This window comes from Euprymna scolopes, chromosome 39 (assembly GCF_053919585.1).
Source record: "Euprymna scolopes isolate OS-2025 chromosome 39, ASM5391958v1, whole genome shotgun sequence".
NCBI classification, from domain to species: Eukaryota; Metazoa; Mollusca; class Cephalopoda; order Sepiida; family Sepiolidae; genus Euprymna; species Euprymna scolopes.
Window position 1 is genome coordinate 18,239,763 of NC_136520.1, and position 136,252 is coordinate 18,376,014.

At 33.2% G+C, this 136,252-nt stretch overlaps 2 protein-coding genes across 3 annotated transcripts; one reads left to right on the forward strand and one right to left on the reverse strand.

The window, feature by feature from the left end:
- Nucleotides 1-4,809: 4,809 nt before the first annotated feature.
- LOC145263660 (aminoacyl tRNA synthase complex-interacting multifunctional protein 1-like) lies at nucleotides 4,810-6,158 on the forward strand. The gene has a single exon (XM_080120532.1). The coding sequence runs from the start codon at nucleotides 5,059-5,061 to the stop codon at nucleotides 5,974-5,976; it is 918 nt and encodes a 305-aa protein (XP_079976658.1). The 5' UTR covers nucleotides 4,810-5,058; the 3' UTR covers nucleotides 5,977-6,158.
- Nucleotides 6,159-28,911: 22,753 nt separating this feature from the next.
- On the reverse strand, nucleotides 28,912-109,830 carry LOC145263661 (hypoxanthine-guanine phosphoribosyltransferase-like). Of its 2 annotated transcripts, none has more exons than XM_080120533.1 (8): nucleotides 109,636-109,830; nucleotides 63,517-63,623; nucleotides 54,677-54,869; nucleotides 49,952-50,017; nucleotides 45,946-46,046; nucleotides 38,845-38,891; nucleotides 35,359-35,435; nucleotides 28,912-30,266 (listed from the first exon to the last, which is right to left on the reverse strand). In XM_080120533.1, exons 1-8 carry the CDS (start codon nucleotides 109,687-109,689, stop codon nucleotides 30,213-30,215), a joined length of 699 nt encoding a protein of 232 aa, XP_079976659.1. In that variant the 5' UTR covers nucleotides 109,690-109,830; the 3' UTR covers nucleotides 28,912-30,212. The 2 variants fall into 2 exon arrangements, with proteins under 2 accessions (XP_079976659.1, XP_079976660.1); XM_080120534.1 differs by lacking the exon at nucleotides 109,636-109,830 and adding an exon at nucleotides 77,908-78,179.
- Between the last annotated feature and the right edge of the window lie 26,422 nt (nucleotides 109,831-136,252).

The window sequence follows — 136,252 nt, forward strand, 5'->3', positions numbered from 1 at the left end:
TACAATGGAGAATATTATCGACTGCATTTAAATATTCATTTAAAATCATTGACTCCTTTATAATAAAAAGTAAAATAAAATGCAACACTAAAGAACAACACCAACAAATAGCAATCAACTTGAACACAGCATTTACATATATTAAAAAATAGTTTTATTTAACACAGTAGTTGTTTTTTATTAGTGATGTGGAGTATTAACTCTTTTTTGCCTGATGATTTATTACAGAATCAGAAAGGTTGATGTTCATCATTATGGAATTAAAATTCATTATATTTTTTATTAGAGATTAAGAACATGTTTAGAATTAGACAGCTACATATAAATCCATATGTTTGGATAAAAGAGAAAGATTTAGAGGAAGCCATTCATTGCTGCTTGCATAAATAGAAATCCTTTGGTTAGTATTCATCCATTAGCGTGAATCACCTCAGCATGTAGTAAAATTGTCTGAGTAATTTGGTAAAGACCGAAGCGGTCAAATTTTTTAAAAATTACAAATTTTTAAAAAATTTGACCGCTTCGGTCTCTACCAAATTACTCAGACAATTTCTGGTCTAAACATTTGAAATTTTACATAAAGGGTATTCAGAGATAGGGCAAGCTTTTTAATCGGTTTGGGTCGAAAATTTGGGTTACCAATATATAAATGTATGTATGTATGTATGTATGTCTAAAACTTTCGACAGAGGCGACGGATTTTTACTAGATCAGTATTGTTTTAGAGTTCGACCTTTCAGACGACAAATATCGAAAAATTGGCTAAAAACATTAATATCTTTACCTTCAACTGGGCACTTTTTACAGGGGGGATGCTTTTTTCGCCAATATCTCTGAAAGTCATCCTCTCCTTTCGATTGTCTAGCCTTAATTTAAACCTACGTCATTTCCGGTTTGGTGGTGGCCATAACAGCAAAGACAACACGTTCATTTTCCCATTTTTTTCCTCCTTTGTCGTACGGGTTCAAGCCTGCTTTCCTACTACAACTTTTTTTTTTTTTGCTCAACATACACCTTCAAACACCCGGGCAACACCGGGCTGAATTGCTAGTCTTATATATAAAATATCTTGTGTATAAAATAATCTTGTATATAAAATAATCTTGTATATAAAAAAATCTTGTATATAGGTCAAATATATTCTAAGTTGGAGTACTACTGCCACATAAAAGGAGGTGCCACTTTTTTCTACCTTCGCAGTTAAGTCAATGATCTTTTTCATACAGTTTCTTTCTCTGCTCTATTGTTATTTTCATGGTAGGTGCTCGACTGAGCATTAATCTGTGGTTTCCAATTTATGAAACATTCACAACAAAAACTACTTTAACTAAAGTCAATGTAAATAATTTTCCTTTCTTCCTATGTACCTAAAACTAAACAGAACGGCTTTGTCATTTTAGTTTTGGAATCAAAAGAAAGTAACACAATGTCCAACGAGCAAAATCGAAGATGCGCCACTGTGCAACTTATGCTCCCTACCAATCCAAATTATAACAACAGGACCATTGCCAGCACCCTCAAAATGCAAATCGGGATAGTTCCACGCTTGAGGACATCCCACGGTTATGGCTTTTGGTGTGGTTTCAAGGGAGGGGCACATCATACCACCTCACATCTTCGAAGTCGGCTTGAAAGCCAACACTAAAGTGTACCTGGATTTACTGAAGAGTGTGGCGATCTTCTGATGTAATCAGGTGGCCACTGGCAGACTCTGGGTGTGATGGGTAAGATTACAAGTCCAAAGAGACCCAGGTTTGGTTTCAGAAGAAATGCTATAACTTTTTACCCGTCTCTCATTAGCCCCCTCCTCCTCTGACTTGAACCTGCTGGACTTCTTTATTTTGTCATATGTCGGGAACATCACCAACATAACTTCCCACAACACCAAAGCCAGCCTGATCGCCGCCATTCACCGAGTATTTGCCGAGCTCCTGCCAGCACTTGTGGAAAAGGTATACTCCCAGTTCCAGACCAATATCAAGGTGGTGATTGAGGCTGAAGGTGGCTGCATTGAATGGATGGCAGCTCTACTACATATTCAAGTTGATTTTTTTAAGTTTTAAAATAAAGCAATAGTGTTATTTTCTTTAGGACAACAATTTTATCATTCTACCCTGTATGTCCTCAACTAAACCTTCCCCGATTTTGCATGCAACAACTGGGCACTTGCTGTTTTCTGTATCTGACATAAGCATTTGTAATCTTGCAAGTTAATAAATAACTGCGATTAATGAGAACTTCATGCAGACCATACAATCTTGAGACACGATCTTCATGAGCTCTATGTAGAAATCTGATTTCTCCAGCAAACAAAATCATCATCATCATCATCAATTTAACATTCAGTTGGCATGTGTTGAACAGCTTTTATAAATTGACTTTCAAACTAACCCATCTCTGACCAGGTCTTTATTTATCCATCTTTCTCTCCATACTTGTCATCCAGCCTCTCCTATGTTTTCTTTGACTATCTCCTATGAAATGACCTTGCTACCAGAGTTGTTCTACATCGACTAACCCAAGAAATCTCATCCATTCTTTCAATGCGACCATACCAACAAAGTCACCTGTTTTACATCTTCCTATAACATTCAGATTTAATCATCCTCTGACGTCATCAGATCTAAGCCTGTCTTTAAGATTCACATTACACATCCATCATAAAATTCTCATATCATTAAAGTATCAGTATATCAGTAAAGTATTAATATCATTAACATTATAACAAAATTAAAATGGAGAGCGGATGGAAAGAAAACGGAAATTGCTCAAATTCTTCAGAATGATCAATTATGAACTAATAAAATCGGTTGCGAAATGATGGGAAAAAATTATTTTGCAGTTGAAGAAATCAGTTGAAACACATGCACAAGTGAAGGATGATATGGTTCAATGTATTTTTTAGTAGAAAGAAAACATAAAATTCATCTCCAAGAAATGACTAATATTAAAAAAAAAGAATTGGTTACATATCTTTAAAAAATTATATGTTTTCCAGAAGTGAGTGATAATTTTATGTTGAAAATGCAAAACTGATCTAAAGTCTAAAATATTTTTCAGGTTTATAACATGACATATAAAGCCCTGTAACCGCTCATTTTGATTTGTAGGAGAATTAGCAGATGATTTTTTTCCTTTTTTATTTTTTTCTTTATACAATTGTATCTGACAGTCATTTTTTGGAAACTTCAAACAGAATTAAAGATTAACAATCAGTTTTCTCCAGAATGTCTGAAAATAAATAAAATCAGTGAAATATTTGAACATCAATAAGTATGATTAAGTAATTTTTATTTGTGTCAAAATTTAATTAATTTTTATTTGTGTCAAAATTTAATTTTTATTTGTGTCAAAATTTAATCAATTTTTATTTGTGTCAAAATTTAAGGAAAATATTCTTTAACTCAAACACCCCATTCATATAAAAGCAAAACAAAAAGAAAACCAAGAAAGCCTCCAGGGCACTGCTGAAATCACTACTTCCAGGTGAAAGGGTGTGGGCTAGAAGTTGGTGGCACTGGTTTTGAAGTTGAGACCATTCTGTTTTCTTTCAAGAACAGACATTACCTCCTCCTCTGATAGGTGAATTGGTTTATTGTAGATCGCCTGAGGCGCCTTTATTAGGGAATGCAGATGTGATTGATGATAACAAATTTTGACAATACCCCAACACCCACTCATGAAGAAAGAGATAATCCTTGGGAGAATATTATATATACTTAGATCGAGCTGGACCTTATCTCAATCTCATTCTTCTTTAAAGAAAGTTTTGGTGGCTCAAGTCAGCCAGAATGCTGCCAAGGATGATCTTTGCCTGGTATGACATTGACAACTGACTTGAACCAGTTAAAAATATAGTTTGTTGTGGATGAACACTCACCTGCACTCTTCACCTGCACCCTTAACAATAAGATTCAACTTTTTTTAGGCGATTATGTGTAAGCACCATGAAAAAGTTGTCAAAAAGAAGAAAAAACAAAACAATTATTTGAATTACGAATTGGGATAAATATTGTATATAAATTTTAGCGTAAAATGATACTTCATTTCCAGACAATTTTAGCTTTTCAGAGCAGTTAACTGAATTGTGTGTGTGTGTGTGTGTGTGTGTGTGTGTGTGTGTGTGTGTGTGTGTTTAAAAAATATTTATACATAGGAGACTAGCTTTGCCCGGGGATAAAATATGCTTAAATATGATATTTTAATTTTCCAGATTTCGTATATATTATCATAATATTAATATTAAAGTATTTGGGTGCCATCATCTAGAATCGAAACCAAAAGCAAAACTGTAGTATTTAAAGCTGGTGACGTTACCACTGTACTAATGCGACATGCATATGAACTAATTACAAATTAATAATAAACTAAGATGAATTTACAAAAAGTATAACGATTTTTTCAATTTTGACCGATTTTTGACCCTTTAAAAACTATTTTAATCAGTTAAAGACCAATAAAAGAACGGAAACAGACACACATTTTTATATATTAGATAAATCTTGGGTATTTTGGGGAAGGAAAAGTTCTATTTATAAGTGATTACATGTGGTTCTCTAACGTTTACATTCGGACTTAGGGTTAGAGGTAAAAAAATCATTAACTGCCTTAAAAAGTTAGAATTGATTTAAAATTGAGGGATCTTTAATGCTAAAATTATATACGAAACTGATCTGTCATTCTAAATTCTAAATTAATTGTTGTGTTTCTGCTTTTCAACCAGATTTTCAGGGTGCCCAGACGCAATCGCTTAAAGAAGGTAGAATCTCGTTTACAGGGTGAACGAGGTAAGTGGAGGGTGTTAATCCACAAATTTACATACAAAAGTAAGCAAATGAAGAGGGGGGGGGTAAAAACGAAAAGATATTCAAGGGAAGTAATTCTTAATTCTTCAAATTGGAACTCTTGTGCATGGAAAGTCTACAAAATAAAACCGGAAACTAATATTTTCTGATGTAATTTCTCGGAAATCTTTCTTTCGGTTTTCTTTATTGGCACCCTAGATTTTCCTAACGTTAAAGCCACCTTCATTATTTTTTCAAGCCTACAAAAAACAAAATGTCATCCCAGGTCCTAATTAAGCTTGCCGAGAAGGCCACAGTGGCTGAAAATATTCTCGTAAAAGTTAAAGCTCAACTCGAAGCCGTAAAGCAAACTGCGATGTTAAACTTTATGAATGAGGAAAAATCCCGACTCGAGGGAGAGAATCAGCGCTTGAGAAATGAAATCGATGGTTTTAAAAAGGAGTTAATCCTTGCCGAGATCGGAAACGGAGTTAAACAGGTTTACATCCCGACGGAACGTGCCATTAAGCAAGCCGTGTCCTCATCAGGTGAAAAAAAATGCCCTGACATCAAAAAAGAAGTTGAGAAGAAATCAAACAATAAAATTGATTCGAAAGAGAAGGTTGATAAAGCTGGTCCGAAAAAAGGGTCCACCCCAACAAAAGGAGCCCCCCTCGATGGTGACCTGAAAGCCGTGGACGTGTCGAGTCTCGATCTTCGGGTCGGTCTGATTGTTTCGGCCAAGAAGCACCCGGACGCCGACAAGCAATACGTTGAAGAGGTGGACGTTGGCGATGAGGGAGGCCGGACCCGCAGCGTCGTGTCGGGCCTCGTCGACCACATGCCCGTTGAGGCAATCCACAACCGGCTCGGCATCTTTCTCTGCAACTTAAAACCAGCCAAGATCCGTGGGGTCCTCTCTGAGGCGATGCTCATCTGCGCCTGCACCCCGGACAAAGTCGAGCTGCTCGATCCGCCGTCCGGTTGCGCCCCTGGAGACCGAGTAACCTGCACCCAGTTCCCAGGGAAACCCGAAACCCTGCTGAACCCTAAGAAAAAGATCTGGGAGACCGTGAAGCCCGACTTGAAAACCAATAACAAATGCATTGCCACGTTTAAAGATCAAGTCCTCCTTATTGAAGGAAAGGGTAATGTGACTGCCAAAACTTTAGCCGACGCACAATTATCGTAATTTGTTTTTAAATAATTCGTTTTTTTTTTTGTTGTTTTTTTTAATTTCAAGAACGAGTTCATGTTTAAAAATATATTTTTAACACTTTAAAAACACTTGACAAAACTTTATTCTCCTCCGTAAAAATAAATTTAATTTTTTATTTGTAACATTGCGAATAGAAAAATAAAAATGTCATGGTCGTGAGATCCTTTACCTTTATCAATCCTTATTTTCAGGTTTTTGTTTTTTGTGTGTGAAACGTGAGTTTTCCTGGACAAATTTTAGCGGAAAAAAGCGATACGCAACATATAAGAAAATTTGGCGAATGTTTACAAACTTTCAGATTAAAAAAAAAATAAATTTGACAAAAAAAAAAAAAAAAAATAGGACTTATCGTCGGGGATCAGTTTTCATTTATAACGGTTTACTAAATTGAAACCGAGAAAAATATTACGACTCTCACGTGACCGGTGAATATTCCCATCTAAAAAGGGTGTTCTTGCTTTTGGTAACAATTACTTGTTGTGAATTTTAAAAATGGTACTTATACAGTTTAATCAAGACATTAAACAATGAAAATATCGAAAAAAGTTTCAATTGTATGTATCCGTTATGGAATGAAGTTCTCTGAAAAAAAGAATTTCACTTAATTTCATCAAGTAGTTTTTGTTTTACGGCGAAAAAACAATTATGATACCGAGCAAAAGGTTCGATTTATAGAAAGAAAAGTTAGTATTAAAGATGGGCCGGGAGTGTTGGGACTTTAACGGGAGTTATCTCCCCTGGCGTTTTTAAACTTTAAACAAAAATTAAGAAAAATTTCAAGAAGTTTGCCTTCAACGTCCTTTTTCCGCTGTAAAAAAACAAAAAACAAAAACAAAACTACTCGATCAAATTAAGTGAAATTTTTTTCGGAGATCTTCAGTTCAAAACGGATACGTACAATCCTTTTTTCGATATTTTCATTTTTTAATGTCTTGATTAAACTGTACAAGTGCTTTAAAAACTACTTGTCTATCCCGAATATAAATGTCATATTGGTAATTGGTAAAAATGTATGACTTTAATTATTTGAAATAACGTAAAGCAAATTAATTTAAACTAAACAAATATTATTTGTATAAATGCTAAAAGTTAGACCCGCTGAATTGTCAGATGTTTTGACTCATAATCCAAAAAAAAAAAAACGTGTTTGTTTATTTATTTATTTATTTATATATATATATATATATATATATATATAGAATTACTAGACTACTCGTGACCCGTTGAGTCAGTATGTTATATTAGCTATGGAATTCATGTATGAGCGTGACACTTGTGACGTAAAGAAATTTTTTTTTTTTTTTGACATAACAAACATTTCTATGAAAGTATATTAAAATGAAAAAAAATATAGGGGTTTGTATTACTGTACAGTGTACACATAGATTCGAAAAAGTTGTCAAAAAACAAATATATAACAAATGTTATCGAAGGCAAGATAAGTTACTTTTATACCAAACTGGGTATATTTTTCGTGTTTTTATTCAATGTAACATGTTTATTCAACTCGAAAAGCATACAGTGTTTACCGATGTATTGGAAAATTCAAGATGGCGTCTGACTCCCTCTTTAACACAGTAAGTTTGGGAAAAGGTGTTCTAAATAAATAACTGGATAAAATAGTTAAAAACTCGCTCAATATATGTTACCGTGACATAGCTTGACATATATTCGGCGGGTTTTTAATAGTATTTTTTCTAGTTTTTTATTTATAACACCTTTTATTTTAACCCCCACTCTTCCCATGTTAAAAATAATTTCAAAATAATAACGTTCAGTGCTCAGGTCATGCGCAACCGGATGTCGTAAACCGGAAAGTGGGTTACATACATCGTTACAAGATCATTTGAGTTCTAATTTGTAGTATACTGAATTATACTGGGCTTATATAATTCAGTAATTGTTCATATACCAAATAAATTTAAGCCAAAAAGAAGAGATGACTTAAAACGTAAGCTACAAAATTATCATATTTCATAATTGAGCATTCATATATTGTTTTAACAAAAACAATGACTTCAAAGAATGGATTGATAGCAGCAAAAAGTGTATTTAATTTCAGTGTGTATATATATATATATATATATATATATATATATAAAATATACACACACGCACACACAATTAAACTTTGTATTCAATTTTTCAAAACTTTTTCCACAGCTAAAATAGGACATTACTGTGATATTCATTTTCAGCATACTATAAAACCTGTAAAAGTCGTCATAGAGTTGGAAAGAGTAAAAATTTACTCTAACCTCTTTTTTAAGAGAATATTTATCGGTCACATTAGAGAGATGGCAACAAAGTGGGTGTTCAATTTAGTAGAAAATTTAATTGAAAACTGATCACCGACGATAAGTCATAATTTTTTTTTTTTTTTCATCTGAAAGTTAAGTTTGTAATCGATGAGATTAACATGTAATTGGAAAAAAAAGATACGGATGAAGTAAAGAATAGATACCCCGTAGCAGACGACGCCGCCTGGCGGTGCCCGGCGCACAATTCAACTAACACCGGTGATTCGACCTTGACATTGGCACAAGCACATGGCGTCGGTTGTTTGTAAACACGTCAAATAGCAAACATGCTTGAATATTCGCCAGCAATTTTTTTAAAAATATATTCATAAACTTTTGAAGATAAACCTTAGAATAATAATTATGTTTCGCGGATTTTTGTGCTAAAGATTGATTTTTATGTAAAGTGTTTTATAATTCTTTTTTTTTTTCTGTGTGTGTTTTTAATACAATTCAGTATTTATTTAATTATTCTTTCTTTAAAACATTAACTTTACCGACAATTAATATATTTTTTAAATAATATTTTTAAATATTGAATTTTGATTTAATCTCATGATACCATCACGTGATCAATTTATTAAATGACAAAAAAATCCAAAAGTCGAAGAAGCCAAAATTTTACGAGGTATTAAAAGAAATTAATATTTGGACCATTTTGTTTTAAATACTGTAACAAATGGATAAAGCCATTTTCAAAGATGTTGTGTGTCCGTTGATTTCTAGAGACCATCTATCCATAATTGAATGGATGAAACAGCATTTCCTACTTGCAAATGAAATGAATTGTGAATTCTGTAATGTCCGTATGAATTGGACGAAACATTCAATGACATTGGATAAATATGTTTGGAAATGCCAAAATAAAATGTGTCAAAAATATAAAAACAGAACATCTATACGATACAAGTCATTTTTTTTAATTCTAAGTTATCCTTACAGACATGGATATTAGCAATATATCTATGGAGTCAAAGAATAAGCCTAAAAAATGCCATGATGCAACTGAATATTTCGAAACCGACGGCCAATGACATATATGCTGCATTTCGAGAAATATGTGTGAAATATTTTATCGATAATCCCATAAGACTTGGTGGGCCTGGAACAATCGTTCAGATAGATGAATCGTGTTTTTCCCACAAACCAAAGCATCATCGTGGAAGAGCTACTCACAAGCCATTATGGGTGTTTGGCTTGGTTGATACAAGCAGTAAGCCTGCAGTAGGATACATGGAGATAGTCGAAAAAAGGAATAAAGAAACCTTATTACCCATAATAAAACACATTGTTTTACCAGGAACGACCATTCATAGCGATGAATGGAAAGCATATAATACGATAGAGACTGATTTGGGATTTCCCCATTACAATGTAAACCATTCACAACATTTTGTGAACCCAAACAACCAAGTCCATACACAGACAATAGAAAGCTATTGAAATCGCCATAAACGATTTATTAAATCAATACTCGGCTGTAGAAGATCTCACTTAGATTCCTATCTGAAGGAATTTATGTGGCATGAAAGAAATTCAGAAAATACATTTTTCAAATTGTGTGATATCATTTCTGTACAACATCCATTTATTTAAATGTATTTTGTTTAAATGTTGTGTTTCATTACATTAAAAACTTGTATTTAATTTGCTTTTGTGGATAAGTAAACAAATAGGAAGTTTTTTTAATAAAAATAAAAATTATAAAAAGATTTCTATCTTGTGATACTACATTTCATCTTTATAAAATAAAAGTTATAAAAAGATATGTGAATAAAATATTTTTTATCTCGATTTTTATACTTGTGATTTTATTATGCATAAAAAATTGCCTCGGCCTAAAAGGATTTCTCCTTCCCTGACCACCGACATACATCGCACTGTAAATAAATATTGAATTGTATTAAAAACGCACAAAAAAGAAATGGCCAAAACCGTATATAATGAACCTTTTTTTATAAGTTTTATTCAAACAGTCTTTATTTGAACTTAATGGACTGTTGTTTTTTTTATTATTATTTATTAACTGTTTTATTCTTTTTATCAAACAAAAATAGAACTTTTATAATGAAATATATATTATGGACTGTTTTTTCAAACATCGAAATTTTAAAATTAAAGTTTTATTTAAAACAAAAAAAAAGACGGGGTGTTTTTTCTTTTCGAGATATTTTTTTCACCATTTATTACTTTGAAATTTTATTCAACAATGAAATGATAAAAAAAAAACTTTTCGTTAAATATATTTTTTTTAAATTATTATAAAATATCTTTAAAGTCTATTTTTATGTCTGTAAAAGTTTGTTGAAAGTTCAAATAAAGTTTATAATTTAATTGAAAAAAAAAAAACAAAAAAAACACCTCGTCTTTTTTTTTTTTAAATAAAACTAACTTTAATTTAAAAATTTCGAAACAGTCCATAATATATATGTCATTATAAAAGTTCTATTTTTGTTTGATAAAAAGAATAAAATAGTTATTAAAAAGTTCTGTAAATATATTAAACACGCACTCAGAAAGACACCCATTTATTGAAATATCTTTTATTTAAAAAAAAAAAAATCTTGCTCGCGAATATTCGTAAAAATGTAATATTTAAAAATATTATTTTGAAAATATATTAATTATCGCTGAAGTTAATGTTTTAAAGAATAAATATTGAATTGTCTTAAAATGTTTTGTAAATATATACTTTTTCTTTTAAATCTTCAAAGGTTTTGTAAATATATTTTAAAAAAAATGCTGGTACATATTCGAGCATGTTTACTATTTGACGTGTTTAAAAACAACCGACGCCATGTGCTTGTGCCAATGTCAAGGTCGAATCACCGGTGTTCGTTGAATTGTGCGCCTGGCACCGCCAGGCGGCGTCGTCTGCTACGGGGTATCTATTCTTTACTTCATCCAAAGATACTTGTACAGTTTAATCAAGACATTCAAAAATGAAAATATCAAAAAAAAAAAAAAAAAAAAAAAGTTGTACATATCCGTTTTGAACTCAAGATCTCAAAAAAAAAATCCCATTTATTTGATCGAGTAGTTTTTTTGGGTTTTTTTTTCTTTACAGTGGAAAAACACGTTTTTATGAGAGCATGTTGAAGGTAGACATCTTTGAATTTTTTAGAACACGCCACAGGGAGATAACTCAGTTTAAAGTGCCAACATCTTTAATACTAGCTTTTCTTACTAAAAATCGATATCATAACAATTTTTCTTTTTTTTTTTTTCGCTGTAAAAAGCTACTTGATGAAATTAAGTGAAACGTTTTTTTCGGAGAACTTCATTCCATAACCGATATGTACGATATAAACTTTTTTCGAATTTTTCATTTTTTAATGTCTTGAGTAAACTGTACAAGTACCCTTTAAAATGATTTGTTTAAAAAAAATGTGAAATATTTTAGCAATATTAAATTTTAAGCGCTTATGCATCTGTAACTGCGCTATTTTTTAAAATAGTATTTTCAGGTTATTTTTTAATTTTTACAATATATTTATTAAATTAAGTGAAAGTCCAGAATAGTTACAAAACATCCTTCCCTTTCCATATTAAGAATGGGTTTCTAAATAATAGGTACGTGCAAAATGAATAGTCGATGCTCAAAATGTATAAACATTTTGACCCCTCCCTTTACTTAAAAATTTACCCAGATCAGGAAATTAACAAATTTTAATGAAATTTTTAGTATTTAATGACCCCGGAATATAAGCAACCCATTACTTTTATTTGAATCTTAGTGGAAATATATTGTTTTAAACCAAAACAAAAACACCTTTACTAAAGTTATGGTTTTCGGTAGTGTATATATATATATATATATATATATAAAATGAATTTTTGCTTTAATTTGTGAAATAAAGCATCGTAAATTGTAACAATAAAAGAAAAATTATTTTTTTAGAAACATTACGAAAAAAAGTCCATATTAATGAATTTGATATGACTCAAAAAAAAATCAATTTCTCAAACTACCGATATTATCATTGAATTAAGCATTGTTTTTTAATATTTTCACATAAAAATTATAATTGCTTTTGTTTTTAGATTACAGATTTCGCATGATTTTTATACGTAAGATTTTAATATTTTCCTTACTTGCATGAATGTGAAACTTTCAACATAACAATTTTTATATAATCTTGAAAAATAAAAACAATTTAAAAGCAGGAACATAGGAAAATGATTAAATTAAAAAATGGTAAAAATTATACAAACGTTCACAATAGGAATATACAGGTGCACAGCTGAGAGGGTGGAGAAAAAAAAAAAAAAGAACGAGCACTCCCTACCTCCCTTTTAACTATCTAATATCATTTTCAGACAGCTTTTTGACTCTCTGACAGTTTGAACGATTTTTCATGTGTTGTAATTCTTCGAAGAAAGAATCTCTCGCTTTTGGGGGCTAATTAAGCTATTTTTTTTTACAAACAAGTTTTTTTATTTAATTCAATATTTTAGGGCTTTACTTTACTAATTATTTTTGAAATAGACCCAGAAAAATATTTATCTTCCAAGGGATTTTTACTATGAATTTATTTAGTTGAATTTGTTAGCTTCTGAATGTCACATTTTTTGTTCTTTTTTTTCACGTGTACAAATATTTTTTTCATTTTGGAAATTAAATTTAGGTTTTAATCTTTCAAATTCGATCAAGAAGTAGTTGGTAACCTGCAAAAAAATGATAACCCGGCTTTCGAATCTATGTCCTCCTATTTTTTTCTGCCATTTTTGTCCGTACCTACTAAATGATAACATTACTTCAGCCCGATACAATAAATGCATAAGTACCAAATGTTGTATTTTCACACTTTAAGGACAGTGTTTTTAAAACGAAATTAAACATTAAATAAAAATGGAATTTTGATGCAATTAGCGCAGAGGGGTCTGAAATTTGAGCCTCGTTTACAGTTTGGAAAAGTTAGGTCATGTGGTACTTAATAGACGGTGTTACAGCAAAAAATTAATCCTTTGAATGAACATGGATAATAACAGCATGGCCCAATATTTTTAGGCATTTATTAGTATAGCGACCATAAGTTACTCTTCTACTTAACTTATTTCTAAGTGTTTATTTAATTCTAAACTCAGTCCACCCGAAACCTCGAAGAATTTTTGCCATCTTGTTCTAATTTAACTTGAAAATATTATTTAAAAAATAGTGCGGTAACATAGACGCATAAGCACTCTAAAAACTAAAAATAAAAAAAGGTAGAATAACTTATCTTGCACCATGGCAGCATTTATTTGTTATATTTTTAAGCGGGGGGATACAAAGATATCGCCATGCTGTTCTGTAACCCCTACAGTGCAGCTCAGGTGCATACGATTGTGGGTGAGATGCACCTGTAGCCGATACCTGTGGCGTCACCCGTGTTTTCGTCTAGTGGTCGAATTCGTTTTTCTCGTCGTCGTTGTCGTCATCCGATTCCGCTTTCAAATCAGCTTCCAAACGTCACCTCGGCTATCGGAGAAATATTTTGCATTCACAACAGAGTTTCCAATCAAAGAAAAGAAAGTCAAAACTTAATTGGTTTTTCTTAACATAGAATTGATTATTGTCTTCGACTTTACAAATAATAGTTACACACTGCCTAGTCATGCAACTGTAAAGTGCTGGCAGTTTTCTTTCCTTTACCAAGTTCTCCGTTCTTCATCTACCGTCAGTCCACGGGAAGGGATCAGCTGCCAGAGCAAAAAGAAGACGCCGATTAGCAAAGTGTCTCGTTTTTATCAAATCAGCAACTCCTCCCTCCACCTTTTTGGAGTTATTCTTTCTTTTTTCTTTTCCTCTCCCTCTCTTCTTTTATTAATTTGTACTCCCTTTTTTTCCTTTCTTTTGAATTTCCTCCCTTTCTCTGTTCCCCTAATTTCTACTCCTCCTCTCGGCTTTATCTATACCAATTTTTAACCCTCATTGCACTGAGGTGTTAACTTATCATCAGATTAGGAGTTAGTCACCCCAGGTCGAACAATGCCTGGCGGCAACCCCTCACCCCAAGCTGTTTTTCATATCGCTCAACAAAGGTTTTAAAAACAACCTTTTCGTTGTTTACAGATACATAACGACAATGAGATAAAAACAATTATTGTTTTTTCTCTTTCTGACAAAATCCCATAGACATTTGTTTAAAACAACATCAAACCATCATCATTAGAATTCAGCTGTGCGAATTCCTCTGAATTCATGTCGACTAGCAAGGTCGCTTGGCATCGCTCGGTCCCCATTGGGTCATAGTTCTTTCTTTTGGAGTCCCAAGAATTGCTACAAAAAGTTGTAAATAAAAAAAAAATTGAGGGAGTTTTTATTTCTTTTTATTTATTTATTTTTTTTTTTATAATTTTTATTAGGGGGGAGGGAAAGGGCTGAAAACCCGCATAGATCAAAACAGACATGGCTATGTTATTTGCTTAAATACTGTCGCCCGTGTACCACATGACCTAACTTTTCCCAAATTGAAACCGAGGCTCAAATTTCAAACTCCTCTGCACTGAATAGTGCACTGGAATTTTTACGTGATTACTGAAAGGCATCAAATAATTGGAATAAAAATTTTTTTTTTTTTCAATTAATTATTTTTAGTGTTGAATCATTTTTGTTTAAAAATTGATTGAGTAGAAAATTATTTATAGTTAAAAATAATTTTTACAGAAAATGAAGGGAAATTGCATTTCCTTAGATGTAAACACCTTGAAGCTTGTGAATACAAGGGAATCCTTATCTCCCTTTTTTGCTTCTCTAATGACGGACATTTTGTTTTGGCTGATAGTGATACTTGTTTTACTAAAAACACAATAGCAGTTATTCTACTTGATGGTTTACCATAATTTTTGGATATCTTACTATTTTCGACATGACAAGTAAGTACTGTTGTTTTTGCTTCAAACCACATATTTAAAAAATCGATCTGTCGACTCTATCTTAACAAGCAACAAAATGGGTAAACATTGAATGAGTAAAAAATCAGGATGGCTACCATCAGCAAATTCGTAGAACAAATTGCAGCCTTGATCTTGCGATCAAAAAAAAACCCAGATCGAGTTAAATGGAACGAATCAACGGGACTTTTGATGAATATCTGTTTAGTTTGTATCTTTATGAATTTATCTTAGGAGAGTAAGTGGCACACATTAATTTGGCAAAATTCTTTGCTGCATCGTGTGCAATAAAAAATTTTAATTAAAAATAAAAGTTGTTTAATTTATTTGTCATTCTAAAGTATTAAAAAAAAAATTTTAATTTAAAGTAAAAATTATTTTTTATTGTTTTTTTTTCTTGCATTTATTCTACATGAGTAAAAATAAAAGTTGTTTAAATTATTTTCCTTTTAATTTCTTTTATGTCAATTTTGCCACAGTTTGTTCTGTTTTATTTAATCTTAGTTTTTGATCGCAAGGTCAAGGTTGCTATTTGCTCTACAAAATTGTGGGTGGCAGCCATTTTGATTTTTACTCATTCAACGTTTGCACATTTTAATCGTGCATTTCTCAAGTTTCGATGGCTAAAACAAATTAAATTTTTACCCAAAATGATTCCTCATGTAAAAATGTTTAAGATAAAATTTTTCATTCCTACACACTTATTTTCTCATATCATCCACAAACCCTATTTAGTGACATTACCATCTTCTATATATATAAAAGCCAAAATGTGTGTGTGTGTGTGTGTGTGTGCGTTTTTTGCTGTATGTCTAGCAAAGGCTTTTTTGGAGCGAGTTCTCCGGGTGGTTACTATGTCTTAGAACTTTTTATATACTCTTTAGATTATAATATCTACAATTTACGAAATGACGTAAATATCTTTTATTTCAGCAACTTTTATCTTAAAAAATTCACGCTGTGAATTCGTTTTCTCTACTTCTACTATGGCGTGATGTTTTTGACCTAGAAAACCATTCGTTGACATTCAACCACCTGCGTTTTTAAACGTTTATTTTTGGCTGTTTTCAAGTCCCTGCATCATGCTAAGTTACCAGACTTTTAACCTCAAGGCTTCGGGTTTGAGCCTACCTTCCTCCCAAAACTTTTTTCGCTGTTTTTTTGTTTTTGTTTTCCGATTGTTTTTAACAAGTTAACTTCATTTTTTTAATATTTAAACAGAGTTATGACTTTGCTTATTATTTAGTTTCCATTTTGTCTTGATGTATCCCCCCACCCCTAACACACACACACCTCCAAGCACCCGGGCACCCCCGTTAGTCTATATATATAAAAGGCAAAATGTGTGTTTGTGTGTGCGTGTTTATATGTCTCGCAAAATTTTCCACACAGGCAACGGATTTTTGTCAGATCAATATCACTTTGAAGCTCAAAAACAAATATCGAAAAATTGGCTAAAAGCATTAATTGCTTCACCATCAACGGGTTGCTTTTCTATACGGAGGGGTAGCAAAAAAATCATTCCTTCATTTTCCTTTTCTACTACAGTTAGGACTATGACGTGATGTTTGACCTAGAAAATGTTGGCGTTAGTTTAACCACCTGTTTTTTTAAATGTTTAATTTTGTCAGTTCTCTGTCTCTTTAGCGTCGGGGTAACGTGTCAGACTGTTTTTTCCACCTTTTTATCCTCAAGGCTTCGGGTTCAAGCCTATTTCCCTACCAAAACTTTTTTTTTTCTTTTACACCTCCAAACACCCAGGCAACATTTTTTTTTATTTTATAATATTTAAACAGGGTCATTACTTTGCACATTTTGTTTTGATCTACCCCCCCAACACACCTCCAAACACCCGAGCAACACCGAGCACTCCCGCTAGTCTAATATATAAAAGGCAAAATGGGTGTGTGCATTTCTGCATGTCCACGAAAGGCTTTTTGCATCGGGGTTCTCGCGTCAGTTAGATTCCGGAAGAATTTTTCGCATACTTCCTAGATCATAGTATCTCAGATTCGCAAACGGACACAGTTTCTTTAATTTTTTTTTGATTGAGTTTAAAAAAATTCCCGCTGTCTCATTGTGTCGACTGTTTGTTTGTCTTTTGCATATAAATAAAGTGAAACTATTCGAACGCAACTGCCAGCTCCTGGAACTTGAGCCGAGTAGTATCTGTTCTGTAATTAGTCCTTGGTTAATGTAGGGGAAACCCTTCATACTAAGACAATTACCATTTATTTGGATACTGCCAGAGTGCCCCCCCCCTTTTTGGAGGGGAGCTGGTTTCCCCCCACATTTAAAACGACCTTTGTGGGACGCTTAAAAGCAACGCCATTTCTGCAAGCGATCTTTTTGATTGACTTCGTTTAATTTGAACGCTTTACACTTCCGGTCACGTTATGGCATAGCGGTAAGACGTCAGGTTTTCTTTCACTTTCTTTTCCGCCTTTACGTCACGGGTTCAAGCCTGCCCGTGTACTACCACATTTTTTTTTTTTTTTTACACCTCCAAACACCTGGGCAACGCTGGGAACCCAGGCTAGTTATACTTAAAACATTGTTTATAACCGTTTGACTCAAGAAAAATAGTCCACTGATGGTAACCCATGGCCATAAATTTAGAATCACGCACCGTGAGAGCAAAAAATGATCTTGGTAAGAAAAAGATTTTATTGCTTTTGGTAGCAGTTATTTAACTATTTGTGTATTTTGTCTGTTTTTCGCCCGTTGGAAGCAATTGTGTTTATATAACTCTCTAAAAGACTTTATTACTTTTCACTGACCTGAATTTCAATTCCCATTTTCACTGAATATACTATCTATACCAATAAAACATGTGACCATATTGGAAATAAGCCCATGATACAAGTATATTTTTCCTTATTTCATATATAAATTAATGACTCCTAAATATATTTAGTTTTGACAGTAAATCCTAAATGTCCAGTCATTGTCTCAGTCATACCCAGCTGATCAGTGGAAATGAACCACTCTCTCAACTGACTACCTGGAAACCATCGAACAATATGTCAGGCACTACTTGTCTCGAGTAGTTCAATAGATTTTGTTGGCTTTTCCATTGTTTTTTCTCTTATCTCCAATGGCTTTTCCTTTGTGTGAATCACGTTCTCTGGTGTCATGGAGCATGGTTTGGTTGGGAACCGTCTATCATTTCTCTGTAAACATGTACTAGGCTGCATGTTTGCAATGTATGCCAATAACAGACGTTGCCAGAGAAATATTTAGCAAAGAAAAAAGATCACACAAGAAATTGGAAATAACTCTGAAAAAATGTATCTACAGATATGAGGTTTCTTTCTGTGGCTGTGACTCGATTTTTGGAAAAAACAATCAAATAATCAACAGAGGCAACCTTTCTAGAGCAATTGCTCTTGACATATCAAAGGCCTTTGATAGGATATGGCATAAAGGTTTACTTCACAAGATCTCCAACTATGGTATAGCTGGAAATGTCTTCTCAATTATTAAATCATTTCTTTCTGATAAGTTCATAAGAGTAGTAGTTGATGGGCAAAAATCAGAAGCTCACAGTATTAATGCTGGAGTCCCTCAGGGGTCCATCCTGGGCCCAACTCTTTTCCTGATCTACATTAATGATCTTCCAAATCACATCCTTACATCATTCGTAGACATTTTTGCTGACGACACTACCATCTATGGTAGCACATCTAAGACAGTAAACGACCAAATTCTCTCCAATTCTCTCTCCTCTGGTCTTGATCACGTTGTACAATGCGGAAAGGAGTGGCTGGTTACTTTTAATGCATCTAAATCCAAGCTTCTACCTTTACATCATCAACGTTCTGATCCCCATCTGGCATCAATTAAAATGAATGGCTCTCGTCTTGGGGAGGCCTCAAGTTTTGACAGGCTTCTGGGCTTGACCTTTACTCCTGATCTTAAATGGAATACGTACATCAAATCTGTTGCCAAGGCCGCTGGAAAAATGGTCGGATCCTTCTATCGATCCAGTAGATATCTCACTGCTGATGCAATTCTCTATCTATATAAGAGCCAGATACATCCAAGGATGGAATACTGTTGCCACATATGGGCAGGAGCTGCTAGAAAAGACTTGTCCTGTCTTGATAGGATACAAAATAGACTTCGTGGCCTGGTGGGAGATGTCCTTTTCTCTTTGCTGCAACCTCTATCTCCCAGAAGAAATGTTGCGAGTTTGTCTCTGCTTTATCGTTATTTTCATGGGAAGTGTTTGACTGAGCTTCAATCTATGGTCCCCCCTTGCCAAACTTTCACAAGAAACACTCGTCTAGCTGAAAACACTATCAATAATTCCCCCCACTCTTAACCTAAACATAGATTCCATGATCAAAGCTTCTTTCTTAGAACTGCACGCCTGTGGAATTGTCTTCTGTTTTTCTGCTTTCCAACCGTCTATAATATGGTTGTCTTCAAGTCCAACGTGAACAAGTTTCTGATGAGCCGTTCCACTTAAGTTAACAAATTTACCGAACTTCCATTACTATATTGTCTTTTTGACTACTGTACACTCTTTAACCCTTATCCTTGAGTGGCCTATCGGCCTTGATAAGTGGTGACGCCTATGTAAAAAAAAATTAAAAAATAAAAAAAATACAGGACTCCTGTTAGATTTTAGATGTTCATAGATAAGACTGACTTATTATCAAGTGGATATCTGAGTGATCTTTCCGGTGTACTTCAGGACTATCTGTATATATTTCAGCAGATGAGCATAGGGTCAGTTGGTTCTTTGAGCATCTCAGTTAGTCAAGGTTTGTGTGCTACTCAGAGATAGGTCCTTTAACTTTTATGTAAATGATTGTGTTCATTTGGTCGGCTTAAGAATTCTACAATTTCCCAAGTTTCTTGTTCAATAGAGAAAAAAACCTTTGTTACTTTATTAAACTGTGATTTTATTTAAGAGAATTCTTCTGTTGCAGCATTGACCATGAACACGCAATGGATATTGCGACCAGTGTCAAAATCGGTCTACGACTTTAGACGAGCACAACAAGATGACAACCAAAACCTGTGTAGTGAATGCATACAAAATGCACATTCACTGACCAGGAACAAAACAGATGCAGTAGAGAGTAAGAACAGATACTACACTGTGATAATAGAAAAAAGTTAAGTGTCACAACCCCATCGTAGCAAGCATAACTAAACCATCAAGAGCTTCTCTTCCAGCTATCTTTACTGATACTACACTTCATCTCTGCTGTCTTCGGTGAGTGGACAAAGAGTTCTTCTAAACTGGGGCATTCCAATCCAGAACGCCTCTTTTGGGAAAGTTGGATTTCCTCACGTCACAAACTGATCGTGCCTCCAACTCTACCCCTCATAAGGGGGCAAGTAAATAGTAAAAAGTGACAATGCAGATAAGATTAAGGGAGATAATTATGGTAGCATTGAGTGAATTATTTCCCTTGGATTCATTTAGGCTGACATGTAAAACGGATTTTATATTAGGTTTGCTTCATATTTACTTTTTTATATTTTTTTACAAAGTAATCATCACTTATCAAGGGCCAGAGGCCACTCGAGGAAAAGGGTTAATGAGTGTACAGTAGTCAAAGGGATAATAATCGTTGGAAGTGTAAATTTGGTAAATTGGATTACTTAAGCGGAACGGCTCATCAAAAACTTGTTTACATTGGACTTGAAGATGACCATATTGTCGTCAGCTGGAAAGCAGGCAAACAGAAGAGAGTTCTAGAAGTGTGCAGTTCTAAGAAAGAAGCTTTGTTCATGGAATCTAGGCACAGATAAAGATTGGAGGAAATTATGGATAGTGTTTTCAGCTAGACAAGTGTTTCTCATGAATGTTTTATGAGAGGGACCTATAGATTGGAGGTCAGACGAGCACTTGCCATGAAAACGATAAAGCAGATACAAGCTTGCAACGTCTCTTGTGCAAGAAAGAGGTTGCAGGGAAGAGAAAAGGGCATCCCCCACTAGGCTACAAAGTTTATTTTAAACTGTCAAGGCATGATAAGGTCTTTCAAGCAACTCCTTCCCAGATGTGGCAACAATATTCCATCCTTGGACATACCTGGCTCTTATATAGGTAGAGAATTGCATCAGCAGTAAGATATCTACTGGATTGATTGAAGGATCCCACCATTTTTCTAGCGACCTTGGCAATGGATTTGATGGATATGTTCCATTTCAGATCAGGTCAAGCGCAGAAGCTTTTGAAAAAAATAATTTAAAAGAAAAAAAATCTTATACTAATTCTACACGGCAGTGCAAATGATTTTTAAAAGGAGCTAGGATTTTAAAGCTCTGAAGACAACAAATTTTTTTATGTTTAAACTTCTGATTTTTTTCATTATTTCTTTCATAAGCAATCGTTTTCTTTTTTTCTCATCCACACATCCACACCTTCAGGGCGTTATCTCTTGTAAAAGTAGTTTTGACTGTGAGTACAATAATATTTTGTCTTTGAAATGAAGTTGTTAAGTTTTTTTGTTTTTTTTTTTGCTTTTAATAAAATAAAAGTTTATACAAAAACTCGTTTATTGATTCATAAATATTGCATATTTAATTAAGATCGGATAATTTGATTTTTTGAAAGATTTTTTCAATGCAGGAATATTCACTTTTTTAGTCACCTTCACTTTCATTGGTTATTATCTCTGTGTACTTTACAAAAATGTTACAATGTCTGACCATACATATGATATACAAAAAAAAAGAAAAGAACTTAATGTACCAGACGATTGTTGTCTATCTCTGAGAAGAGTTTGATTCCTTTTTAATAGTGCAGTTAAATTGGCTGGTAAACAGCAAAACAAAATAAATACAATAAGCAAAAGTTCAGCTAGAATTCATCAGTCAACTTTCCCTCTTAACTTCCAGCACATCTTCTCCCCACTGCCTCTGCCAACAGGCATTTTATTAGAAAACTGACCCCATTCCATTTGCATACATGTGCAGTGGAAGATGAGATCTCATGAGATTCTACGAGACTACACCTTATAAATCCATGGCTGCCATCTTTAATTTCCCTCTCTCTCAGATCCCATCCGAAGGTAAGTTGTATAACTGCACAAGACACGCGCGGGCGCTTTCTTCTGTGATTATTACGTTCAACTCTACAAATAGCAGTTGTGTAAAAGTACAAGTAGAAGGTCCAGCTGAAGTTGACCAGATTCATGGAGGCCTCCATTGCTGATGCGGAGGTGCAGGTATTGCAGCGGTAGTCATTACTACGAGAACAATGGCAACAAGCAGCAGTAGCACAGCTGCTATTAACAATGTTTGAAATGTCTGCTTGACTTATAAACTGGACGTTGATTGGAGCAAACATTCGATTTTGACTTGCCCAACCAGAAACAATCTCATGCAAATCCAAATAATATGAATAGGGAAATTTTCAATTTTATGGAGATTTCCCCCACATTACCCAACCATGTGCCTCACTCTGTCCTCATGGAGAGGCAAATAAATAGGAACAAAAAACTCGTCATTAAAAATATATCAGTAATGTTAAAAATATATCAGTAATGTTAAAAATATATCCGTAATGTTAAAAATATATCCGTAATGTTAAAAATATATCAGTAAGCAGAAATTGGCATTTGGGCACAGGCAGGATGGAAGGTTGAGTGAGTGACATTGTTGGTGAGGATTGTTTTCAAAAAGAAAATGATATTTGACTTGGGAATTCGATGCAATCAGACACAAAATCAATAGTAAAGAAAAGATTACACACAACTTCTCAAATTTATAAACCTCAATTTTTTCTCCCCATTGCTAATAAAAATGGAAGCAACGTCAACTGCCAAATAAAATGATCTTCAAATTTACGAATAAGTTCTTATTTTTTTGTGCGATTCGATTCTGGAATGGAAACAAATGTGGACAACAGAAGATCAAATTTCAAATAGTTTGAAGAATTGCTGTGGTTGAAATTGAAGAAACAAGGTGTGATTTAAGCTTTATGACAGATTTGAATATGTTTGATAAGAAATGGCTTTTTTGATAAAAGTGTGGCCTTCTCTTGAAAGACGGGGGGGGGGTAGGGGGTCAACAATGCAATAAGCAATAATTTCCCTTTGAGTGTTGAGCACTAGATAAGTATATTAATCAATTGTTGAAATATTTTTATTTTATGCATTTTTTATGCATTCATGGACTTATCCTCCATTCTTAAGACTTTTTCTATTAGTACAATTACAGGACACATTTGCAATCGTCATAACGTGCCGCATTTTACATTTATTGTTAATGTTATAAAATGTATAGAATGTTTTGCTTAATGAAAATTACAATATCAAAAAAATGCCATCAAAAAGAAAAAAAAAAAAAAAAAAAAAAAAAAAAAAACAATTCCTTAAAGTTGCGTTGGTTTTAGCATCCTAAATTCCTATATGAAAAAATCTTTGTAAAAATCGATGGTTGCAACAACACCAATTACTGCTTTACAAGTTCATAAAAACGGATCTTTTTTTCTTTTGCATTTACAGATTCTCATTCACAGAACATTCAGCCAAAATGCTTTTGTGCAAAATGGCAGTTCCATCAAACAAATTTGTGCCTTTTACAAACATTTCACACTGAGCATAATGCTCACAAAACAACATATTTCCTTTCTCACGGGTCTTCTCAAGAGTCCCGTTCGTGATGTTATCTTTCTTTATGTCTAGCAATGGCTTTGTTATGCTAGAAGAAATTTACAGACTATTTTATATCTAGAGTTCATATCTGCCACAAAAACTAGAAAAATGAGTTAAATCTAATTTTTCTTTTTTTTTTGGGGGGGGGGGTGATGAACTTGTTTGGTTATAATGGATTTAAATTATATGGTCCTTTTAACCCAAACTTTGTGACCCTTATCTTCATATCAAACAAAACCAGCAAGACTGATACAGCAACCCTACTACAAAAATGGCAACAAACATCGTTATGATATATTACTAGTGGAGTCTGCTGTGGAATTTCCACAGCAGACTCATTCATATGAAATATACTAATGTTGGCATTCTGTCGATGTTCAGCATAAATGGAGATGCTCTGATATTGTTGTAGCTCTTTGTTAAAACTGCAAAAAGTATTCATCTAAGCTAGCAGGGATGCCTGGTGTAGCCTGATCATAGAATATGCTTAAATATATTTTAATTCTTGCAGATTTCATATATATTATTACAGGATCCATTTTTTATCGATTTTTATATATTATAAAGTTGTGATTTCAAAAATAAAAAATATATCCATGGCTTGGGTGCATCAGACTGAATCGAAACTGAAACCAAAACTTAGGAAGAAAAAAAAAATTGTGTGTATATATATAACTTGAGTTCCTTCAGCTCTAGTGAAACCAAAACTTATGAAGAATTCTTGGTAAAATTATTTATTACAAGAAATGGAAGGTCATAAACGACAATCACTCGGCAGAAAACAGATGTAAACATGACACACAAAACAACGCCCTACATTATTGCATTAATTCATAAATTTTTATATATTACTAGCAGGCTGCTCGGCATTGCTCAGTTGTAAAATACACTTATTTTAGTTTATAAAGATCTTGTGTTTATTATTATTATAGAGCCAATACGCTATTATTATATTGTACCGAATAATAGTAATTTCAAAAGTTAAGATACGACTGTAGTGCCATCAGCTAGAATTAAAACCAGAACATGTAGCTCTTCAGCGTTATCATCTTAGCTAAATACATAAAAATTAAAGTCATTAAGCATATTCGTCAAATGTATATTTGTGCATGCGTAAAAATAATGCATGTAGTCAACTTACACCTGCCAAGTTCGTTTTTTTTTTTCTCAATTTTGACCACTTTGCAGCTAGTTTTACCAGCTAAAAACCAAGTCGAATTTGTTTCACAGGTCCAAATCCCCTATATATCAAGTTTCAAGCCTGTAGACCAAAAATTGACAGTAGTTTGGTAGACTGTTTCTCAGACAGACAAGGTAATATATATATTATGATGATAATATAAGTATTATTAACTTAGTAAATGTTGTTATTGGAAATTCTTGAATTGTCACCTGATGTAATATTTGAAGCAAAAACATTTTTATTTATTCTGTAACTAGTACTAAATCTATTTTAAATGATACCAGTTGAATAGACATTTAGTCTCGGTAGCCACAGCTGTCCAAGTGCATATAGGTATTTTTATTTATTTATTTATTTATTTACTTCTCTGGTTGCTTTTCAAGCGACAGTACAATAGAATACAGTAGAACCCTGCGATATGGCATTAAAAATTAGTAACAAAATACAGTACAGTATATAAGACATGTATATAATCAAATAACATTACAAATAGCACAATAAGATGGAGCAAATAACATAAACAGGGGCCGTAAAAACATTGTATTCCACATCGTAACCTGAAAATACTGTATCCTAGGGCTAGGTATCTCGGGATTCTACTTTAGTTGAATAGGATCAAGGGAACCTAAATATCAAAACATGGAGAACTGTAAAATCTGGAGAATATAAAAATATTTATTCTGCCAGAAATAGAAATATGGAGAGGATAGAAAAGAAGAGGGTCGATTACAGCTAACAAAATATAAAAAAAAAAAAAAAATTAAAAGATGTAGAGATGATTTAGGTGATTGGATATAAAAAAGAAAAAGTGAAACCTGGGAGAGTGGACTTCTGATGACCATCAAGAGCAAGATCAGAAAAAAATGATACGGACTCATCCGGTGTTCAATTGATCAAGGATGTATCTGACTCTTGTCAATTCAATGAAAAGAACAGAATTCTATATAGACTCCACTCATATTTGGATTAAATAGTTTAGTTCCAAATTCTGTATAGTTGTTGAGTTCAACATAATTATTCACATTCAAGCCGTGCACCTTAAGTTGTGAGGTTACATCGGCCAAAATGTTACGGAAATATCAAGATGAGAATAGTAGTCTGAATAATAAAGACTATATAAATTATCAAGCCTTATCTAAAAAAAAAAAAAACTTTGAAACTAACTTTTGTTTAATCACAACTTAGTGTCCATTGATATCAGTTGCCAACGCATAAGGATTCCATTTTTTTAAGAAAATATATTTGAGAATATGACAGAATAAAACATGATAAGAAGTGATAAAAATCAACTCTAGAGAAAGAGGGATAAATAAAGACCTAGCCAGAGATAAGTTACTTTAGAAGTCAAGGTATAGACAAACACTTTTCAAACTGATGTGCAGATAGGTATCTCTCACACACACGCGCACATAAACATCACTCAATATGCACGGGTTATTTGCACTTGTCTGAGTTATAGATGTATCCGGCAGGTGGCATCTCTACTTCCTGTTGCGCATCGTCTATCCACTTCCGTCTCTGCCAATTCCCTCCCTTTTTTTGTCTAAGCCGTCCATATAGACAGACGCACTTCTCCGTACACCTCGACAGGTGCACTTTTGTTTTAAAGTAAGATGACACAATGTATACACTAACAAACTTTTGTGAACACTAAACGCACAACGAACATACCACAAGCATTACAAGTTAGAAGGTATGCTTACGCGTGTACACCCACACACACACACGCATGTACACAAAACACCCTCTTATTGTTCTTACATAATTCAAGTTAAATAAAACATCTTATTCGTATATAAGCCTTATCCCTGAGTGGCTTCCGGGCCTTGATAAGTGGTGATCACTGTGTAAAAAAAAAAAAAAAAAATAATAATAATAATGTAACTCGACTTTAACATTCTCTTTTTGATGTCTCCCATTTAAACGCGTTTCTCTTAATGTTGTTGTTCTCTTTTATTTGGAGTCGCATGAACACGTGTATCTGGCGTATACAAGATCGGTGACGAATATCTCTCTTCTCAACATGCTTACCGACCTTCCACAAACTAACAGACTACAAAGTTGTAAAAGCCATCCAATAAAGTGAATGTTACTTGTTGAAGATAACCAACTGTGTCTGCAGCAGATCTGCAGTTCCTTTGTAGGTATCGGGCGAGAGGAAGACTGCTACTATGTAATTGAATTGTTAAAAAGATTTCAAAGAAAGAGGATGTTTCATATTTTTTCAGTGTTTAGTTTGAAACATCTTTTGGTTTTGAGCAAATTAGGCACAAGGCCGATTTTTAATGTGAGGAGTGAAGGGGAAATGGGGACCAACTCCTCGGGGAGTAGAGGAACTGAATAGTGACAGTTGGTATGAAGGGTTGCCCAAACATTGACCAAGGTCTTATATGTGGAGTTGGTATTTATTTGCTCCCCCACCGAGCAAATTAGGCACAAGGCCGATTTTTAATGCGAAGGGGAAATGGGGACCAACTCCCCGGGGAGTAGGGGAACCTAGATAGTGAGAATTGGTATGAAGGGTTGCCCCTACATTGACCAAGGTATTATATGGGGGGTTGCCCCCACATATGGTCTTTGCTTGCAGTATCTGCCGGAACAGATACTACACTTTGAGATATTAAATCCTTTATTCATGTTAAAAATACATTGAAAATCAACAATGAACAAAAAACTTAGGCACATGGCCAACTCAAAAGGGGGGGGGGAGATTGTGGGTGTCGTTGGTCATCCTTGTCACTCCAGAACTAAACAAAATCAAAAGTATCTCCCAGCTAGTATCTTCCACCATAATACCGCATTCACCCTTTCATACTGGGGGGACATCCTACTTAACTCCCAATTTTTAAAACATTTTTTATTGACGTGTAAAACAAAAAAAGATAATAAAAATGGTACAATACACTTTGATCTTGGCCAAAAGGCCAAGAAAAGCTTAAAAAGCTAAGAACAGCATCTATTAACAACATACCTTTGATTTTAACCAAAAAGGCCAAGCACAAAAGTGTTATCAACAGACCGACGGAGTGACTTATAGAGTCGCTTGCACCCGACTAAAAACAAGTTCAACTGAACACAATACATTATCCAAGAATATACAATGTATCTATGTATAAATATTCTAATCTTTTGGTGCAAATCTTACTATCCACCCACAAATATAATCTGCTGTCAATCCGAAGACATAAAAACAAAACCCTACTACCTAGGAGATTTGGACATGATTTTTTTCAAGTACATTTTCAAGGAAAAATCAATTTCTGAGTAGCGGTGGTGATCTGTAATGTCAATTTGTACGTACAAACTTGAAGGACAGGACCAGACATTATCACTTTGTGTTGTTTTATCTTAGTCAAATATTTTTCACTTGCAGCAAGCCTATCATACGCATTACAAACATGCAACTGACTAATGCATGTTTACACGAGTCCAACATCATACATGTACGTGTGGTATACATTTGACTAGAGTTTATGATAGTGGTTCATTGTGATTACAGATTTGTATCTTGGGTGTCATAACATGAAATATGATTCTATATGCAATGGAGTCACTCAGCGTAATATGCTGAGTCTTGCTACACTGCAGTCCGGCGCTAAGAGTGTGTACATGTGTTCGGGTTATTCTTTCAATCGTTCTACATCCACACTGATGTGTCTAAAAGATCTATAGAACTTTTTTTTAGGTAGACAAAACCTGGGTGTCAGCAACCAAAACATAAGAAAAACTTGTTGCAAACGATTACAAATATTTATTGAAACACGAGTGTGTAACAATAATTAAGAAATACTAGGTTATTTCTGTTAAGAAAAGACAAATTGAAGCATTTGACTGATGCCAGGTCTTTGTTTGACGTCAAAGTGCCCTTGTCCAACAGAACGAGATCGAATTTGTTTGAGACAACTCCAGGAATGAAAAACAGACGTTTCATTGGTCAAACTAGATTTATTCGACATAAAAATTACCTTTTCTTTTTATTAATAAAACATAAAATGAATGGATATATCCGTAGAATATATATATGTATGTATATATATATATATATATATATATATATATATACACACACAAGATGTACACATGCACTCACATTTGCGTTTTAGCAGAAAGAGAGGTTAACATTAACTTTAGAAGTTAATTAAAATAAAGCCATGCGGTACCATTTCCAGATAACTTATTTTGCATAAAAGTACATTTAACATTATGTTAAAAAAAAAAAAAAAATTTCATAGCAAGTTGAAATGCAAACACTAACTGCTAAAAACATCATGCTACAGTTAATTATTTATACTCTGGCCAATATAAATAAATTAAACCAGAAGTGAAAGAGTAATATATCTGTATTATGCAGGTATGTGATAAGCAAATGATAAAAATGCTGAAGTAGAGATGAATTTCTCAAACTGAGGAGATATTAGAAAAGAAAGAGAACAAACAACCCTAACCCTTCCACAACAAGCTGCTGAGTATGCATATGTGTACGTTGGGAGGGGGAAGGAGTTAGAAAGTCATCTCTCCTCTCCATAAAATGCTTAAATTCTTAGCCTTTACAGTAAATTGACATTTTCAGAAAGAACAGCCACAAAAAAAAAAAAAAAAAATCACATTCAGTAGAGGCTCTAGCAATTTGATTAGTAATCTGCTTTTTCTGGATTTAAAAATGTGGGATTATGACAATGCAAGGGAGATAACTATGATCATTTGCTATTTATTTTTTATGAAGTGGTAAAAAGAAAAGTTTCACATTTTTTTTTTTTTTAATTCATTATAGGTTCTCTACAATTAACATAATAAAAACAAAATTATTTCTCTTTGTGTCTTGTTCATATCGGCCACATTAAAAATTCAACATTTCTTTTCTAGTGTTTAACATTTATTAATTCAACTTGCTATAATTTTTTTTTTTTTTTTTTTAAACTAAAAACATTAGTTTCATGCAATACCATGGTCCTGAAATAGTGCCGGATGACATTTTTTTTATTTAGGATTCCCCTAAAATTTGTGTTAACAGTAAGGAAAACCAACAAACTGATTTTTATTTTCTATAATAAAGTTGGTCTTTCCCAAAAAAAAAAAAAAAAAAAAAAGAAAACAGCTGGTGCCGACAGAATTTGATGTAGGAAAAGCAAGAGATCCTCCAAGAAACCGAGTCTTTATTTTTTGGTTGATCGGTTGATTGGTATTTTTCTTAAGACAAATTCTGTCTACCGTTTGTTCTTCCCGTCTCTACGAAGACACTGCATACTTCTTTTTGCCGCTTTCACTAATCACGCATATGTGCTGCAATAAAGAGAAGACATTTTCTTTTTGTGATGAGTAGGAATAAAATGGTCACATGATTTACATGTTCAAAAACAATCACTGATAAGCAAAAAAAATTTTTGTCCTCATAAAGGTCCCCCCAACAACTTTCTGACCCCCACCCCCATGAAAATATTAGATAACAAAGTTTTTCAACATAAAATGTAATAAAAAAAATCAGCCTGGAGAATAAATTATTTCAAGTCGAATATGATAAGAGTTGCCTACATTTTTTTTTTTTTTTTTGTAAAATTTTTAAAATTTTCAAATTAAAAAGTAAAAAGCAAAATTTCTTCACTGTATTTTGGTCAGTTTCTGGTTAGTACAGATAATTTCATTAATACACAATTTTTCTGCTAAGATCAAAAGCAAACTGATTCAGAAATGAACAAACCGAGCATGTGACATCCTCCCTTCATAAGTGAAAAATTTACTTTTACCATGACTAATGTTTGTACAAAATTTCAAAAAGAATTCACGGTGTGGCTATTAAGAAAAGTGCAAACAAAATAACAAACAGGAGTGAATTACTGGATCCAATCTCTCCTTTGTCTGGCGACCAAAAATTGTATATTAAATAAACCAACAGGATTCATACAGATTTTCAATGTCCATTTTTCAAGGATTTTTCAAGACAAAATTCAAGTTTTCAAAACAAAATTTAATATATAAACAATGATGTATTCATTTTTGTTATTTAAATTCTTATTTTTCATTTTTAGTGTGTGAATTAATATGGTTTCTTTTCATAAACTGCTATGGCAACTTCCAGGACTATACATGCCTTTGCGGAGACAAGGTCATTTTTTTTACTTGAAATTGTTTCGTTTGTTGAAATTATCTTTTGAAAAAAAAAAAAAAAAGATTATTTTTTGCCTAGTTGATGTTAGTTATCCTCCTGGCATAATCATCTCCAAATACATATTTCAATTAATATTTTAATATTTAAAAATATTTTAATAGTACTTAATTCAATTTTGAATTTCACCTCAGCTGCATCCATAATAATATCTAGTAATTTTATGATAAAGGGACATAACTCTTGTATTGACAAGACCGGAAATAATGATACAATTTCAGAAAAAAGTATTTACTTTAAAAAGTATTTAAATATTATTTTAATAAACATTTTTAAAATATAATAGTATTTATTTCAATTATATTTTATATTTTTAATATTTCGACACAATTTTTACTGAACTGCAAGAACTTTTCAAGACATTTCCCATATTGTCAAAGCCTTTTCAAGGTAATAAGAATAAGGCCATTTCAAGCTAATAGAAATAGGGCCTTTTTAAGGTAATAATAAAAATAAGGCCTTTCAAAGAAAAAGCTCAAAGTTCAAAGCCTTTTTCAAGAAAAAGCTTAAAATTAAAGGCTTTTACAATGTAATAATAGAAATAAGGCTGTTTCAAGAAAAAGCTCAAAATTCAAGGCCCTTTTACGACTGTGTGAATCCTGAACTAGTTGTGCCAAGCAGACGTTGACCAGGATACAGTTGTTACTTATTTGTTCGTTTGTACAGAAAAAGAAATAAAATTTTTGTCGTAATGTAGACAACTCCCATCATATTCTTTAATCTAAAATAACTTATCCTTCTGGTTGATTTTATTTCAAGATTGTCATTAAAAAAAAAAAAAAAAGTTTGGGCAGAATTAAGTAATTTTTCTTTTTTTGGGGGGGTGGGGGGTGGAGTTAAGTAGGTTATTGCCAATAACATGATTCAGCAATAACAAATAAAAATTGACTTGTTAAACTTCCTCCCCAACTGATCATATAATCAATGTTATAGTTTATCTTGTTGTCTTTTCTTGGTTTGGCAAGATTTCCATGACAATTGAGAATTGATCTGCTCTGGTGGAGTATCCAGTTTAGTGTTACTTGAGGTAACATTACTTGATGTTAAAAGGTGTACGAGTCATCATATTGGTTGGGTGAAGTATCTGCCTCTCCTAACAAACCCTGTACTCAAAAATGATGTCTCGCAGGCATTTAAACTCTTATGTGTCAAAATATGTGTGCATATTTCTTGCCCCTATGATCGCATAAGATCGACCAAAAGTTTGTAAATTGTTTTTCTTTGTATACAAATTGGTATATATATATCTTAGCTTTGCATTTTAATGTTTTTTTTGCTAATTTTATTTTACAGTCTGCCCCTCCATCCCACCCATAGGAGAAAGGGAAGGAGATCTTCAGAAATATGTCTGCTTTGTTTCAGAACAAAACCCAAGAGATTTTACTACCTTCGTCTTTTCATAACTTACTTTCTTACATAACATGAGAGAAAAAAAAACAAAAAACAATACATGATGGGTAAATCGATTTGAAAATGAGACTCAAATGTGGTGACTATGTTTTTATTTCTTTTGTTGTAGCAGATGTTTCAACTAAATCACATTGGTTCACCAAAGTTAAGCATAGTCTGGCCTGGTTAATACTTAACGAGTAACCATTTGGAAATACCAGGTGCTGTATGCAAAACATTTATCATCTTATCTCCTTCATCAAGGATCTGATAGACTGCAAGCTTTGGCAGTCTTCAGGAACAATTCTGTTCAAATTCCTAGCTTCTTGTTGACGGTTTGCAACCAAAGTTTCTTAGGACGTCCAACTTTCCTACAGCTTTTCAACTCTTTTATCAATGAGTTGTTTCTCTCAACATCATAAAACTAACGCAGATGGCTGATCAGATTATCAAACTTTAGTATTGTGAGAAATTCCACATACAACCGCCATCTTTCTTTTAGGCCAGCCATACAGTTCTAGTAGTCGGTCTGTGATTGGTTCAAATTTGAATGTGTCAGGTGATTTGACTTGGCGCTTTTTTTGTATTCATGCGTTTATTTTTCAGTCTGAGAAAGAACACGGAACGGTACAGACTTAAACCAGCGGTTCCCTCACTAGGGAGCCAAGACAATTCCTTCATAGACACCTAACAGTCAGGGAACGAAGGACATATCTCTACAAGCAGAGACAACTTATTTTGATGAACCTGTTCAGATCCAGGATGACATTCAAGAAACTCTTCGTCATGTTATGCAATTATTGGATCTTATTTCATCCCGAGACCCAAGGGGCTCACATTATGCCTGATTATAGGCGCCATCATTCCCACCGTGTTCTCCATGGATCCTTCCAAAGGAACAACGAACTAACATTCCAACAATAGCAATTCATACTAAAGGCTCCATGCGTATGGTAGCAAATCGGGCCACCGTTTTGCAAAAGGACTATACCAGAACCAAAGAACTTTCATTGCTGTTCTTTGTGAATAAATTTTGAGTTCAAAGGTATGGCTTTTGTTTGCGGAATTCATTTGCTTCTGCAGGGAGGAAATTGAGTGTGTAGGAAAGAAATTTCTTATAGTATATTTATCCTTGCCAATAGCATATCTGAGCCGATATGTTGGGTCTGATTTGACAAGAGACTGCATATCCATCTAATCATTCTCCTGGCATTACGCTGAAGGTGAGTGAGGGAGGACAGGGTATGGGTACAGTACCCACCTCAATACAGCATCACTCAACATAGCTGCTGCACTATATACCTCTTTCCATGAAAAGATAGTTGCTATGTACATTTGTTTTGAAGAGACTGGCAATAGCTAACAAAATTTACACGATACCAACCTTACTCTAATGGTAATATTAAACTTGCAATCATAACATAGCCAGGTTAGGATTAGGCAGTAGTGTATAAGTAAATTGCTTGGAATGGAACTGTTGACAGAATAGCGCCCTGTTACATGGTAGGTTCAGGCTACCCAGATTTCACCTATAATATGAATCTCACCTGCCTATTTAAATGTATGTCTGCCGAAAACTTTTGACAGAGGCAATGGATTTTCATGAGATCGGTATTGTTTTGAAGGTCGATTCTTTTGACGACAAATATTGAAAAATTTACAAAAAACATTAATTCCTACACCCTCAACTTGGAACTTTTCTACGAGGAGAGATTGCTTTTTTCGCAAATATTTTCAAGTTATGCTGCCCTTTTTTCGATTGATTAATTTAAACCTTCACCACTTTCGGTTTGGTGATGGACGCAACAGCAAAAATGTCACTTTCTTTTTCATATTCTTTTCTTCCATCATGGTGCATGTGCCTACTACCACTTTTTTTTTTTTTTTGCTCAAGACACACACCTCCAAATACCCGGGCATTGTCGGGCAGCCAGGCTAGTTTTACACTGAATGAAATTAATTTTGATTAAATGTCATGTTTGTATGCCCAACTAAAAAAAGAAAAAAAAATGAAAAAGGCATAACCTTAGAAAAATAATATCTAAAATTTTTTAAAATTCATTCTTTTGGGTGGGGGTTATTGCAGAATTAGACAATTTTTAATATTATTGTGTATCAACACAATTTTTAATATTATTGTGCATCAATACAATTTTTAATATTATTGTGTATCAACACAATTTTTAATATTATTGTGTATCAACACAATTTTTAATATTATTGTGTATCAACACAATTTTTAATATTATTGTGTATCAACACAATTTTTAATATTATTGTGTATCAATACAATTTTTAATATTATTGTGTATCAACACAATTTTTAATATTATTGTGTATCAACACAATTTTTAATATTATTGTGTATCAACACAATTTTTAATATTATTGTGTATCAACACAATTTTTAATATTATTGTGTATCAACACAATTTTTAATATTATTGTGTATCAATACAGCCCCGGAAACAAGTCAACAGTTTTTTTTTTTTTTTTTTTTTTTTTTTTTTTCTTCAAAAATTAAAAAATTTGAACTTCAGATTTAATTTATCATTTCTTATTATCATTTTTCTACAAAGAAATGGTGAGAGGAGAAATTTAGAGTTTAGTAGTGCTCTGGAGGCATTCTTAATTTTGTTTGGTACTTTCAGTAGCGCTCCGAAAGTCTCCTAAGTTTTACTTTTCATTCCTCATATTAAAAAAGAAAAGAATTTCCTTTTTGGGGGATGGGGAGAGGAACTTAACACTATTTAACATCTATTTAGTTCTATGACCCTGAGCAACACCAAGTATCCCTCCTACTTGATAAATAAAAATACTTACACTTAAATCTCTGAAGTGTTCATTATAATCAAGAGCATAACCGACCACAAATTCATCAGGAATTTCAAATCCAGTGACTAAAGAAAAAAAAAAAAAGAAAAGAAAAAAGCTTTTAAATTACAAAATCTCCCATCCTCAAAAAAAAAAAAAAATAAAAAATAACAATTTTTTTTTTTTCAGCAAAAAAACAAAAGCAAGACTTAAACCAAACAAGATTGCACCAAATTCATGCCTACAAAAAAACACTGTAGTTAGATTGAATATCAGTGTGTAAAAATAATCTTTCAAACAGAATTTTCTTTTCTATAAACAATTAGAGTAATGAGTAAGTGGAAAATTCCATTAGGAATTCAAAGATTAGAATTAGTGCTATGTGCTAGAATATGAAATTTTCAATCATAAAAACTAATTTGCAAAGTTAATCTAAATTATGTAACTTTACGTTATCAGACACATAAATTACACAACGTACACACATACACATCAAATTAGCCAATAAACAAAAAATTTGTCACAAATAAATTTTCAAAAAATCAGGTCATTGAACAATCAAAAAGTCACAAAGCAATAAAAAAAATATCAAAGGCTTCGTCATATAAGTTTTATGAGTTATAAAAATTCACGGCAAGGATATGGACAGAAAATATGATGCAACACGTAGCAGAATATTATGCGAGGCGGACTGAATTTGAACACACCCCCTCCCACTTCTGCAGTCAAAGTTTTCCATCATATGTGTGTCTTGTAAAATAAAAGAAACCATCAAAGAGCACAATGTCCTTGGGCAAACGCGTTTGCATTTTTTGTATTCCTACAACTTTTGAATCAGACAAAAATAAAAACTTTTGCAAAAATGGAGAGTAGAAAGCCACTCTTGTTTCCCTTATTTTGTCCTTTAGTCCTCACATTCCATGAGTGATGTTTCTGACAAAGGAGGGTGAATTGCTGTTTTCTGGGTTGAAATCTATCCATATAACATTTAAAGTTGGGTAATTTTAATTATTTTTGTTTTGTTTTAGCACCTTACATAAAGTGGCTTCATACCTTCTTTTTTCATAAAAAAAATAAGCTTGGTGGTTTTTGTCCACTCCACAAGCTATAGAAACTTGTTTTTCTTTTTTTGCAAGAATTTTTCAGGGTTTTTTTTTTTGCAGAGTAATATTCTATCGCTGTAGACACACAGTTGTCATTTGCTAGTTCAAAAGCTGTACTAATATCTGTTTATTATTTTTTACATAATAGAGAAAAGACAGAAATTTCTGCTGTTGTTAAATGTTCAATGAGACTGACAATAGCTTAGCATTAACAGAAAGAGAAATACATCACAACTCATTTGATATCTCATCTCTCATTAAAATTGCTTAAAATTATAACAACTAAAAAAGATCAATGTTGTCTAACAATTTTTATTAGTCTCTAAATATCTAATTTTTTGTCTCATTTGTTCTTTTTTCATAAGTAAAAATTTTTCAATTTATCTTTTTGTTTCTGCTAGGGATGGAGCATCCTATTGGATGCCAGACATTATTACAAACACTCGAAACAAAGAGTTCTTTTTAGAATTCTAACAGTACCTTTAAGCATAATGGTGTGGATTTTTCTTGCACCTGATACTCTGGATATATTCACCAGGTAAATGTTGCAATTTTTTATGAGCTCCGTAGTTCCTATGATTATTGAAACGATGAAGATCTAAGATTTTGATACTTTTTATGCTGAACATATCTTCGTATTTTGTTATCTTCTTTCTCTCAATCCTGTTTAAATCAGCATTATGAGGGACACCGACTTAACAGCTCTATTTTATTTTTATTTTTTTAAGTACGTAGCTTTAAATTTTTTTTATTTTATTTTTTTAAGTACGTAGCTTAAAATTTTTTTATTTTATTTTTTTAAGTATGTAGCTTAAAATTTTTTTATTTTATTTTTTTTAAGTATGTAGCTTAAAAATTTTTTCTTTTATTTTTTTAAGTATGTAGCTTAAAATTTTTTTTATTTTATTTTTTTAAGTATGTAGCTTAAAATTTTTTTATTTTATTTTTTTTTAAGTATGTAGCTTAAAATTTTTTTTATTTTATTTTTTTTAAGTACGTAGCTTAAAAATTTTTTATTTTATTTTTTTAAGTACGTAGCTTAAAATTTTTTTTTTTTTTGAAGTATGTAGCTTAAAATTTTTTTTTATTTTTTTTTTTAAGTACGTAGCTTAAATTTTATTTTATTTTTTAAGTACGTAGCTTAAATTTTTTTTTATTTTATTTTTTTTAAGTATGTAGCTTAAAATTTTTTTATTTTATTTGTTTTAAGTCCGTAGCTTAAAATTAAAAAATTTTTTTTTTTAAGTACGTAGCTTAAAATTTTTTTTATTTTATTAAGTACGTAGCTTTAAATTTTTTTTATTTTATTTTTTTAAGTACGTAGCTTAAAATTTTTATTTTATTTTTTTTAAGTACGTAGCTTAAAATTAAAAAAAAAAATTTTTTAAGTATGTAGCTTAAAATTTTTTTTTATTTTATTTTTTTAAGTACGTAGCTGTAGGATTGCATAGTCGTAGTGGAAAGCGTATGAATTATTTCGAGCAGTTCAATATCTATATATTAATACGATAGCTTGTTATTTTGTGTCACGCTTACATATTTTTTCTTCAGAGTGTCATTTCATTGTTATGACCTTCCATTTCTTGTCATAAATAAATTTTACCAAGAATTATACATAAGTTTTGGTTTCAATTCAAATCGATGTACCCAAGTTATATGGATATATATTTTTTTATTTTTGAAATCACAACTTCATATAAGAATTGATGGAAAATTGACCCATTAATAATATATGTGAAATCTGCACGAATTAAAATATATTTAAGCATATTTTATGACCGGGCTATGCCTGACATCCCTGCTAGCTTAGATAAATACTTTTGCAGTTTTAACAAAAGAGCTACAATAATACCAGAGCATGTCCATTTACGCTGAACATCCATAGAATGCCAACATCAATATATTAAATATGAAAAAGTCTACTGTGGAATTTCCACACAGGTGCCGTTAGTGTTTTATTATTACAATACTGTTTAGTCATTATCTTTTAAATTGAATCAAATTGTTAAACTAATTTTATTACTGTAACATTGAATTCAATTTTTAATACATAAGGATTTAAGATTGTTCAAGCCACTTCAAGCAAGTTTCTATTTAATTGCTTTGAAATTGCTTTAAGTGTTATGAATTCTTTTTTGCAAATAACAAAATGGTTACAAAGAAATTGAAATGATATCTGATGGATTAAATTTAATGTCACACTTAAATGATAAACACAATTACGTATATTATATATGTTCATGAATTCAAATTTATTTTTATCTCTGTTGATTGGGTTTAATTTAAAAAAAAAAAAAAAAGAATTTCTCTAAATCCAACATGTAAAATTTATATCCTTTGACCAGAAATTTAGAATGTAATGAATTTTGCACAAAAGAACAATCTTACTTACAATCAGGTCGATATCCAGTGCTATGAGTATTACGTTTTACCAAAAGACTGGAAAATGAAAATAGAGAAGGAAATTATTTTAGATCAAGATAAAAAATGAAAGAAATAAAAAGTTCAATATCCAATCAGTCACCCATTGATTTTTATCAAAGTCAGACAGATGAGATTTGTATTAAATTACATTGATCGATATATACAGTTCAAGCAAGTGAAAATTATATATAGTTTGATAAAATAATGGAAACACATTGGTTTAATGTATTTTATTTCAGATCGTGCATATCAGCAAGAAAAATTAAAATGACAGATTTTAACAAGCAATCACATAACAGCAAGACATTGAAAATATAAACAAGGTCATCTGAGCCTAGCATAACAAAACTTAATGAGACGTTAATGAAGAAAATTACAATATACTTTTATGCCAAAAAAAGGTTTCATAGTATAAAACACATTATCTGTTTACAAAAGCCATTCTTGTATATGTTCTCAAATATGTTACACACACAACGTAGAGAGATCATTTGTCAGGTCTCAGGTGTCCCTCCTCCTCACATTGACAAGGTTAGCAAGTCATCTTTTCAATACATTTAAAATCTCAACTTCCGTGAAAATCTATTTTACCAGAAAGATATGTTCTCATTTTTCACACCAATTAAAATGGCCACCACGTTCACCCCATCTGACACCTTGTAATTGTTTTTATCCTTTTTGATAAAGATAAAATATATTAAAATTCTCATCATACAACTTAATTTGATTTTCCTGGCCTTTTGATGAACCGAGACAATTAAAATTTTTGTCCTAATCTAGACTGCCATTCTTTCAATGAGCAGAATCCCCCAGCTTCATTGAAAACCAACCATGCGTCTCTTCAGTCATCATGGAGAGTCAAGTAAATAGGGACTCAACCGTATTGTTAGTCTATCCGCTTACTTTCCAATTCATTGCGTATGTGTGTCGCCCATAGACAAGTTTCACAGGTGCTTCTGGGTAGCCACACATGGCAAATGATTCAAGCTGGAGTTTGAGACATGACCCTAATTCCTAATTAAATTACTCTAATTCTATTATGAAAGAAAAAGGACAATTGTTTATATTTGTTTACATTATAAACTACCTAGAGACAATTAGTTTTATACTTTATGCGAAGTGAAAACCATTATTTTCCTTACTAGAAAACTCAGCCCATAAGTAGAGAGCAAATATCTGTTAGATAGGTGAATTTATATATATATATATATATATAATTCACCTGTTATCCTTTTTTTTTAAAGATGGAATCGCTCGATCGAAAACAAGATTTAAGCAAAGGCACAATCCACAGAGCTGTGTGTGTGTATGTATATATATATATATATATATATATACACACACGCAAATTAAATTAAAATAAAATGAGTTTAAAAATCAATGTTTTTAAGTACTCAATACAAGAGCTTTTTAAATTATATATATATATATATATATATATATATATATATATATATATTTTTTTACATAGGAGTCATCACTTACCAAGGCCAGAGGTCACTCGAGGATGTGGGTTAAAGAGTGTACAGTAGTCAATGGGACAATCGTAATAATCATTAGTAGTGAAAATTTGGTAAATTGGATTACTTAAAGGGAACGGCTCATCAAGAATTTGTTTATGTTGAACTTGAAGATGACTAACTTTTAGTCAGCTGGAAAGCAGGCAAACGGAAGAGAGTTCCACAGGTGTGCTGTTCTAAGAAGCTTTGTTTGTGGAATCTACATTTAGGTTGGGGGAAATTATTGATAGAGTTTTCAGCTAGATGAGGGTTTCTCATGAAAGTTTGGCGAAGGGACCATAGATTGGACGAGCACGTGCCATGAAAATAAAGTAGAGACATGCTTGCAATGTCTTTTCTGTGAGAAAGAAGTTGCAGGAAAGAGAAAAGGGCATCCCCTACGAGGCTACAAAGTCTAATTTGAACTATGTCAAGACAGGATAAGGTCTTTCTAGCAGCTCCTGCCCAGATATGGGAACAATACTCCATCCTTGATAGAAGGATCCCACAGTTTTTTCCGGCGACCTTGGCAACGGATTTGATGTATGTGTTCCATTTAAGATCAGGAGTAAAAGTCAAGCCCAGAAGCTTATCAAAACATGGAGCCTCCCAAGACGTGAGCCATTCATTTCAATTGATGCCAGATGGGGATCAAAGCATTGATGATGTAAAGATAGAAGCTTGGTTTTAGATGCATTAAAAGTAACCAGCCACTCTTTTCCCCATTGTACCACATGCTCAAGATCAGAGGAGAGTGAATCAAAGAGAACTTGGTCATTTACAGCCTTTAATGTGCTGCCATAGATAGTGTCATCAGCATAAATATCTACAAATTATCTAAGGATGTGATTTGGAAGATTATTAATGTAGATCAGAAAAAGAATTGGGCCCAGGATGGACCCATGAGGGACTCCAGCATTAATACTGTGAGCTTTTGATTTCTGCCTTTCAACCACTACTCTGATAGACCTATCAGAGAGAAATGATTTAATAATTGAGAAGACATTTCCAGCTATACCTTAGCTGGGGATCTTGTGAAGTAGACCTTTATGCCATACTCTATCAAAGGCCTTTGACATGTCAAGAGCAATTGCCCTAGAAAGGAAGCCTCCCTTGAGAGATTTGCTAATCCTTTGAGATATAACTAAGCACATTTACTGTAAATCTAGCAGAATGGAAAACATATTGCATGTCACTAAGGTTATTTTTGCTGAGGTGGTTGATTACTTCTCTATTTAACACAACTTCCAGCAACTTACTCATGACGCACAGGAGACTTACTGGCCCGTACTGAGAGGGAGATGACCGATCACCTGAATTCTTAAATACAGGGCATACTGATGAGATTTTCTAGGGTGTTGGGAAGCAATTCTCCTTAAGACAACGCTTAAACAGTTTTGTAAGTATGAGAGGTAGTTCTGATTGAAGCTTTTTGAGCACTATGATAGGAATAGGCCCAGTTGCTTTACTGGAATCAAGGTTTTTGATTAGATTGGCAACATCATGAACATATATTTGTATGCCGCATAGGGTTTTCTGATACAGGAAGAAATACTGGGAGTTGGTGACCATGGTTGCATAGGGTAGAATTAGCTGCAAAGTTCTTGGGAAAGAGTTTGGCTTTGTCTGATGCCGACGAGATTACTTCAGGTCCATTGATGATAATTGGGATAGAGCACACACTTCTGTTCAGGATTCTGTTATTTGCCAAAACTGGTGGGAACCAAGCTGCTGCTCATCTACTTTGGACTTGACGGACTGAGCATACAACTCAGTCACATTCTTTATTTCTCTTTTACAGCCGTTGCTGGCAGTCCTGAAAGCGACTTTAGTCTCAGTACATCTATTACATTGGAAGCAATGGAAAAAGTGATTTCTGTACGCAATGGTAGCAGCACATTCTGGAGAAAACCATGGCTGGCTGTTAGGTTTTTGCTGGAATTTATTGGATGGTATGAATCGGTCTATACCTACAATTAACCATTCCGTCAGGTTTGACACTACAGAGAATACATCCTCTTTTAAAAACAGAACACAGATCTGATATAAATGTACAGAAGCTATCCCAGTCAGCCATAGAGTATTGATACATTGTACGATGGAGAAGGACTTATTACATTGTTTTAACTGATACAACATAGTGGTTGGAAGATCTCAGTGGAGACTGAACAGAAGATGAACATAGCTCGTTGTGAGAAAAAAATCTAGAAGACTGGCCATCAGTGTCGAGCTCACTGGTGGGGTCGTGAACAATCTGAGTTAGGCATAAGCAATGGAGACATCGTGACAAAACATCCCCTCATCATATGAACATCAAATCTTGCTTCACTAATGAGAAATACTTGGGTTATTGTCAAGGCACTAGCCCTGAATAATGTGCGCATGATACAGAAATACAAACTAATTAGTGTAGCAAGATTTAGTGTTCATATAAAGTTTACCACACGTACATATACATGCATGCGCTAGCTGTCACTACTGGGCATGCCCAGGTATGAGATAGTGGCAGAAATATGAGTGTGACCTCTCTTTGACGTAGCCTTGTTCTCAAATATCATTATCATATGATCATTGTTGTAACAGTGTGAGCAAGAACCCTTAGTAATTTAGATGTTTGGTGATTCTTCAATGAACAAAGTCAGCGAAACATTATGTAAATAAAAGGAACATTCGAAAGAAATGGGGGGGGGCATACTGTATGCTAAGAGATGCTGGACTGAAAGAGTAAATTAAAGATTGGGATTTTATTATTTGTATTGAACTATGTAGCACAACATTACTTTCTAAGTATGTATTAGTAATTATTAATGCATCTCATTTGGGTCAGTTTTATATTTAACATAAAAATGGACACTTTCTATAAAAAGGTCAATAAACTCATATTTGCTGCATGCCATTGGTTTTCTGTCAAAGAAAAAAAAAAAAAAAAATTGCACTATCCAGAAAAAATATCAGATTTATCAAAACATTTAGAGACTGCTAATAAGGAAATATTTTGCATAAAAACCAATGCCACTTCTGCATGTCGGTGACATAAGGCGAATGTGTGCATTTTAGTTTCAAGAACCGTTGATAGACGTCACTTGTCAGCCAAAGAATAGGGGTCGATAACTCTTCCTTTTCTAAAGGTGTGTGCAAACTAAAATTATATTTTTATATATTTTTATACAATCTTTCTGTACAAAAAAAAAATTATTCTTAAACCTCTACAAATGTTTCAGGTTTTTAAAATTATATTTTGCTACATTTTTATACAACTTCACTCATTGAAAAGAAATTATATTAATACATTAAAATTATATTTTGCTACATTTTTATACAACTTCACTCATTGAAAAGAAATTATATTAATACATTAAAATTATATTTTGCTACATTTTTATACAACTTCACTCATTGAAAAGAAATTATATTAATACATTAAAATTATATTTTGCTACATTTTTATACAACTTCACTCATTGAAAAGAAATTATATTAATACATTAAAATTATATTTTGATACATTTTTATACAACTTCACTCATTGAAAAGAAATTATATTAATACATTAAAATTATATTTTGATACATTTTTATACAACTTCACTCATTGAAAAGAAATTATATTAATACATTAAAATTATATTATGATACATTTTTATACAACTTCACTCATTGAAAAGAAATTATATTAATACATTAAAATTATATTTTGCTACATTTTTATACAACTTCACTCATTGAAAAGAAATTATATTAATACATTAAAATTATATTTTGCTACATTTTTATACAACTTCACTCATTGAAAAGAAATTATATTAATACATTAAAATTATATTATGATACATTTTTATACAACTTCACTCATTGAAAAGAAATTATATTAATACATTAAAATTATATTTTGCTACATTTTTATACAACTTCACTCATTGAAAAGAAATTATATTAATACATTAAAATTATATTTTGCTACATTTTTATACAACTTCACTCATTGAAAAGAAATTATATTAATACATTAAAATTATATTATGATACATTTTTATACAACTTCACTCATTGAAAAGAAATTATATTAATACATTAAAATTATATTTTGCTACATTTTTATACAACTTCACTCATTGAAAAGAAATTATATTAATACATTAAAATTATATTTTGCTACATTTTTATACAACTTCACTCATTGAAAAGAAATTATATTAATACATTAAAATTATATTTTGCTACATTTTTATACAACTTCACTCATTGAAAAGAAATTATATTAATACATTAAAATTATATTATGATACATTTTTATACAACTTCACTCATTGAAAAGAAATTATATTAATACATTAAAATTATATTATGATACATTTTTATACAACTTCACTCATTGAAAAGAAATTATATTAATACATTAAAATTATATTATGATACATTTTTATACAACTTCACTCATTGAAAAGAAATTATATTAATACATTAAAATTATATTATGATACATTTTTATACAACTTAACTCATTGAAAAGAAATTATATTAATACATTAAAATTATATTATGATACATTTTTATACAACTTCACTCATTGAAAAGAAATTATATTAATACATTAAAATTATATTTTGATACATTTTTATACAACTTCACTCATTGAAAAGAAATTATATTAATACATTAAAATTATATTTTGATACATCTTTTATACGATGTTTCGATTTTCATATATTTTTGAGTTATCGTAAACACTGGTTTATAATTGAGGTTCATATAATGGCTGCTAGATGCGAGTTCTCTTTCGAAAAACAGAAGTCAATAACTCGTCTGTTGCTAATATGTCACTGACATGCAGAAGTGCCAAACCAATTCCAGATAGGAATAATAATACAAATTAAATTACTATACAATAAAAAAAAATCAATACAAATGTATAAATAAAAACGCTCATATGTTATAACAGACAGCCTTGAATCCTTGTACGTTTCTATGGTAACCGATTTCTACCTTCTGATCTTTTCTTAATAAGTAAACCAAAAACCATAAGTCATGTGTAACAATAATGCGTAATGTTTTAAGTTTAGAGGACATTTTGTTATGTATACTCTAAGAACATCACCTGAGAAAGAAAATTGTGGATATTTGTGTATTTTAATCTGAAAAGATGACTCTGGAGACATTTTTTTATTAGATACATAATTGCTGATAAGTCTAGCAATTGATATGAATTTAGCTGACAGATGGTGTAATATGAAAAAGTGACCCTAATTAAAGTTCTACCGGATTTCTTTCACCATATTTTGAAAGAAAAGTTATTCCTGTGCAACAGTTAGTGATTCCTACTCCGAGACTAAAATTACTAAGCAAAAAGAAAACAGCCGAGTGGATAAAATATAAAAATTTGTGAATTCTTTCAGAAACCATGTACTAAAAAGTGACTAAAATGCATGCAAAACAAAATTCGTTTAATAGTTTTGGTTTACAGAGATACATAAGATTCAGAGATAACAGTCAAAGAAATTTGGAAAACATTTCAACTTGACAAAAAAAAATAAAAAATTAAAAAATTAAAGAAAAAAAAATCTTTTAACTCACCTTGCAACTTTAACACATTTTGGTTCGTGTTTTGCCAGGAGCTCTTTCAATTTGATCATAGTGCGGCCAGTATCAATGATGTCTTCCACGACGAGGACACACTGTAAAAATGACAAAATTTATCTGGATTTGTGAGACAAAGATTAAAAATTTGTATCGTTTGAACAACTGTTCTTGGACGTTATTCTCAACGTTTAAACCTTGTTGAAGCCTGGAATCTGTATGGAACTTTAAATGTAACTCTTTAATCCATAGAATTAGATTGCAAGAATGAGAAGAAAGAAGTACACAGAAATGGAGATAGAAACAAGAAAACAAGGTTGGAACTAAAATAAGAGAGCAAGGAAGTTTCTAGAACTTAACCAGTATAGTATATATGCCTCACTTCAATGGCTCAAGAGAAGGAGACTACCATTTGATGAGGAAAGACTGATTGTAGCCAGTCAAGATTAGGGATTACTCACAAATGGATTAAAAAACATGGCTGGTCTACAAATGGCCAGTGCAGGTTCTACGATTCAGTGATCGAGAGCCCAAGCCACCTAATGTCTGGATGCTAAACCTTATAGGCAGATCGCCTTTACACTGTCAGTCACAACAAAATCTGTAGATACCTCCATTGGAAGATCTGTGGAGAAATGCAGCTTGATAAATCATCAAACATCTTGGAACATGAACCAACACGAATAACATCAAACAGAAAAGTGACAATGTTCTATGACAAAGACATACAGGCGGGCAGATACATAAAGACAAGGCCATCAAGCCAGATATTGTAATATGGAACAAGTCTGAAAGAACTGCGCTCATTATCGATGTCACTATCCCAAATGATTTAGTCCTTAATAGAGTTGAAGAAGAAAAGATAAAATATCAGAATCTAAAAAATGATTTAAAAATGACATGGTCCCTCAAGGAAATCAATATACCAGCTGTGATAGGAGCAACTGGCCTAATGAAAAAAATCTAAAGAAATGCTTGGAAACAATCCCTGAAAGACCCAGTTAGCACAAAATACAGATAGCAGCCGTAAAGGGAACAACATTTTTTCTTAAAAAAAAGCCCTCAGATATAAATTCAAATCGTAATGAAATCAATTGTTAGATCCAGGTGTGTTCCTTGTTCTCTTAAAACTAAACAAAGTAAAATAAAAAAAGAAAAGAAAAAGTAGATTGTTCTCATTCTATCAGTGACCAGGTAGAAGTCACAAGTCCACATTGACTCGTGCCACAACGTCTATCAGTTCTAAGTGACAGCCAGTTGAAGGTTTACCGTTTGGCACAGTTGATACGAAGTCATGGCTAATAGAAAAAGAACACCTTACTTTTATGGATTAAATAAGGATTCTATTCAAAATTCTCTAGTTCAATTTTATGCATTTAAAAGATGAAAATGGTCATCCAAGTAAATGTAAACGAAAAATATTTAGTGTCCATGCAAGACATTCAAAGCGAAAAATACATGACCATCAGTCATGGAAGGTTACATAAGGTTGACATGTCGGGTCAGACAAGTGTTTGATGATAAATAAACACCAGCAGAGTGAGAAAATGTGTTTTATCTGGGGTTAACTACTGTTAATATCAAAATAAAAGATTCAGAGATAGCAGCAATGATGGCAAGAACTCTTCACTAAAGTTAATCAACTCTCACCAGCCTATTTGATATTACATCAAGAGAAGCCATCCGAGCCAAATTACAAAGACCGCAAATTAAAATGAAAATCTATATTTTACAATTTGAACTTAAAATTTCATTCCCATTAAATTAAAAGTAATTTTACTTTGTAGCTGTGAAGATAAACTTTTAAAATATAAATTTTAACAATCAATACGAGTAAATGATCTAACAGATCTTTATTATCTACATATCTATGACTGTGTGTGCACGAGGACACTTCTCAACCTATATACTCAATGATATTTTTATCTACAGAGCTGAAATTTTGTATATATGATATTCATACACGTGGAAAACTTTTTAATCAGTTTTCATCCAGAAAAAGAACTGCTGAGTGGTGAAAATTGGTGCGTGCAGTTCATCGGATTTTTATCTGTTTGTAAACTCTTTCCAAGGAACACAAGAATTACAGTATATTTTAGTCACACTTGTTAAAAGTCGTACATAAGTTAGCAATTTAATAGTCGCACATGAGTTAGCAATTTAATAGTCGCACATGAGTTAGCAATTTAATAGTCGCACATGAGTTAGCAATTTAATAGTCGCACATGAGTTAGCAATTTAATAGTCGCACATGAGTTAGCAATTTAATAGTCGCACATGAGTTAGCAATTTAATAGTCGCACATGAGTTAGCAATTTAATAGTCGCACATGAGTTAGCAATTTAATAGTCGCACATGAGTTAGCAATTTAATAGTCGCACATGAGTTAGCAATTTAATAGTCGCACATGAGTTAGCAATTTAATAGTCGCACATGAGTTAGCAATTTAATAGTCGCACATGAGTTAGCAATTTAATAGTCGCACATGAGTTAGCAATTTAATAGTCGCACATGAGTTAGCAATTTAATAGTCGCACATAAGTTAGCAATTTAATAGTCGCACATAAGTTAGCAATTTAATAGTCGCACATAAGTTAGCAATTTAATAGTCGCACATAAGTTAGCAATTTAATAGTCGCACATAAGTTAGCAATTTAATAGTCGCACATAAGTTAGCAATTTAATAGTCGCACATAAGTTAGCAATTTAATAGTCGCACATAAGTTAGCAATTTAATAGTCGCACATAAGTTAGCAATTTAATAGTCGCACATAAGTTAGCAATTTAATAGTCGCACATAAGTTAGCAATTTAATAGTCGCACATAAGTTAGCAATTTAATAGTCGCACATAAGTTAGCAATTTAATAGTCGCACATAAGTTAGCAATTTAATAGTCGCACATAAGTTAGCAATTTAATAGTCGCACATAAGTTAGCAATTTAATAGTCGCACATAAGTTAGCAATTTAATAGTCGCACATAAGTTAGCAATTTAATAGTCGCACATAAGTTAGCAATTTAATAGTCGCACATAAGTTAGCAATTTAATAGTCGCACATAAGTTAGCAATTTAATAGTCGCACATAAGTTAGCAATTTAATAGTCGCACATAAGTTAGCAATTTAATAGTCGCACATAAGTTAGCAATTTAATAGTCGCACATAAGTTAGCAATTTAATAGTCGCACATAAGTTAGCAATTTAATAGTCGCACATAAGTTAGCAATTTAATAGTCGCACATAAGTTAGCAATTTAATAGTCGCACATAAGTAAGCAATTTAATAGTCGCACATAAGTAAGCAATTTAATAGTCGCACATAAGTTAGCAATTTAATAGTCGTACATAAGTTAGCAATTTAATAGTCGTACATAAGTTAGCAATTTAATAGTCGTACATAAGTTAGCAATTTAATAGTCGCACATAAGTTAGCAATTTAATAGTCGCACATAAGTTAGCAATTTAATAGTCGTACATAAGTTAGCAATTTAATAGCCGTACATAAGTTAGCAATTTAATAGCCGTACATAAGTTAGCAATTTAATAGCCGTACATAAGTTAGCAATTTAATAGCCGTACATAAGTTAGCAATTTAATAGCCGTACATAAGTTAGCAATTTAATAGCCGTACATAAGTTAGCAATTTAATAGCCGTACATAAGTTAGCAATTTAATAGCCGTACATAAGTTAGCAATTTAATAGCCGTACATAAGTTAGCAATTTAATAGCCGTACATAAGTTAGCAATTTAATAGCCGTACATAAGTTAGCAATTTAATAGTCGTACATAAGTTAGCAATTTAATAGTCGTACATAAGTTAGCAATTTAAAAGTTGTACATAAGTTAGCAATTTAAAAGTCGTACATAAGTTAGCAATTTAAAAGTCGTACATAAGTTAGCAATTTAAAAAAGAAAAACTACTATTTTGAGAGTGAATCCCTAAAACATTTTCAATCGAAAAAAAAAAAGAAAAACAAAACAACTGAAAATAAATTAAAGCTTACTTTTCCTTTCAAGTTCTCTAGTCTGTCACCACCAATAACTTGAATCTCTCCTTGGGATTTATCATTCTGTTAGAGTAAAAAAAGAATTATTTTAAATTCAAAAATGGTTTTTGTAAAATATGAAGTTGAGTAAATTCAGTGAATTTTTTGCCAAGAATGGAGTTGCTGGGAAACGGTCAAGAGAAGGGGGAAAAAAACTAACATGGGAATGGAAGTTCTCAAAGGAAAAAGAAGAAGTGTTCAAAAATTACAGAAATTACTGGTGAAGCGAGGTGACTGATGCGCACATTTGATATTTCATTGTACAACAATTCAAACAAGGTTTTATAAGTTCATTTTATTAAACAAAAAAATACCGACCAAACATTTCATAGTTTATGTACAAAAAATCTTCATGAGTAAAACACATGATTACTTGTAAGCATATCATTAATTTGTCACGAGTCGTAGATCTCATCTTACTAAATGCAGTTGACCTCTGCTACCAGAGTTGGCTGTCAGGCAATACATCCATTCAAATTCACCCATGTTCTTAGTCACAACATGACTTATAAGTATACAAGCAAGAACGGAGATACAGTGTTAAGTTTTTTCATAACCATCGGTCAGACCATGTATGGATATGCTTACCATGTATGGAAAAAAAAGGTGCTTCTACATTACTGTGACGAGATTTTGTAATTGATAAATGGAGTTCTCAGATAAAAACAAGGCCGATAGCCATTAGTCGCGTGCTCTCGTGTAATGAATGAATGCGTGGATGTAGGATTGACATGAAATTCTTAAAGATAAACTAAAATGACCGAAAAATGGGTTGAAATGACTTAAATAAAAAAAAAGTAAATGACTTAGAATGACTTTAATGAACTTACGAATGAATTGAATGACCTTAAGAATGACTTGAATGCTTAAAAAGTAACTGGAATCCTTCAAAAACAACTTGAATGATCTGGAAAATGGCTTGAAGACTGAGTGGTTGTAAAGTGGGTGATCGTTTTACATTCAATTAATACAATACAGAAAAGTGATCCCCCACTTCATATCACAAAGTTATAAACACAAGTACAGCATCTAAGAAAAGATACTACACTTTGATCTTGGCCGAAAGGTCAAGAAAAGCTTAAAAAGCTAACAGCATCTATTAAGAACAAACCTTTGATCTTAACCAAAAAGGCCAAGCACAAAAGTGTTACGGACAGACTGACCGACGGAGTTACTTATAGAGTTGCTTGCACGCAACTAAAAACAATGGTTTCAACTGATTCTTTTTGTCAATTCTAATAAGTAACAATGCTAGCTTCCACATTATGCAGTCAAAATGTAGTCTGAATATTACGGAATTATTAAAAAAAACAAAACAAAAAAAAAAAAAAACTTTAATCATGTTAGCAGGTGGAAAATTGCCACCATCTTTGTTTAATTCGATTGGAAAATTACCTCCCTGTTGAACTCTGTGTTTTATGATTGTCTTCATCAAATTCTATTTTTTATTTTTTTCAAAAAATTTTCAATCACTTTTCGTAATTTTTGGATATAATCATCTTAAAAATATGAGGAATACGTAGATACCATTGTTTTCATGTGAAATTCAGTTTTACGATTTCTGAAAATCTCGTCCCAATTCTGTAGAAGTTCCGAAAAAAGTCTTTATGGTCTTACATTTAAGATTGGGCAAAATCTCCCACCCCCACCAAAGACTTTGCAAAGTAGCAAAAATGTTGCTGCGGACAATGTTCCACTGCAAATAAATCTCAAAACCTCATTTCATTGATAGAATGCCATTTTGATCAAAGTGAAAGCAAACATTTTTCATACAGCCTGCGATTATTCACCTTATATCATGACAAGTGATTCTGAGGATATCCAGAATGCAACTGGAACTTGTACTGATCGGACTCAGTATTTGCTTTATAAAAATGACCTTTAGTCATGTTTACAAACATTCTCATGTGGAGAAAACCTTATGACATTTCAAACTATTTGACTAATGTTGATATCTTTTGAAAGTTAAAACTCTACTTTATCTCATAAACTGATAGTGTATATTTAAATGGATCCTTTATTTGTCGGTTAAATGTATTCTCCACCCCCCCCCTCCTTGTTGGATTTTGATCTTTTGTTTATATTTCTTTTCTGTAATCGTGTAAACAAATGTACTTGAATTTCTTACTGGTTGTCTTACGTTATTTTTCTTTTGTTTGCTTGTCTTTACTTTTAGTGAAATGAAGATCACATTGAAGAAATCAAGATCACATTGAAGAAATCAAGATCACATTGAAGAAATCAAGATCACATTGAAGAAATCAAGATCACATTGAAGAAATCAAGATCACATTGAAGAAATCAAGATCACATTGAAGAAATCAAGATCACATTGAAGAAATCAAGATCACATTGAAGAAATCAAGATCACATTGAAGAAATCAAGATCACATTGAAGAAATCAAGATCACATTGAAGAAATCAAGATCACATTGAAGAAATCAAGATCACATTGAAGAAATCAAGATCACATTGAAGAAATCAAGATCACATTGAAGAAATCAAGATCACATTGAAGAAATCAAGATCACATTGAAGAAATCAAGATCACATTGAAGAAATCAAGATCACATTGAAGAAATCAAGATCACATTGAAGAAATCAAGATCACATTGAAGAAATCAAGATCACATTGAAGAAATCAAGATCACATTGAAGAAATCAAGATCACATTGAAGAAATCAAGATCACATTGAAGAAATCAAGATCACATTGAAGAAATCAAGATCACATTGAAGAAATCAAGATCACATTGAAGAAATCAAGATCACATTGAAGAAATCAAGATCACATTGAAGAAATCAAGATCACATTGAAGAAATCAAGATCACATTAAAGAAATCAAGATCACATTGAAGAAATCAAGATCACATTGAAGAAATCAAGATCACATTGAAGAAATCAAGATCACATTGAAGAAATCAAGATCACATTGAAGAAATCAAGATCACATTGAAGAAATCAAGATCACATTGAAGAAATCAAGATCACATTGAAGAAATCAAGATCACATTGAAGAAATCAAGATCACATTGAAGAAATCAAGATCACATTGAAGAAATCAAGATCACATTGAAGAAATCAAGATCACATTGAAGAAATCAAGATCACATTGAAGAAATCAAGATCACATTGAAGAAATCAAGATCACATTGAAGAAATCAAGATCACATTGAAGAAATCAAGATCACATTGAAGAAATCAAGATCACATTGAAGAAATCAAGATCACATTGAAGAAATCAAGATCACATTGAAGAAATCAAGATCACATTGAAGAAATCAAGATCACATTGAAGAAATCAAGATCACATTGAAGAAATCAAGATCACATTGAAGAAATCAAGATCACATTGAAGAAATCAAGATCACATTGAAGAAATCAAGATCACATTGAAGAAATCAAGATCACATTGAAGAAATCAAGATCACATTGAAGAAATCAAGATCACATTGAAGAAATCAAGATCACATTGAAGAAATCAAGATCACATTGAAGAAATCAAGATCACATTGAAGAAATCAAGATCACATTGAAGAAATCAAGATCACATTGAAGAAATCAAGATCACATTGAAGAAATCAAGATCACATTAAAGAAATGAAGATCACATTGAAGAAATCAAGATCACATTAAAGAAATCAAGATCACATTAAAGAAATCAAGATCACATTGAAGAAATCAAGATCACATTGAAGAAATCAAGATCACATTGAAGAAATCAAGATCACATTGAAGAAATCAAGATCACATTGAAGAAATCAAGATCACATTGAAGAAATCAAGATCACATTGAAGAAATCAAGATCACATTGAAGAAATCAAGATCACATTGAAGAAATCAAGATCACATTGAAGAAATCAAGATCACATTGAAGAAATCAAGATCACATTGAAGAAATCAAGATCACATTGAAGAAATCAAGATCACATTGAAGAAATCAAGATCACATTGAAGAAATCAAGATCACATTGAAGAAATGAAGATCACATTGAAGAAATGAAGATCACATTGAAGAAATCAAGATCACATTGAAGAAATCAAGATCACATTGAAGAAATCAAGATCACATTGAAGAAATCAAGATCACATTGAAGAAATCAAGATCACATTGAAGAAATCAAGATCACATTGAAGAAATCAAGATCACATTGAAGAAATCAAGATCACATTGAAGAAATCAAGATCACATTGAAGAAATCAAGATCACATTGAAGAAATCAAGATCACATTGAAGAAATCAAGATCACATTGAAGAAATCAAGATCACATTGAAGAAATCAAGATCACATTGAAGAAATCAAGATCACATTGAAGAAATCAAGATCACATTGAAGAAATCAAGATCACATTGAAGAAATCAAGATCACATTGAAGAAATCAAGATCACATTGAAGAAATCAAGATCACATTGAAGAAATCAAGATCACATTGAAGAAATCAAGATCACATTGAAGAAATCAAGATCACATTGAAGAAATCAAGATCACATTGAAGAAATGTTTTCCATTAGTTTCGCTTCAAGTTTTTTTGCAGCATGAAAGCAGTTTAAATCAATAGAATTTCTTTGTTTTTTGAGAAATGACTAGCATACATGCTAATAACAATTCATGAATTTTAATGTTTTTGCAATGACTACGGCAACGCAGTTGTTAAATGCATGTTAATAATGCAACAGTTACCTTGTAGCTCTGTAAACGAATGAAATCAATGGCAAGTGGAACCGATTCTTCACTGTTTCGATTCAACTGTTTGATCTTGTCCAAAAGATCGGCAAAGAATTTGTAGCCGCCCTTTAACACACACAACACAACAATGCCAACGTCGTTCTGCAAGACAAGTTCGTGCACAATATCACGGGCAATTCGCTCAATTCTGAAACAACAAAAAGGGAAAGATAAATAACAGATTTCATTCTTTTTAAGATCACAAAGAATACAAATAATTCAAAGGCAAATACAACACCCAAATTATGAAAGTAACAATCACTTCCCCACCCCCAACTCTTCAGAGATAAAAATATTGTTTCCAAAAATACCCACAGTTAAAAATATGACTTACAATTAGAACAACTGTACTTCTGTTCCCAGCTAAGAATCTTGAATTTTATTTTTTTTTTTCTTTAAGTTATAAAATTGTGGAAAACTCATGGAAAACTTATCAAGAAAAGTTGTTTGATCTTTGTGTAGGGCTTTGTTTTTAATTGCATCCATGGACAGAGAGAAACTATGAATATAATGCAAATTTTATACCCAAAAAACTTGAAGCATATGTTCTATCAACACAGATGCCTAGTAATTCTGCTATAGTCATAGTCAATATTGCCAGATATGAAAATTTGTATATGAAAAGGTTCCCCCCTCCCTCTCAACGACACAGTCAAGCGGCATTCAATTTCATTTTCTTCCGATGGAGTTCCGGCGCTTTATCCTATTAAAACCATTTGGGCATCAACTGGAATCCGTTAATCTTTGCAGTACAAGACAAAACTGTCATATCTTCAGGCAGAAACAAATCATTCCACTACTATTGTGAGTTAACATTTTTTGTGGGTGATAAAAATGCTTTTAAAATGATCATTTGGGTGGGTGGGAGCACAATATATATATAATAGTAATATGTAGTAAGACAATCCATACTATACTTGCCTGCAAGTATCTGTGGTGTAACGGTTAATGTACTTGGCAAAATTCATTTGTAAGTAAAACTTATTTAAAAGTTGAAGATTTAATCCTAAGTGTGCACGATACTCAAATTACAACTGAAAATTGCTTAAGAATTTTAACGATGGCAGACTCAATGAGAACATGCTGAACATGCATTAAATAAAGCGATTCCATTAGAAAATTCTGCGGAGATTCTTAGCAGAAAAGTATGGGATGCAAAACTGTTCTGAAATTAATTTTACACAAACTGGGAAGGATATTCATTCACATATTTATAGAATATGAAAATGTGAATGAACTTGAGAGAGAGAGAAAGAGAGAGCAGAGAGAGAGCAGAGAGAGAGAGAGAGCAGAGAGAGAGCAGAGAGAGAGAGCAGAGAGAGAGAGAGCAGAGAGAGAGAGAGCAGAGAGAGAGAGAGCAGAGAGAGAGAGAGCAGAGAGAGAGAGCAGAGAGAGAGAGAGCAGAGAGAGAGAGAGCAGAGAGAGAGAGAGCAGAGAGAGAGAGAGAGAGCAGAGAGAGAGAGAGAGCAGAGAGAGAGAGCAGAGAGCAGAGAGAGAGCAGAGAGAGGAGAGAGAGCAGAGAGAGAGCAGAGAGAGGAGAGAGAGCAGAGAGAGAGCAGAGAGAGAGAGAGAGCAGAGAGAGAGAGAGAGCAGAGAGAGAGAGCAGAGAGAGAGAGCAGAGAGAGAGAGCACAGAGAGAGCAGAGAGAGAGAGAGCAGAGAGAGAGAGCAGAGAGAGAGAGCAGAGAGAGAGAGCAGAGAGAGAGAGCAGAGAGAGAGAAGAGAGAGAGAGCAGAGAGAGAGAGAGAGAGAGAGAGAGAGAGAGAGAGAGAGAGAGCAGAGAGAGAGAGAGAGAGAGCAGAGAGAGAGAGAGAGAGAGCAGAGAGAGAGAGAGAGCAGAGAGAGAGAGAGAGAGAGAGAGAGCAGAGAGAGAGAGCAGAGAGAGAGCAGAGAGAGAGAGCAGAGAGAGAGAGAGAGCAGAGAGAGAGCAGAGAGAGAGAGAGAGCAGAGAGAGAGAGAGAGCAGAGAGAGAGAGAGAGCAGAGAGAGAGAGAGAGCAGAGAGAGAGAGAGAGCAGAGAGAGAGAGAGAGCAGAGAGAGAGAGCAGAGAGAGAGAGAGAGAGAGCAGAGAGAGAGAGAGCAGAGAGAGAGAGAGAGAGAGCAGAGAGAGAGAGAGAGAGCAGAGAGAGAGAGAGAGAGCAGAGAGAGAGAGCAAATAAAGAGAGAATTTAAGAGAAGTAAAAAAAAATATGATCGATTTGTAAAAAGAACATAGAAAGCTTAAAATTAATTTTCCAAACCTTTTAGATCGATTTAAGCATGACAATCAATGTGTTTCAAAATTCAAGATTAAATCACATTATTGATTATTTATCAATACAAGGGGAAGGAATAGAAGATTTTTTTTTTTGTAAATCAGTTTGTAGATTAAGTACCCTTTCTCCCCGCCTCGTCAACCAATGTATTTCTGTTTCAGGAAGTGTGGGTGAGAGATATCTATATCCAAGGATGCAAATGAAAACAAGGCCTTATATGTAGATCTAACAATTTACCAAGTTTTACACAGAATTAGTTTTCTATTCGGGTTCATATATTTTCCTTCCCACAGAGGGGAAGGGGGTACAAAATTTGATGAAACCGATTGGAAGCAGCTCTGAATTGGTGGATTGGTTTCATGGCATAGAAAATCCGTATTCGTTTGAGCAAATTATTATTGGAAAAAAAACAAAAAAAAAACAAACAAAATTCCAAAAAGGAGCATTCTGGTGGGAAGAAAAATTTTGTCTCGATCTAATAAACGGATTTCTTTATTGAACGACGACAAAACCGATGAAATGCATCAGAATAGATGCCACACTTTGATTTTAGCAAAAAAGGCAAAGATCATTTTATATTGAAACATGTGTGGATATTTTGTAGACTTATGCGTTTTGTGCATAAATAGTTTGTAAAGGATTCGATTTAACCGTGCCCACTGAGAGAAGGCCTGTTAACTGAAAATTGCCTGCAAGCAATGTAGGTAAGATTTGTCAAACTGTCAAACCTGATACTATACGAGGGCTTTTTTTTTTTTTTTTTAAAAAGCATTAAAACATGTTAAAAAAGAAAAGGAACGCAATTCGATTAATACTGAAACTGAACTTTGTTCAATATAAAATATAAATAGTATGTAAAATTACGTAATTTTAAAGCAATATACAATCTAATAATGATAAAACTGAATTATGAATTTAGGGAACAAACAAAGAAACATTAAACACAAATGATGAATAATTTTAAAAGTGAAAACAAATAATAAAGAATAAAGGATAAAATACAAAAAAAAAATTGAAATGAAACAAATTCAAGCAAATAATTTAAATACAAACAAAAGTTACGAGTGCAGAAATATTTTTGAACTGAATTTAGAAAAAAATCACACGGATAATTAAGTTGATTGTTATCTTTTAGAATTTTAAAAATGAAGATTGATAATTTGTATTATTCAGACTAATGTTCTCATCTTACGGATTTATTTTACAACATTTCGTCTGATTTAACTTCCAATATTCATCAGGTGTATTTTGTCAAACTCCGGAATCTGTTCCTGATGAAGATCGAAGGTTACATCAGCCAAATCATTGCGAGATAAGCATGCGAGGCGAGTACAATCGTCAGAATATTACAAATAATACAATTTTGTCGAATGTTTGAAATTTTCTTTTTTCTTGTTTTTTTTATTTTCATTCATTTATTTTTATTAATTTGTTTTTATTAATACTATCATTTTCCTTAATACAAAAATTATTTAAAAGAGAATTCGAAGAAATCCAGATAATCATTTTTTCTATTTTTTCAAAACTGTGACCATCATCATCACATGAGTTAACATGAAAAAAAAAACATCTTCCAAAACATTCAATGTTATGTGGACGGCTTATTTTCTTTGCTTTATAGAATTAAAAAAGGGAAGATTTTTTTTTACCAGTTTATTAGTAACTATATAATTATATAAAATAAAATTTGTTGTTATATCATTAGGATGTAACAGAACCTCTATTAATTCCCTGAAAGCAGCTGTTTATTTCAGGTATATTTTCTACAGCATCTCTTCCAGATACTAAATCCTTGCAACTATTGCATTTCATTTTTTTAAAACCTACATAACAGCAATAACCTGCTAAGTATAAAATAACAAGTACTTCTTTACACTGATTAATATCATTCTCTGTTACATCTATGTTCAATTTATAAACATCTAACTGTTGCTCTGTTGTCATTTCATCCCAGTTAGCTTCTTGTAAATTCTTCAAATCAATAATTTTGTTATTAGATCAGCCCAGTTTTAATACTGACAACAGTTTTTTCTCACATCAAACACTTGACGTACACAGATATTACATTGATCCCCACTAAGTTGCGGGTACTGGCCAAAACTTGCCTCAAGGTTATCTGTTTGAAATTTACCAGGTAACATATATAGCATGTTCAATTCTTTTATGCAATATTAGTCAGTTCTAACATTGCATAAGTTGTATGGCGTACAGCAGTGTATGTTTCTTTCGTTAATTTACCAGTTCTTCCAGGAATGCTATTCCAAGTTTCCAACGAGTCACAGAATATAGAGAGAAATCTATCATTTTCATCGTGTAATTTAAGTGGATAAGCTTATTTATTATGAAGCCGACAAACTTTTTATGGTGTTTTTACATTCTGTATTGTCCACCAAATATAAAATAGCTGTATAGTAATTTCTGCATAGTTGGACAAACGTTTTCCTAAGGTCAGCAATCACTCAATAGTATATTCTTGAAAATTTGCAGAACTAAATTAAGATTTTTCCTTTCAAAATTTGTGGGAGAAATAGTTTTTGAAATCAATTTGTAAGAATATTTCAAAAGTGATTGAGATTCCAGAGCATAAAGTTTGTGTAAGCTAGAAAAGGGGGCACTTTGGATGTTATCTAATTCATGATTACCATCATAACTAAACTTTGGGAATATCATGCATTTAGTTTCGTCTTTTTGACCAAGCCAGTTGTTTCTGATGCATTTTAAAATATGTACCGAGTCGAATAAGAAAAAAGGTCCAGATTTTATTACTGGATGTGGATAGACAATTGAAAGCTTTGCTGGGCTACAAAAGAAAGACATGGCTTTTTTATTTATTGCATTATTATCTGTTATAATACATGAGCTGTTATTATCCGTCATAATACATGAGCTGTTATTATCCGTCATAATACATGAGCTGTTATTATCCGTCATAATACATGAGCTGTTATTATCCGTCATAATACATGAGCTGTTATTATCCGTCATAATACATGAGCTGTTATTATCCGTCATAATACATGAGCTGTTATTATCCGTCATAATACATGAGCTGTTATTATCCGTCATAATACATGAGCTGTTATTATCCGTCATAATACATGAGCTGTTATTATCCGTCATAATACATGAGCTGTTATTATCCGTCATAATACATGAGCTGTTATTATCCGTCATAATACATGAGCTGTTATTATCCGTCATAATACATGAGCTGTTATTATCCGTCATAATACATGAGCTGTTATTATCCGTCATAATACATGAGCTGTTATTATCCGTCATAATACATGAGCTGTTATTATCCGTCATAATACATGAGCTGTTATTATCCGTCATAATACATGAGCTGTTATTATCCGTCATAATACATGAGCTGTTATTATCCGTCATAATACACGAGCTGTTATTATCCGTCATAATACACGAGCTGTTATTATCCGTCATAATACACGAGCTGTTATTATCCGTCATAATACACGAGCTGTTATTATCCGTCATAATACACGAGCTGTTATTATCCGTCATAATACACGAGCTGTTATTATCCGTCATAATACACGAGCTGTTATTATCCGTCATAATACACGAGCTGTTATTATCCGTCATAATACATGAGCTGTTATTATCCGTCATAATACATGAGCTGTTATTATCCGTCATAATACATGAGCTGTTATTATCCGTTATAATACATGAGCTGTTATTATCCGTTATAATACATGAGTTGTTATTATCCGTCATAATATATGAGCTGTTATTATCCGTCATAATACATGAGCTGTTATTATCCGTTACAATACATGATACTCTAAAGCCTATCTCCTCTAAGCTAATTGTTATATCGCATATCCCTTCATATTTACGAATAATTCAGAAAGCAGCAGCAGCTGCGACAGTCAATAATGGCGACGCTAAGACAAAGATGTTTGTCGAGTTAATACAAATGAACTCAATAAATACACACAACAATTTCAAAGCCCATTCTCTCACATACACACACTAAAGTTTAATATACCTTTCCTTTTTTTTAGTTCATATCGAACATTTAATTAAAAATGAATTTTTTAAACTTTCTTTGATAATTGTTTTTTAGTAACAAATTATTTAACGTTAAAATGTAACAAACAAAAATTAACACATTTAAATATATTTCAACATTTACCAACGAGTATGTTCCATATTTTCATTTTCAAAACATGACGTCTCTTTCGAAAAATACATTTAACGTAAAAATATGTGAACATACTCAATGAAAAGTTTTATTATTAAGAACAGTTTGAAAAACAAACATTCTCATGTAAAAATTATTTGTTTACAATTTTAAAAACGAAAACAAAATTAAATTTTCATTTTTCCTGATAGACTTTTAGCCTCATGAGAAAATAAACAGTTAAAGTCAACATATTATCAATAAATAGTATTGTTTCTTTAATTTATATTAACGAGGTTATCAAACGTTATGAAAGTACTTGAACATAGTTCTAATTAAATACATGTTTAATAAAAATAAGGTCACATACTTTGCTATATTTTGTTGGAATAAAATTATCCCTTCCAATGACACATATCCAAATAGAGACTTGTTCCTTCTCTTTAGCAAAAGAAAATATATGTATTTCTAGACCTTTTGGGTAATTTCCACGACAATTTGGTAGAATACAAGAAAAAACCATGTCGAACAGAGCAAACTGAAATGCCATCTGCTAAGCCAAAACAGCTTATCTTGGTAGGCACTCTTTACCTAATATGTCGCTTTGACAATGACGTCACACTGTCAGGTTTACTGGCCTCCTTCTATATCTTGGTAGCCATAATTTAACACACAAATGGGATTCTGACAGGTATTTCCACTCAACCAGGTTTTGCTTCTAAATTTGTTAAATTTAGTTAAAATTGGCGTTTTGTGCAAAGAGAATGTTTAAAGTTCATTTTGAGGAAATAAAGAAAAAAAAGAAATAGACTGATTCAAAGTGATGGGGAGAGGAGACACAAGGAATCATTCTTTGATGAATAAAAAACCTTTTTTACGTCCCATTTTGAATCACTTAAAGTGCAGTGTAAAATGAAACAATCAAGCCGAGATATATCTACTATTATTTGAAAGAAACTTTGTGTGCAAGTTCCCTATGGACTCTGAAATGGCTAGGCCAATTTTTTTTTTTAAATTTCACACAACAGTACTTTATGAATCTGGGAGTGTACTTATGTAAGTTTTATATTGGAAAGCATCCAATAAATATCGAAAATTATTGGAAAGCATCCAATAAATATCGAAAATTATTGGAAAGCATCCAATAAATATCGAAAATTATTGGAAAGCATCCAATAAATATCGAAAATTATTGGAAAGCATCCAATAAATATCGAAAATTATTGGAAAGCATCCAATAAATATCGAAAATTATTGGAAAGCATCCAATAAATATCGAAAATTGGAAAGCATCCAATAAACATCGAATATTATTGGAAAGCATCCAATAAATATCGAATATTATTGGAAAGCATCCAATAAATATCGAAAATTATTGGAAAGCATCCAATAAATATCGAAAATTATTGGAAAGCATCCAATAAATATCGAATATTATTGGAAAGCATCCAATAAACATCGAATATTATTGGAAAGCATCCAATAAATATCGAAAATTATTGGAAAGCATCCAATAAATATCGAAAATTATTGGAAAGCATCCAATAAACATCGAATATTATTGGAAAGCATCCAATAAATATCGAAAATTATTGGAAAGCATCCAATAAATATCGAAAATTATTGGAAAGCATCCAATAAATATCGAATATTATTGGAAAGCATCCAATAAATATCGAAAATTATTGGAAAGCATCCAATAAATATCGAAAATTATTGGAAAGCATCCAATAAATATCGAAAATTATTGGAAAGCATCAAATAAATATCGAAAATTATTGGAAAGCATCCAATAAATATCGAAAATTATTGGAAAGCATCCAATAAATATCGAAAACCAAAAAAAAAAAAATCTGATTAAATTAGGAAGTTTGATTTTTATCAACCTAACATCACAAGTGCATTTAAGAAGTTTTATCACTGCATAAGCCGAAAGGCCCAGCCTATAAAAGCAACTGTAGATTCTTTTATAAGACAGAGGTGTATTCGAAATGAATGTTTCTGTTTAGAGCACAATTGAACCATGATACTTGACTTTTGCATTTTAAATTTTAATTGAAGCCATTATTTACAGATAATTTTTTAAATCAACAGTAGATTCTCTACAGTGCAATGTATAGTGATGAACATAAAGCATGAGAGGGGAGGAATATTTGTTGATCCTCATTCAATCCCAGACAACCTCAGCTTTCCCTGCTAATGTGAGTATATATATATATATATATATATATATATATAGAGAGAGAGAGAGAGAGAGAGAGAATCTAGGTTTACCAAAATTTTTTTTTTTGTGTAAGCATTAATGGTTACAGTTATATGTAACAAAGCCACCGACATACATGACAAAAGCGCAAATAATCTTAAATATAACGATGCATTCTATCCAACTGACCTGTCGTTGATGAGTCCGGCTGGAATCATAATATCATTTAGATCATTCTCGTAATGTTTTGGCACGCAAAACATATTCAACGGATAACCAGCGTAGGAATCTTTGATCTGAAGAGAGAGAAAAATTGAAAAATCATGAATCACAAAATAATACAAAGATTGTAAACCGAAAAAACATTTTTCGTGTGAGGTAGAATCAATTTCACAATTTTTGTTTATTTTTCATATTTAATTTTTTTCTGCTTATAACATAGGTGAATGCCTATATTTTTTCCAAAAAATCATGACAGCAAAACATGGATAAATATAGGCATTTGCCTATATTATAAGTAAAAAAATCTTAAATGATACAAAAATAAAAATAAATTATGATTGTGGATCAATTCTGTCCTTTGGCCATTGGAACTTACCAGTATATATACACACCAATGTGAATGTTTTATATAAGAAATTGAATACCAAAATTTCCAAATTAAGTTGATCCTGTATTTCAGTTAATTTGCTAATAGAAAACAATTAAAGTGAGAAACTGTATTTCTGTTAAATGCAATGGTTATCTTCACAGCCTGAGTTACAATGTATGATAAGTATTCTAAATCACATTCGCTGACATTAGCAACCATATTTGTTACTAAATCCTGCAAGACTAAGAAAACATACTCATCTAGAACATTGTGCAATTTTTCACTTATTCTTGCACCCATGGGTGGAATGGAACAACTCTAAGCATAGCTCCTCTCTGTTCAAAGTCATTTAAAAAACCAATGACCTGCCAAACTCAAAAAGGGAGCATTATCTGTTGTAGCTGTCCAAATGTCTGTAGTTCATGAAATGCTATTAATTTCAGCAAGAAACAATTGGATTTTTGTTTTACTTTAGTAAATATACCGAAAATTATTTTGCAGTGAAATACTTTTTTTGTAAGTGGAACAAAGTTTTGCAATAAGCCTATTAAATTATTATTTTGAATGAACCGTTCTAAGATGGTTTAACATGTTAGTCATTGTAAAAGTTTTTGCTGATTTGCCTCCCTTTGATGTGATGGTTTGACATAACTTGCAAGCGGCTGTATTCCTATTCTTCGGATGGACATCAAAATACTTCCAACAGAAAATGGTTGCCATAACTGTTCAAGATTGCTGTCAATATTTAGTTAATTTAAATTATGTCTGATATCTAATTAGTAATTTAACTCGTTAAAATATACATTATCTAAACCAGAAAAATAAAAATGCAATGGTAACACAGGTCGAAAAATGAGGAACAAGAGTATGACTGATGAAGAAGGTTTTGTTTTTGGTTCACACATCGTCACAATTTACTGTACAATTCCTCAACATGAAAACTGAAAGATGAAGTAATAATTTTCAAATAATTTTTCAAGTAAAAAAAAAAAATGTCAATTCAATAGGAAGAGAAAGGAGGAAAATTTTTCATATGCTTACATCCATTTGCCTTGAATTCAGTGCAGTTGTAAAAGTCTACAATTTAACAGTATGTCATGCTTGTTATTTGATAACATGATGTAGACGATGCATGTCTCTTAGATACATTTTCACAGACATCAAAAAAGCAGTTAACTTGTCTTCATTTATAATTAAATATCATTTATGACAAAATTTGCTGATAAATTGGCATTAGAAAACCTATTGTCAGATTAATCAGTAATTAATCAGATAAATCAGTAATCAGGCAATTAGATAATCAGTACATCCTACATATAACACATTAAAATGGTCGATTGAGGAGATGAAAATTATGTTCTCAACCTCTTTACTAAATCAGTATTTGAGAGGTAAAGGAAAACTTTAATGGAACATTCGAAATATGTCTCGTCTAGAGATCAAGTGTTAGTCCCTAGAAAGGGGTCCCTTGATTTCTGAGAACTTCAACTGAAGTAAAATTAAACAAAATTAACAAAAACATACCAAGTATTTCTTTTCTTGACTAATTCACCCAGAACTATAGAGATTAAAAAAAAAAAAATTGTTCCACTATGATTAGGAGAAGATTATAATGGCTGCACGGGAGGATGAAGGTGTGCTGACCAATGCTTTTATAGTCTCAGATGATAAATGCACGTTCTGCTACACAAAAGTAGAAAGTGTGAGTCACATGACTCACATCTGTAAGGTTCTGCTGGGGGATGGCTACTATACGATGCGACACAATAGAGTGTGTAAAGATCTTCACTGGAGAGTCTGTAAAAGTTGAATATCGAATGCAAAAAGTTCTGGGAACATGTATACCAGAAGAACAGTTAAAAATAAGTCATACACCACCCACTATGACTTGGCAATTCCTACAGCAACACACCTTGAAAATGAAGCTATTAACCTGACATAGCAATATGGGATATGGAGGAAAAAGAAGCAACCTTAGAAGTTCGGATTCCCAGTGACACTGGGTTAAACAGAACTGAAAGAGGAAAAGATAATGAAATGCAAAGGTCATATCTACGACATTAAAAGAAACTGATCTTCAGCATTCCGGTAACTGTGAAAGCGACCAAATTATGAAAAAAAAATTTCAAAAACTACCTGACAAATGTATCCAATGAACCGAATGCAAGAGAAATTCAAACAATTGCACTTAAAAGCACATTTGGAACCATTAAAAAGATCTCTCGGTCGGAAAGTACAAGATAGTGGGTGAATGTCTGGTACCCTGTAGTATGTTCCATCCCAGCGAGAACAAAATGTTAAAAAATTCTTGCATAACCTAAATAAACCTTAGTTCTCTCTCTCTCATTATATATATATATATATATATATATATATATATATATATATATATATATATATATATATATATATCTTTATTCGATTGGCAAAATTTTAGAATAATTATAAAGAAGTGAACCATCGTGTAAATTCAATCAACTAAAATAAGATGGAAAACGGGGTGAGGAAAAAAAAATGGGGCAAGTAACACATGTACAATTCAATAAAATAAATAAGTCGATTAAAAACAAGAAGGATGTATTTTAACGATCTTGTTTTTAATCGACTTATTTATTTTATTGAATTGTACATGTGTTACATATAACTTGCCCCATTTTTTTTTCCTCACCCCGTTTTCCATCTTATTTTAGTTGATTGAATTTACACGATGGTTCACTTCTTTATAATATTATATATATATATATATAGATAGATAGATAGATACACAAAGACACTTTAAGAATCTGGTTTATGTTTGATGATGCAAAGGATTTATTTCATTGAGCAATCAAAGATATTTTAGACTTGATATAAGCAACTCTAGTTGGATTCTGTTATAAGATCACTTTGTTGTGATAACTGATGTTCGTTATAAACCATCAGGTTAGTTTGCTTGTTGACGTTTAGTTACAACACGAAGGCTCTATTTACATGCTTCTATGGCAATTAGACAAGGTAAATTTATAATTTAGGGACCCCCCCCAAAAAAAAAAAAAAAAAACTGGGACCAAAAAGATTTCCTTGATCTAGAAGGATTTCTTTCACTGACCAAGGATAGAAAAGTATAGTATCAGAACAGATACTACATCACATTATTTATCAGCTATGACGTAAAACTTCTACAGTTTAACAAATTAAGAAAAGGCCATAAAAAGTGGTGAAATAGAAGCCATTGGTCATTCTTAATTAATAGTTATTTTTATAACTATCCTATTCTTAACTAAAATTATTGTAGACACCACAATACCACATTTACCCTAGGAGCTGTTCTCATTAAGATATACCCAAATTTATTTGAAATTTTACTTTCCAAAATTCTATGCACAAAAATAGTAAGAACACTGGAGGAGAGGAAAAAGAAAATGTGTGAAACCATCTTAGTCTCTTCTGCTTTATGGTTTGTTCAAAACTGAAACAAGTTAATCCCTCGGTGGGAATGGGATCGAAGTGGAGAAAATGAGGAATGGTTCTGGAAGTATTACTACACTCTGCTCTTAGTCAAAGTCAACCTTTGACCTTCTGTAGATCCAGTTTGCTGTCAGTCAGAATAAGGATACAAGCAATACCCTAATCCATTCTTATTTACTATCTATTTTCAGTCTGTCATGCATAGGTTGGTTTGCCACGCCAAACTTTAAAAATATTTTATCATAAACCATTCCCAAATGTTATTTATTCAATTCAATGTTTTCAATCATTGAAGAATGTTTAAAAAGTGATAGAATAGAATCCAGAATGATGAGTAGAGTTAAATAAAAAATGAAAACTATCACAAAAGTAACTCGACACATTTCCTTTCCATAAACTTTTTTTCACTGTGACCATGAAACGTGCTGGATATTTTTAGCCTTAATGAGATTTGATTTTCGGATGAGCAAAGTTAAAAGCTGTTTCAATGACATTAATTAAAACTAAACCCCTAACGATATACGTCAATTACTTTGTATACATCTATGTTTGCCTGTTCAAATTATGTGGATTTTTTGCAATTATTTTTTTTACTGGGTCCCAATTAACACCTCAGTATATTACGATTCTTAGAATTGATGTACTTGGTGTGTCTAACCTACACTGATGAGTCATAATGATGAAACAGCTATCTGTAGATGACCTATATCCCTAAAATTAGGTGTGTGTGTGTGTGTATATATATATATATATATATATATATATATATATTTATTGTTCCTGTCTGTTCACAATTTGGTTAATATATACAAAAGATACATCGTTTCACAAATAGATTTCAATACAGAAAACTAACTCTTATACTTTTATTTTTACATGATTTCTATAAATACTTTTTATCTAAAAGGAACCAACATTCAAAGATTATCTCATTTGCATATTACATTAAAGAAAATCTGTCTCAATAATTAGCTCTTAATTTTTAATAGAAATTAGTAATAGAATTGTTTAAAGTATTACATAATTATTAAGATAACCAATATCAGCTGCATTTAAAAACGTCAATTTTCATATTTAATCTACAAGTTATTTTCCTGTTTAAATTTCATAGATGAAGATGACTATGATTTATGCTTAAAAAAAAATTAAAAATATGATCAACTTTCAGGAAAATCGTAACAACTTTGAATATTTGATGTATCTTAAATAGTATGTGACTAAACCATCTGCCCGGCAATATGTTTTTTTACCCGGCAACACCGGGTATGTACAGCTAGTATATAAAATCTCAGCTTTGGAAGGCACGTTTTCAAAACCATATGTGGAAGCAGAAATGGAAAAAAGAACCCGAAAAAAGAACCCAAAAAACAAAATATCACAGTGATGTACGTTTAGTAGTTTATTTATATCAGAGAAAGATCTAGTTTTGCACAAAATACATTGGTTTCCTCCAAAGACGTGTCTATTAAATCAGTACATTTAATGATGTAAAAATTTAAAACTTAGTCTTGACAGACCAACTGATGTATGACAGACCAATGAAAATCTAGCAATAAAAAAAACGATCAAAGTGCTGCTGATTCGCACATAAAGCCAACGACTGCAGTGATTAACTTAACCTTTTGTCCAAGAACAAAATGTAGCATCTGTTCTGATATTGCATTATCTTTTCTGTAGTGGGTCAGTGCCCCTTTTTAGGCATTGTATTTTCTTCCACATTAAATACAGACCTTGCATCTAATCCTGCCCTTGGGAGGAGCCAAGCAAAGAGAGATCTACTCGTAACTAGTACGAACGAGACAAACTGATCATGGGCTACAAGACTAAAACTGCACAGCAGGCTAGTATTTGAACTGACCAAAAAGGTGAAATACATCTTATAGAGACCAAAATGCTAGTGGTCAGAAAACTGAAACATTTGCATAACCGAACATTGCTCACTTTGTTTTCCCACATGTCAGTGTCTACAACTGCTCGTTTCAGATAATCACTGTCCCCCCCCCTCTTTCCACAGCACATAAGCGAGTGGCGCTTTGATCAGTATGGGTTTCCATTATTTCTAAAAATGGAGCAATTTGTTGTTCGTATTAGCTTCGCTACAGAATGTTATATTCAGAATACACTGCATGCTCTTCTAGGACTGCACTCAAATCCCATCATATCATCCACCTACAAGACATGGTGGAGACGAAAAAAAAAATTCAAATCTATATATATAAAAGCGAAAATGTATGTATGTATGTGTGTATGTCTGCTAAAAGCTTTCGACAGACAGAACAAAAATTCACAAACTTGGTCTCATATGAAAGCCTCATCCTTCGCCTGACAAATATCGAAAAATTGGCCAAAAACGTTAATTTTTTCACCCTGAAATCAACACTTTTCTATGGGGGGGGGTCAGCAAAAACCGTCCTCTCATGACGAGATCAGTTCTACGCATGCGTCAGATGACGTCATAACCTGATTTAGTTTAAATATTTGAAGAACTGACACAATTTCACGTGTCGTGTTAGCTCAGTTGGTTAAAGCGTTGGGTCATTATCTAAACGTTTTGGGTTCGAATCGTGGTGTGAGATTTTTTTTTTTTCGATTTTTTAAATTTTAATATTGAAGCAGTGTTATTTAAGCCATTTTTCACAGAACGTTCTTTTTTCTGTTTTTTTTTTTTTTTTTTACTTCGCTTATTCTTAGGTTTTCATTAACACCCCCACCCCCGCCGACTACACACACCCAAAAACACCTGGGTACCCACCGATTTTTTAAATTTTAATATTGAAACAGGCTTATTTAAGCCATTTTTCACATGTTTTTTTTTTTTTTTTGGGGGGGGGTATTTTTCAGAAGTTTTAACGTTCGTTTTTCTGTTTTCTTTTTCAGATTTTTACATTTAACATCCTTCGTTTGCCTTACGTTAGTTTTTTTTGTGTTTTTTGTTTTGATTACCCCCCCCTCCCACTGTCCGCTTTATTTTTAAGATAAGTTTTAACGTTCGTTTTTCTGTTTTCTTTTTTACTTCGCTTATTATTAGGTTTTCATTAACACACCACCGACCACACACACCTACAAACACTCGGGCAACGCCAGGTACCCCCCCCCCCGCTAGTATGATATAAAATAAATCAAACAAATATTGTTAACACATGCAATTGTTTTTAGAGAAAAGACTTTTCATATATTCATCTTTATGAAGAAAGTTTTTAACATGATAGGCACCGAGAAAGAAGTTCGAGCTGGAATATGTATTATTCGAAACTAAAAATTTGTTTTTTTTTTTGAGAGAGAAAGAGAAAGAAAAAAATATTAATTACGTTTTGAAATTTTAGATGTGGATCGATAATTTGCATTATTTGAACTATTGTTCTCATCTTGAGTTTTATTCGCATGTTTCGAATCCTACCTTGTCCACGTGCATCGTGTCAAACTCTGGAATCTATATGGAATTTCTAGTGGAACCTTTTATCAACAGGGGTGAGAGGATTAGCTTGCCCTCATTCCATCTTTATGTGACAGACTTACAGATGTTGATGTTTCCATCCTCAGTGCAGATGATACTTATAAGAATATAATTATTGATTTCTTGAGACTTCTACCCAGTCATGGCTGACTGAACAAGAGCAAGCCACTCCTGTGGATTGATTAAAAGTTCTATTTCAAATTCCGTACAGATTCCCAAGTACGACAAACGTACATCAAGGCCAGAGGTTACATCAGCCAAAATATACAAATCAATAAGACAACTGTAGATATAAAAGAGGCAAAGATCCGTGCAACTAAGTTGCATAACTATTCTATAATAAATTAATGTTTGCAGTTATTTGTAATTTTATTGTCCTATTTTGTATATGCAATAGTTTTGTTGATACTTACAGTAATTAAAATTAAAAGGATAAATTACTAAAAGCTAATATGTTCATGAGAAGTAATTTAAATGAAAACATAAGTCCATTTTAGCTAAAAAAAAAAAATTAAATTAACTTTATTTTCGAATGTAATAAAAGTAAAACACATACAGAGTGGAACGAGAAAATTGCTGTCCTAGACAGCATGATTCCATTTCCATTTGATGAGAACCGATGTTCTTTTTTGTTGCAGACAATCTACTACTTGGTCAGTTGTGTACAAATCCCAAGAGTGACAAGAGCCTTCTATCATGTCAAAATGATACAATGTTCAACAAGTGAGATCGGAGATGCACCACTGTACAACTCACGCTTTCTACTGATCTAACTTGTGAAACAGGCCTATTGCCAGCACCCTCAAAATCCATTGCCAGATTGCCACAAATAAAAGGGATGTGCCCAGGGTGATGAAAAAGTTCAACTACAGTTTTGGTCTTTGGTGTGCTTTCAAGTGAGGGCCACATCGTACCACTTCACATCTTCGCAGTCAGCTTGAAAGTCAACACCAAAGTGTACTTGGACGTGCTGAAGGGTGTGGGGATCCTCTGGTGCAATCAGGTGGTTGCTGACAGACCCCGAGTCTGGCAATAAGATTTGGCGTCAGCCCATGTCCAAAAAGACCCAGGCTTGGCTTCAGAAGGAGTGCTACGACTGAACCTTTCTCTCATTGCTCCCCCCTCCTGCCCTAAACCTGCTGGATTACTTTGGTCATATGTCGAGAACATCACCAACATGACCTTCCACAACACCCAAGCCAGCCACCAAGATCCCAACGGCGCTTGGGGAAAAGGCATGCTTCCAGTTCCGGACCTGTATCAAGGTGGAAAGGCTGAAAGAATAAATGTCAGCTCTACTACATAATCAGTTACTTAAATTGATTTTGTCAAAAAAGTTTTTAAAAATCTGTAGTGTTTTCTTTCTTTAGAGCAACGTTTTTATTGTTCCACTCTGCAATAGTAATTGCGACCCAATGAGTCACGAACAAGTCTAGTAATTACACACAATTTTGAAATTCCTACAAAATAAATCAGACTAGGTCAAACATCCAATCAACTTTTTTATTCTACTATAAAAAGTGAAAGTGGGTAGGTGCTAGCGCTGTCAGATTTGGTGACATTTGTTTTTAATTTCATTAGAATATTTAAAAAAAAAAAAAAAAAAAAACTGTGGCCGATTACTTTTTCACCTTCCTACTTCCTCACAGAAGAGGCATTGTATTGGTTCTTTATGGGTGTTTTTAATTTTTCCCCACTCCATCTTGCATATAATTTTTTTAAAATATCAAATGAATTTAAGAAGAACAAACATTTTAAGCCCATAAAGTGAATGCTGCATTCAGCTAATTAGTTAAAAGTAAGCTTAGAAAAATTATTAGATAAAATGTGATATGATTATCGAACCAATCTCCTAAAATGTGATATGATTATCGAACCAATCTCCTAAAATGTGATATGATTATCGAACCAATCTCCTAAAATGTGATATGATTATCGATCAATCTCCTAAAATGTGATATGATTATCGATCAATCTCCTAAACATTTTGGCCTCGTTATTTTCAATTTTTGTTGTAAACAAAAAGACTGGCATTTTAAGTACACACCATTTTCTGATTCAGTTGAAAATAATTTTCTAAATGGAGATTTGTAATGCAAATATCACATTTACTGCACTTTTACTCTTAACAGCTTAAAAATATTTAATAACATTTTCTTTAATAGCTATTACCAAATATATTTTTATGTGGAAATCGTTGAAAAAATAACTAATCCATCCATCCAGAGCGTGGCCATAGCCGAGATTGAACTCACTACACGAGTTAGTAGTGTAATTCCAATCAGTAGCTGAATACTTAATGCTTTACCAGGGCTATCAAGGGTATTTTTTTCATCGTGACGCTATCACCACCATGGCTTAAGAGAGTCCCATCTACTCTCGAGAGAAGCATAGAACATGCCAGTTTCTCAACCTTATATTTTATCTTGTACATACAGCATCTCATCTTTCCAAATGGTCACCCATCTGGTACAACATTGCTTAACTTTGGCGAGAACCGGGGTGTCAATGTGATTGTGCCGTATAAAAATATCTAAATAGCTAAAACTTAATGTAATGAAAATTTTGAAGTGCAAATTGCTTCAAGAATACTAGAATAGGTGTTTATTTAGAATCACAAAATAAAATACAGAAAAATCTTTTATGATGCACATACTTGTCATGCAATAAACATGTCATATTCCAAAACTCATAAATTGATCAAGTAGGCTTTTTTTTAATTAAGAAAATCAAATTTTATGACTAAGCAAGAGAGGACATTTTATTGGCCATCTGGAATAAGAGGGAGACAACTCAATTCGAACTACTGAAATTAAAATTAGCATTAAAATTACTAAAAATTAATTTTTTATTCTTAGTTAAAAAAAAAAAAAAAACTATTTGATCAATTTACATGATTTTTCGTATATGACATCTTCACTCCATGATAAGGACGTAGATCATAAAGATTTTTTCTGTATTTTTGTAAATAAATTGAGCACTTGTATTCATAAAATAAAGAAAAAGCCCAAATTAAAAATATTTGAAAACCAAACTTAATTACTATTAAATATTTTTGTAAAATACAAAAAAAAAAAAAAAAAAGCCAAAATTTAAGTCATTTTTTTTAAAAAGACTAAATATAATTTTTGAAAGCCAAAAAGTCCAAATTTGCAAAATCTGGCAACCCTGTTTCACATTATAATTTAATAAATTTAAATAAAAAGTATTGTTGAATATTTAATAAGTTATATTACGTGGTTATTGATGTAAAATCTGCAAAATCCTCAGTGTTCAGCATATTATGGTTAGTGACGGCCCCCCCCCTCCGATTCCCATAAAATTACACACTATAAATTACCGATTCTGATGCTGTATAAATCTCAAAATATTTAACTATGTATTATTTTTTCCGATTACCGTAAAAACACATGTGCATATATTTTTTCAAACATAAAAATACATGGGGGGGGGGGGTCTATAGATTTTAGTTTTACTGGTAGTTTAAAATAAATATTTATTATAACTACAAGCAGTGGAAGATTTTGTTTTAAACAAAATCAAATAAAAATAGATAATTAAAAGAAGTGATTTTGGCATTAGAAATTTTTCCAATTCCGATACCCCTAAAACTTGATTTCTCAGATTCCCCAAGCACAGGTCGCCATATTTATGTCACCATATTTAGACTCTGTTGAAACTCAAAGAGATTGCTGATAACAAGAATCTATAAATATAGGAAGATACATCGATGGGAGCAACGTTATAAATGCTATTTACTGAATTGAAAAATAAATTTATATACACCAGTATATATATATATATATATATATATATATATATATATATATATATATATCTTTATATTGTCAATATTTTTCTTTATATACCTAAGCACCATCTTACATGTTGAGCTTTTTATTATCTTGCTAAGTCTCAACTTAAAGATTTTTCAATATTTCTTTGATCCCCTCATATATATATATATATATATATATATATATATATACACATACACACACACACACACTAGCAGGAAGACCTGATGATTCCAGGATTGAATAATCAATGAACGTTTTGCATTCCTATTATTTTATTGTCATTGAAATCAGTGAAATCACCCATTTTTCAATAAAAATTGCCTGCTCTAGTTGAGGGTCCATCGCGGTGCACTGGGAGGAAGCTTCACATTTCTTCGCACAGTGACAGTTTACAATAGATTGTAGTCTACATTGCATTGTAGAGAACCTGTTATTGATTTTATCAAATTATTTTTTTGTGGTTTGAATTCAAGTTAAAAATGAAATAGTCAAGTATCATGGTTCAATTATGCTTTAAACAAATATTTATTTTGAACGCACCCCTGTCATATCAAAGAGCCTACTTTAAATGTTGGGCCTTTCACTTTGTACAGTAATAAAACTTCTCAAATGCACTTGTGAAGGCTGCGTAAGATATTTATTTAAGTCAAAACCGCCTGTTCCTTCTTTCATTGGATTATTTCAATTATCAAAAACATTATTTCAATTATCAATACTTATTTCAATTATCGATACTTATTTCAATTATCGATACTTATTTCAATTATCGATACTTATTTCAATTATCGATATTTCAATTATCGATACTTATTTCAATTATCGATATTTCAATTATCAATACTTATTTCAATTATCAATACTTATTTCAATTATCGATATTTCAATTATCAAAAACATTCTAATACCAAATCTATCTAATAACACTGCCAAACACAGTAAGTACCTTCGTGTGAAACTTTATAAAAATTGGCACAGCCGTTTTAGAGTCCATAGGGAACAAACTCCTACACAAAATTGCCTGCTCTGAAATATGTTATGTTTCCAATTACACCATTTACCCCCAACTAGAGTTGGGGGTAAATGGTGTAATTGGAAACATAAGGTATTTACAGCTTCTCTTCCAATTTTCAGATTTTAATCATGTTGAAACGCACTTTATTTCCTTTTGATGCATTGATTGTTGCTATTTCTTCTGATGAGTTAAGGGCAAAATAGATTTACTGATTTGATATAATTAAGTGATTGATTTTGCACCACGAAACATACTGTTAAGAATTGTAAATGTCAACTGAATTAAATAAATTATAAGATGGTCAACATCATGAACTTTGGAATATAGTCTTTTGTCATTTATTCACTAATATGACTATGAAAGCAACGAATGTGCAATTGGTAACAAAACAATACACCAGCATGTTCAGCTTCAATAATCATTGTGCTTCTTCCACGGTTGTATTGCAGCATTAATAAATTTTTTAAATATATTTTTTATGTTGAAATGTGATTGTGAGAGAAATATAAATGAATATATTTGTTGGTTTAATGTTGAAAAATACTAACCATTAAAGCAATGAATACGTGATTGGTAAAAAACAAGTTTTTTTTACGCATGTGACTAAGAATTTAGATTTTTCAGCATTTTTTGAGACATAAGAATTTATTATTATTATTTGATAGTAAATATATGTACATAAACCATATTAGTGTAAAGTGAAATTGTAAAAACAATCGCTAAAAAAAAAAAGACAAAAAAGAAAACATGGGTACGATGAAAATACTATACTAAAATGTCGAAGCAACCGATCCAGTAGTTATTTAGATTATTGATTACGAACAAACATATTTTACATATATATATATATATATATATATATGTCAGAAGAATTTGGTATCTATTAAAACAGAATATTTGATGTTATCAAATATTCTGTTTGCTTTTGGTTTTTTTAATGCCTGACTATTCAGGAGTATGGTACTAAGTTTGTACTTACAAGGCTTTGCTTACATGTACAGCAGATCCACGTAAAAATGTATATTTGAACAGTAAATTTGATTTCTACTTTTTTTTTGTTGATATCAATGTACATGCATCCTATCAACATTATGCATTTTTTTGTTTTTATTTTAAATATTTTGTCAAAATGAGAGCAGTCAAAATATTTTCATGATCTCTCATATATATATATATATATACATATATATTTCCATTTGCAAAAGAATTTGATGTCTATTAAAATGTAATTTGAAGGAAAAAAAAAAAGCCTTTACTATTGTTCTGAAAGTTTCAGCAATGTAACCTCTGACCTTCAAATGTATGTTGAACTCTGTCGAAGTTGAGAATCTGCAACAGAATTTTGAACAGGACTGTTTATTAAATTCAAACTCACATTCTAGAAGCAAAAGACTTAATTCACAATTGTATTCTTTGTATTCCCCTCACTAAGGATTGAACTCTCAACCTCCAGAGGAGTGTCACAAGATGATAACAGTCGTTTGAATAAACCAAATAATATAACTTATCAATCACCTAAAAAAATTAAGACAAATATAAATTAAATTAAAATTTGCTATTTGGGTCTAAATTCTATAATTCAGCTTATATATTTTCTGGTGGCATACTTTGGTTTTCTGAAAAGCAGCATGAATGAAATACTGAACTGATACGGGCCATTTATGTGAGAAACGGATCAAGAAAAAAAATGAAAATAAATTTGGTCACTGGAACTTTGCGTAATATTCAAATATTCCAGACAGAACATTTGCATATTTTGTCTTCATTTGTCTTTGACTTTACATTAAAAATTTCAAAAATATTTAAAGCTACGTTCTATTGATTCAAAGAATGACTTAAAACTGAGGAGAAAAGTCTTTATGAAAAGTTTAAACTTAAAATGAAAAGTTGATCATAAGAAAATATGCAAACATGTTCAGCCATGAATAATATTTGACCCCCCGCATCCCCACACTAATAAATTTTAAAATTTAGTTCTGGCTAATTTGAGTTTGCATTCAAATATGTACACGTGTAGGATAATTTTGATGATTGGAACAACTGTGAAACTGCAGTAAAGTGAAAGTGTCAAGATGGCAGATTATTCACATACAAAGAACTCTGTATCATTTCAGATAGAGCTATCAAGTAAGCTAAACCTCCTTTCAATTATTCTTCGAAAATATAAATCAGAATATTCGTTTTTTTAACATTTGTAATTCATACAGAAAAAACAAACAGAAATGAAAAGATTTAAACAAAAAAAAACATGCAGGTGTTTGGTGAATCTGCGTACTTGCATATTGTTTGCGGAATCTCTCCAAACTTGTGCACTAGTGGAAGCAGCAGTTTTGCCACAATGTGTCTAATCCCAAGGGCCGAGAAGAGCAAGGGAGCAATAGAATCCCCAAATGGCGACAAGTTTTTTTCTTTTTACGTTAAAAATCCCAAAGGAGACTTGAAATGCAGGATGAAATATTTACTTGTTTTTCCCCGCAAATCAAATGAGAGAAAGAAATATGCAACAAACTTATGACAACAGTGCAGGAAAAAAGAGGAAAATCAACGAATGAAGAGAGTTTTGGTCATAAATAGAAATTGATGAGAAGGAGGTGGAAGAGAAGAGGATAAAGAGAATTAAAGAGAGTGACATTTGGAGAGAGAGGGAAAATAAAAGCAAGCCACACACACACACACACACGCACACACACACACACACACACATATAATTACAAGCAGCTGAAATTGCAGTCATCAGTCACTTCAAGAAAATATATTTTTGGGTGAGAAAAGGAAGAGAGAAAGGGAGAGTGTTGACATGGAGACAGAAAGAGTAAAGAGAAAGCAGATTAAGTGTCTAGTGGCAACAACAAAAATTAGTGATAGATTAGTTGAGGGAGGGGAGCAAGTTTTACCATCAAATAATATAAGAAATCCTCCCTCCCCTTCATTTCTACTCCACCTTAAGCCAAAAGTGAGACAGAGAGGATTAAGTAATTTCTGCATTCACAACCCACTCCCCACACGAATGTCACAATTCACATAACACCATAATACATGCGTGTGGATCCAAGTATAATACATCCCCAATGCAGTCGACCAGTTTTTGTTTACATAAAATTGGTTCAGTCAACCAGATACGATGATTTCAGAGAAAATGAAGGTTACATTTGAAATGTCCTTTCAGTTCCACAAAAACATGGTAATTTTCTTTTAAATTTGTTTCAATCACTATTCTTCACAAGTTATATCCTGCATCAGCGTTAAGCTTATAACTAGCCTTCACGTTAAGCACACACAAGCGCGCATATATATATATATACATATATATATATATACATACATATATATATACATACATATATATATACATACATATATACATACATACATATATACATACATACATATATACATACATACATATATACATACATACATATATACATACATACATATATATATACATACATATATATATACATACATACATATATACATACATACATATATATATACATACATATATATATACATACATACATATATATATACATACATATATATATACATACATATATATATACATACATATATATATACATACATATATATATACATACATATATATATACATACATATATATATACATACATATATATATACATACATATATATATACATACATATATATATACATACATATATATATACATACATATATATATACATACATATATATATACATACATATATATATACATACATATATATATACATACATATATATATACATACATATATACATACATACATATATATATACATACATATATACATACATACATATATACATACATATATATATACATACATACATATATACATACATATATACATACATATATATATACATACATATATATATACATACATATATACATACATACATACATACATATATACATACATATATATATACATACATATATACATACATACATATATACATACATACATATATACATACATACATATATACATACATACATATATACATACATACATACATACATACATACATACATACATACATACATACATACACACACACACACTTTATTTGTTTTTACATAAACATTAATATGTTGCTACACATTCATGAGCGTGTTTCGGTCAGCTAGTTTCCAGTAACTAGAGACCTCTTCAGGTGATACAACTTATACGAAAGCAAAATTTGCAAACTTTGCTTTCGTATAAGCTGTATGCCTAAAGAGGTCTCTAGTCACTGGTAACTAGCTGACCGAAACATGCTCATGACTGTGTAACAACACATTAGTGCTTATGTAAAAACAAATAAAGAGTATACCCTGCTCTACTTTGGTATTGAGCACTCTTGTATTAACCTCGTTAAACTTCATTGGTTACTTTAACCTCTGGAAAACAATAATCTCAGATAACTTATCTAAGTTCCTGCTTTTATTACTCCCCAATCACTACCTATTCTCCCCCACTTTTTTTTCCTTTTACAGCCAACGAGTATCATTTGCTTTGTTTGAAAGATTTGCACTCTTCATTTTTAAGTAGCAAAAGAGAAGCTTACTCTGATCACAGAAACCAAAATGTTTTCTCTCATTTTTCTACCACCATTTCGAATTAATTTTAGATTTAAATTTGTGAATATAGCAACCTTTTTATTTTAGTGTCAGATTTTGTATTGGCGATCATACAGTTTATTTTGTATCTATCAAATGATGTAGATGTACAGAATTGAAATCTGGCCAGTGATGATTGAAGATATGCGTTGCATGGAGAGAAATGATATGATGGATGTGCAACACAAATCTTAACGTCATGATCAGATCTGATGACTTCAGAGGAAGATTAAATATGGCGAGTATAGATGTGTGCAGAACAGGAGAGTGATAAGATGACCATGTTGAAAGAATGGATGAGAGATTTGTATTAGCAGACAAAACAATTGAGGTAGCAGAGTCAGCCCACAGGGGAAAGTCAAGACAAACATGGGAGAAAGTAATAAGGACAGACTTGAGAGAAAGAGGGATAAATAAAGACCTGGCAAGAGAAGTTCGTTTGGAAGTCAATTTCTCAAAACCATACAACACATGCCAACATAAAAAAATGGACACTAAACCAAATATGTTGACTATTATTAGGGCTATGGCAACAGCATATTTTTTTCGTTGTTTTGACTCTTGAATATCCGACACAATAAACCGAGAACCACATCCCTCTATATAAAAGCATACAAGATATAAACCGGATACACAGTCGAGAGTCAAAACAATGAAAAGAATATGCTGTTGTCTTGGCCCTAATTATGATACAGCTGATGGCTATTTCGCTTTTTTGTTTTCCTTTTTACATTTTTGAAATTTTAAATTTCTACTTCATATATAATTTACATGGATTGTCTAAATATCCGTCCCATCTTTTCCATTCAACTATTGTCAACTAAGTTTTCATCACTAATTAGAAGCTAGAGTAGAAACTTAGAAACTGATTAGCTATAAAAACAATCTTAAAATGTAAATCCATTCACCGAGATGATTTCTCAAAGGAATGAAACCAACATTCATGTGTAGCCAACTTACTATAAGTATATTTTTATACTATAATGGCGATTCAAAAATGGATGTGGGATTATATAGATGAGAGAGTGAGGCAAGGAGGGCACATTATATTTATAAAATGGTGACAAAATTTGTATTCCTGGTCGAAAATATGCTGCAGTATGCACTTGAAATGGGGAGTGTGAAAGATTTGTATAGGAATGGCCTATTTGTTTTCCTATAGTGTCGATAGTTGGGGAAACAGAGATATATGCACCAGAAGCCTTGGAAAAAAAAAAAAATAATCCTACTTCATTTTTTATATCTTCAGGGCAAACTTTAATTGTAAAAATAATTTGATGATACTAACTTAAAATTGATCCATTTCAGACAATTATTATTCTAAATATCATAAATAGTATGAAGGTGCATGTTTACTAGAATATGAGAAAAAAGAATTGCAATGTCTGACACTGGAAAGCAGTTAAAAGTCAGTCAGATAACTGTCCACGAAATTGTTGAGGAATGGTAAAGCCCTCAAGGATCAACCTCACTCAGACAGACTGCAAGTTGACAACCAACCAGTTGACTGATACTCAAAAGGTCAAGAATGAAGAAATGAGCAAGAGGCGCAACTTTGTACATACAAGAACAATGTTAAGAGCTCTGTAGTTATCTTAATAATCTGAATCTGAAGAGCAACGGTAAGTATAACAACCGTGCTGATGATTGAGGGAGAAATGTCACTAGTGTGGATTGCAAGAAACCACAGGTTCACCGATGCAGAGTGATAGTTTTATGCAAGACTTTGTGTTCAGTAGGATTATGCCTGAGAAATGGCATGAAAGAAAAAAGATTAAGAAAAAACGAATATGAGACGAAGAAGGTTCGAAGGTGGCAGGAGTGTACCACTCACTTTGACAATCTCCATGGTGTTTTATCCTCCTCCCACATCCAAAATCTCCTTAGATAATGATCCACTGTTACCAAAAACAGAAACTGTTCTAAAGACAATTGGATACTAATCTGACATGTGAACATGTCAGAACGCGTTCACAAAATGCATATGAGAGAACAACTCGGTGGTTGGGTAGACAAATGTACGTGTGGGCAAAGTAAAAAGAATATTCAGTTACAGCTATGAATGGTGAAGATTCATTAATAAAATCAAGCGAAAAGATTTATGAAAAAGAAAAAAATTAAGTATGAAGCCATTCAATGTGAGCAATGAAAATGCTATTTCAAACTTTAGCATTGAAGCGAGAGATGAAAAAAAAAAAAAAACGTTTCTCAAGAAAACATGCAAGTAAGATGGCTGCTGAGTACAAAAAAGATTTTTTTTCTCCCTCTCAATTGGCCGATTTTCTAGAGGAAAATCATGGACAAAAGAACAAAATGGACTCCTCAGTCCATCAGGTTGATGGAGGCATTATCCGGTTTTCTCAATGCCATAACAGACAAAGATTATTCCCAACAAGTTATATAGGCTATATCTCAGAGCAAGCACCCAAATCTGGTTTTTATATTGTGATAGCTGCTTAAAACAACAAGACCTCATTCATCCATAACTATAAATATCTATAATATAAAATACCAGCAGGCAGGCCGGCATTGCCTGGTTTAAAAATATGCGGTTAAATATGATATTTTAACTCATGCAGATTTCGTATTTATTATATTTGACCGGATATATAATAACGATTTCAAGTGGGAAAAAAAATAAATAACTTGTGTGCCATCAGTTAGAATTGGAACCAAAACATACAACTCTCCAGCCCCATCTGTTAGCATGTGACTTTAATCCATGTTGTATACAAAAACTTTGAAGAAAACAATGTTGTTTAGCAGATGCCAAACCATGCTCATTGTTTTATTTTTTTTTTCAATTTTAATCCCTTAGCAGCTATTTTTCCAGCTAAAAATCAAATTGAAAGTGTGTGCTATACATCCTTATGTCTCATATATCAGATTTCAACTATGTAGACCAAATATTCAGGTATGAGTTTTGTAGAGAATTTGCATACACACACAAACAAGATCACTTGACACACACACAAATATATATATATAAATATATATATATATTTCATCATAGTATTATTACTGTTCAAACCAACTAAAATTGACCAATATTTTTTAATCATCTACATCATAATTTAGGTTATAAAGGGTTAAACTGATCTGACAACTTGTTTAAAAAATTACTACATTAGTGTAATGACGAAAACAACAAATACTTTGCTAGCATTTGCATCGATATTCATAGAACACAACATCAAGCAGTGAAGATAAAAAATTAATTCATTGTTCAAGTACATCTGCAATAGTTTTGTAGATATTACCAGTAATTAAAGTTAATACAAAATAAATAAAAAAGGATAAATGATGAAATTCTTTAAAATAAGATCATTAAAATTTGGTTCCTTTCTCTAGGGATGTCAATGCTGAGGCGAATCATTTCTTTGGTCTTGATTAAAAAGATAAATTTACCGAAATGTTTTTATCGATTTATATGAATAAATGTGGAAGTTTTTGTCTTTACAATAAATGTTCAAAATATTTACTTCAAGGGATGAACTGGCAAAGCAGCACTCTTCATTTAAGCAAATATCGTTAAAAAAAAAAAAAAAAAAATTCTGCTTATCTTCTATATAAATAAAACAGTACGCATGTGTGTGTGTGTGTGTGTAAATATCTAACAGGTAAACTCTTAAACTATTGGTCACATAACACTGAAATTCTCAGGAAATAATATTCATGCACCAAGAATTGTTTATAGCAAGTAATATCGTTGTTTACATACATGTATATCACGGACAGTTATCGGCAAATTTACATGCAAAATGTCCAACATTTTTGCTTTTATGCACAGATCCACTTCATTCCTTCAAGTTGTTTACTACTAGACTTATTGCAACTTTGTAGAAAGGTTGAGAGTAAAGGAATTTATATTTTTAGTCAATTTTTCGATATTTGTTGTCCGAACAGTCGAGCTTCGAATCCATTGCCTCTGTTGAAAGTTTTAGGCAGACATACATACAAATATTTAAACAAACAAGTGAGATTTATATTATAGATGTTCAGACTAATTCACACTTGCATATACACATTTAAGTTTTCCCACATGAATTCCCAAATTACTTTGTATTTTCATTCTTATGATATGGTTCTATTTTCATTCTTATGATATGGTTCTATTTTCATTCTTATGATATGGTTATATTTTCATTCTTATGATATGGTTATATTTTCATTCTTATGATATGGTTATATTTTCAAGTGTCTTCTTTCTGATAAGAATCAGATTTTTTTTTTTTTTTTTTAAAAACAAAATTAAAATGCCTGACTTGTTACCAAAGAAAAGAGAATAGATTGTGGTGGATTTGATTTTATAATTACATGATTTTTTAAGTAGGATTTTTTTTTTCAAAGGTTAGTTTTTAATATTTTCCATTATTGTATTTCTTTTTATATCAATGGTCATGCAAATTACCTAGAGGTGATAAAAATATGCATAGACACACGAAGAGGCGACACAATTTTATGAATAGAGAGGTTGAATAAAAATACGCAGAGACACACACACAAGAGGCGACAATTTTATGAATAGACAGGTTGAATGTTGAGCATTTATTTTGATGGTGTCAGATTGTGTTACTATCGTTATCTGCTAAATCGCCTCCACTCACACTCGGGTTTTGTTTTTATTTTCTAAATCGAAAAGAAAACATGTCAAAAGCTGTGTTCAGTAACAGCGACCAGGTTAAGGTGAAAAAAATAAATATGCAAACAAAAAACAAAACAACTGAACAATGTACAGCAAAACCAGGTTAAATTGTTGCTTTCAGTCAAAATTACTGTGTGCAGGTGTATAACTCACCGCCACCTCAACCGTTCAAGATGTCTAATCAGCGAGTATGCTCAAGTTTCCAGGACCAGCAAAAACTCGGCTAACATTAACTTCATGTGAACTGTGCTTGACATGATTTCAAAAGATTATAAATTAAAGTATATTTAATATTAAAAAAAAAAAAAAAAAAAAAAAAAAAAAAGTCATAACAAGTTGAATTGTACATGTCAGATTATAAGATGTTGGATGCTTAATATGGCCGATATAAACAAATCAAGAAAGAGATCCATTTAGGTAATAAAAATGCAAATGAACACATTTTTTAAATGATGAGGTGGGGGGGGCATGGTTATCTCCCCTGTGACATATGAAGAGAACCATTTATGTTCACATCTTTTGTGACAGAAATACATGGGAGAAATCAATAAGGCAAACTGGCATGTCATTAAAAAAAATTGCCTTTCTCAGACTGACGAAGTCCAATATGATATATCTCATGGAACCACATAAAATGCTATAAAGACAATATTTTAAGTATAGAGTTTCAATACTTCAATAGGTAGCAAGTTATGAAAACATATTTATAGCAATTAAGTTACACAGACGCATTGTCTTTCATCTATACGGGGAACCATCAGGCTAAAATGCATGTAGTATTTTGGTTAAACGGTCCCCTATGATAGACAATTTTCATTTGTTATTGTTGTACCATGTTACTGACATATATTGCTACAGTGTTATTTCTTTTTTTTTTTCTTTAAAATTTAAAAAGTACAACAAAAAAATTAACATGACTTAATTCTTATATGCCTATAATTTTTTTTTTTTTTTTTTGTATTGATATTCATATCAAAAACCCTTTTTTCTATTTATTTAAAAAGAAAAAGAAAACACAACTTAGTTATATATGGGTCACGGAATTGCATTGCAAAAAAAAAATCTAGCTAATTTGCATATTTTTTTTAAGCATTCATTTTAATTCCCTATTAGTTTTTTTTTTTTTATGGGATGATCATCTTTAGTTAACTATTGCGTGTAATTATATTCATGTGGATATTCTACATGATTTATACTTGCGTAATATTTGCGTAAAAAGCTTATAGTAAACGTAAACATCTTTGTATATATAAGTATGCATATATATATTTCTTTAAAAAATTTTGTTTACCAAACTTCTGTCAGTTTTTAGTCTACAGATATGAAACTATAGGTTATTCAAACCCATGCAAAACTTTATATTTCGGTTTCAGCTGGGGAAAATTGTTGCAAAAGTGTGAAAATGAAAAAAAATTAAATTTGCAGGTGAAGGTCGAACGACGGCATTACGAATATACATGCGTAACGTAATAGCTATAGGTTCATGTTTTAATTTTTAGCCTTGCAGCAAACAGGTCTTCATAGCTCAGGTGTTAACGTCAAAGGAAAAAGTAAATAAGTTAAACGTTTTGGTTTCGATTCTTGATGGTGGCACACGAGTCATTTTTTTTTTTTTTGATTACTATATTACTGTGTCTAATATAATTACGAAATCTGCATTAATCAAAATATCATATTTAAGCGTATTTTACGACTGGGCAATGCTGGGTTGCCTACTACTATCTAAGCTAAAAGAATATCTATCAAAGTATTAATCTGATGAGCAGGATAGCTTTGTATTAGATTTATATCCTCTTACAGCAATATTTTCAACATACAAATAAATAATATATATAACTAGCAGGGAGATCCGACGTTGTCCAGGACTGAGGATCAAAAAAACTTGTCATTAATATCAGTGAAATCAACCATTTTTTTATCAAATCGATTGATTGCCTGCTTTAATAACCCCCCCCCCCGCATTGTACCAGGAGAAAGCTTCACATGCCTCCGCACAGCAACTTACTCCACAATACATTGTAGTCTATATTGCACTGTAGAGAATATATAGTTGATTTTATAAAATCATCTGTAAATACAACTTAAAGTTTAAATGCAAAAGTCAAATATCATGGTTCAATTGTGCAGTGATAAAACTTCTCAAATGCACTTGTGATGTTAAATTGTATTATTTTGGTCAAAATTGTTGTTTTTTTTAATCGTATCTTTTGTAATTATCGATACTTATCAGATACATTTTTATACAAAACCTACATAAGAACACTACCAAACACATCAAGTACCTTCGAGTGAAAAAATTTTTTTTTTTAAATCAGCCTACCAATTTCAAAGTCTATAGGGAACAAATTCGCACACACACAAAGTTCCTTGTCTATAATATATAAATATATATCGAATCTCGCTATATTCAGCTACTCTGATGAGTCGTGGGCGACGAAACACGTGTCAATGGATAATTATATTTTAAAAATAATATATATATATATATATATATATATATGGCAAGTAAGCTTATTTGCCATATATTTTCATATCGTAGCTCTACTCATGCATTGAACACTGTTTTTATTTTTTGGTTTTTTTCTTGCCTCTCCACGAGGGCAGAGTTAGACACAAGGTCGGTTTTTAATGTTGAGAGAAACCAACTCCCCAAAAAAGACATTCTGGTTAGTAACAAAAATAAAATGTATCAGTCATGAAGGATTACTCCATTGACCTAGACCAAAAAAGTATAGTGCACCTTTAGAATAGATACTACACTTTGATCTTTGCCCCCCAAAAAAAAAATAAAATAAACAAAATAAAAAATAAATAGGTAACCCATTTTTCTATTTGGATTGAGCACTGTTAAAGTAAATACTGAAATTTGAAACAAAGTATACCTCCTTATAAGATTTTATGTAAATACATGAAAAATATATATAGCTGTACATAAACAGAAAGCGTGTAATTAGATTGCCGTTCTGGATTCTTTTTTTGTAGATACCCAACTGTTATTCATTAAGTAACACGAGACATCTAATTATTATACCAGTCTGATGTGTGTCTACACATACACACAATCTTAGCTTGCTTAGATTTTTGTTTCATGTGTGGAACATGTATAAAAAAAATTTAAAAAATATTGCTAAAAATAAACATTTGAAAATCGTTTGCTCTGAAACGAAATCAAAAAACTGAATTTTTATTAGAAATTAGCCTGGGTGCCCGGGTGTTTGGAGGTGTGTGTTCAGAAAAAAAAAAAAAAAAAGTTGTAGTAGGCAGGCAAGGCTTGAACCCGTACCACAAAGGAGGCAAAGAATGTGAAAAAAAACCCTGATGTCTTTGTTGTTGCGTCCATCGCCAAACCAGGAATGATGTAGGTTTAAATTAGGACTAGACAATCAAAAAGAGGGGGATGACTTTCGAAAATATCGGCGAAAAAAGCTACCCCTTCCTGTAGAAAAGTGTCCAGTTGAAGGAGAAGGAATTAATGTTTTGGGCCAATTTTTCGGTATTTGTCGTCCAAAGGAATGGGCTTCAACCGATCTCATGAAAATCGGTCGCCTCTGTCGAAAGTTTAGACAGACATACAAGCATACATACATAAGTTTAAACAGACAGGTAAGATTTATATTATAGATTTATATTTACAAGTGATGAGGCAAGTGGTCAATAGTAAAGGATAAATGATAATTCCGGTCAGTCTGACAGAATTACCATTTGGTATTTTTGACTTTGCGGGTCGAATTACCAATTTTTATGAATCGGGTCACTCCCCATATGAGGATATGACATTGATAAAAGGGAACAATGATTAAGGTAATGCTTTCCTGTACTGTAAAACTATGTTTGAACATGTTTGTCAACATTATGAAAACAAGCAGTTCAGCCCGGCTTTGTTATGTACTTTATGTGCATATTAAAAAGTTTGACTCATTTCCAGTAAGCCAACATCTAAAATTTCAAGTGTTTAGACCCAAAATTGGCAGAGGAGTTTGGTAGAGTTTGCAACAGTCAACTCTTTCAATTTTGACCTCTTGCCAGCCAAATTTTTGCCCAAAAACTGATTAAAAAGCTTGCTGCATGTCTGAATACCTTTTATGTAAAATTTCAAATGTTTACACCCAAAATTGGCTAAGTAGTTTGCTAGAGACTGCAAAAGGTCAAATCGTTTGAACTTTGACCCCTTGGCAGCCAGATTTAAAAAAAAAAAAAAAAAAAAACGATTTCAGTCTGTAGACTGAAAATTGACAGTAGTCTGGTAGAGAAATGTACACACAGACAATTTCACTTTTCTAGATATATATTGAGAGATATTTTCATCTGGAGGGTACACATATTGTTTGCATGTAAACAAAAAGATATGTATCAAGACTGTTTTGGGAAGCGTTTTAATGTTCCGATTGAAATTCCTATTCTTGTCCAAGAATGACTTGCATAACTTCTGAAGAGAACGAGAGTAAAGAACAAAAGTTACAGAAGATAAGCGAAAATGCTGAGTGCGATTTTTTAAAAATTTCATTCGTGAGAATTGTTCTGCTCAAGCAAAAGAGTTGCGCTTGGGAGTTTACAATTTTGGAATCACAAATTGTAAATTATTTTATTACGACTTATTTTGAGAGGAGAATTAGTTCTTCGTATTATTTGGATTCATCCGATTACTGTTCTTATCTTGAGTGTAATTTTCACAACATTTCAGTCAATGTAACCTCCGACCTTTTTCAGGTGTATCTTGAACTCAGTTTCAATTGAACTTTCGAATTTGGATGGAATTTCGAGAGGAACCCTTTATTTACTTCATGAGGGTAACATGCTCTTGTTCCGTCAGCCATGACTGGATAGAGGTCAAAAGTAATTCGCAATTGTATTTTCCTGTTGCCCACACTGAGGATTAAACCTTCAGGAGAAGGGCACTTCTTTACAATTGATTTTTCCAAGTACTCTAACCACTGTGCCGCGGATCCTTGCAGACCATTTACATTATGTATTTAAAATAATACATTACATTTGAAACTGCAAAACTCTTAAAGAAGGCATATTGGTATCAAAGTGTAACAATTGACAAATGTTTGTTCATCATGGATGACATACAGAAGGTTAATTGGTCTGTACCAAGAGGATGAAGATGAACTCCAGACCAACTGAGGTTTTCTAAGGTGTTGGAAAACATTTCTCCTTTATGCAACGATTGAACAGCTTTATTAAGATGGGCACTAGTCCCGGCTGAAACAGTGTCAGGACCAGTTGCATTGTTGGCACCGAGGTTCTTGATGAGTGTGGTAACATCACGTCATGTGGTTCAGATTATTTTTGGTCCTAGGAAATTGTGGAGAAAGGTGGCCTTGATCGCATAGGGTTAAGTTTAAAGTTCTTGGCAAAGAGTTTGGATTTGTCAGATGCTAAAAAAAAATCATCTCCGATCTGTTGATGATGGTCGGGGTTGAAGACGTACATCTGCTAAGAACCTAGTTTGTTAATTTGTCAAAATTCATGGGAAGTAACTTAATGAACTGAACATGACTTTTGCATTTTCTATAATAAATTTGTAGGGATTGCTGTCGGTCCTAAAAGTGGTTCCAGTTTTAAAGCATCTATTACATTTAAAATAATTAAAGTAGTGGTTTCCGGATGCAATGGTGGCTGTTTGGTTTCAGCTGGAATTTCTTGGAGGGTACGTAGGTGTCTATGCCGATGTTTAACCAGTTAGTTAAGTTAGATGCTATAGTCTTTAAACATGGAATGTAAGGATAGTTCTGATCTAAACATTCGGAATCCATCCCAGTCGCCCATCAAGTATCAATACATTGTTTGATGGAGAGGAATAGTTGGGATTTTGTTATATCGATCAGTTATTTATATTGAAACAAACTTAAATATTGATCTTGAGATATTTAATGTTTACATGCAAAGAAAGTAACTGTGTTTATATTTTAATGACGATATGTTTACTCAACCATCTTTTATTTTTTACTTTTAATGAATTTTTATTAACATTGGAACAATATGAAGCATTATGAAAAATAAAAACACACAGGGCTATGGAATTGGTAATTTAAACATTGGATTCAGATTCCCAAGATTCTAAGGTCTGACTTAACTTCTAAAACAACGAATCTGACTATACAAATTTGTCTTTTCTATTTCAAAAGCTTACACATCTTTCAAAATATAGACGCAGTCAACTCATCCCTTCTCTCTATGAAATCGTATGCCTCACCAGTAATTTTTTCTAGTTATCTCAGATCTATTAATTTCGCTGAAATTACCTCCCTTGAAAAAATAAATAAAAAGTATATATTAAGGTTTTCGTAATTTTTTTTTACTGTTATTATTACTTTAATTGCTGTTAATATCAACAAAAACATTGCATAAAAACGGAAAAATTACATATAAACAACCCCAAACACTGATCTATTATAGATCGATTAAAATAATTATGCATATTAGGCATTCAAACTTAGTTTTTATTATTGATTTAAATAATAACCTTTTTTGATGGTTAACATAAGAATGACACATGAAAAAGGTTTCTACATTTTTTTTTCATTTTGACTAAATTTTTAATTTTCACAAACATTTTTACAAAGCTATTGAAAAACAAATTGTAGCTTTTGGAAACTTATGACATTTCTTTTCAAATAAATATTTAAGAATTCGCTTCAGAAAATCCTAAGAAAGCACCCAATTTGGAGGGGATGGTTACCAGCCTTTATGGCTTGCCCCACAGTGAGGCCCAATCCAGTGTCATATTGAGGAGGTTGGTTGATTATATAAACTTAAGTTTTTTGTTGCACCATTAAAAACGTTTTTCTATTTTAAAAATTAAAACAGATTTAATATACTCAGTCATGAATATGAAAGCTAGTAAATAAAGGTTTACTAATTTGCATATTCCTTTGAAAACTGAATTTCATTAATTATTCATTTTTTTATGGTTACTTATTGGACGATTGAATTCATTTAACTATTATGCCCTATTTATGTATATTTTCTACAACATGCATAATTGCGTAGCATTTAGGATAAAAAATGTTTTAGCAAACATATATATATATATATATATATATATATATATATATAGTTGTTTATTGTTATATAAACATGCTCACATCCCGCTGCTACAAATAGTCACTTGTTTCAATCAAACAACAGATATCATCAGGCAGCGACTTGACCATTCAAAAGTTCAATGAATAACTAAGATTATTCATTGAACTTTTGAATAGTCAAGTCGCTGCCTGATGATATCTGTTGTTTGATTGAAACAAGTGGCTATTTGTAGCAGCGGGATGTGAGCATGTTTATATAACAATAAACAACTATTATCAGCTCTTTTTATTGAGCACTATCTAACAACCTTGTTGAATTCATTAGTCCATTACTTTTGAATATAAAAAAACCCGAGTATATATATATATATACACACATACACACAAGTCGCCTTGTCTGTATGTGTGCGGAAAGTCTTTACCAAACTCCTCTCTGAATTTTCGCTCTCCAGACTTGAAACATGATATATAGGGGATTTGGACCTGTGGAACAATGTCGATTTTGATTTTAGTCTGCAAAAATAACTGATACGGGAGTTAAAATTAAAACACAGGAGTAAATTGAATAAAACATTACTCCTGTTACTTTTGCGTATGCCCTAAATTAAACATTCATAACTTAAAAATCGCTTCATTTTTAACCTTTCATGTTTCAGTAGCTGAGGTGGTAACAATGCTGGAGTGATAAATAACTATTTTAATTTTTGCAGGTTTCATATTTATTATAGAGAATTGGCTCTATAATAAATATGAAACCTGCAAAAATTAAAATATATTTAAACATTTTATGATTGGGCAATGCCAGGAGCCTACTAGTATATAATTTTTAAATATATAAATTCTTATGACTGGTGTGATCTGGTATTCCCCCCCCCCCGAAGCAGGTACTTACAGGAGGGACGGCATAAAATTATAAAATTAAAAAAAGGCTATAAAATCAGCCATGAAAAAAGACAATTACTAGGGGAAAGTGGATAAATGAGATTAAATAATTTGGGAAGCGAGACATTAAAAAACAATAAAAACATGAATTGTGTAGGATTTATTTTCACTAAATTTTTGTAAAAAGACACCAACAAATAGTTAACATTTTCCTTTTTCCTGTAATTGCTCAGACTGGCATTTCGTTTTCAGCAAACCTGACCTTAAAACTGTAAACATAAAACGCCATCCATCTCGAATAACTACAGGCATCTGCCAGTATTTTGACAGCTTATTCTCGCAGAATCAAATTTGCAGTTTCAAATATTCCTTAAATGCATCTCCATTTTGGGTAAATTCCGTTTGGATAAATTCAGTTTTTTTAAATTTTTTTTTCAATTTATCATCTCCCCCTGCACTTACAGAATTGCTAATAAAATTACAAAATTCTTTTCAGAAATCCAGTGCTATTTGGTTCGAATAAACTTCCTCTTTCAGCACGAGTTTTCCACCAAGTTTCAGTCATAAAGGTCCAATGCATCGTTCAAGGTTTTTTTTATTCAATTTAAAATTCATTTATTTTTGATGAGGATGGTGCATCCTACCAGATATTAACCATTGACCCACTATTTCAAAGACTTCAAGAGATCTCATTTTAACTATCTCTTTAGTTTAAGTGCACTTATTTGGACCTATCTTGCACTTTGTTTACTGGGTATATTCGCCCGGTAGTTTTTGAAATTCTTTTTTATGAGTTTCATTACTCTTATGATGACTGGAATGATTCCAGTTCATTTTCATGTCATACACCTTGGTATCTAATCATTTTCTCCCTCTTAAGTGTTTAAGCCAAGTGTGGCATACCGAGTTAGAAAAAGAATGACCTTCACCTTTTGTGATTTCAGCTATTTCCATTCTCCTAGATTGGGTTCTGTGATTAGTATCCACATTGCCCCCCCCCACCCTCATGCTAGGAAGTAAAAGAGAAAAAAATGACAAGAGAAAATAAGTTTATCAGAAAAAGAAAAGGTTGGTGAAAGGACAACAGATAGAAAGTTGTTTACCAAGGAAGACAAAAGGAAGCCGAAATGGAGTTGTTAAGAAAGGTGGGGTAGTTAGGAAAAAGGACTGAACAAGAGATAGGTCAATATATTTTAGTATGTGAGCAGTTTTTAGGTGCAGCCGTGGAGTTTTCCATCAGTTGGGATACAGTTTTTCCAGACTACTTTTAAACCAGATTACTAGTTAGTTTTGATGACTGCCTTTTTTTTTACACTGGTGAGTTGGATAGAGTCAAAGGCAGACTGTGCCTTAGAGGAGATGGGGAAATGAATGGATGGATGGGGAAATGAATGTACGTAGCCTCCAGTAGTAGGTTTAGATGTGAACCTTAGTGTATAGAGGGTCGATGATATCACACCCAAAGGGCACCAAATATTACAGAAAGTGTCGGAGTCTTTATCTTTCGAGTTGTGTTTCTTATTTTTTACATGCACGCCATCTTGTTGAAGATATTATTCCCCTAGCAAAACTGCCATTTTTCTCAAATATATACATGAATGTTTATTTTAATGTTTGAATGGAATCTTCAATTTGTTTTGGAAGGATCTTTTCAGCAGCTTTGCCTTAATATCTCAGACTCCCACACAACTTAGGATCCAACCATATCTAATCTATATGGTAACTTTCAACATACTAGGAAGAGGAAGCTCTGGAATTCATCACATCTTCCCCTTAAATGACATTAATGATTGACATTGCCCGGGATATATTACATTCAAATTTTTTTTGTAAATATTTCTATAAATAGGAGAAAATAAGACACTAACTTTTAATTAGAATTATTTTCATTAGCTGATTTTGTGTTCAACCAAGTTTGTCTTTCAATTTATTCAAAGGAACTCTACCGTCAAATAAAATTATAACTTCAGTTACAAAATAGAATTTATTTATTTAAGTTACTCATTTTCTGAGGTTGAATAGTAGACTTGCAAAATGAATTTTTTCTTTTGCTTGACCAACTCAAAACACAAGTCCAATAGCACAATCCTTTATCCAAGAGCCATATTACTTCTATTTACTTGCCTCCCCACGAGGGCAGAGTTAGACACAAGGTCGGTTTTTAATGTTGGAAAAATCCAGCTCACAAAAAGTGGGCACTCTGTAGGAACAAAAATTAAAATTGTTTTAGTCTAGAAGGATTTCTCCTCCACTGACCGAGGACAGAAAAGATGAAGTGTAGCATCAGAACAGATACTACACTGTGATCTGAGCTCATATTGTTTGGAAATAACACAGATCCAACTGACTGTCACCCCCCTCTCCCAGATAGCCAGCCGGCTCTAACTTCTCTTTGCCCATAGGCTGAAATACATTACTTAACTTAGATTAGTCTTTTTCAGTTAATTTCCATTCAACTAGCCAGAGAATTAGAGCTTATGTGCAGACAATCTAGAGACATTACTTTTCTCAAGTCGATTGCTTTCAGTATGAGCCCTTGTTTAATGTAGCACTTATCTAAAAATTGTTTAATGTAGCACTTATCTAAAAATTGTTTAATGTAGCACTTATCTAAAAATTGTTAAGGGCTTAACTCACAATCACAGATATTTTCAATTCTTTGTATGGTCACTTTTCACCTCATTAAATATGAAAGACAGGAAAGAACCATGTAATTCTCATGCAATACTAAACATATTGCCTAGTGCATGTTTTCAACTTTTCTATTTTAGGTGATAATTTAAGAATGTCTCCATATTACAAAACTACCAGACCCGATTAAGTATTTTTAAAATTGTAGCAAAGTTTGTTTTATTGCAAATAACATAGTACAACAAAAACGAAATGAAAATTAGACTCAAAATTTGATTTGTCAGCTAAAATGCTACTTAAATCTAACTTTTAAAATCAAGAAAACGTTTTATAGTTTAGAGATTAAGATTAAAGCTTACTTTAATCTAAAAACGATTTTCTATAGACACATCCAACGTTTTCATTTATGTTGATAAATCAGCGTTTGATGTTTAGTGAGGCATGTTTGAAGTTACTTTTCTCGAGAAAAAAAAAAAAAAAAGAAAGAAAGCAACTTAAGCATGACCATCTAAATATCGAATGTTAAATGAATAAAACTACATGAAACCTTATAAAGTGAAATGACAAACTACACATGTCGGAAGGAGAACATGAGTAAATATATTCAATTTCAACTTGCAACACCTCATTTACTTTGAGTTATTTTGATAAAAATTACATGTGAACAAAATTTTATGTCTTTTTTATAAATGTACAATCCTTTTGTGACATTAATACTTTTTTCTGAGCTAAGTCAAGCTATTCTTTTTTTTTTTTTTTTACATAAAAAAAAGAAACGTCTTTCAAATGCATTGTGCAATATTGTTTATTATAAAGATTAGTTCCATCTTAAAAGGAGGCATTCATCAATATGGTAAGCTTAATGTAAGGTTTTACGTTGTATTTCAAAAAGTGAATTCTTCATCTACCTGGTTTAGTATTCACCTTGATGGGTTGAGTCAGTTTTCTCCAAAGGAAAAAGTTTGGAAGAATTATTAAATTCACAAATGATCCCTAATCGCATTTTGCGATCTGAAATAGTTTTCTTTTTTTTTATTTATTATTATTAAAAAGAAAATTGAGTTAATGAATCATTTTTATTTTTTGCTTTTTCACATTCTTTTCAGAGTGGTGATAGAATTTTTGCAATTTTCATTTACTACAAGACAACATTACAGTTGTAAGGATTTTACACTGAAAATTGAATTCTGGACCAACAGCACACAAGACAGAAAATTTTCTAATTGCAACACATTTTAATCAATTATAATGAGTGGTTAATTGTTGTACAAAAATAAATTTGGTAATATTGTTTGTTTTGCAAAAATGTGTATGTTCACATAAGGTTTTTCAACATAATGAAAATAAAATATTGGTTTGGGATACTTTAATTGGGTATTTGTAGAGTTTACAAGTAGTGACAATAAAATGTTGGCTTGGGATACCCAATGAAAGTTCCAAAAATTTTAAATAAAAAAACAAAATGTTTTTTAGTTAGTCGCCCTTTAATTTTAAACAGCATCTGTAATGGAATAAGTAGGCTATGTAAAGTAAAGGTTAACAAATGGAATGTGTGGTCTCATCTAAAATTCAAGGCTTGGTTGTTTTGACAGGTTGTGATTTAGAAATTTAGGTGAATTAAAAGAAACAACTTGTTAGCAAAAATTTGTTTTAATTTAAGACAAAAAATTATTTTTAATGAAAAATATTTGCATTTTAATGATGTTCTAATGGTATTTTCAAATTTAAATCCTACCAAAAGTTTATTTTTGGTAGGATTTAAATTTGAAAATACCATTAGAACATCATTAAAATGCAAATATTTTTCATTAAAATTAATTTTTTGTCTTAAATTATTTGGGTAAAATACTTCCAGAAACAAGAATTGTTTCATATTAGTCAAATGTTTTCCTTGTACTTAATAATCAAGTCTTTATGTATCCATATAATCAATAGTCTTTGTTATGTATTATGGAACAGGTAAGTTTTCTAACAGCATTTTTCATTTTTTTCAAATTGAAATTCTAGTAGATGCTTAAAAAAATTTTTTTTTTTAAATCCATTTTCACCATACTATGTTTTTTCAAATTATGTATTTTGTTATTTAGAAAAGGAATGTGTACAAAAAAAATAAAAATAAAAACGAGCTCATTGGAAAATTGGAGGTTTGCAAGAACATCCTACATTTTCATCTTCCTATTGGACCTTCATTAAATAGTCCATTGAAGATACAGAAATTAGTGCAAGATTAAACGTAAACTTTTGTTTTGAGTTTGTGTTCTAATCTGACCTAGAAAATTCTGCACAAAATGGAAACGATCAACGACTGCGAAAAGACACCAAGTCTATATTTTCAGTCTCTTTAATATGTGGCATCTTGACAAACAACAAATTCCCACAATGAAAACAATGGTTATGTGATACATAACTATTAGAAGCAACGTCATGCAAAGTTCATTGCAGAAATTTGTATTTGAGAACTCTTTTAGTAAGAAATAAAGGGCTGCTACATTTCATTATCTACAAAGTTAATCAAAACGGCAATATAATGGCAAATGATACCAAGTTTCTTATTTTAGGTTTCCTTTTTGATACGAGGAATTTCCAGAAATTACAAGCAAATCACATCAATTAAGTTGGTTGTTTTACGGCATATCAACCCTTTCCAGTTTATTTAATGCTGAATCGGGTTATTTTGAAAAATTTTTTAATAGAATATATTTGTTTTTTGCAAGTCGGTTTCTATTTAACCCATAGTTGGGACCCTAACATGTACTACCGCTCCGGGTCAGAGTGGACCTGGGAGCAATGGCAATTAAAGGGTGGCTCCACACTCCCCAAAGCCCGCAAGCTGGAGCCTCACCACCGGATATAGTTTTAGGTCATATCCAGGATCCACATCAATTAAGATAAATGACTACATGACACATAACAGTAAGAAATGTCATGCACTATCATTTTCAAGTACGTCACAAACTTTCATATTTGGAATCGTCTTTACAGCATTTCTGCCACTGGCTGACTCTGCTTAAGATTTCATATGCACTCATGGATTTCTAAAAGAGGCTCCATCGGTCAGGCTTTAGTTTGAAATTGCATTTTTATCATTAAACTTGCAGATTAAACGAGTGCAGACATTGCAATAATTTTATGTCATTTCCAATAAATCCGGTAATTCAAGGTCAAAATTAATTCCATTGTTTAGTTAGCTGGGGGGGGGGGGAGGATTAAAAGGAATAGGAGTACCCTCACCACCACCGCAAAAAGATTAACCTATTAACCGTTTTTTTTTTTTTTTTTTTTTTTTTTTTTTTTTTAAAATCAACATTCTGGCGACAAATGAATAAGAAATCATTATCATACACTCATTACAGGAGGGGAAGTGCGATTGTGCATGTAGGCTTATTTTATTTACTTCTTCAGGTTAGGCACAAAGTCATGTGTAGTTTTGAAAAGCCAGCACACCAGGATTAGTGAACTCTGGATTAGAAAAAATGCCCAAGAAACCCTGTCAGCATTCCCTGATAGGGGCGCCTCAGATGATCAATAAACTCCTTAAAGCCTGGGAGGGTGAACTACTTAGATTTGAACATTGAATAACTCAACCTAACAGAGCAGAGTCAGAAGAAACTACAATAGCCTACCCTCTGTTGGACTGATTGTCAAGGATGTATCCCTGATTGATATGAACATGCAAATTACAGAGTGGAACGATAAAAGTGTCGCCCTAGAAAAGACGATATTACTCCATTTCCGTTTGATGAAAACCGCTTTTTTTTTTATTTGTTGCAAACCATCTGCTAGTTGGCCAGTTGTGTACAAATCCCAAGAGCAATAGGAGCCTTCTATCATGTGTGAAAGTGACACAATGTTCAACAAGCGAGATCGAAGATGCACGGCTGTACAACTCATGCTTTCTACTGATCCAAGTTATGACAACAGGACCACTGCCAACACCCTCAAAATGCATCGCTAGTTATGACACAAATAACAGGGACATGCCAAGGGTGATGAAAACAAAGTCTCCAGCCATAGTTATCGTCTTTGGTGTGCTTTCAAATGAGTGCCACATCATGCCACCTCATATCTTCAAAGTCGACTTGAAAGTCAACACTAAAGTGCACCTGGATGTGGCAGCAAAACTCAGCATCAGCTCACAAGCCCAAAGAGATCCAGAAAGAGTGCTACAACTTTGTACCTTTCTTTCACTGACCCCCGTCTCTCCCCTGACCCGAATCTGCTGGACTACTTCGTTTGGTCATACATCGAGAACATCACCAACATGACCTCCCCACAGCACCAAAGTCAGCCCAATCATCGCCATCCACAGAGTATTCATCGAGCTCCTGCTAGCGCTTGTGGAAAAGGCATGCTCCCAGTTCTGGACCCGTATCAAGGCGGTGATTGAGGTTGAAGCAACTACATTAAATAGATGTCAGCTCTACTACATCAAATCAAGTTATCCGAATTGATTTTTTCAATAAAAGTTTTAAAATAAAGCTGTAGTGTGGTTTTCTTTTAGGGCGACAAATTTATCATCCCACTCTGTAGTAAGCAACAAGATGTTTTAAGTTTGAATGAGGAGAGAATCATGCTACATTCACAACTAATCCCCGCTGTAACAAGTTTTTTTTTCAAGTCACAACACCCGGAAACAAAAAACGTGCTTACAACACTTGTAAAAGAATCTTATTTTTAGGGCAGCCCCACAGAAATTTTGGAGCAGCTTTCATAGAAAATGTCTAAATGAGTGACAAAGAAAAAGAAACCTGAAGATAAAACAAAAAGTGGAGAGGAAGCAGAAAAAAAAAAAAAAAAAAAATCTCAATTTTCTTAAATACTTTCTTTTACTAGGTAACTTTTGTGTAAAGGACTGATACACATTTGTTGTGCTCAAGTATTTATTATAGAGTTGGGGAAGATAAAGACTTCAGTTTGCCATCAATTGTAAAGAGTCTTGCTAGTTTAAACCAAGCCCATTTAAACCACACTCATTTTTGTTTTTTTTCAAGCCAAGAATGGAGGTTGGGATTATCTTCTTTAATTATCCTGGGAATTTATTCAACTAAACCAGCATCCCACAAAAAAGCACTGAAAGGAGTTTGACCTGAAGTTGACACAAACCGGAACAAATGGAAACCAGCGAAGTGTGACAAAACAAAAACCTGTTGGATTACAAGTGGGAGACAGACTGATTCACTCCAACCACCATTAGAGATTAACCCCATGAACAAAGTTCAAGTTATACAGGGAAGAGGATGAAAGAAGAAATTCCAGCATATCAGTGGTGGTGGGGGAATGGCTGAAATTTTCTTTACTGTTCATCCCAAACAAGGCATATTGTCACCTGGATATAAAGATGAGATATTGGTTTACATTACATTTAAACTTCTGCATGTCAGTAGTCAAGAAACAGGGAAGGAATTCCAAAGTCCAGCAGTTTGAGGAAAGAAGCTATTAGAATAGAAGGCTTTACAGTATCTAGAGACCTCTACAGTGAAGGAGTGGGATTTTGTTGCTAGACGGGTTTGTCAAGGGTATGTACGTTGTATGTACGTTGAGTGGATTCAAGTGCAATGAGTTTATCAGAGGACATTCCATTAACACACTTGTAAAAATGCAGAGGGGTGCACATTGCGATGATGGGTAGACCTGTGCATGTGTGTGTGCGCCAGATGCTGGAGTTTCTTGCCACCTACTACTATAGAGAGGCAAAAACATTTAAAATAATTTGAAGAGGGTTTTTTTTTTCAAACACGGGAGTAACCACTTATCAAGGATGGAAGGCCACTCAAGGAAAATGTATATACGGTGGTCCTCCTCGGACAACAGCATAATAATCGTTGGTGGTGAAAATTGGGTATAGTTTGATTATTTAAGGGGACGGCTCAACAAGAATTTATTTACATTGGACTTGACCAACCATGTTGTAGTCAGTTAGAAAGCAGACCATAGAAACAGAATCTCACAGGCAGGTAGAGCAAAAAAATCTTTTTTTTAGGTTTAGCACAGAGAGTGGGGGAGATTGTTGATAGTGGTTGTAACTAGTCAAATATTTTTTTGAAAGTTTCACAAAAGGATCAGATTGGAACTCGGACGAGCACTTGCCATGAAAATAACGATAGAGCAGAGACAGGCCTGCAACGTCTCTTCTGTGAGAGAGAGAGAGGTTGCAGGGAAGAGAAAAGGGCATCACCTACTAGGCTTCGAAGTCTATTTTGAACTCTGTAGGACAGGGCGCTTAGAGCAGCTCCTGCCCAGATGTGGCAACAGTACTCCATCCTAGAACATATTTTGTTCTCATATTAGGAATAGAATGATCCAACCATTTTTTCAGTGATCTTGACAACATCATATGTTTCATTTCAGATCAGGAGTGAGGATCAGTCCTTGTCTAAGTATAGTGCTTTCTTAAGATGAGAGCCATTCATTTCAATTAGGGTCAGAGCATTGACGATGGAAAGATAGAAGCTTGGTTTTAGATGCATTAAAAATAACCAGCCATCTTTTTCCCCATTGCACCTCATGCTCAAGATCAAAAGAGAAAATCAGAGAAAAGTAAAAAATTTTTTAAAGGCTCACATGGAAGGAAGGAGACTGGAAGTCATTCTTTGCTGAAACAAAAATCTCTTATACCACCATCATTGGAAGTGTTCACGGAAAAATTAATATTTTCAGTTTTCAGAGAGAAAAGACAAAATAGGGGGGAGGGAAAAGACAAAATAGGGGGAGGGAAACAGGAAAAGATAAGAAATAAAAAGGAAAATCTAGAACTATGAAAAAAAAAAAAAAACGAGGTAGAACTAGTGGTTTGGAAGAAATAAGCTCACATCAAAGAAATATGAAAAAGCTCACACCAATGTACGGCCATTAAGGACAACCTAGATTTATCTCTTGTCTAAGAAGGATCTGCCACTCAAAATGATGCCATTTGAGGATGAGGCTATATTCAGTCTTAATATATTTTGGTTTGATGATTAGAAATTCTACTTCAAAGGAAACAATGTTCTTGTTAGATTATGAAGCAATTAGTAAGACTATCTCTGTTTTAATAAAATTATTATACAAGATCTTGTGCGTGTGTTGCTTGTACAAACAGGACACAATTACTCATTTTGATAAGCTCTCAAATTCCTGTTCAGATTTAAAAAAAAAATAGAAGACTTGGATCTATTAAGCTGCAGAGAAAAATGGTAGACTCATTCCACCACTCCCGAAAACATTGGACGTCTGTTGCAATCCTCTAAACGGATAAGAGTCAATACGTCCTAAAATTAAAGAGTAATGCTGCCATATCTGAGAGGCACCATTCTTTCTTAGAGTTCAAAAAAGACTTCACAATGTAGTGGAAAACGTGTTTTTTTTTTTTTTGTTTCATACAGAAAAACTGTTCCCCACACTTGTGATGGTCTTGTAAACATGAAATTGATTTTTTTTATTTGCAAATAATTCAAAGTATAGCATCAGTTTTGTTGTAAGGAGTTTTGTCGTAAGTCTAGAGTAAGGCATTTTTTTTTTTTTGTCATACAATTCTTCCTAATTCCTAGTTAGTATTAAGCTAGACATTAAGTTTATTTTAAGAGATAAAAGCGTTAAGTACTTCAAGGTGACATGTTTCTTCTACAGTCTTACCATACCCTCCCTGTAAGGGTATTTATGCAGGAAGCGATGGATACCCTCCCCGTAAGGGTATTTGTGCAGGAAGTCTAAAGTGAAGCAAGATTAGAGCAATCCCAACCGCACCTCTCTTGAAAAGGGATTGCCAGAGTCCAGGGTAACTGGAAGGAATATTCCTTGTAAGCTGCTTTGTGTCCTGGGGAAAGTCCCAATCAAAAGCGTTCTTTCCTACCATGAAAGTTTAAAACCAACTTCATAAGAAACAGCTGACCCCCCCCCCACCACCTTCCAACACACTTGAACGGCCTTGTGTCTAATTTGTAAAAGTGAAATTCATTTCCTATTTACAAATAAATTCAAAGTGCAGTATCTGTTCCGTCCTCAGGAGGAGAAATCTATATAGCTGGAATGAGGATATATAGATTCATACCTTTCCAACCAACGGGTATTAATTAAAATATTACACTGTTAATGCAACTTATTCAGTAGCTCACATAGAACTTGAACTCTGCATGCCGAACTCACAATCTCCACATGCATCAACTGCCATCAACTAAAATACTCCAACACAAAAAACAAGCATTTGAATTGTTAAGCGAGTATTTTTTTTTAATATGCAGAGTCCTAGGATTCCCTCTCCTAGTGAGTGCCACTTGTCACTTATGAAGGGTTTTATATTGACACCAATGTTCATTCATGGCTACAATTCACTTAAATAAATGAAGGTATTTTTTAACATTTTCTGCCCACGTTTTCAAAAACAAAAACAAATAAAATTTCATGTGCTTACACATTAATACATTAAAATTGTTTTGTTTTTTTTGTTTTTTTGTAAATTAAAAGATTATCATTCGCAGAATCCCTCCTCACATCACTGTAAAAAAGAGTTATGTCAAGATTCTTTCCAACTCCAAAAAAGAAACTTTTACAATGACAACTTTAAAAGGTTTTCGGAGGAGGCGATGCTGAAAACGAATATAACATTTAAAAGTGATGCAGAAAAATAGTTTTCATGATATGAAGAAATTACTTTTAAAAAAGTGAAGATTTTTTTTAAACAGATAAAGTCTTACTAATTGCTTCATAATCTAACAAGAATATTGTTTCCTTTGAAATAGAATTTCTAATCATCAAACCAAAATATATTAAGACTGAATATAGCCTCATCCTCAAATGGCATCATTTTGAGTGGCCGATCCTTCTTAGACAAGAGATAAATCTAGGTTGTCCTTAATGGCCGTCGTACATTGGTGTGAGCTTTTTCATATTTCTTTGTTGTGAGCTTATTTCTTCCAAAACACTAGTTCTACATCGTTTTTTTTTTTCATAGTTATTTTCTCCCCCCCCCCCTTTTTTTTCGTTTTGTGTATTTCTCTTTTCCTGTTTTTTTTCCCCCATTTTGTCTTTTCCCTCTTACGATAGTTCTTTCTCCCGTCCCCATGTTAAGAATGGCTTTCAAAATAATAACGTTATTATTTCAGCACGGACCAATCACCAGTATCTTATTTTCTTGAATAAAAAAAAAAACATACTCGACGAGAACACGACTGTTTTTGTTGTTTTTATTCAAAATAAAAAATAAAAATAACTAATCTCCGGCTAAAAAAATCCATCTAAAAAAAAACAAAAAAAAAAACTACTTGTCTGCCCTGAATAGAAATTTCTTATTAATGTTCTATTTTAGCATCGGAAAATGTATAACGTTGTATTCAAACCAAAAAAATTTTCCGACGCTAAAATAGGACATTGCTGTGTTGCTGTGATATTCATTTTCAGCATACACGAAAACCTGTAATGTCGTCATCGAGTTGGAAAGAAAGTAAAAATTTATCACCCCCTTTTAAGACGGGAATATTCACTGGTCACGTGAGTGAGAGGGTCACAAAATTATAATTCAAAACTGATCTCCGACGATAAAAGCGATTAAAATTTTTTTTTTAATCTGAAAGTTTGTAATCGATGAGATTAACATGAAAAAAAAAGAAAAAAAGAAAAAAAAAAAAAAAAAGCGTAAATTATGGAATTTAGGGGGGTGGGGCACAATTCCTAAACGTCCGCCAATAATTAATTTTATCTATCTATATATCTATAAAAGTGAACGTGTCTGTCTGTCTGTCTGTCTGTGTACATTTCCCTACGCAATAACTCTCTCAATTTTTAGTCTATAGACTCGAAATTTGAAATACCGGGTACTGAGATTTGGGAAAATCGATGTGATGGGTGTCAGCCAGAAATTTGGCTGTTAAGGGGTCAAATTTCAACGATTTGACCTTTAAGAACTCTACCAAACTCCTCCGACAATTTTGGGTCTAGACACTTGAAATTTTAGATTTAGGTTCCTTGAACATGGATCTAACTTAATAAAGTGATTTGAGCCCGAAACAATAAATTTTAAGGGGTCAAAGTTTTAAAAAATTAACCATTTTTTGTTTTTTTTGCTTTTTTTTGCACAGCATACACCTCCAAACACCCGAGCAACGCCGGGCACCCCTGCTAGTATATCTATAAAAGTGAAAGTGTGTGTGTGTACATATCCCTACACAATATCTCTGTCAATCTTCAGTCTCGAAATTTGATATACAGGGTATCGAGATTTGGGAAAATCTTTGTAATCAGTTTTTGGCCAAAAATTTTGCTGTTAAGGGGTCAAAGTTCAATGTTTGAGAACTCTACCGAACTCCTCCGCCAATTTTGGGTCTAAACAGTTGAAATGTTAGATATAGGTTCCTTGGACATGGATCTAACTTAGTAACTTGATTTGAGCCCCAAACAAATGTTAAAGGGTCATAATAGGAGTCAAAATTAAATAAAAAAATTGACCTCTGCGGTCTCTTCCAAATTATTCAGACAATTTCTGGTCTAAACATTTGAAATTTTACATAAAGGGTATTCAGAGATGGGGCAAGCTTTTTAAGCGCTTTGGGTCGAAAATTTGAGCTACTAATGTATGTTTGCATGTGTGCCTAAAACTTTCGACAGAGGCGACGGATTTTCACAAGATCAGTATCGTTTTGAAGTTCGCCCCTTTCAGACGACAAATATCGAAAAATTGGCTAAAAACATTAATTTCTTCACCTTAAACTGGGCACTTTTCTGCAGGGAGGAGTCGCTTTTTTCGCCCCCCCTTTTCGATTGTCTAGCCTTAATTTAAACCTACGTCACTTCCGGTTTACCAGTGGTCGTAACAGCAAAGACGTCACGTTTTTCCCCCCATTCTTTTCCTCCTTCGCGGACGGGTTAGAGCCTGCCTGCTACCACTTTTTTTTTTTTTTTTTTTTTTTTGCTCAACATACACCTCCAAACACCAGGCAACGCCGGGCTGAAATGCTAGTAGCTAAATATTTAGAGATTTATAAAGAATCGGAATCTGGAATTTAGTACGGAATCGGGAAAAATATTGGAATCGTCGCATAAAATAGGAAATAACCTGAAAAGGATCGCGATATGTAAAAAAAGAAAAAAGTGGTTGTGCACTTTTGCCACCATGCTATTTTAAAATAGTTTTTCAGGTTAAATTCAAACTTCACGATGTTTTTATTATTAAATTGTTAGGTGGAAGCACAGAATAATTACAAAACACCCTCCCATTCCCATGTTAAGAATGGCTTTCAAAATAACGTTATTATTTCAGCACAGTGTGGCAAAAGTGTGCACAACTGCACAAGTACAAAAGAAAAAAATATTTCATAAAAAAGAGAATAAGGATTTTTCTCCATTAGTAATAGTAAAATCTACTTCTAATAAAAGTCCTTTCGTGGTTCACGGGCAAAATTCCAACAAAATGAAAACGTGATACACACATCGACTTGGGAGAGGGGTAGAAAAAACAAAGCTATTTAAGGTTAACTTTTTTTTTTTTTTTAGGGTAAGGGTAAACCTGTAGAACAACACACACACCCTCATATAATATACCCTCATATAATATACCCTCCAGAGTTCAGCTTTGTTCAAATACTGCACGTTTTTGTTTACTTTTGTTCACGATGAATGCCATGAAAAAGTCCCTTCTGATTAATGTTTCTCAGTTTTAAAATAAGCAAACTAACTTTGCTGTTTTTCAATATATAATTTTTTATTTTTTTACTGGTAAACATTAATCAAAAGAGACCTTTTCAGGGTATTTATTGTGAAGCAGAACGGTCAGCAGTGCTGACCGTTCTGCTTCAGCAGTTCGGGACGATTAAAGTAAATTTCAATGAAACGAGTCAAGTCAAGAATATTTGGCGCTTAGGACGAGATTTTGATAACCGGAGTTTTCACATAAAAAAAACAAAAAAAAAAAACGATGGTTTCTGCTAATTTTTTGTCAATTCTAATAAATTACGATAGTAGCTTCCAAATTATGCAGTCGATATGACTAAATTATTAAAAGAACAGCTTTAATCGTGTTAGCAGGTGAAAAATTGCGGTCATCTTGTTTAAATCGAAACGGTAAATTACCTCCCCTTTGAATTCCCGTATCTTAAGATCATTTTCATCAAATTCTATTTTTTATTTTCTTTAATAATTTTCTACCTTATCGATTTTCGTCATTAATCATCTTAAAAATACTAAGATACCATTGTTTTCATATGAAATTCAGTTTTACGATTTCTGAAATTTCGTCCTAATAGTGTAGAAGGGTTTGTATTACTGTACACATAGATTCGAAAAAGTTGTCAAAAAACAAGTTATCAAAGGCAAGATAAGTTACTTTTCTACCTAACTGGATATATTTTTTGTGTTTTTATTCAGTGTAACATGTTTATTCAGCTCGAAAAACATGCAGTGTTTACCGATGTATTGGAAAATTCAAAATGGCAGCCGACTCTCTCTCGGAGAGGGTACGTTTGGGAAAAGGTATTATAAATAATAAACTAGACAAAATACTGTTAGAAATTCGCTCAATATATGTTACCGTGACATAAGTTGACATGTATTCGGTTGTTTTCTAACAGTATTTTGTCTAGTTTATTATTTATAATACCTTTTCCCAAACGTACCCTCTCCGAGAGAGAGTCGGCTGCCATTTTGAATTTTCCAATACATCGGTAAACACTGCATGTTTTTCGGGCTGAATAAACATGTTACACTGAATAAAAACACAAAAAATATATCCAGTTAGGTAGAAAAGTAACTTATCTTGCCTTTGATAACATTTATTTGTTCTATATTTGTTTTTTGACAACTTTTTCGAATCTATGTGTACAGTAATACAAACCCCTGTTTTGAAATAACGTGGTGCAACAACCCTGCTGCAACATTCCCTTATAAATTGAACTTAAATTGTTTCAAAATTAATTCGAATTACAAAAATGAGAATTTTATTAAGTGCAAAAACAAAATATTTTTTCAAACTTTAAAATTTTAACAAAAATCTTTAAAATGCCATCAGAATATATTGTAGCTTTTAACATCATTTTACACTTAAAAGTTTGAAACATTAATTTATGATTAGTTTTAAAAATAAAAATTTAAACTAACGCCAATTTCCAACATCAAAATATTTTTAAAAATTTATCGATTTGTTGGTGCTTCTACAGAATTTGAACCAGACTTGTTGAACTAAACTTAGTTGAGTTTGGAGTTTTAAAAAGTTCTGTTCAAATTTTGTAGAAGACCCTTTAAACTATCTGAACATCATATTCCATATTTTAAATATACGGATATTTTGCAGGATTTAAAAACTATATTTGTTTGAGAAATATTTTTAACATTTTCAAAATAGGATAGTTTCAAATATTAACTTTATTCATACGCAAATGTTTAAATTTTATTTTTCTGCAGAGAAATTTTTTTTGCTGATTTACTTTCAATTAAAAATAAAAAAGAATTAGTAAAACCAAGTTAATTTTGCCGATAACATCAGCAAAATAAATTAATATGAAATCTTGTACTTGTGTAGTTTATGGTCCGTATTGAAATGTTTTTTATTTAGAAAACCATTCTTAACATGAGGCGGCTTTGTTAACTTATGCACTTTCACCTAGCAATTTAATAAAATGATACCATAAAAACCAAATGTGAGAATGTGATTAAAAAAAAAAAGTGTTAATCACACAAGTCCCAAATAAAAAGGTAACACTGTGGACCACCACGTGTCGATAATTCGTGTTTGGCCATTCTCCGCTTTTTGTTGCAGTTTTTAATTTTAAATAAATAGCTTATATAACAATTTTAAATTAAAACATTGTAAACTAACTCAATTTAAATTTGTTTTAAGTTATTAATCAAGCCATATTTTAACTAATTTTAATAATTCTCGGTAAATTATTATAATTTACTTGTGACGGAATAGATCATTACATTTCGCTTTTTGTAAAAACCGATCATCTTGGAATCTTTATTTACAACAAAATGAATCGATTTCGCTGGGAAATTAATTAACATTTCTAAGTTTGTATAAATTAAAAAGACGATATTTTATAATGATAAATAAAATAAACGAATCAGAGAATTTTTTTTATAATTAAAAACGAAAAGACTCGTATTTTCTTCAACTGTTATTGTATTATTATTGACATTATTTACGCAGTCGTAAGTAGGCATATATATAATTTGGTATTTAAAGGTCGATTAAGAGAAGGACATCGTTTTCACTTACCACAATGCCAATATCTGGCCTTCCTTTTTGGGTTCCGTTTTCAGATAAAGCCATTGTTTTGCTGTTAATTCATCAAATTCTAGAAATGGAAAATACACAAATGAAAGCGACGAACGTCTCCGTCTCCTGTCAGCAAGTTTCAGTCAGAACAAGAAGCTCGTGCCGCGTATTCCGCAATCTTATTCTCCTATTCGATTCTTATTCCGTATGAATTCGGCTATTCCATTATTCTTTCTTTTCTTTCTTTTTTTTTTTCTTGAAAACTATATCTTCCAACATATTTTGCCAATATTTTAATTTAATTAATTATTATAATTTCATGAAATTATTTTATTACAACAAAAAAAAAACGTTTTTCTGTTTATGTTTAATTATGATTAAAACTAATATTTATTATTCACTTATACCCTTATTCGTTTATTCCAGTTTTAATTTATTCATGAATCTTCATTTTATAGTGTTAAAAAGACACAAGACCTCCTATGACCCATTGGGTCAGTCCGTGACCTTCGTAAATAGTAGGCCTAATCACTAAAAATGGCGTCGTGTCTGAGATCCGATCAAGCTGTCGAACAGTCAAACTGTCGATAATGAATGAGAGCTTTTTACAAAAACTTTAAAAAAGAAAAAAATAAGAAGAAACTGAAATTGAACTTAGTTGATACTAATTTAAATAAAGAAAAATGAGAATTGTTTCATCAGTTTAAAAGACTAAAATTAGTTTATTATTTACTTTTAAAAAATGAATTAAAAAGAGAAAAAGGAACACGATTCAATTTATACTGAAACTAAAATTTAATCAAAATAAATTAAAAATCAAAACCAAAAATTATCTATGAAATATATTGAAAGCAAGAGATAAATAATGTAAAAACTCAATTATGAATTAAGGAAATAAACAAATAATAATTGAATGAACAAATTAAAATCGAACAATAAATAATTTTTTTAATTAAAATGATTTAAACTCAGAGAAATAATTTAATTACAAAGTGCAGAAATATATCTTTAGAGATGTGCTGTCAAAATTATTGTCCAGCTTTATTTAGCATGCAGCGCACACACAGACACAATGTTGCATTCAGCAGTTGCATTTTCAGCCCATAGGTGACGATATCGATTTCCTTTTCATTTTCTTTCTCTCTCGTTGTCCTGAACATACATGCTAAGAGCACACTCTTTGTGACTTTCTTATGTGTTGCATGTAATAAATGCCCACATTTGGCGGGTTACTCAAGTTAATGAACGTGGTTTCTTTATTTGTTGTTCATCTGTAAAGGTTATTTTTCCGACGTGATAGACAACATTCAACAGCTCCACCACAAATGATGACCCAGCAACGTGATATTAACTTGCAACCATTGTTAATACATGCTACAAATCCTTTGATAAGATGGTGAATCCCCTGTGACAACAAATGGCGTCTCCCTGTTTGAGTAGGATTTTCTTTTTCTCAAGTGTTCATTCATCTGCCACATAACTTCTTACTGCATGTATGCTGTCGAAGTAATACCTCAGTATTTTTCTAAAATGTAGATATTTTAGAAGAAGAAAAACACAACCAAAAAGTTATTGGACACAAAATTCCATCAAAGAAACCACAAAAACCTCGCAACATGAGGAAAACTCATTTCAAGATATTTCCATACAACATGCAAATGCCACGTATTTCTACTTTCACCACGCAAAAATTCTCTTCCTCGGTCTAAAAGTATTCCTTCATTATGGAAGCATTGCCCACAGAGGTCGCTGAGGAGATTGAGGAGATTTTGGCAGCCCCACTCAGTGAGGATCCACATGAAACCTTGAAACAAACTATTTTGGAGTGCAATGGTATTTCAGAAACAATCTGGCTGAAGCAGCTTTTCAATTATCTATCTTGTAAACATTCCCAACTTTTATGGCAGATGAGAGATCTTCTAGAACATTGCATGATAGATGACCATTTGCTCTAACAATTGTGGTTGGACAAATTGCCACAACAGTTGTCCCAACTGCTGTCCATTGTAATAGTTATCAGCAATGTGGTCCACTATTACAATCGGACATCACCGTGCCTCAGCAGTACCCACCATTATGACCACAGTTATTTCTTCAGTTTCTACACCCAGTTACAACCTGAAACCGGTAGGAATCACCGCCTTCACCAAGACGATAAAAGCTCTTCTGGTGGACAGACCTTCATATCCCAGCCATAGATTCAACTTTCAAGGCAGACGTCCAATACAGCGATGCAGGTCAACCTTAAGATCTGCCTGGTATAACTATCACCAGAGATTTGCGAAAAAGCTACGAAAATGCGACCAATCATGCTCGTTTAAGAAAACAAATCATTTGAGCGGATAAATCAGGGTGATTGTGTGTGTGTGTGTGTGTGTGTGTGTGTGTGTGTGTGTGTGTGTGTGTGATTGTGTGTGTGTGTGTGTGTGTGTGTGTGTGTGTGTGTGTGTGTGTGTGTGTGTGTGTGATTGTGTGTGTGTGTGTGTGTGTGTGTGATTGTGTGTGTTTCCTTGTATTGGTTTGTAGAATGTATGTTATATGTCTAATAGTTTTATAACATTATAAGTTTATTTGCTTGCTTAAGAAAGAAAATGTGATACAAGGTCGTTTTTAATGTGTGTGTGGTGGTGATGGGGCAGGGGAACCAGCTCCTCTGAAACAAGAGTAATTGGTAGGGATGCTTTCATTTTATTTTTATTTTTTGGATTGAAATCAAAATTAAATGAAAACACTCCACCACCACGACACACACATTAAAAACAACCTTGCATCACATTTGAAAGATGTTTGGTTGGCTTTAGACATTATTAATTTTCTCCAGAGAACTAATTTATCTGGGCTGGATCTGTCAGCTTGAATTGGACACTTATCTATATAATTCATTTTTACATTTCAAAAGAACATAATTGATAATTAGAACGCTGGCAAAGCCAGGCTTGTATGACCTACCCTTGCCCATAAAATAGAAACTCCAAGTGAAAAAATCTTCTCTCTTATGGTGACAAAAACGAGAGAGAGAGAGAGAGAGAGAGAGAGAGAGAGAGAGAGAGAGAGATTGATGGATGGATAGATAGATAGAGAGAGAGAGAGAGAGAGAGGGGGGAAGAGAGAGAGAGAGAGAGATGCAAAAAGGAAAGAAACATAAATATTGTTAAGTTCACCAATAGTTTCAATTTTTAGGATAGTAAAAGTTTTAGTAGCTCTAAAAACCCATTAGTGTGAAAATTGTGTTGCCACACAGACTTGGAGCCTGCTCATCTTGTACATCTCAGAGCTAAAATTGACGTTATGTGTGTGATTTCAGTGACCAGTGAATGCCTGAATACCTTTAAGGATTCCCAGATTAGATGAAGAATTATAAGTATTATGGAAGAGAACCAAAACGGATCGTATTATTTGGTCAGTTTCACAATGTGGCCAGAAATTGTGAAGTGCAGACATTCGACAGCAACAAATATGATAAATGCACTTAACAAACTTTAGTCAGCAACAATAGAATTCAGTTCATGGGAAAAGAATTTAGGAATTTTGCAAATCATTGTCATTTGAGTGCATGACAATGCCAAGATCTAAAGGAATGGCAGGAAAAATTGTGGACACATTCAAACGAACTCTGAAGAAGAATCAAGGCGTGGACACAAATGAATGAAGTATTCAGAAATTTTTATTTACAGAATCACACTAAACCTAAATACAAAGTAACATTTATGGCTAGCAGAATTAATGTTCACAAAAAAATATGCTCTGTGTGATAAGCTGTTACCTATTTTGGCAAAGAAACTATTAATAAAGAAAAATAGATGACTCAAATCTATTGGAATCAGTTGAAATCCAGGCAGACAACATGGAAAATACTGAAGATATTCCAATGGAAGTCCTATATGACTCGTTTTAAATTCCTGTCCCAATAAGTTATCAGTCATCATAACAAGAAAAAAGTGAATATATTTTATGAGAAAATTTAGCTCGGGGGGTGGAGGTGAGGGTGATGTCATGAATATTGTGATGTGCCCCTTCTGAGGTTATCCGATCATGATAATTAATTAAAAAAACAAATTTCCTCAGGTTGCGGGGAAGGATGCAAGGAGCTACGCGCCAGTCCATATTTAATTGACTTCCTCTATCAAAAAGAGCATTTTAAATGGGGGTAATAATTATATGCTCTTCTCGACTTAAACATGAACTATAGGCTTGTGTGTTTTATAAAATAGATATCAGATGAATAGATAGATTTATTTAGCAGTCGGTTGTTCTGTTGCTGTAAGAAATGGTAGGTCAGAAAAGTTTCAGCCTATATTTTTAACATGAAAAGATAATCAATTCAACATGTATATATATATATATATATATATATATATATATATATATATATATATATATTCATTTTATTTTAATGAATAGAATCAAAGAACGAATAGGTAATATATACAAATTTCCAAAGATGATAATATATATATAAGTTCGTAAGTCTTTCTTCTCTTTTTCTTTTTTCCTTTCTCTTTCTTTTTAAGCTCCCAATAACAAAAAAAGGCAAATTCACAACAGAAATAACTTACAGAGTTGCTCCCCTTTATGTCATTTGGAAGACAAATTTATAACAGAAATAATTTACAGAGTTGCGCCCCTTACATAAATATTCTCTTTTGTTTTATTTCTTTGTTTATATTTTTCCTTTTTCTCTTTTATTATTTTTCTTTTTTCATTCGATTGATATTTTTTTTTCATCAAACCCTTGCAAGATTTCTGAGTTTTCGACATTTATTAGTTCTCTCACATTGGTTCGATATATATATCTTTATGACTAACAAATGAGAAGAGTAAAAGATAGAACACCTTTAGTTTATGCTGGTTGACAACAAATATGTTTTTTTTCTTTTCATATTTCTCGTGTTGTTGTCTTTTTTTATCAGCGGAGTTGCATGGATGTCTATCCTTCTTAAAATCTTTTCTGCAACTAACTCGTGTTTCAAATTCCTAGCAGTTAATTTTCTTTGAAAGAAACGCTGGTTACATCTTTCTGGATTTTTAATATATCAGCGTTTCTTTTTTTGTTTTTTTTTTTTCACTGTTGCCGTCATCGTCATGGTGATGGATTGGTTTGCCTGCTTGTTTTGATTCCTTCGCGTTTCGGAATTTTAACCATTAAATTTAATTATTTTTGTTAATATGATATTGATATATTTCAATATCGCAACACCCTCACACATTTAAAAAAAAGAAAAATGATTAATTTTTCTTGTACTCCAGTCTCTGGAGTTCAAAATCGATCTAGTGTTTAGTTTTTCTTGACCATTCCGGGGAGTTTTCAATTTCTCCGAATTGCTTTCATGGCATCTAGATAGGCAGTCTGCTACATCGTTCTCCTTTCCTCTCATGTAGTTTATCTCCAAGTTGTATTCTTGTAGACTGAGATACCAGTGCTGTAATCGTCTGTTTTTGTTCCTCATTCTGTTCAAGAAAACTATTGGATTATAGTATGTACTTGAGTGGGACTTTTTCCTGCTATTACGTAAATTTCAAAATTTAATATTGCCAGCACAAGCGCTAATGTTTTTTTTTCTAATGTTGAATAGGCTTTTTGAAATTTATTTAGTTTCTTGGAAAAATAACTGACGGGTTGCAGCTGTCCATCCTGGTCATATTGAGATAATATTACGCTGATTCAATTTTCACTAGCATCCGTGCGTAGGCTAAACGGTTTCTGGAAGTCTGGTGCTAATACCACAGGTTTGTTACTCAAAATGTCTTTTATCATCTTAAAAGATTCTTGACATTCCGGTGTCCATTGGAATCTTATTCCTTTCTTTAAAATGTTCGTCAAGGGAGTTGCTATCCCAGAGAAATTTCGACAGAATTTTTGATAATATCCCGCCATTCCTAAGAATCTTCAGACTCCCTTTACGTTTCTTGGCCTTGGATATTCATTTATGTTTTTTACTTTAACTTCGCTAGAACTAACATGTCAATATTCTACAATGTGCCCCAAGTAATTCACTTTTACTTTCTCAAATTCACTTTTCACCAGGTTGATAGTTAAGTTTGCTTCCTCCAAACGATTAAAGATTTGTCTAATGCTCTTCAGATGTGCTTCCCACATTTCATTATAGATGATAATGTCATCTATATAAACACCAACATTTGGGATGCCTGTTAAATAGTTATTCATTAGATGTATAAAGGTGGCTTGAGAATTTCGCATCCCAAAGAGCATCACATTATAATGATATGTTCCATCTGGAACTATAAATGCGGATTTAAGTTTAGCTTGGTCTGTCAGAGGTATTGACCAGTATCCTTTTAGAAGATCGCACATGGTAATAAATTTCGCCTTTCCAATTTGGTCTATGCAATCTTCCATTCGTGGAATTGGATAGGAGTCTTCTTTGGTGATGTCGTTCAGTTTTCTGTAATCTGTGCAGAATCAAACAGATCCATCCAGTTTGTCCACCAATACACAAGGAGACGCCCACAGTCTTTGGCAGGATTCGATTATTCTGTTTTCCAATATGATCTTTGGTTAATTCAACGTCATGAAATATGGTATTTGTTCTTCTAGGAACATCCGAGAATATTCCTGGAAATTGCTTTATTACCTCGGATAACTCATTTCGTTCCCTTTCTGATAAGTTTTTCTTCTAAGTTTGCCATTATTTTAGAGTTACATAATTTTATTGGGGTGTCCTTGATCAGAACACTTTTATCCATCAGTGTGTCTTTGTTCCGTACTGTTTTGACTTTCCCCACGCGTAATTCAAGTGCGTTTGTTCACTTCCACGTATTTCTTGATCCAATTTATATGGCATAATTGTATCTTATCCCGTCTGTTTGGAATATTCACTTTATAATTCAGGTCGTCAACCTTCTCTGTTATTGTACGAGGGCCTTGGAATTTGGCGTCGAATGGGGACTTTCTTGTTGGTAGGAGAACTATAACTTTTTCGCCCACATCGAATTGCCTGACCTTAGACCTTTTATCATAGAGGCGTCGCATCTTCTTCTGGGACTTGCTCAGGTAGGTTTCTGCCATCCTCCTGGCATCTTTAAATTTTTTCAGCAGGTCTTCGACTCCATTATTTGTTGAGGTGACTTTCCTCGCTTTTCCCATTGTTCTTTACACTTCGCCATCTGATAACTCTTTTCCAATATTCCATCTTCCATGAAATATTGATGAGTGTGTTTTCTATCTGTCAGTTTACCCACTTGCTCATATAGCTTTTTTAAGCTGTTGACGCACCTTTGTGCTTTTTTCAGCTCCTCACATGGTATATTTAGCAACGGAATCTTTTCCTTTATGTTTTGTTTCTTACTTTGCAGGTTATATGTATGCCTGTCTCCCGCATCTATCTGGAATAGTTCAATCTGAGCTTTGTTCTCCAGTAAAATGTCTATATTCTTTATAGGGAATGCCTACGCTGCTCCGACTATTATTTTCTTATTTATCTTCCTTGTTATGAGTTTCATTTCTTTCAGGGGAATTCTCATCGCTTTTCCTCCCACTCCTTGTATTGCTACGAAGCCTATCGTTTGACTGCATAATGCATTTTCCTCTAGAATCAAAGATTGTGCAGCGCCGGTGTCCCTTAATATGGTCACAGGGGTGTTATTTCCTGTTTCATCTTTCCTTTTCTTGTGAAGCGTTGGTAAATCTTATCTTCGTGCGTCGACGATATAACTATTTGCGGTTTGGCCTCTCCTGCTTTTTTCATCTCTGGTTCATGCCCTCACCTGCAGTTAATGGCTATATGCCAAGGCTGTCCGCATCTATAGCACATAGTGTGGTTCGGTTTCTTTGTCGGTGTCGTCCCACCTCCCACCATACTGTCTCTCTTTACAGTTGGTTCTCTCTGATTGTTTGTCCGTTCTGTTAAAGTAGGTTTGTTCTTGCCTCTCTTACAGGTTACTATATATTCATCGGCTAATATTGCTAATTTGCTACCAGAGTTGATTTTCTTTTCATTTAGGTAAATCCGCATTTCCTTTGGTAGTCAATTTAGTATCTCTTCCATCAATACTAGCTGTTTTATTTCTTTGGCGTCGTCTTCCATTCTTTTCGCACTGAACCATTTGTTCACCAATCTTTCCTTCTCGTTGACAAACTCCTTGAACGACTGAACATCAGTCTTCCTTTGCGTTTGGAACTTTTGCCTGTATGCTTTGGGTACAAGTTCGAAGCTCTGCAATATTGTCTTTTTAACTACATCGTAATCTTTACTTTCTTCCGCTGAAAGTGTGGTAAAAGCTTTCTGTGCTTTTCCAACGAGTGCGATCTGTACAAGTATCGCCCACTTGTCTTTCGGACAATTTAAATTGGTTGCCGTATTTTCGAAGTGTTGAAAATACTCGTCTATGTTTACTTCCACGAATTTTGGTACTAATCGTACTTGTTTCGTTAAGTTGAACATACACTGGTTCGGTTCTCGTACTCTTTCTGATAGACTAATTTCCCTTAGTCTTATCTCTTGTTCTAACTTGGCCTTCTCAAGTTCTAGCCTCATCTGTATTTTTCTAATTCTATTGTTTAGATTGATCGTTTCGCCCGGCAGTCTGTTTAGTACCTCTGGATCAGAGAATTTGCTCATCCACCATGTGTTCAGATATTATTCGGATTAGTTTCTCTTTTCTCATCGCCTTTTTGGTTTCCAATTCTAGCTTATCTCCGATTTCCAGCAGGATACCCTTTTTCATCATTTTTAGCTTTTCCAGTGATGGCTCTATGAAAAAGTCTTCTATCCCATTCATCTTTGTTGGTTGTATTGCAAGTTGATGCAATTTAAGTCAGTGCGTTTTCTTTTGACTTGACTGTCGAGCCTCCAATGTAATGAATAGTGTTGTTGTCTATACGTTGAAAAAAAATTTTTTTTTTAAAGTTCCTGGTAAATGGCATCCATATAATTTTACTTTTCCAAGAAAATTAAGGATCCTTTTGATTTTTATTTATTCATTTAATAAAAATTCATTTCCCAGACGAGGTTCCCTTGTAATGTGCTCCTTCTGAGGTTAGCTTTATTATCCGATCGTGATAAATTAATTAAAAAAAAAATTCATTTCCTCTGGTTGCGGGGAAGGATGTGAGGAGCTATGGGCCAGTCCGTATTTAATTGACTTCCTCTATCAAAAAGAGCATTTTAAATGAGGGTAACAATTATCTGCCCTTCTTGATTTAAACATGGACTATAGGCTTGTGTGTTTTATAAAATAGATATCAGATGGAGATATAGATTTATTTAGTAATTGGTTGTTCTGTCGCTGTAAGAAATGGTAGGTCAGAGAAGTTTCAGCATATATTTTTAATATGAAAGGACACGAATCGTTCGACTGGTAGTAATTGTGACACCCTGCACTGAAGAATCCCGAAAGGATGAAACACTAGTGTCTGTAGGTATTTAATTATTATAGTAAAAAAATAATTATGACAGCCCCTTTAAGAAATACGTTTCTTATAGTTGAGCACTTTCTGTTGAATAAAAGTCGGTCAATTTAGCTCTTATGCGTAGATCGTCGTATAACGACTTGATCACTGTCTGTCTGACGTAATGAACATTTAAATTTAAAATGTTTAAAATTCAACGCTATTTCACACGATTAATGGTAGCCGAATGGATACGGTCTCCGCTAATCGAGCCAGAGATGTCTCGTGTCGCGGGGTTCGAATCGTTCGACTGGTAGTAATTGTGACACCCTGCACTGAAGAATCCCGAAAGGATGAAACACTAGTGTCTGTAGGTATTTAATTATTATAGTAAAAAAATAATTATGACAGCCCCTTTAAGAAATACGTTTCTTATAGTTGAGCACTTTCTGTTGAATAAAAGTCGGTCAATTTAGCTCTTATGCGTAGATCGTCATATAACGACTTGATCACTGTCTGTCTGACGTAATGAACATTTAAATTTAAAATGTTTAAAATTCAACGCTATTTCACACGATTAATGGTAGCCGAATGGATACGGTCTCCGCTAATCGAGCCAGAGATGTCTCGTGTCGCGGGGTTCGAATCGTTCGACTGGTAGTAATTGTGACACCCTGCACTGAAGAATCCCGAAAGGATGAAACACTAGTGTCTGTAGGTATTTAATTATTATAGTAAAAAAATAATTATGACAGCCCCTTTAAGAAATACGTTTCTTATAGTTGAGCACTTTCTGTTGAATAAAAGTCGGTCAATTTAGCTCTTATGCGTAGATCGTCGTATAACGACTTGATCACTGTCTGTCTGACGTAATGAACATTTAAATTTAAAATGTTTAAAATTCAACGCTATTTCACACGATTAATGGTAGCCGAATGGATACGGTCTCCGCTAATCGAGCCAGAGATGTCTCGTGTCGCGGGGTTCGAATCGTTCGACTGGTAGTAATTGTGACACCCTGCACTGAAGAATCCCGAAAGGATGAAACACTAGTGTCTGTAGGTATTTAATTATTATAGTAAAAAAATAATTATGACAGCCCCTTTAAGAAATACGTTTCTTATAGTTGAGCACTTTCTGTTGAATAAAAGTCGGTCAATTTAGCTCTTATGCGTAGATCGTCGTATAACGACTTGATCACTGTCTGTCTGACGTAATGAACATTTAAATTTAAAATGTTTAAAATTCAACGCTATTTCACACGATTAATGGTAGCCGAATGGATACGGTCTCCGCTAATCGAGCCAGAGATGTCTCGTGTCGCGGGGTTCGAATCGTTCGACTGGTAGTAATTGTGACACCCTGCACTGAAGAATCCCGAAAGGATGAAACACTAGTGTCTGTAGGTATTTAATTATTATAGTAAAAAAATAATTATGACAGCCCCTTTAAGAAATACGTTTCTTATAGTTGAGCACTTTCTGTTGAATAAAAGTCGGTCAATTTAGCTCTTATGCGTAGATCGTCGTATAACGACTTGATCACTGTCTGTCTGACGTAATGAACATTTAAATTTAAAATGTTTAAAATTCAACGCTATTTCACACGATTAATGGTAGCCGAATGGATACGGTCTCCGCTAATCGAGCCAGAGATGTCTCGTGTCGCGGGGTTCGAATCGTTCGACTGGTAGTAATTGTGACACCCTGCACTGAAGAATCCCGAAAGGATGAAACACTAGTGTCTGTAGGTATTTAATTATTATAGTAAAAAAATAATTATGACAGCCCCTTTAAGAAATACGTTTCTTATAGTTGAGCACTTTCTGTTGAATAAAAGTCGGTCAATTTAGCTCTTATGCGTAGATCGTCGTATAACGACTTGATCACTGTCTGTCTGACGTAATGAACATTTAAATTTAAAATGTTTAAAATTCAACGCTATTTCACACGATTAATGGTAGCCGAATGGATACGGTCTCCGCTAATCGAGCCAGAGATGTCTCGTGTCGCGGGGTTCGAATCGTTCGACTGGTAGTAATTGTGACACCCTGCACTGAAGAATCCCGAAAGGATGAAACACTAGTGTCTGTAGGTATTTAATTATTATAGTAAAAAAATAATTATGACAGCCCCTTTAAGAAATACGTTTCTTATAGTTGAGCACTTTCTGTTGAATAAAAGTCGGTCAATTTAGCTCTTATGCGTAGATCGTCGTATAACGACTTGATCACTGTCTGTCTGACGTAATGAACATTTAAATTTAAAATGTTTAAAATTCAACGCTATTTCACACGATTAATGGTAGCCGAATGGATACGGTCTCCGCTAATCGAGCCAGAGATGTCTCGTGTCGCGGGGTTCGAATCGTTCGACTGGTAGTAATTGTGACACCCTGCACTGAAGAATCCCGAAAGGATGAAACACTAGTGTCTGTAGGTATTTAATTATTATAGTAAAAAAATAATTATGACAGCCCCTTTAAGAAATACGTTTCTTATAGTTGAGCACTTTCTGTTGAATAAAAGTCGGTCAATTTAGCTCTTATGCGTAGATCGTCGTATAACGACTTGATCACTGTCTGTCTGACGTAATGAACATTTAAATTTAAAATGTTTAAAATTCAACGCTATTTCACACGATTAATGGTAGCCGAATGGATACGGTCTCCGCTAATCGAGCCAGAGATGTCTCGTGTCGCGGGGTTCGAATCGTTCGACTGGTAGTAATTGTGACACCCTGCACTGAAGAATCCCGAAAGGATGAAACACTAGTGTCTGTAGGTATTTAATTATTATAGTAAAAAAATAATTATGACAGCCCCTTTAAGAAATACGTTTCTTATAGTTGAGCACTTTCTGTTGAATAAAAGTCGGTCAATTTAGCTCTTATGCGTAGATCGTCGTATAACGACTTGATCACTGTCTGTCTGACGTAATGAACATTTAAATTTAAAATGTTTAAAATTCAACGCTATTTCACACGATTAATGGTAGCCGAATGGATACGGTCTCCGCTAATCGAGCCAGAGATGTCTCGTGTCGCGGGGTTCGAATCGTTCGACTGGTAGTAATTGTGACACCCTGCACTGAAGAATCCCGAAAGGATGAAACACTAGTGTCTGTAGGTATTTAATTATTATAGTAAAAAAATAATTATGACAGCCCCTTTAAGAAATACGTTTCTTATAGTTGAGCACTTTCTGTTGAATAAAAGTCGGTCAATTTAGCTCTTATGCGTAGATCGTCGTATAACGACTTGATCACTGTCTGTCTGACGTAATGAACATTTAAATTTAAAATGTTTAAAATTCAACGCTATTTCACACGATTAATGGTAGCCGAATGGATACGGTCTCCGCTAATCGAGCCAGAGATGTCTCGTGTCGCGGGGTTCGAATCGTTCGACTGGTAGTAATTGTGACACCCTGCACTGAAGAATCCCGAAAGGATGAAACACTAGTGTCTGTAGGTATTTAATTAATTAATTAATTATTATAGTAAAAAAATAAAATATATATATATATATATATATATATATATATATATATATATATATATATATATATATAAAATGGGTTAAGAAATTCCAACGATAGAAAGATGTATATTTAAATAAGGGGGTGGTCACCAACAATGTGTATTTTTTAACATTATTTTATTATTCCGTGTCTTGGTTTTTCATTGATAATTATGTTTAGATCATTGTAATAATGTTTTAAATCATTGAAATCGTTTTTAACGCGTTTCAGACGTTCTGTGAAGTGTCCTCTTCAGAAATAATTTTCAAAATGTGTTGGAGATGTAAAAATAATATTTCCGTAGTTCATTTGAAATGTTTCCAAGAGGTGGAACGTGTAAGTGTCTACTATTCATTGGAATGTTTAATTTTTATTACTGTTTTATTGGGCTGTGGTCAATCCTGTGCTGTGTTTCTCTCTCTCACTCTCTCTTTCTGCTTGTGTTTTTTTCTTTTCCTTTAGGGTAGGATGTGTGTGTGTGTTTTCTTTTATTGGTTTGAAGAATGTATGTACTGGTTTATAGTATTATGAAGTTATTTGCTTCGGAGAACCAGCTCTTCTGAAATAAGGGTAGGGGTGCTTTCATTCTATTTTGATATTTATTTTTTGGATTCTTAGATTTTAGTTTTGTGATTTTTCGTTTCAGTCTTAGACTGTTTGGGTATTCTTTATATTATGTTTGTTTAGATAGGGGGGTGTATTTAAAAATATGTTTAGGGGATTTTTTAATGTTTCTATTTATTTGTCTCCACATGTGGGTATGGCCAGACTCAGGATCGGTTCCTAGTGTGGGGAAGATCTCGTTCCCCAGAGGGGTGGGCCCAATTGGAGCGGTATAGGTATGGGAGAGGGGATGATAGAAGGGATGATAGTTGTCTCAGTCATGAGAGATTTCTCCTCCACTGACTGAAGGGGGAGCGAGGTGTTGGAACAGATATTATACTATGGTTCTAGGTGTTTCCTAGTGTTGTTGGTTTCGAGGTTAAGTAGGGTTGATATTGTTCAGTGTGTTGTATTAGAGATAGGGGTGTTATGTCTGTGTGTAGTTGTATGCGCGTGCGTGTGTGTGTTTTAATGTGTCGGTTCTGATTTATGTGTGGGTGTGTATATGTATATGGATGTGCATGCGAGTGTGCCTTGCATTTCATGTTTTTGTGTGATGGTATTAGGTTCTGTTTAGTTCAGGAGTGAATCTTGTTATGAAGTTTTTTTTCTGTGTAAGTAAATAAAAATAATTGTCTGTTTGGAAGATTGGCATTATTTTGAAGCTGTTTCCACTGCATATGTGTACGTGTTTTGAAACATAGAGGTGTCTGTTATCTGCAATTTTGATGTTGCTCTTATGTAAGGCCACTCTATTGCTGAAATTTTTGGTGGCGCCTATGTAGGATTTGTTGCATGCTGTGCATCTTAGTGCATATACTACATTTCTGGAGGTGCAATTTAGATCCTTTTTTATTTTGAATGTTTGTGCTGGGTTTTTGAATGTATATGTGTTACCTTCTATTATTATGTCACATACTCCACATCGCGGTTTGTTGCATTTTGTAACTCCTTTTGTAGTGTGTGGAACGAGTTTTGAGGAAGTTAGGATTCGTTTTAAGTTTTTGGGTTGGCGTTTGCTTTTTATTATTTTTGTTGTTTTAAGTATGTTGTTTAGTTGGTCGTTCTGATTGAGGAGGATAAGGTTTTTTGTTATCTGTGTAAATAGTTCTGGGTTGTTTGTGTTGTGTGTGAAGACGTACACTAAAATTTGTTCTTTGTTGTGTTCTTTTGGAATTCTTAGTTGGTCTATTGGAATTTTTTCAGCCAGTTCAATACCTTTCTGTATTAGTGGTAGTGGATATCCCCTTTTCCGCAGTGTTATTTGTAGTTCATTCAGTCTAGTCGAATGGAGATGTCTGTCTATTACTATGGTGCAGATTCTACGTGCTAGGGAGTAGGGTATTTTTAGTTTTTAGGATGGTGGCTTTTGAAGTGGAGGTATTGTTGAGTGTCTGTGGGTTTGTGGTAGATGTCTGTGATTATGTTGTTGTTTTTGATTGTTACTAGGATGTCTAGGAAATATATATATATATATATATATATATATATATATATATATATACATACATATATATATATATATATATATATATATATATATATATGATGAAAATAATGGAAATAGTATTCCGACAAAATAGAGAAATGTGTTCATCAACGTTTCGTCTTTATTTGTGTTCATCAACGTTTCGTCTTTATTTCGAGACTTCCAAAGGAAGTCTCGAAATAAAGACGAAACGTTGATGAACACATAATACGGTTTGTTCCTTTTTATTTTCTCTCTCTATATATATATATTCCTTTTTATTTTAATGAACTGTAGTACTTACCAACAAAACAAACGCCCACGTGTTTGTGCCTTGTGTAGGCATGCGCGACAACAAAACTTGGGTTTCTATAAGCAGAAGTCTCGAGGTTGTCAGGAATCTCCGGGCGCATGCGCAAGAGGAAGGATTGAGAGAGTGGTATAAAAGGCAGGTCGAGTGAGAAGGTTGTTGTTGTTGTCATTGGACGTTACAGTGACGCATGCGTTAAGAGTTGATTAAGAAGTTGTTTTGTTTTGTGTCAAGTTCTGCACCTCGGTGAAGGTGAAGGTCATAAGCTATTTCGGCTATTTCGTTTTGTCTCTTTTCCTGGACAACTATGGCTGGGGCAAAGTTTGATTTAAAACTGATACCCGAATTTGACAGATCCACTTCTGTTGTCGACTGAGTCGAAAGGGTTGAGCTGACCTGCAACCTCTGTGAAATAAAGGGGGTGCATACCGTGATTCCCCTGAGATCAGCTGGAGGCGCCCTGAGTATGTATCAGCAACTTAGTGCCGTGGAGAAGGCTGATGTTACCTAAAAAATGCTTTATACAAGGCATTTGCCATGGATCCCTGCACGGCCTACGAAACATTTGCCTCTAGGAAGCTCATGCCAGGAGAAACCGTGGACGTCTTCTTCACAGAGCTGAAGAAACTTGCAGTTCTATTTGGCAATGGAGTGTCAGAGCAGACACTGGCGTATGCGTTTGTGGCTGGCCTTCCCACCCATGTTAAGCAACTGTTGAGGGCTTCCACCAGCGTATCTGTAACGCCCATGGAACATTTGTTGAAAAGCGCTCGAGCCATTATCAGAGATGAGGAAGACCTGAGGGAACCGGTTGTAATGATGGCGCAGGCAGCCAAGACTAATGCTGAAAAGAGTCCCAGTTTGAGACCCACGACCAATTGGAGATGTTTCTGCTGTGGCCAGCGAGGCTATTTCGCAAGAAGTTGTACTAACAAGGGGCGGGAGCACCCGCTCTGTTTCCAATGTGGTAGTTATGGACATTTATCCCAAAATTGTGCGGGAAATGCATCAGGGGGCAGGACGTCAGCGCCGCCCTGTTCCCCAGACAAGATTTAATTGAGGCGCAACTGACAATAAATGTGTACGTGGACCAAGTGCCTTGTTCAGCTCTTCTCGACTCTGGGTGCTCACACACCATCATGAGTGCCAAGTTGTGTTGAAACTGGACAAAGCAGAACATCAAAGTAACCACAATAGGTGGCAATACGCAAGCTTGCTGTGGAGCCGGAACTGTCAAAGTCCACACAGACTCTGGTGTGGCCACAGACATTAATGTGCTGATGATGCGAGGGGATTCGCTGGGATTTGATGTACTGTTGGGATATGATGCTATTAAGGCACTGGAGGAAGTTGTTATCGGAAGAGATGGGACTGTACGGTTTTTGGAAACCCCAGTGTGTGCTGCAGTTCACATTGATCGGCCTGATTTTAAGGTGGACTACGACCATCACCAAAAAGCATGGACTGCATCGTGGAAGTGGACAGAAGGGAGGCCATCAACCAAAATCAAGAATAGCATTGCAGAGTACTCAATACCCGACAAGGCCCGTAATGAATACGAGAAGGAGCTTGAGGCATGGATCAAGGATGGATGGCTGATCCCCTACCCCAACAAGCTGGGACCACCCAAGGGTCTGATTCCCTTAATGACGGTAGTCCAGCATAACAAATCAAAAGTTTGTCCAGTGCTGGACTATCGTGAACTCAATAGATACATTGAGATGTACACTGCCGATGCTGACGTGTGCGCCAGCAAGCTAAGAGAATGGCACCAGAAGGGCTCCAATGTGTCTATAGTAGACTTGCGGAAGGCTTATTTGCAGGTGCGAGTAGATGAGACATTGTGGCTGTTCCAGACAGTGTGGTTCCGGGGTTAGAGATACTGCCTTAATCGACTTGGTTTTGGGCTGAATGTGGCACCGCAAATCATGAAGACCATTGTAAATGCAGTGTTATCCCAGGAAAAGACGACTGAGGACGCAACATCGGCCTATATTGACAATGTGTACGTCAATGAAGATATACAATCTGCGTCGCACGTCAGAGAAAAGTTAGCTCAATTCAGGTTGGCGTGCAAGGATCCCGAACGTCTGAGGGATGGAGCACGGGTATTAGGATTGGACATCTGCAGGAAAGACGGTACCTTACGATGGAGGCGTGGCAGTGAGATTCCAAACATCCCTGATGTTATTACGCGGCGGACTATTTTTTCCTTGTGTGGGAAACTTATTGGTCACTTACCAGCGTGTGGCTGGCTCCGAGCAGCTGTGGGCGTCATCAAATGCAGGGCAAGTTTAGTAACTACAGGTTGGGATGATGTATCTGATGATGCTCTTCTAACTCTGATGACGACAGAAACTCTAGAGAGAGAGGTGACAAGGAGGAATGGTGTGTCGATGGGGACACTGTGAATGTGTGGGTTGATGCTAGTTCTTTGGCATTGGGAGTGTTATTGGAGCCACGTGGAAACGTAATTGAAGACATGTGCTGACTGCGACCCGTGAATGATGCTCAACACATCAACCTGGCGGAACTGGAAGCTGTTGTGAAGGGTTTAAATCTGGCACTGCAATGGCAGTCAAAGAAGTTGCACTTGTACACGGATTCTCTCTGCGTCTACCACTGGGTGTCCAACACTCTTTCGGGACGAACGAGAGTCTGCACTAAGGAAGCCAGTGAGATGTTAATCCAGCGGAGGCTAAACACCCTGAAGAGTCTGGTATCAGAGTATGACTTGTCGGTTATTGTAACGCTCGTGCGTTCACACTGTAATCGTGCAGACCAACTAACCCGTGTGCCCCACAAATGGTATGAAGCTGTGAAGACAGGCATGGAGTTCGCTGCTCGATCTTGCGCAGTTGGCGCAATTAGCTCATGCCAAATACAAAGAATTCATGTGCAGAGTGGACATCCAGGTATCAAAAGAACTCTGTATTTTGCGAGGCGTGTGGACCCGGCAGTGACAAGGGCGGATGTCAGGCAGATCATCAAGCACTGTGAGGCATGCCAGTCTATCGATCCTGCACCTGAGTAATGGCAGAAGGGGCGATTGGCGGTTGAGCATGTGTGGCAATGAGTAGCGATGGATATTACCCATTACAGTGGTAAGCCCTTTCTAACCCTTATCGACTGTGGACCGACTTGTTTTGCGGTGTGGCGGCAAATGACCAGGCAGGACTCGGCGAATGTTGTCCACCAGCTGTCATCTATCTTTTCTGAGAGAGGTGCACCTGAAGAGATATTGACGGACAATGATGCTGCTTTTTGTAGCCACCAAGTTCGTCAGTTGTTGAATGATTGGTATAACATCACACCAAAGGATGGGAAGACACTAGCAACAGCACCGGCCAATGCCATACACAAATACCGTGTTAGGATAAAGGGCATTGACACTGTCCAGCTAATCGACGAGGAGAGCCATGACAAATACAAGGTAGGGGATCCAGTTTGGGTAAGACCCCCTGGAAACCGGTGCACCACCAAGTTCAAGCGAGGACGAATATCTGGAGTGGTCAGCCAGCAGTCAGTCCTTGTTGATGGAACCCCACGTAATGTGCGCGATCTTCGCCCAGCTAGTGAAGTACATCCCACAACTATAGAGAGCGATGAATCATCAGATGATGAGCTGCTGATAAGTGAGATTACCAAGCAAAAGAGTGGTAGTTGTAGTTCGTCTGATCAGGCAGGATCAGAATAAGAACCAGAACCACACCCAGAACCAGAACCAGAACCAGAACCTGAATCTGAGATTGTAAGTACCACCCTTCGCAGAAGCCAGCGAACTAAGAGGCCACCCCCGGAGTGCATGCTATGTGATCATCAGATCAAGGGGGAGTGTAGTACTTACCAACAGAACAAACGTCCACGTGTTTGTGCTTTGTGTAGGCATGCGTGACAACAAAACTTGGGTTTTTATAAGCGGAAGTCTCGAGGTTGTCAGGAATCTCCGGGCGCATGCGCAAGAGGAAGGATTGAGAGAGGGGTATAAAAGGCAGATCGAGTGAGAAGGTTGTTGTTGTTGTCATTGGACGTTACAGTGACGCGTGCGTTAGCAGTTGATTAAGAAGTTGTTTTGTTTTGTGTCAAGTTCTGCACCTCGGTGAAGGTGAAGGTCATATAAGTCGTGCACCTCGGTGAAGGTGAAGGTCATATGAACAGAATCAAAGAACGAATAGGTAATATTTACACATTTCCAAAGATGATAATATATATATAAGTTCATAAGTCTTTTTTCTCTTTTTCCTTTCTCTTTCTTTTTAAGCCCCCAATAACAAAAAGAACAAGACGAATTCACAACAGAAATAACTTACAGAGTTGCTCCCCTTTATGTCATTTGAAGACAAATTTATAACAGAAATAATTTACAGAGTTGCGCCCCTTACATAAATATTCTCTTTTGTTTTATTTCTTTGTTTATATTTTTCCTTTTTCTCTTTTATTATTTTTCTTTTTTCATTCGATTGATATTTTTTTTATCAAACCCTTGCAAGATTTCTGAGTTTTCGACATTTATTAGTTCTCTCACATTGGCTCGATATATATATATATATATATATATATATATATATATATATATATATATATATATATATATATATATATATATATATATATATATATATATTTATGACTGACAAATGAGAAGAGTAAAAGATAGACCGATACGCTGGTTGACAACAAATGTTTTTTTTTCTTTTCATATATCTTGTGGTGTTGTCCTTTTTATCAGAGTTTATTAGAGTTGCATAGATATCTATCCTTCTTGAAATCTTTTCTGCAATTGACTCGCGTTCCAAATTCTTAACGGTTAACTTTCTTCAAAAGAAACGCTGATGAATTTTAAATATATCAGCGCTTTTTTTTTTTTTCTGTTGCCGTCATCGTCATGGCGACGGATTGGTTTGCTTGGTTGTTTTGATTCCTTCGTGTTTTGGAATTTTAACAATTAAATTATTTATTTTTGTTAATATGATGTTGACATATTTCAATATTGCAACAATATGAATACATTGGGGTTTTCCTTCTTGCAAGATTCTGATTGGCTGGTTAAGCCATCAACTAGCGAAACAACCTCAGATGTTGAAAAGTATGCACGCCACGTACTAGTAACACTCGCTTTGACTGTGACACTCGTTCTTTTTTTTTTTTTTTTTACATAGGCATCACCACATTATCAAGGCCAAGAGGCCACTCAAGGATAAGGGTTAAAGAGTGTACAGTAGAAATTGGACAATATAGTAATCATTAGTAATGAAAATTTGGTAAATTTGATAACTTATATGGAACGGTTCATCAAGAACTTATTTACGTTAGACTTGAAGACAACCATATTATAGTCAGCCGGAAAGCAGGAAAACGGAAGACAATTCCACAGGCGTGCAGTTCTAAGAAAGAAGCTTTGTTCATAGAATCTACGTTTAGGTTTAGGCACAGTTCTGCATGACAACTTACCAAATTCATTAGTCGAACTGAAGCAAGACCGCTCAGCTACTTGAGACGATATATATAGCTCTCGTGGGGTCGTATCAGTAGATATACTAATCGTAATAAGAGAGTAGAGAAATAAATTTTCAATAAAAGTAAAGTTTTATAGTCTCCTTCATAGTTTCTGGCAAATCCACGGAAGTAGCATATGCAATTTGCCGGACTCGAGATTAAATTATTAATCAAGGAACTGCAAAACAGTAGATTGAAAACCCAAAACTCTAGCTGATTCAGAACGTGTTTCATTATCCAGAAGAAAAAGTATAACTATGCATTTTCTTTGCATGTGGACTAATATATATATATATATATATATATATATATATATATATATATATATATATATATATTTTAACAGATTAATTATTTTTTATATGAAAACTAGGTACTCCTGCAGTATTTTACCCACCGATTTCACGATCTTAGCCGAGCGTTGATCGACATCCGTCGGAAAACGCCGGAACATGGCGAGCGGTACGATACTCTATCAGCCAATCAGGGCGCTTCAAACGAACGCGCAGCAGACGAATAATTTTCATTGGAATTACACACATAGCGTTTCATTTCAGTTATTTTATTGTTCAAAGTAAAAATACACAGCCTTTCATTTCAGCTATTTAATTTAGCGATAAAAAAAAAAAAAAAAAAAAAACCGGGAGCTGTTGGAAACATATTTATGCGAATTTATGTGGAGACAAAAATTTGGACACAACCCTTTTGTCTCCATAATAAATCAAATCGCGGAAGGCTCCCCGGTTTGGGAAGGAGCTTCTTTCCACATCCTCTGAAAACCCTTTGCTCCCTACTTTGCCTCTCTACAGTCAGTAGAAAATCTTCCAGTCGGAACTAAAGATAAACAGTAATTGTTGTCCCCCCCCCTACAAACATTACTGAAAAAAACAAAAAAAACAAACAAAAAAAACATTGTTGTTACTGTTTAATAACGTTTTGTTAAAAACAAACAAAAAAAACATTGAAGTGTTTATTACTGTTGTTTACCCCCCCCCAAAAAAAAAGCTATCGGAAAACAAAATGAACCAAAAAAAAAAAAAATATTCAACAAAATAAATTTATTTTACTTTAAAAAAACTTACGGTAAGTGTTTGTGATTTATTTTATCCAAATTTTTTGTATTAATTTTATCCATTTTGTTGTGTGTGTGTGTAATATCTTTTCCTTGTAATGTTGTTGCTATTCACATACTTTTAGCGTTCTTGCACCGTAGAGCTCCGAATTCTCGGCTTTCGTCGGCGTTAACGCCGAAAGCGTTCGTCAACGCTCGGCTAAGATCGTGAAATCGGTGGGTAAAATACTGCAGGAGTACCGAAAACTATTACCAACGACATGTTAATTATTTTTTACCTTTCTCATGTTTTGGAAGTGATTTAGTTTTTCACAGATAGCGATGAATCAAACGGTGAAAAGGGTTTCCAGCCAAATAGTGAATTTTGTGAGAAAAGAACCCACTAGCAACGACCAGCGACCAACCTCAGAGACGTCCTAGAGAGCAAAAGTTCTGTTTTAGTATCTACAAAAATTAGTTGGTGTGAAAATTGTGTTGCCACACAGACTTGGGATCTGTGCGTCTTGTGCACCTCGGGGCTAAATTTGACTGCAGCGACCAGTGAATGCTTGAATACATTTGAGGATTCCCAGACTAAACGATGTTACATTTGTAATCCTGTGGTTGGGGATCGCATTTAACTTGTAATCCACTGCGACTATAGACATGAGATGAGTTCATACACCACAAAGAATTGTTAGTTTGGTTAGACGATTGGTTAGATCATTGATTAGGAAGAAAGCCAGGAGAGAGGAAGTAACTTGGTACAATTAGATGCATTTGTCTACATAGGACTAAATTGAATCTTGAATAAGAAAAGGGTCACCATCTTCCATAAATAAGACCAACATGTCCGCTACTAAATATGCATCAACTTTTCTTCAAAAGGTTACTGGAGTATAATGAGAATTGCTTAAATAGTTAACATTTCGGCTGATGAAATCTCCGCCCTTCTTCAAGTGCATCGTTTTGGTCGATTTAACATTCGACCTTCTTCAGAGAATCTGTACTGCAGCATAAACACAAGTGTTAAGTTATAATCAGTTCTAAGTGACTGTTTTCTGACGTTGAAGTAGTGTGAGCGATACTAAGAGTACAATTATCAATTACATAAGATTTCTACTTGGTCATGGCTGACAGAATGAGAGCAAGGTAAATTTAACACATTTGATATTCAATACTAAGATATTTAGCACATTGATATTTAACACACAGAGATGAAACACACGGATATTTAACGCAGAAATATTTAGCACACAGATATTAAACATGTTAATATTCAACACACAGATATTCAACACACAGATATTCAACACACTGATATTCAACACACTAATATTCAACACACTATATTCAACACACAGATATTCAGCACACAGATATTCAACAAACTAATATTCAACACAGAGATATTGAACACACAGATATTAACACAGATATTTAACACACAGATGTTAAACACATAAATATATAAGACATTAATATTCAACACATTAATATTTAAAACACAAATATTTAACATATTAATATATAACACATAAATATTCAACACATAAATATTTAACGCATTAATGCTCAACACATTAATATAAAACACATTAATATTCAACACATAAATATTTATCATATTAATATTTAACACATAAATATTAAACACATGAATATTTAACACATTAATATTAACACATAAATATTAAACACATTAATATTAATAACATTAATATTAAACACATAAATATTTAGCACAATGATATTCAACACATAAATATTAAACACATCAATATTCAATGCATAAATGTTACACACATTAATATTTAACACATAAATATTTGACACATTAATATTAAACACATTAATATTTGACACATACATATTTAACACATTAATATTGAACACATAAATATTGAACACATTAATATTTAACACATTAATAGTTAACACATTAATATATAACACATTAATATTCAACACATAACACATTAATATTTAACACATAAATATTTAACACATTAATATTTAACACATACATATTTCACACATAAATATTCAACACATAAATATTTAACACAATGATATTCAACACATTAATATTTAACACATTAATGTTCGACACATAAATATTAAACACATCAATATTCAATACATAAATGTTTAACATATTAATATTTAACACATTAATATTTAACACATTAATATTTAACACATAAATATTTAACACATTGATATTTAACACATTAATATTTAACACATAAATATTTAATACATTAATATTTAATACAATGATAGTCAACACATAAATAGTTAACACATTAATATTTAACACATAAATAGTTAACACCTTAATATTTAATACATAAATATTTAACACATAAATATTTAGCATATTAATATTTAACACATTAATATTTAACACATTAATATTCAACACATAAATATTTAACACATAAATATTTCACTCGTAAATATTTAACTCATAAATATTTAACACATAAATATTTAACACATTAATATTCAACACATTAATATTTAACACATAAATATTTGAAACGTAAATATTTAACACATTAATATTTAACACATTAATTTTTAACACATTAATATTTAATACATGGATATTTATCACTAATGTTATGACAACAGCATATTCTTTTCATTGTTTTGACCCTTGCGTGAGCCTTTTCTAGTCTTACACAGAACACGCATTCACATCTCAAGCTATATTACTTGTCATATACATACGTGCACACAAACATACGCGCGCACGTCCACACACGTACATATATTCATGTTCACGTATATACACTCACATTCACGTGTAAACACACACACGCTAACATACACATATGTACTCACATACGTGCACACATACGCACATATGGGCAACATCACTTCCCTTCAAAGGAAATCCACACATGCACAAAAGACCACCGGAAACAACTATAAAATCAAGAGCAATAAGCAGCTTCTTTCTTTTCGGACCTGCTTCTGAGCTGAACGGTCGACGGACCAACAGCGTGCCCTTTCGTGCTCAAGAGTTAACAGGCGGTACATACACCTTATACGTTTTCTCTCTCCATGAACTGGTTTGACATTCTCACTCTTTCTCTCTCTATCTATACAACTTGTGCCTGAGAATACCTTCGCGTAGCTGACTGCTAACATGGCGAGGAGCTTTACTAATGCAACCCTCTATCCTTTTCTTTGTCTACACGCTGGACTGTCATTCCAATTTCCACCACATTACTCACTCCTTTTTCCATGCGCGGACATGAACACGTGTTATACCTAAAACATTCATTCTTCAACAATAAATAAACGACACGTTTATTTTATCCAGCAATTGAGTTTTGTTTCCTTCATTCCATTCGTTTCATTATTTTCTTTTGTAGCGAATTAGGATATTTATATCCTAGTCCTCTACAAATGATGGTGACCCCGTTATTTTAAAATGAAATGGATGCATTTGAACGCAACACTCATACACACACTCACTTTCTCTCTCTGCAACAATAAACTTTCCCTCTCACCACCTAACAGCGAGAGACGCACGCCAAACTATAGACTTTCCCTCTCATCAGCTAACAGCGAGAGACACACGCCAAACTATAGACTTTCCCTCTCATCAGCTAACAGCGAGAGACACACGCCAAACTATAGACTTTCCCTCTCACCAGCTAACAACGAGAGACACACGCCAAACTATAGACTTTCCCTCTCACCAGTTAACAGCGAGAGACGCACGCCAAACTAAACACGTGTGGTACCCTTTTCTTTCATTTGTTTCTTCACAAAATAAATCCTAGTTCGTTTAATTCAATTTAACACGTAGTTCATCTCTTTCTCAATTCAATACATTTCCCTATTTTGCACCACCACCACCACAAATTGGTGACACCCGAACACAAGAGGAACACGCATTTCCTTCTATAACCACAAGTTCACAACAAACTAGCGACCACGACGAGACGTGAAATGAACAAGCATGTTGACCCTACCTTTTTGAAATTAGTTGTTTCGAGCGAGACGCGCATTTTATTTGATAAAGAAAAAAGCGAACATTTCAACAAAGAAAAACAAGTGAACTACTACCGACAAGAACCTCAGAGAACTACAATGACGTCAGACTCGGCAGAAAAATAAACATGGAGCTGTCAACTTCATAGCAAATATAAAGAAAAATTTGAGCTCGCCAAACATTTTTCACGGTTTCCTGACATTACCCTGCAACAAACGCGAGGAGCAAAATCACATATGCCTATACACATTCTCTTCTGCACAGCAGACGCAACAACAAAGAAACAATTACAGGACATCCCTATCAACACATAGGAAGAAGTTGAATCAACCTTATGAGTTGAGATGCACAATGCACGCTGATAAACTCACAACTTGGAAGTTTCGTTGAGAGCCGGCAACCACACTTATTGTTCAACACGAACGAATGCGCAACTAGCGCCCGTCCAAACAATGTACACACACGCCGCAGACCCACTTTCGAAGACACTGGCAACTACACACACGACGTCAACATGAAACAAAAATTTTCCTTCCAAACGAACAATTCACTTAACTGTCGAAGCAACTCGTTGCACATGTCAGCACACAAAAAAAAACCCAAACAAACAAATGCCACCCTAAAAACTTTTTTTAGGGTGACATTTGTTTGTTTGGTTTATGTGTTAAATATTAATGCGTTAAATATTAATGTGGTAAGTAAACGCCGTTTCCATGCGTAAGTAAATACTTTTTTTATGAACGCACTCCGTTTTTGACGTTTTTTAAACAACCACACCAAAAAAAAAAAAAAAACAGGACGAAAAG

Coding starts and splice junctions, on each gene's coding strand:
- LOC145263661 (XM_080120533.1), bottom strand. CDS start 109,689: ATGGCTTTATCTGAAAACGGAACCCAAAAAGGAAGGCCAGATATTGGC. Junction 63,624..109,635: donor GGCCAGATATTGGCATTGTG/GTAAGTGAAAAC, acceptor CTCTCTCTTCAG/ATCAAAGATTCCTACGCTGG. Junction 30,267..35,358: donor AACACTTCAGAGATTTAAGT/GTAAGTATTTTT, acceptor TCTTTATTGCAG/CACATATGCGTGATTAGTGA.
- LOC145263660 (XM_080120532.1), top strand. CDS start 5,059: ATGTCATCCCAGGTCCTAATTAAGCTTGCCGAGAAGGCCACAGTGGCT.